Below are 138638 nucleotides of genomic sequence, written 5' to 3' on the forward strand. Positions count from 1 at the left end.
TGCATGCAAGGCCCAAAGTTCTTATTGAGCAAAAGATGTTGTAGGCTTTAAGGCTTTAAGGTAGTTGGTATAAGATCTGTGCTGACTAGATGTAGAAAGAGTTCCTCCAGGGTTACATTTTATTTACAGTGTCTTTTTTGATCAGAAAACCTCCCTGTCACAAGCAACTCATTAACACAACAGGCCTCAGTTTTACTTCTTTTGGAAAATGCACTATACTGGAACTGGCTGGATTCATTTAATTAATAACCTAAAGACTTTGGTATCCCCTGACAGACTTTCATTTCTGGATAAAGAAATCTTGAAATTGAAAATCTTAGCCAGAGTCTCAACTTTCGTCGTGCACAGCTAGAGAGCAAGCCCACCCCCCACCCCGTCCTGAAAGATGTCATCAGTCTACAGCTATGTGCTACAGCCGACATAAATAGTTATCTTATTAACTGAGGTATTGATATAATCATAGCCACATTCCCCAGGCTTCAGTATTTCATTTCCTCATAAAAAGCATTCATCTTCTAACTGTTGTGCATACCAGAGTGGCAAAGTGATGTGGATTGCATTTTTAATCAAAGCACTGTTTGACATGCTGGCAAGTCCTCCGCACAGTACAATACTATCGGTTATAAAGTGATGAAGCAGCAGAATAGAGAAAAGCTTGAATCAGAACAAGCTGGGTGTAATGTACAATGTAAGTCACCTTTAATAGCCGGAGTGTCTGAGTGGTCTGTGTGTCCATGATGCATGGTAAGATCAAATGAAGCCCACCTAATGAGATGAGTAATGCACTATATTAGCTCAAATTTAAAGCACTTTTATAGTCAGGAATTGAATGTATGCATATGCAACTATATGCTGCATTTCTATAAAGAAAAACAGATTTAATGTACATAGTTTTAATCTTTCAATATCTTATGTTCAGTGTTATTTCAAGAATCTATTGTTTATCTATCTATCAAGTGTATGTGCAGACCTCTGGTATGAAATCAGAATCAGAATCAGAAAGGTTTTTACTGCCAAGTAGGTTTTCACCTACCAGGAATTGTTTGTGGTACGTTGGTGCAAACAATAAACATACACATACATACATACATGATGGAGGTGTAAAAGTTCACCATCATTGCCTTTGGCAGGTTGAATTTCTTCAGCTGCCGCAGGAAGTACATCCTCTGATGTGCCTTTTTGGTGAGGGAGATGATGTTTAGCTCCCACTTGAGGTCCTGGGAGATGATGGTGCCCAGGAAGCGGATGGACTCCACACTGTCAACTGGGGAGTCACTCAGCGTGATGGGGTTGGGTGGGGCTGGGTTCTTCCTGAAATCGACAACCATCTCCACTGTTTTCAGCGCGTTGAGCTCCAGATTGTTCTGTCCACACCAGGTCACTAGATGGTCAATCTCCCACCTGTAGGCAGACTCATCACCACCAGAGATGAGCCCAATGAGGGTGGTGTCGTCCGCGAACTTGAGGAGCTTGACGGACTGGTGACTGGAGGTGCAGCTGTTGGTGTACAGGGAGAAGTGCTGATGGTCCGGGGGTCAGAGACATGTTTTCCCAGCCGCACGTGCTGCCTCCGGTCAGACAGGAAGTCTGTGATCCACCTGCAGATGGAGTCAGGCACACTGAAGTCCACAAACAGGATCCTATGGATACAAATGGATGTAATACCATACTTTTATCAACAGATGGCAGTGGATACTCCATGCGAGAGAGAAAATCCAACAAAAACATGCAGCTGATCCCAAACCAACATTCAAAATGATGTTAGGACACGAACAAAGAAAATCCAGGAACATCTGCTAAGTATAGAGAAATATCTATAAAATAAATTTGATATGTGAAAATAGATTTGTTATGTTGAAGATGCATTTCACTCCTTGATTTAAAATGAACCCATGACCATGTATGATGAAGGGCATTCCATGTTAATGGCAAACAAGTAAAATATAGCAGTATACTTACATTTAAATATGCACTATATGTTATTTCAATTATACACCTCTAAGTGGACTACAACTGTTTTATGGATTTAGGTGAGGAACCCATAAATGAAAACACTCCACAATATAATCTATCTGACACACACTACACACTACACAAGAGTTATCACAGATGAGTCTGCATATGTATGGTCAGGTGAAGTATGTTCTTCTTGAATGATTTTGGCTTGACCTATATTTTGAATGAAGACGGAAGAAAACCACCTGTCGGGGTTAAGTTGACAGCTGGCCCCGTCTTGTTTCCAGTGCTAAGGTGATTAGTCTGCTTTTGGTTATCACCTGTTGGTCTACCTGGTAGATAGGGGTTAGAAGAGTTACATATGTAAGCTAAACAGTTAAAGTGTCAAAAAAAATGACATCGGTATTCTGCTCTGTGCTAAATGCAGTATTTACTGTAAGTTAGGCTTTGCTAGTACTACTGTTCTAAATCTGCAGTTATAAGGTAATGTCCGTCTGCTCCATTTTCCATAATGTAGTGGATTCTGTCTTCTGTTTGTCAAAGCAGAGGGAGGATCATGGGAGTATTAGCGGTTGAGTGACTTAATTAGACTCTTCACCGCTGACTGACACAGATTACTAGTCAACAACATGACGAAGTTCTGCAGAGGATGCAGCATAACCAGGCTTTGACATTTTGAACTTAACACGACTTAACAAGACTGTCTCTCAACATTTTATGGTCATACTCCTTGGAAAGAGTGAAAGAAAAAATAGAATAGAATAGAATAGAATATATTTATTTGTCATTGCACAAGTACAACGAAATTGAGGTAGCAGCTCTCAGACACAAAAACAATAAAAATATAGATTGAACATATATATATACATATTTACACTATAAAAACACAAGACATATAACACAACAGAGAGACAAATACAGGTCAGATGTGTGCTCTAGTGACCTTTGACCCAGACGCACTGATCCAAGCATCTGAAGCTAAGGCTATGTGTACAATATATAAACAGATAAAGAGTCTGTATAAAGACACAATCATTTGCCACAGCTTTGAAGTTTGAATGAAAAGTAAAAATATGGGAAATACCCTAATTTATACCTTAAAAAGCCAAAACAAAATGGAACGTTAAAGGTCAGTTGTGATGTCATTCAATGTGTTACCACTGATGTTATTCTGTTTATTACATCATTAACAGCTCTACCTGGGAAACTGAAATATATTCATTTCTCCCTAGTACAGTGTGCTGCTAGCTACCAACTAGTTATCCTGCTACTAGCCGGCCCATTTTTCCATCATGTCAAGTACAAAACTTCCCTCGTCCAGAAGGGTAGGTTCGATTTCTTGAGAAATAATGTTTAAAATTGGATGTAAACACTCACAATCGGAATCGTAAGCCGACAGATGATGGAATGTCGCAAAATTAAAAAATAACAACTACTCGCAAACGTGTCAATGTTTGGTATTAGCATGAACACTAACGTAAACCTCAGCTAGTTTCTTTAATGCACTAACCAAGGGTATGTGTGACCAACGGCATGTTTAAAGTAAGATTATTGTAGTCCACAGTATGAATATGTGAATTAATGTGATTTAATATATGAATGAAACTCAATGCAAGAATACAATGCTTCATTAACAGACTCCAGCTTTGGTGGAAGAGGATGAAGTAGTTACAGAGGTTGACGCTGATCACGTTGAAAAATCACTGTCAGTAAGTGACTTTGAAAACAGTATGTAGAAGATAATCATCTGATTGTGTAAGACAATCTTTCTCTTAAAACTCAGCTAACGTATCATGACAAATATATAATATGTAGGTCTATTGTTTTATATAACATGCTTACATTTATGGGCATTCATCTAGTGTGCATCTCATCACACTGCATCCAACCTGAAATAGGCTACAGTGTTTATGACGAATGCTGTACCAAATACTTATTTTTATATTGTTTTTCACAGGACCTCAAGCTGTTTGATGATCTGCCCTCCAGGAAAACGGCAAGTGGGACCGTAGAGTTTTTAGGGCATGTCATGTTTATCTTTGACAACGCAAACCACTCTGGTTGACTAGAGACATTTGTCAACAAAACGTAAAAGGTAGAGAGTGTCCTCTCTGTGTTTCTCTCTGACTACTACAGAGGCACATGTGTCTAACTGTATGTAGTGAGACTACAGAGATGTCCTGCAGTACTGTAGGGATTGATTATGGAAATGTGGTTTCCACCCAGTCTGATATTTAATTACATTGTGAACTGCAATATGACTGTCAATATTTGTAGTGGTTTCGAGTCATGAGAAAGTTAAAATGTGAGCTGTTGTGCAATCTCCATTGTACAGCACAAGCCATGCAATATCTCCGGTACCTGAAATGCAACCAGGGAAAATATTGCGGAGATAACCATATATGTGGACATCTGCAAAGAATAGTTCATAAACAAGCCAAATATTTGACCTGAAAGCCATCTTGAGGCAGTTTGCATTAGACATGTGAGTCAGCAGTGATTTACAGTCCAGACTGGCCAGCAGACCTGAGGAGGTCAGGAGACAGATTGCACAGCCACACTGATCCTTGGGGATTACCATCCGTTCCCCTGCAAGACTATGCTAAACATTAGGAATGGCCACGGAACCTAAAGTTGTGACGTTGGGAAGTAACGTAAGAGAAAGCCAACTGCCAAAAGGGCCTGGCTCAGATTGATGAGAGCGTGCGTCAGGTCTCTCACATGAGGAGATTAGCACTCCAGGACAATGACATGCCCACATGACATTTATGCTAGCATCGCACCAGCTTACAGATGCCTATATGCTGGAGAGGTCATAGCCTATTTTAAAGGGCTTTGCCTGCTGAATCCAGGAATCCATATAATATGTAGTCTGGATGTTTCAGATCTTTCTTTAAAGGACACTGCTCAGACATGTTTTATTAAGAGTTGCTGGTGTTCATATACAGTGTCAAGCTCACATCTCCCTCTGACTCTGATTAGACTGAGTAGATCTCAGAGTTATCAAGTAGCAATCCTCTCTGTTTAAGAATATAATATACTTATATATTGTACAATTGATATATCTTAATGTATATATTATATATAAGTCAGTATTCAATCTCAGTAAGACATGCTTGTCAACATTTCCAATCAAAGGTTAAATGAGGCGTTAACCCCTTCAGAGATCCATATTATAAGTTTAAATTCCAGGCTTTTGAATGTTCACCTGAACAAGAATAACTCAGATATGTTTTGCTATTTGATTTCAAATATGTGTTTTAAAACATCTACGGGTCACCTTAGACACCTAGACTTTTGTTTACTGGGCCAACGTGGAGACGTTTAGATGTTTACCTGTGCATCGTGCACAACCTTGACCAACTAATCCAATTTAGAGATCACTTCATCAAGAATTAGACTAGCCTCTGTTGTCAAACCTGTGAGGGAGGGGGGCGGCTTAAACGCGCGCTAATCAGAGGACTATAAAGCCTCGAGCGCTCATTGCATTCTCAGACTACTAGCAATCAGAGCTGCAAAACACTGGGATCTATCAATTCAGAGCAACACTCATCCAAACACACTGGCAAACATGGTCCTCGAGGATGAGTATGACTCCGTTTTTGACATTGAGGTCGCTGTAAGTCTGAAAACCACTCTACTCATGTCTTATGTTAAGTAGTCATATTCTTAAGCAGATTGGTTCATTGCTTTTGTTATAAGGCAGTTTGGTTTGTGACCAAGCATCAAAGATTTGTTTTGCTTCTTTAGATATATACATGTTTAAGTAATCATTTTTCTTACATTATAAAAATCGACAACAAACATGAAATATTTTTTAGGTAACATCTCAGTCCATAGTGATTGTACCATGAGTGTATCATAGATTTTGTGATGCGAGGAGGTTTGCATTCATGTATGACATTTGGCTGGAGGGACATCTAAGCAGCGTGTATGAGTGTGTGGAGATGGCCGTGGTCTCACAGGTGTCTCTGTCCACAGGAGGAGGATGTGGACACTCCGTTTGGGAAGGTGCACTGCACCGTCAAGGGCACTCCTAAGCCAAACAGGCCAGTTATCTTCACCTTCCACGACATCGGACTCAACCGTAAGTTGCATAGCTGCCGCTGGATCTTCACTCAGAAGCTTTGTTTTGCATCCTTAAATCCTCCCTGGAGTTCTGTGTTGTTTTGCTTCTCTTTATGTAAATATTTCAGTAGATGCGCACAATTGAAAGAATCTCATAGATTTATTCATAAAAAAAAAAAATTCATAAAAAAAACTAAGCTGGTTTTTGAACAGGTTCTGAGTGCCCAAGACTGACTTGCTTTTTCACTGTGGGATTATTACTTCTTTTTTTTCAGACAAGTCCTGCTTCAACCCCCTCTTCAACCATGAGGACATGATGGAGATTACCAGACACTTTGCTGTGTTGCATGTCGATGCACCTGGGCAGCATGAGGGTGCCAGCAACCTTCCTACTGGGTGAGCTTCCACACATACACACACGCTAGCTCCCAAGGAGCTGATCGGTGTCTGCTCGAGGGGGGTTGCATCTGTTGTTGTAATCCAGCTTTATTGAGTCTGAGGTTGAGCGGCTTTAAGCAGCAACACCTGGAAGGCCAAAGCATTAGGCTAACGCACAATAGGAATAGCCTGGGTTGGCTGGAGTTAGCAAGCCATTCGCTACTCTTTGGCACAATATTAGCCTGCTTAAAAGCTAGCATTCCAGGAGTCCCTGATGACCACAGTCTGTCTCAAAAGAAGCATAAGCATGTGTCCCGAGATCTCAAACTCGTTGTTGGCTGAAGGAGTGTCTATAACAGATTTACATCACAACATAATATTAGTAGGTGAATAAATATACTTATAAAATGTAAGGTGTGAAGGAGTTTGAGGTCATGCCCAGAAAAGCTTTTGTGCTTGTGTGCTGCATTGTTGATGAATTAAAATAGCATTTGTGCAGTTAGCAACACGTGGTGTCATGTCATGTTATCATGAAGCATAGCATATGTTTTGACAGGAACCATGTCAGCAGAAGCTCACAACTTCAGAATTACAATGCAGGAAATTAACTTGATTTTGTCTCGTTTTACTGCAGGTTCACTTATCCTTCCATGGACCAGCTGTCTGAGACTTTCCCCATTGTTCTCAAGCACTTTGGGTAGGTGACACAAATGCTAAGCATGTCTTCAAATTATAGCTTCTAGGTTCTTCATAAAGAAAGTTTTCTGAAATAGCTTCTTCTGTCTGCAGCATAAAGAGTGTCATCGGGCTGTCACTCGGAGCAGGTGCCTACGTCATGGCCAACTTTGCTGTGAGTGTTCACTTTGTTTATTTATTCTGTGAAGGCGCTGCATGTAGCCACAAATAAACCAGGATTAAGGCTTTGCCTCGTAGCACTGTGTCAAAACTGGCAGCATAATCCTGTTTATTATGGGAAGGATTTAGGTCTGTGGAATGTTCTTAATTTGGCAAAGCAGTGGGATGCTGAATGTACTGATTTAGTTTTATGTGTTAAAGTGTGTCTTCATCTGCTTTGTACTGAGTGCACAGACAAAAGACGGTAGAGAATAATAATAACCTTTTCATTGGTAGTATGGCAATTCAGTCAGTCCCCGCATTACTGTGTGTACTGAATGAATGCTCTGTGCTCTCTGATCATAGCTGAACCACCCTGACCTGGTGGAGGGCCTGGTCCTGATCAACATCAACGCACAGTCTGAAGGTTGGGTGGACTGGGCATCACACAAGGTGTGTAGTAGATGTGCGTTTGAAGGGTCACGTGTAGCATTGGCTGTGTTTTTGTTTTATGCTTAGCAGAAATGTGTAGTTGTCACAACCCTTACTTAGTTAGTGACCGTTGGTTTTTAGCTTTGTGTCTAAGCTTATGGTGACTCCCAGATTCTCATGCTCAGAAGATTAAAAATGAGTATGGTCTTAAAGCTCCTTTCATAAGGCCAGGAGTTTGATCAAAGACTGCAGTCCATTGTGTCTAGCTGCCCCAGTGAACTTTTCCTCATGTTCCCTATAGTTGACCGGCTTGGCACACGGCCTTCCTGACATGATCATCGCACATCTGTTCAGTAAGGTAAGGGAATATGATTACTGTGCATGTTATTGCAAATAATTCATATGCTTCTGTGAAATACTGCCATTGTGTTAAATATATACATTGTTTTACATGATGATTGCAGGAGGAAATCCAGAACAACCATGACCTTATTGCCACCTACCGCCACCACATCCTCCACGGTGTTAACCAGAACAACCTGCAGCTGTTTGTCAAGTCCTACAATAGGTAACACAAACATGCGTCTCTAAACCAGTCCGAGGGGGAAACGATAAACTTTGAATTTCACACACACAATGAAGCCCTACAATATCTCTCAATTGACAGTTCTCAGTTCTCAGTTCTCAGTTCCACAGATACGCCTTTGATTAGTGGGGTTGTCATTGTCATTGGATAATCAGGTTTGTGAATTTCTGTATTATGAACTGTGTCTCTGTGTTCATTTCAAGCCGGAGAGCCATGGACATTGAGAGGCCCGTCGAGGGAGGAAACGTCAATGCCAGGACTCTGAAGTAAGTATAAAAATATCCTGTCTGGTGGATTTTATTTCAAATGATGAGTTAATTTAAATGCCAGGCCAGATGTTTTGACATGTTGTGTTACTGCTCTGCAGGTGTTCTTCCCTTCTGGTGGTTGGAGATAGCTCTCCTGCTGTGGACGTAGTGGTAAGTCTCAGAAGTGATGAATCTAAATGTCAACGGAAATATATTTGGTTTACACTAAAATCACTATCCAGAGCCCCACTAAATCTAAATATATGTGAAATTAGGCTGATTCTATGCTCAAATTCACTTGGATCTTCTGGGTTTTTTCATCTCAGGTGGACTGCAACGCCAAAATGAACCCAACAAAGACCACCCTGCTCAAGGTTAGTGTTTTGTGGACTGTGTGGTAAATTAGCAACAATTTGATCAATTAATGCAAATGAAGATGACTGTCAAATTAGCATTTGTAGTAATCTGTGCTGTTCTCTATTTACCCAGATGGCAGACTGTGGAGGCTTGCCTCAGGTTGATCAGGTGAGCACCCCCCCCCCCCCCCTCTCATTCGCTCACAGACTTCACTCACTCACGCACACACACACACACACACACACACACACACACACTTGTACATACACAGACATAAAAAGCTGTCAGTTTATGTACTCATACCTGGTCTGTTTTTCACAGCCTGCGAAACTCGCCGAAGCCATCAAGTATTTCATTCAGGGCCTGGGCTACAGTAAGTCAGCACTCTGGGCTCTTGCTTTATGTCAAGATTTTGTTAGATTGTTTGTCTGGAACTCTGGCGTCGGCCTTTTGGCACTGACGACGTGTTCATACTTTCTCTCCTCTCAGTGGCGGCTGCCAGCATGACCCGTCTGGTCCGCTCGCGCACCTCCTCCGGCACCAGCATCTCCTCCATGGACGCCAGCCGCAGCCGTTCCTTCAGCAACCGCAGCCAGGTAAACGTGGAGCAGCGCAGCCGCTCACACACAGACTCCATGGAAACCACCCCCAACAACGTTTCAGAGCCTGTCCTCCCAGGACCCAACAGGACGGAGGTGCCCTGCTAAATGCCCGATTAAGTCCCTGTTGCAGGTGACGCAGCTAGTATCTTAAAATAAAAAACTCTGTGACGCAAACACCCATCTGTTGCTCTCCTCACCTCCCTGATTAACCCCTCCCTGTATGTCTGTAGCGCTGGGGCAATGTTGGCTTATGGGCACGTGCAGAGAAAGCTAAGGGGGTCAACTCAAGGCTCCTAAGATTGGGTTCTAATATGGAGACCGACATGTACCATTACTTTTACCATGTAATCACAGCCAAGCGGTTTAAGACTAAAGGATAAACAGAGTACCGGGGAGATTCTTATGTCATTTGAACTCCATGATGTACTTGATGCTTTTCATTGGGGGGTTGTCTAATTCCCTGAAAACTCCCTCACTCATTGATGGTGGGTGAAGATTGTTCCTAAAATCCTGTGATGAAATACTGAGTGCGTTTACAGATAATGTGCTAAAATAACCCTTTTCTTGCACTTTGTTTAACACTGTGAAGATGTTTTGTATCGCAGAGCATGTACAATTCTTTGAATGGCCTGGTTTGTGCCAGTAGTGGCATTGATGTTTCAGAAGTTTGAGGTGGTTATATACACCCTCTTAAGTGTTTAGAGGGATTTGTATATATATATTACACTTAATAATGAAACATTTTAAATGAACACACCTCTGGACAGACATACATTCATTTCTGTCATATACCTTAATCAGTAGAATGGATGTTTTTTTTTAATACCTTAACTCTTTCCAATCTCATGTTATCCATAAAAGTATTGTAATGAACCTCCAACTCCAGTTTGTATATGTAATAAAATAAAATTCATGTTGAAAGATGCTTGCATTCATTTATTCATGTATATCTATTTTCATCATCAGATCTGATCTGATCTTGCTCTGGCGTGCATCAGATGTACCCACAAGCACATCTGATAAAAACAAACAATGTTATTATTGTGGGTTAAAGCACAGTAATGTCAAGCCCTGTCTGGGCCTCTCCGGCAAACCAGGACACAGGCTTTGAATAGGAGCCAAGGAACTGTACAGTCACTTTGACTGAGTTATCTAATAGGAACCTGAACTACATACAGTAAGAACCTTTAAAAAGTGCCTTCCTCCAAGTCTGCTGTACACCTTCGAGAGAACGTATGACCTACCAGTCCATACTGTGCTGATAGGTAGAATTATTTAAAGGCTCATGGCTCCTTAATGTCATTCTAAAAAAAGGAAAGGATAGAATAATGTTTAACTTAAAAAGACATCCAGTAAAGAGGTTCCTTCTTTCTCTGAAGTTGTATATAATAGTTAAAATATTGTTTAATCCAACAGAGGTTTGAACTCCTGGCTCATTGTGTTCACGTCATGCCAACCTCTCTAAGATTAATAGAAAAAAATGGTTGCACTTGAATTACATTACAATACATTTTCACTATGATTGAAATTCAGAAGGAAGGCAGCAAGGAGTCTGGAGGGAGGGATTTTCACATGGTCTCTGCTTTGCTTTCATGATCCTCGACAGTATCATGTCATATGAGACTTCTGTGGTGAGCTCAGTTCATAATCTCATTGTGATCATAGAACTGGTCCAGGTCAGTAAAGATGTCATTAGGATTTCTGCAGCTCAGGTTGCAAAAGCAGGCGTTAATCCACATCATCTTCCAGGACAACAGAGCTCCACTGGGACACCGGAACTCCACCTCGATGGTCTTAGACTTGTAAGGGATGCAACAGCGGTCGTCAGTAGCAAAGCATACTCCACAGTACTTAGGCCAGTAAGCCTTGGTGCTCACACAGCCGGAGAAAGTTAAGTTCTGGTGGTGCTGCTCTCTATAGATGTTCAGACACTTTTTCCCTTCCTGGGACAACAAAGAAAGAATGCATATGTTACTATTATAGGTATACTGTTATTATACATAACAATAACATTAAAATTACACCAAGACAATTCTTGCCAAAAAATCTTCTATTGTCTGTGTAAATAGAAATTTGCTGTAGCGTAAATGACTGTTCTTGAGATGTCTATACGGAGGAGAAGAGACTGATGATACCTTGATGTGTCTGGTGATGTCCACCTCACAGGGGCGGATGGTGCACAGGCGGCTCTCCTTCAGCATCTCACACTTGGCGTTGGTGTTGGAGATGCGCGTTGAGAGCCCGCGGCCACAGGTCTTTGAGCACGGGCTCCACGAGGTGGTCTGGCTGACGCAGTTCCTGTGCTGCTCACTGGTGCGGGACCGCACTGGGCACAGGAGTCACGGAAATACTGCAGTAAGCATAAACCCTACACCAGCAACCACCTACATGGGACTACACCAGCAACCACCTACATGGGACTACACCAGCAACCACCTACATGGGACTACACCAGCAACCACCTACATGGGACTACACCAGCAACCACCTACATTGGAATTTCACTGCAAACATGACAGTCTTTTTGTTCTCTTAGGCAAAGGTCCCATGAAATGAAAAGTCAGTGATCAAATAATGGCGTGCTGGAAGCCAGTAAGAGCTGGACTGACAGCTACTAGTGTAATGGGTCTGCATATTCTTGGCCTCATAGAAACCAACTGTAAAAAACTTCACTTTAGACTGAGCGTACACTGTCCATGTTTTTTTTACAGTCACTGAAAGAAACAGCCTGAGTCATTTAAGGCTTTCTATATTGTTCTTGTTTGTTTTTCATGTGATGATGAATACAAGTTCTTTATTCAGTCAACAAGACATTGCATTCACAAGTTTCTGTAGAATATTTTTAAACGTAACAAATAGCAACAACAAACACTACACACCACAAAGGCAGGCAGGGCAGAAAACTGATGGAACCTGAACTCTTTTATCTCCCAAAAAATGACAAACAAGGAGGTCATTCATTCTAGAAAGCATAGTAGAATGTGGCCCACGCTGGCCTGGCCTTACTCTCCGCAACGTGTCTGGGGGAGGTCTTGCGGGTCCTCTGGGAGTCATCACAGACCCATGTCTCACAGCACTGCCCTGGGACGGCGACACGCCGCGGAGCCTGGCACCAAACACGGGGTGGCGGCAGGTTCGAGCACGACGACACGCAGCCGATGGCACCATCCACACAAAGGCAGGTGTATTTGCAGCTGGGCTGGAAGCTCTGGCCATTGCGGTAGATGACACCATCATACTCACAGCCAGTGCCAATCATATCTAGAATAAAGAGCCTTTATGTTTTATGTTTATGTTGCACTACTGCCTCACATAGTGTGTAGTAATGTTCACAAACGTATTGTTCCATGTAAAATGATTCTGCAAGATGACACCATTCAAGTTTTCTATCAAATTGTTAGCAATCGAAAAATTGAAAGACAACAAAATCCTCCCAAAACTATTTTCTTAATTGTTAAATGAAGCTTGTCTAAGAATCTTACTACTGTACTACCACTGTTGAAGGCTAGTTAATTAAGAAATGAATCTCAAATTTATTGGAAAACGTATTGAGAAGTTAAAGACATAAACATCAATAATGATACTCCTGCTACTACTACTAATTTCCCTCGGGATAAATAATATATATATCTATCTCTCTACTCCTGTGAAGAAGAAGAGTAGTATCTGCTTGTATGAATAGGACATTAAAATGGTTGATTCCCATCTACTTTCACTTCTAAACCCATGCTTCAAAGTAAGGTGGTAATGATGCAGGAACTAACCAAATATGCCCGAAAGCATTCAAAACCTATTTCCAGCTGTATAACTGTATATCTGCAGTGGGGTCAGTGCTACCTCTCATTTAACAGCTAACCTCTATAAACACAGCTGTCCCTCTTCCCCCTCTGACGTTTAAGTGGTAAGGATGGAAGGCCACTTACATGCGCACACTCCTTTTTCGTACCTAGGCTTGTCTGCGCTGTAGTCACAGTACAGCCCCTTGTGGAAGTCACAGGTGTCTCTCTCATTGCAGGTCTCTCCCACCTGCTTGGCGCAGGCTTTGCAGCAGTCGCAGCCGTCCAGCAGCAGGCTGACCCCCAGGGGGCAGGTTGGGGGAATTTTGGGGCACTTGCATGGCCATTTGCAGACCGGTGTGCGGTTATACAACTCCACTGAAGACACCACTTGATTGGTGCTGAGGTTCTGCGAGAGGGTCTGGAAGAGGTCAGTTAATATTTTAAACAGTTGAATGCAAGCAAAGATAACAGAACCATGATGTAGTTGGACACAGGCAATCAAACATAACACAGAATATTTTTAAATCTTATTGATTGTTTTGGTGGCACACTCTAAAATATGAACGTGTTGTTTAACACATGAAAATAAAATAACCTGTAAGTTAACAGCTGGTCAATACTGTGTTCTTCAAACCTATCATCACCTCTGGGTTTGGGTCTCAGTCAGAAATGAGATGTCTAACGTGGAGGCGCTGTGTGTATTGGCACACATACAAAATTAGAGAACACAGATTAACCACTGGGTGGCGTCGTAAGAATTTTCATGAGGTAATGACCATGGTAATTCTGCAACGTGGTGACCAGCATTTAGCTTTTTTCAGTGGATTTAATGTCGCATCAATATAAATCAATAAGGTAATTGAAAGACACGTGATTTCTTGAAAAATGGCATAGCACTTATGAAAATGTATTTCCTGTTAGTTGTAGGCCTAGTTTAAAAAATAATACAATAAAAGTAAGTCACATAGGTATCAGATGTGAAGTCGCATCATATATTCACACGTAGGCTACAACATATACGACTGTATCATATATTCACATGTTTACACATAAAGCTAATTGTATAACCTCATGTTTTTGACCCCCAAACAGACCTGGTCAAAATTGGCCTATAGGTCATATTTGCTTTGATTTATGCAAATACGCTTTATCACAGTAAAACATGAAAACTGGTCACCACTGATGACGTGTCGGTATTTGTAGTTGAACATAACTAATTGTCAAAATTAAAAGCGAATAGGCCTCATTAAAATATAGAACATTTTCAGAAGTCGAAGACAACATTGCGTGGAGATTGCGGGTACTTTAGGCAGCGTTGCACTCAATACAAAAGTCTTTGGCAAATAGTCTGTAAATATAATCCAATCAATGGAAAACAAACTGAGAGAAATTTATAGCCAACATAACTTGTAGGGCTACGTCAATTGAGGCCTATGGCTGTGACATTCAACATAATTTTCTCTTAAAATTACTGTACCCAAATTCGTTAACTCACCTGATAAATGCTGGCTACCGTTAAAATCCAAGGCAGGAGCCACCTCATCACGGGTTTCCAGTGAGAAATTCATTGAAACCAAAATCACATTCACCTCAGTTGGAAGCCTTTGCGCCGCTGGACTCGCACGCGCACACAGGGTCTGTGAGCTGTCCACTAGACTCAGGTTGGATTCGATGTCAGCTCTGAACTTCCCCCGCTCTCCATGCGCCTGCATTCAACACAGGGTAAACGGAGAGAGCGACAGAGGGCGAGGGAGAGAGAGAGAGAGAGAGAGAGTGTGTGTGTGTGTGAGAGAGAGAGAGAAAGAGAGGGTGTGTGTGTTTGTGAGAGGGAGAGGAAAAAGAAACAGTGTGCATGTGTGTAAAAGACAAAAACAGGGAGAGCCTCTATAAAAATAGTCTCTTGCACTGAAGAGTTCGCTGTAAACTCTTGTTACAATGTTGTACGTAAAGTCTTGTCCCAAGAATTCCTTGGCATCAATTTTTAAGTGGAGAATAGGTTTGAGGTGTGTCAATTAGAGAATCTTAAAAGTACATGTTACATTTGAAATAACTTTTCAGAGTAGCAAGTGTGTATAGTCCATAGATTATTTGGTGCATGGAAATGACATAGAAAGGATGCTGGCAAAAAATATCCTTATACTTCTGAGGTTTAAAAAAAAAAATCACAAATAGAAGCTGAAATTGTGTAACTGACCACAATGGTTTCTTCCACTGAGGGCCTGAGATACTTCCTGTGCTAAGAGTTTAAGGTGGGTGAATATCTTCTGAAAGATTTGTTGCCAACATCACAAAGTGTTGCATGTGCAAAATGTCACTCAGAAACACCCAGTAAGATTCTGTGAACCACGTCTTCATCATCACACACATCTGGAGAGGAAATCTCCTGTTAAGATGTCGAGGATCGTGCCAAGGGTGATCAGGGACACATCATTACAGAGACTGCTGCCTTTTGGGAAAATCTAATCTAGTGAAATTGGTGTTGTGAAGGAGAGCTAATAAAAGGAAAAACTTTGTTCCGCTTCCTGAGGAATTCAGAGTTCTGTACAGTTCAGGGCTTTTCACGCAGTTCTGTTGCCGGGGAAATTACAGCCACCGGTGGCACATTGCCTCCATAGCCATAGGCTGGATCAAAGGAGCACTGAAACAGTACACACATCTCTCTCCACAAAGCGCACTGAATTGTGACACTTCCACCTATTAGACGGTAACCTCAAGTTCAAAGGTGGGGTTATAACACCATCACTTCAATGTAAAAAAAAGTATTTAGTTTCATATAATTATTCCATTCTTCGGCTGTGTTGTCAGATAAGTTGATTTTATAATAGCTGCTCCAGTAATCCACTTAATGTGGTGACAGCCAATCTAGGCTCAATTTAGGTCTGTAACCCAAGAGTGGCTGGACTGTGTTTAGAGGGAGAATGCAATGGCTAAAAGTAACTGGAATTGCACCATAATGACCAAGTCCACATAACTTCCAGGGAACCACAGGGAACGTCCCACAGGCATCTGGTAACTTTCACCTTGGAGTTCCAGTCAGAATATACCCTTGGAGTGATTCTGAACGGATGCAGTTGTCTGTTATATTCACTTATCCCTGTATCCACTAACCCATTTGGATACTTTTTTAGAAAGTATGGATGGTTATAATCATTTACATAAAATGGCAAGTTCATCTAAGATCCAGGTAATGATCCACAGGTGTCACTTATCCATAGGTCTGAACTGGCTTAGAGTCAGATTTATGTTGCCTATCTGAAACCAAAATGGATTAGTCCCAAAATGGTTAATTAACTCATAACACACTTTCATTTAATGTCAATGCACTTTATTGTTGAATTTGCACAACTTGATTGAAGATGACGAGTTAATTGCTGCATGATTAAGCATCAATATCTGGTTAATTGATGGGTGTATATAGGAGTAGTCAGTTTCTTCAGAGATACAGACTGACTGTCCAACATTTTAATTGTAGGCATCCTTCTCAGACTTTGGCTTGTTCTGTGTCACCAAATCTTGGAAAGCATGTATTAGCTTAGACTCTGGTGTTGGAGCTGCAGCACCTGTAGATTCAGCCACAACAGCATCCTGGGAGAAGTTGGCTACACCAGAAAAAAAAAGAAAAAAAATGAAGAAATGATTAATAGACAAAACTACTAATATGAATTGCATCATCAATGTTCAAAACAAGGGGGGAAATAAAAGGAGCACATTTTTCCCCCTTTTAAGACAATCTTACTATTAATTACTTAATTACTAAATAACTATTTAGTTTTATAACAATCCAGGAGAAGGGGAGCGGGGAGCGTGGTCCTGTCCTAGAGTGGGTGTGGATGTGAGCCTGGGCTGGGCTGGGCTGTGGTGGGCCTGACAGCACTCACCGGTGGAGCTCTTCAGAGCAGGAACATAGTCGTCCCAGAAGGAGCACTCCGCCCGGCGCAGCTCTCGGCCGTTGCTCAGGGCTCCACTCAGCTGCTTGTAGTTGTCCCCGGTGGGCTGTGCCAGGACACGTGGCCACGCGGGCAGGAGCTTGGCAAACGACACCCGCGCCAGAGAGAGCGGTGTGTTGGGATCACTGGAGAGACAGAGAACCAGGAAACCAGGGATGGATGGAGATGGAGAGAGAGAGAGAGAGAGAGAGAGAGCGAGCGACCAAATTAAGGAATGACACTTGCCATTTTAAGGACAGATTTCAGTTATATTGAAAATATTCAAAATGTCACACTTTCAATCTATTTAAGATAAACTAAAATAGATATAGCTTTAAGAAGTGTTTTATGCTTTTCAGGACTTATAAGGGCCTTAAATAAGGTAACATTATGACATATTCATACCCAGCCTTGATGAAGTTGGCCATGTAAGTCATCATCTGCTTGGAGAGTGTTCTCTCCTGGGTGGAGAAGAGCTGCTGCGTGGGCGTGCTGTGGGGCAGACCAAACACCAGCTGCACATCCAGGGGCACAGGCAGCGCGGCACTGAGCAGAGCAGAGCAGGACAGGACAGGACAGACACATTATCATCAGAAACTCATTGTGCAGAAGTAACCGCTCCAAACACCTAAATAGAAACGCCTGGCTTTATGTTCCATATGTTGAAGCCAGAGAAATTTCATTTTGTGTGGGGGCACAGATCAAAGTAGAGGTGAGATTGGCTAGATAAAACAGAAGGTGGTAATCAGGATGAAAACATCTGAGAGCTCCACAGCAGTCTCCACAGCAGGCAGCTCTCAGTGATGAATGTGGGTTAGCGAAGGGAAGTGACTGAGGCATCACGTTTAGAGGCATACCTCAGCCTTCAAAGCTGAGACTGCAATCCATCAGCTGCTGTACTACACACAGCTCTTAAGGCCCTGGCTACACTTCATTTTGGAGACCAGAGAGGCATCAGACCGAGCGTGGTTGGTGCAGTGACTGGCCACATAAGACCACCAGCTGCTTGTGAGATGTCAGCTCTTTCTGGTATTGAGAATCACAATGGAGAAAATAACGATAGGATATATTCACAATTAGAATAGTTGATGTCAACTATGCCGACATTTTGTTTCTGCTATCAAGTAGAAATATGCCTTATTAGGGCGGTGTGTACAAAGCATTGTTTGAGGGTGAACCTGATCTTCTCTGGGCAGAAAACTGGATTAAATGGTTCCCGAGGAAAGAAAAAAGCCAAAATTTGGGAACCAGCCCTACCCTGCAGTCCTTCTGGTGCCAGGTCAATCTCTTAGCTGTCTTTGAATCTATCTATTGTTTTGGTGCAGGTTGCGCTGTTCTTTGAAGCTAGGGTTGTTCAAAGTGACTCTGTGGCTCTTTGTGGTCTGTGCTCAGTTGGCAGCGTGACAGACTCATAAAGCTCAGGCTGCAGCGCGGGGTCCAGGTGTCGGTCAAGGGAGACACTGAAGGTCATAGTTCTAGCCTGTGGCATGCACTGGCACAAGATGATGGGCAGCATTCCCACAGGAGAGGTGGAACAGAGGGAAGGTATCCGAAGAATGCCGACCAGAACCTAGAGAGTGCTTTCCCCCCCGGGTCACTGCGCCACACAAATGACTGACCTGTGGACCTCATCAGACTACATATGAGGGGTATTCAGAGAAATGAGCTGTTTCTACTGATAGGGGAAAACAGGACAGATGATGTCCATATCTACTCAAAGAAATGCACACTTATATTCAGACCTTAGGTTTACAAGTCAGATCTATCATATTCTACAGTAGATGCACAAAACAAATCAGTGATTTTACAGATGCGAGTTACCTGATGTGGGTCATATTCTCAGGTAGGTGGTACATGAAGACGTTAGATTTGGTGTTGGCAGCCCAAAACTCGGCCATCTTCTTAGACGGACAGATGATAAAGAGATCCCTACAAATAACAATATTGTGACAAATGAAGAATGAATCGGTTGAAATCGATGAAATCAGTTACAGCTCTGAGTTTTACTGTGGCTTTTAACCTTTCAATGCATGTGTTGATGTAAGTGGAAGAGTTTTTTATATTAAATACAATAACTTTGAATTACTATTGTTCTGGTGTAAACCATTCATTTGCAATAGAGCATTCAAATACGTCAAAAGACTTTGTGGCAGCTCACACTAGCTTGCGGTGTGTGCCTTGAAGTATTTCCTGTGTATTTGGGGCAGAAACACATTCACAGACATCCACTTTCAGCAGTCTGTCTGCCACCTCCACCACTGAGCAGGAACCAGAGGAATGAGCCTCACTCATATACACAAACACATCAACCAGACAGATTCCATCCACACTGAACCTCTCAAAGAGCATATCCAGTAATGGTGCGGCTAACAGAGTAGCAACAACATTAGAGTCTAAGTTCATGTACCTCAATAAGTCATGGCACAAATCGAGAGAATGCTATCCAAGACCTCCATACAGAGTCAAGAGTGAGAGCAATCCACACTGTGTGGGCCTCTACACAGATGAGCACAGACACACAATCACATGCTGCTGACAGTGATGACCTCTGACAGACAGGTAATCAGGAATGCATTACGTTCAGGCTAATCTGCACAATACATAACATACATTATGAGTGGGTAGTGAAATTGTATATATGGCTTTTAGACAATGCCTATTCTGTTTATAAATGTGAACACAAGTGAGTGTGAGTATATCTGTATGCCTCTCTATGAATATACGAAGCCATGGGAGGTGCAGTGTGTGTAGCCCAAATTCTTGTTTCTCGCGACCGTCTTGCTTGCTATGTCTAGAGAACCGCTTGTTGAAGGGTGTGCCGCATATGGGTCAGTACTAGTCCCCTGCTATATTTGACACTAGTCATTATGTGGGCAGAACCCACATGCACCACACTCAAAGTCAGTCGAGGACCAAATCTTCTTTATCCCATATCCCATACACATGATGTACCAGACCCTTTCCACATGAGAGAGGTGGCATCTATTGAAGAGTAGCCTCAGCATGAAGCAATCTATAGATGACCTAAAAAACATGTTGGAGGCTTGACCTCACAAACTCAGGCAGTCTGTAATTGGTCACACCAGAGATCACTCCGAGACCTGCTTGTTTTGCCTGACAACCTGATATTATTGGCTCTCCTGCTCTCAGACCTTTTCCACAATTTTTTTGACTGTGACCTTGGGTTTAAGGATCATCACTGACAGCAGAGCTCTGCCTGGGTGAGGCCTTCTGTTTATTTGCGCTTTAACGAGCATCTCTTCCTTCCTTCCTTCTCAACCACAAGACAGTCACGCCCTCTTAAGCAACAGCTTGCACTCGGCAAGACTAATGTCTTCATTTATCTCACCACCTCCCTCTCTCTGTGAGTCGCTCCCTCTCGTTGCTCCCCTCAAGTGATACAATCACTTGATTCTCCCTTTTTCTAAGCCTGCACATGAAGCCGCAATGGGCTCCTGATTCACTTCATTCCCACCGTCAACCAAGACAGTGCCACATCCCCAGGATCACCGTTTCAAAGTCACCTGTGTTAGTTTTAACCAGATAGCATCTGGAATGAGAATGAGTGAGTGCTGTAACAATGTAACAGGATATACAAATACAAGTGACTACAAGATAAAAGCATCAAGAGCTTGACCCTAAGACCCTTAGCCCACAGTTGCTTAATAGTAGGTACCAAGGTAAGAGGGGGGGGGGGGAAAGGTGAAAGTTCCTCAGGCACCCCACCTGGTGGCACTCTCGAGGGCACGAGAGAAGACGTTGTACCCAGCAGGACTGGGCGTGTGATGCAGAGAGTAGAACCAGGAGGCCGCCTCTTTCACAAACGCACTGGCCTCAGGACCACCCAGCGAGTTGGACAGAGCCTCATAGAAGGCCGTCTTACCGTCTGACCTCCCCTGCAGTTCCTCAAACCTCTACAGAGAGAAGCCAAGAGAACAACAACAAGGGCATGGGTGTCGCAGCCTTCCAAAATACGACATGTAATACAATAGACCTGAAATGCCTTAAATACAAATTTGCTTTAGTTATGGAGCTGATATTTGGTTGGTGTGAATGGAATGGTGATGTGGACCTTGATGTTGCGAGCGCGACTGATGAGGCCGTCCTCAGCGGAGGAGCCCATCAGCAGGTCGCCTCTGTGGAAGCGAGAGCCTCTGAACGCCGACGCTGGATCCTCCTTCACAGAGAGCCCATCCACCACAGGGGACCAGGCCTGCAGGGGTCCGCTAACTGCCAGCAGCTACAACACAAAAACACATACATTCATTACACTCATTACACCAAAGTGAAACACACACACACACACACACAAACACATACATTAATTACACTCATTACACCAAAGTGAAACACACACACACACACACACACACACACACACACACACACACACACACACACACACACACACACACATTAAACTGGCATTTCTGTAAATGAAAAACTGTAAATTCTCCAACTTTCACAAAGAAGAGAAATAGTAGCCATTTTTTCTTTTAACTAAAAAAAGTCAAGTCAGGGTGATTGATGTAACATGAGCTGAAATATTACACATGAATACTTATAAGTTATGAATGACTGTTCAAGTTTCATTCAGTTGAAAGCAGTGAGTACACTATGCATTATTCTCAGCCAACCTTAGTCTGGGCTGCATTGATGGCTTCTGCTGGAGCTTGTCTGAGACAGGCCAGCAGCTGGGCAGAATCTGTGGAGGAGCAGCCCATCTCTCGGCCCAGAGAGGAGCTCTGCTCCTGGGCCCTGGAGCGGCTCTGCACCGCTGCTGGAGAGAACACTGAGCCACCCTAAACAACAACAACAACAACAACAAAAAGTGTTCACTTTGTCACTGAACTTAAGCTAACTTGCCTAACATGGACATCACAGTGTGTTAATTCTGATGATAGCAGACCCTAAGGGTTTATGAAACCCCACAGTAGTTTTCAGAGTGAGAAACAAAGAGAGCGAAAGGAAGTGAGGGGAAATGTAGCACGTGAAATGATCCTACACAGATGTTTTCACACTTGATCAGCTGGAGGGCAAGTGTGTGCAAGCCTTTGAAGAGAGATCTGAAAACACATGCATCCTATTTCGATTTCGCAGAATAACAACTTTTAAATTCCGAAATAAATGCACGGCAAAGCACACAAGGTTAAGCAAACTCTCAAACTCAGACAGAATTGCAGTGCAGAAATTTGCATGTTATTTTGTGCCGTTTCAACAGAACTTCCTATTTTTATCGTTTCTGGAGTGGAAAATGTAGTTTGAGAAACACACACACACACACATGTACACACAGCTTCCCCATTTTGATAAGGGCTGCCGCCCACGTACACTAGACTCGCTAAAGGATAAGGGTGTGATAGGAGGCTACTCAGATATGAAAAGATTATGAAGGAAGAATAAACATCTGAACCATGTAGTGAAGCTGAGACAGATCTTAGCACTGGGATATTGGCTGATTTGACGAGGTATTTGCCAGCCATGGGTAATGCTGCGACCAATCTGGGATTATTGCCAAATAGACAACTGAGGACCACCACCCCAGACAGTGAGTCGGGAGGTAAGCAGGGGGGGAATGTTGGGGTGCAAATCTAACGATTTCTGAACATCATATGGAGGAAACATTTTAAAAGCCAAATGCGCAGTGAGATTGAAGGTCTCAATGGTTTTGAGTGGAGAATGTTGTTACTGTCTGGCTTTGTCCTGTGCTTTTTTGGAAAAACTTCAGGAATGCATGAGCAACATAACCTGACTAAAATTAGCGTCTTACACAAGCCAATAAAATGTCCACTTCAAAGCAACCACTCAAAATCCTGTGGTCCACAAAATTATAAGAGGAAAAAACACAGCAATGCTTAGGAAGTCAAATCTACAAACTGCTCAAACAACAGTGTCCAGAGGTCTGGTCTCGTCTGAGTATTTCTAAAAATATTCATTATAATAGTCCATCTATTGTGGACTGTAACGTTCAAAGTAAGCCTATGATTTCGACTACAGCCAGGCTATGGTAAGCCATGTTTGGGTTGCCGTGCTTTGCTGTGTTGCTGGCTGAATCTATATTTAGCCCAATTTCATGCAATGGAAAGAGACCGCACAGATAATCTCAGTGATCAGTCCTGCGTTCAAGAAGTGATAAGCACACAGCTCTGAAGGTGTCTCACAGGCTGTATACAGCGCTATTTATCTGCTAAAATTTGTTTGTAGAATATGAGCGCATTAGCACATTTACACTCAATGAGAGTTGATTAAACTAACTATTCATATCTTTACAGACATAGTGTCGTTATGAATGTCTTTTTTGTCTTCTTTCCCATTCAGATTTGGATCAGGTAATGCTGATGACTCTGTGTGACTACCCGCCTGCTGACATCTGTGAGCCCATCTTCAGAGTCGGAGAGCGTCTGAGGCTTGTGTCAGAGTGAGCTCTTACTTCACATTATTACACCACAGAGGCTCTGGTGCAAAGGCATGATGCCCTGACTAACTGACAAAAGGACTGAATTCAACTATCTGCCAACACCACAATGCTTGGGTCAATCCCTCTATAGTATTGTACAAGTTTAATTTGAAGATGCATTGTACAAGTCACATCTGAACACAGAATATGAGGAAAACACCATGATATTAAATGACGAAAAAATGGTGGCAAATCTGAAACACCAAATCCAAACTCCTCATGCAATCTATTTCCTGCAAATGATCACGGTATTCCATAAACCTGACGGTCATTTGTCTGTGTTTTCTCTAGGGAGGGCTACAGGTGGAAGGTGTGTTCACTCCTGACAAAAGAAGAAAACTACATTCCCCAGTGCCATGTGGCCAAAGTCTACCATGGGTAGGTCTAACACTTCCTGAGGAAAGGCCAGAGTTGAGGGGGGGAGTTGAGCCTTGCTGATGGCCGTGTCTGTTTTCAGATGGCTGTTTGAGGGAGTGAGCCGAGTGCAGGCGGAACAACTCCTTTTTCTCCGTGGCAACAGAGTGGGCTCTTTCCTCATCAGGGAGAGTAGCGCAGGTGTGTATTCATGCTGCGGTCAGACAACACTGAACCTCGACGTATTTCAGAGGTCTGAAAGGGAGAGTCCCTGATATGGTCCTAACAGGCAGTCATTTTGATTTTCTTTAAGGCACATACAGCCTCTCCATCAAACACAGAGCAGTGAAGCATTACCGCATCAACCGTCTGCCAAACAACTGGTACTACATCTCCCCACGCCTCACCTTCCAGTGCCTAGAGGACCTGGTCAACCACTATTCTGGTAAAGAAATCCTCTCCAGCCATGGTCTCTCCACCAGAGAAACATGCACTGCATGCTCTTCCTCTTACTGTATTATACAAATGGCCTTTCTAAGGGTAGAATGGAATGAGTTTTGTGTGATGGATACAGACACATGCCGTATAGAGGTACCACAGAATTAGCCCTGTGGAACTCTGATATGCTCCCTTAACACTAATATCCTTTTAAACTGTGGCAATGTTACTGAGTAGGAATGCATTTAATAGAGACGGCTTCTAATCCATTTGTTTTGTAAGGCCAAGGATGTGAGATCTCTGTGCTGTGTTCCGTATCCCTCTCCCAGACGCAGCGGACGGACTGTGCTGTGTTCTCACAGGTCCCTGCCTGGGATCGTCTGACTGTGGCTGGACACAGCTGAACTCAGCTCCACCTGTAGACAGTCCACACAGCTTTGACTGGAGATGCGTCAACAGGTAAATATTTGTGGAGCAATGAACAGCCCTCGCAAAGGTTTTTCTCTCCGTGGTTGAAGAGTTAAAATGAAAGCTCATTAACCTCCATTGCCATATTCTCTATCACAAATATCACAAGCTGATGTGATTTTGGGGTGCTGTCACTGATCCGCCACTCTCCCACAGCTCTGAGCTCCTGCAGGACGAGGCCAGAGCAGCCTCCCCGGGGGAGCCCGACTCCATGCTCAGCTACGGGGTGCAGAGCAGCGTGAGCTCCTATCTGTCTCTGGCGGCGGGCGCGCAGGAGACCAAGCGCTACAGCTGGAAGCGGCGCAGAGGCAGGTCGGTGTACGTGCTTCAGCAGTCTCACCTGAGGAACAGGCTGGCCGTGGAGGAGGACAGCTACGAGAGCGTGCCTTAGTGAGGACGGCAGAGGAGGACAGCTACGAGAGCGTGCCTTAGTGAGGACGGCAGAGGAGGACAGCTATGACAGTTAGTGTGCACCTAAGATCACCCAGTGGGGGGGAGATGGGAACGGGAGGTCTTGAGGAGAAGAGGACCGTGATGAAGACTGAGGGATAAACGCTGCCTGAAGTCATGCTGAATATGATGCAATACAAAGTAGGCCTTTGATGGAAATGGGCCATCAACTGTCTGGAGATAAAACACTTAACATGACATGAAGTCATTTTTATTTTTAAGATTTTAGTAGACTGATAGGAATCTGTATATCTCTTGCTTGCACAGTCTTGTTTAATCAAAGTACAAATAGCACACAGCACTAAGGTGTGGATCGCACAGGTGTGGAGGTTTGGAACTAACCAGCGCTAAAAGTGGTAGATGTGATCCCTGTCAAACGAAACGGCAATGACAAAGCGAAAGGCAGCGCTAGGACCATAATAATTATATTAGTCTAAACATCTCATTGCTAAGAAACGTCTCTCTATAAAGACAGATTTTTATTGGTCAGATTACCTGAAATGTTCCTAGGACAGGCTACATTAAACTGACACTGATGAGCATTACGTTGGAAAGTTGAACCAAGTTCACCTTGAATCAACGGTCTGCTCACACGTCACTAAAGTAGTGGTGTGCTGAGTCACTGGGGGAACCAAGTTCATCTTGAATCAAAGGTCTGCTCACACGTTACTAAAGTAGTGGTGTGCTGTGTCAGTGGGGTCAGCTGTTCCAATGCGACCACCAGCAAACAATAGAAAACCTGCCGCTGCTACCGCAACTACCGCTGATCAGTGTGATCCCCGCCTAATTCCTCAACAACAAAAAAATGCTTTGGCAGTTTAAGAACAGCTTCTGTTGGGACTCAGAGGGAGGAGGTGTGATTAGAGGGAGGTATCTTACCATGAGGAGTGCTCTGAGGAAGAGGCCTGAGGAGGAGGAGGAGGTGAGGTGAAGACTAGCGATGTCGGCTCCATTCCTCTCAGCGCCCAGCGTCACACGTCTGGAGTCCCCCCCAAACTGAGCGATGTTCTTGCGGACCCACTGCAGAGCTGCCACCTGGTCCAGCAAGCCATAGTTCCCTGGGAGGCTGTCTGATCCTTTACATAATATGAAATGTAATATGAATGTAATATTTCATAATATGAAATGTAATATGAATGTAATATTTCATAATATGAAATACGTAACTGTATCATAAAAGCTAGAAGCTTTAACCATTCTGTACATAATCTGATAGAGGAATTTGATATGACAATCACCAACGCCACGTTGACAAGATCCAGACAGGAACCATTTGTGATTACTACCGAAACTGTACAATTCAGTAAATAATCTTCAAGTTAAATCATATAGCCACATATGCATTTAAGGAGCTTTTCACTTTAACTCTGCCTTTTAGTCTGCCATGGTTTCAGTGTAAACACTGTAGCTTATATACCCCCTTCAGTGAAAACCACTTCCTTGTGGTAGAATAACAAGCAGTTAGTCCACGGGTGAATTTAAACAAGGAGCTGCTGGACTGCATTCCCTGCCAACTTAGGCCTATTTTGGCTTCTTGGCTTCTGCAATGGACTAAGCACCAGTCGGTCAAACTCTATAGACGGTGTGGCTGCCAAATACCTTTTCACACAGAACACTGATCTGGCTGCAGTGCAGTTGGAGAGTGCCAGAGAGCAAAATGTGCTGTTTTAGAGGTAGTATAAAGTAGTCAGGAGAGCATTATGTCTTGTTTGTTTTTAGGTCAATGCAGTCAAAGTGTCTCAATGTTCAAAGGTTACATCCAACAAGGAACCAACAAAAATAAATGACTATTGCAAAACTTAAGGGGCTTAAGTATGTGTGTGTGTTTGTTTTTGTGGGTGGGGATGAGGATGGGGGGGTTAAGGGTGACCAGGTGTCCTGCTCAGCCCTGTACTGCACAGCATTTTGGCTCTTTGTCCCGCATCCCGCATATCAGACAATGTCCCGTATTTTCATGGCGCTATGTCAAAAGCGGCAACCCAGGACACATTCAGCCCCTACAAAAACAGCCAAGCTAAGGTAGCTAAGAACCTAGGCAATTCGTTTGTGTCCTTTTTCGAAGAATTTTCGGAACCTGATTTTCATCTTGCATTTGTAAAAGACTTAGTTGGGTCCACTGTGAGCACTACCTTTTCAATACGTTGGGGTTGCGCTGCATGATGCCAGCTGCTTTGGTTAAGGACAGTATCCAAACATATGACAGGGTATGTAAGTACCTGTGCTGAGGAACCCAAAGGCAGACACCCTGAAACTAGCTGTGACCACAATGATGTTCCCGACGGCAGCCAGGTAGGAGCCGTCTAAGAGCCCAGGCCCATCTGTGGAGACTGCGGAGGAGGGGTTGTGGAAGAACACCAACACTGGGGCATCTCTCTGTAAAAGCAAATCACATGAGACCCTGAATAGGACCTTAAAGCCATGACTATGCTTACCTGCATGAGGTATTGGGATGGTATTAGTTTGACTTACCAGACCAGCTGGGGCAAATACATTCAGGTACAGACAGTCCTCACTGGTGCCAGAGTTCACTCCAGGCTGTATACAGCTGGGTCTGAGAAATATCACAGATGTATACACAAACATACATAAATGTGTTATGGGAGAGATCACAAAACTTCATTGTGACAAAACACACAAACACACACACACACACACACACACACTACACACCTTGTAACGGTGGCATCCCAGGACCCTGTCCAGTCAGCTGGCTGAGGTGGGCTGAATCGAAGTGTTTTGATTGGTGGTTGGGCATATGGAATACCCAGGAACTGCCAGACATTCTTCCTGTTGGAGCCAACAGCTGTGACTGCTGACTGTCCCAGGAGCTGCCCGTGGCCAGGAATAACCACTGAGGGCACATCCTGCCTCAGGGCTGACACTGGCACACACACACACACACACACACACACACACACACACACACACACACACACACACACACACACACACACACACACACACACAGAGACACACACACACACACACACACACACACACACACACACAAACAGACAGACAAATCATTACTCTCCTTTCAAGGGTAAATAAGGCTGCAATGTTTTTTCCGCATGTTAGTTCCAAAAAGTCCTATGTTGCTAAATGTGTTGGTCAGAATTCCAGACCTACTAAATCTGACAGGCTGTGAGGAAAACAACTGCATAAAAATGGTCTAGACAAGGGTTTCTATGGTGAAATGATGATGAACCCTATGACAAGCTGACACTCCTCTAGAAGAAGAACAGGAGACACAGGAAGGTGGTCTTTTTCACTTTCCCTGACTTTGCCCCAACTGGTTACACAGTTACATAGAATGTAGAGAATGTACGCCTGTGTGTGTGGCGTGTGTGTGTGTGTGTGTGTGTGTGTGTGTGTGTGTGTGGCGTGTGTGTGTGTGTGTGTGTGTGTGTGTGTGTGTGTGTGGCGTGTGTGTGTGTGGCGTGTGTGTGTGTGTGTGTGTGGCGTGTGTGTGTGTGTGTGTGTGTGTGTGTTTGAGAGCGAGAGAGAGAGAGAGAGAGAGAGAGAGAGACAGCTCACACATGACCTCACCTGTCCTGAGGTACACCTGAGAGGAAGGCTCTCTGATCCGTAGCCGGCAGTCCTGAGTATCCTCAGAGGGAATGCAGCTGTGCGTGTCAGGATATAGAACACAGCGCGACGCAGACTCCCTGCTCTCCAGGGACACCGCCACACAGGACACACTCCCCTCACAGGCTGCAAATATACCACAGACACACACCACAACACAACACACAGGCGTCAGGGCCTCCAAACAGGATTGCTGAATAACATATATGTAACTTATATGTACTTACTGTATATACTATATATACATATATACTACAACTACAAGAACACATGTGCATATACTGCAACATGCAACAAGAGATGTATGTACACAGTGTAAAACAGTACATATGTATGCTTGTTGTACACAAGAACACATGGATGTATACTGTACAAATTGGCCCATCGAATTATATGGCTTTTATAATGATCTCACCTGCTAGGCACCAGTCTCTCACCCTCTCTGCATCCCCGGCGATGTCTTTGCTGATGTGCACAATATCGAACATGGAGAGAGATGGATCTACTAGGACCACCGATGTGTCCTGGAGCTTCCAGTCCAACATGGTCACTGTGACAGAGGAGCGACATGTGATTTTGTGCAATCTAGAGGCCATTAATGGGGAACCAATAACTGCAATTATGCAGACGTTTTCACCACTGCATGAACTTTCTTGGTCTTGCACTATTGTCATGAACATGACCATGTGCCACTATAAGCCAGTGAAGTGATTTTAGTGGTTGTCGTTGTAATTTAATGTCATTGGACTGTAGTCAACTCTAGACCAATAGTACACCAAGGTCAGTCACTGAACTCTCTTGGACCCCTTACACTGCTAGTTCAGCACCCTTACCATTCTTAGAAGGAGAGCGCAGGCCAAAGGTGGGGCACAGCCTTGGGCTTTTGGTCCACTGGTTCACTGAGGAAGAGAAACACTTCATCAGAACAACTCCACACACACCCTAGACCACAGACACTGCTTATCCGACAGTATACTCAAAGGTTTGCACATACACTTCCACAGAGAGAGCAGTTTGAAATCATTTCTAGACCCATGTGTCCTTTTCTTATAGCAGCAGAGAGATTCAGCTTAGAGGCCTGTAAGTTATCTAGTCCCCCTCAGCAATGACAGCAAGCGAAGAGCACTTGGAGACCGCCCACATGAGGAACATACGTGTAGACCTGACACACACCTGGCTTTTCATACCAGCCAAGTGGGTAAACCTGAGTCTCCACTTTCGAGGGGCTGCAGTCTTGTACCCTCCAGCTGGTGCGGTCGCTCTCCCCACACGTCTGAATGCCCAGGCTGTTCAGCGTCAGGCACAGCAGCTCCGAGCCTGATGATGATGCTGCTGCTGTGTCCTTCACGTATCCCATTCCCCGGCAGCAAGGGTCTTCATCACAGCGTCGCTCACACTCCAAGAACCTGCAGAAGATGGTGGACAACAGGAAGGATTGCAATAAAGAGGGTTTCCTCAGTTCTGAGTACAATATTCTCACTCTTCTTGTCACTACTCACTAGCAGAGTCTGACCACTGAATAATATGTCTGACTTTCATCCCCTGTTCATATTTTAAGGGGAAAAACAACCAAAAATGATTTCTGTGGGTTGTTTTTCTTTTCATAGTCCTTAGTGACAGAAACCTTAAGTAAAATATATCTTACCCTTCAGTGATGGGCTTGGCCGACAGGTTCACCCTACTGCGTACAGAGTAGGACACCATCTTCTTAAAAGGCACACGAGTGTAGAAGCTCTCCACACTGCCAGTCAGATCAACTGCAATCAAACGAGACACACCAGGCCTAAGACTACAGACTATGAAGTCAACTTTCCTATTCAGTGTGAAATTATACCAAGAGGAGAACCTGTTTGTACCGTCTTTAAGGCCTTTATGTGTGTTCCAAGCCTGGCCTTATCATGACAGACGTAGGGCTCATAAAGTTGCCTTAAGATGACAATGAAAACAGGAACTGCTTCTTTGCTTTCACAGCACATTTTAACAACTAGGTATCGCTGACTGGACTTTGACTTTGACATTGAACACGCCAAACCGGCTCCACATTCAGCGACAGGCTGACCAGTGACCCTGCTGGAGTGGTGGATGTGGTCACTGGTCAGCCTTGCAGCTGGGCTGTTACGGTAAGCGTCACTGCTCTAGAGCTGGCTGCCCAGAGACTGCTCATCCGCCCCCTCTTCAGCAGGGCCTCCTATAATTACGTGCCTGTTAGGCTGAGCAGTAAAACACAATGTGGTCTGGAAATGAGCACAGACATGTGTTTGCAGTAGGCGACTTGAAGGTGTTCATCCAGGGAGGTGTGCCTGGTGTTCCTTCAGGACACAGAGAGAAACTATGACACCATGAGGAGAAAGTTGGAGACATGCATGCACAAGCACTCTGTCACTAATGACAACTACAACTACAAGGAGACCTGGAAGTTCTCTCTGGCATCCAAGGGTGCGAGGAACTATTTTTCAATAAAACCATCCAGATAAAAGCCTGCCTTGGTTTTTCAGCCCTTCAAGTAGAAAACGTGTTCAGAATTCAAGGGAGGTTTTGGGTAGGAGATTGGACCCTGTGCCATAAAGCAGGTGGAGGTTTGCTAGTAAACTAAGTTTGTTGGGAGCTAATTGGAAAAATGTGAACTAATTGGAGGTGTTCTTTTCAAGCCTGTTGGAGGACACAATGCTGCATCAGCAGTAAAAGTGCGCCACTAGTACAGATATCCCAGAATCCCCTACAGCAGGAAAAACTTTCCACCCATTAAAACCAGCTGCAGATGCATTCTCCCATAAGCAAGAGCTGTCATTAACATCCTTCTGTTGTGGACTCTTTAATAGGCAAATAAAAAATATAAAAGCTTTTTGCCACAAGTAGACAAAATGAGTGTGAGGGTTATTTTTATTATGTCTAAACATATCAAACATTTTCTTTTTAAAGTAATCATAGTTGACATATTACAATATTATATTTGCACATGTGAAGTGTTTAATGTAATTAATAAAACATTGTTCTGATAGAAGACCACTCTACGAGTATTCAACACATTGCTAAATGTTTCAAAGTATTACTGTGCCAAGTATATGGTTAGTATGGCAGAGTAGTTGAGAACCGATATAGTGTTTATGAGTGAACTGTGTCCAGACCAATGAATGTTTTACTCTCAATGTCTACTCTCTGTTTTACTTTCAATATTTCACTCTGTAAAAAGCCAGACAACAGCAAGAGCAATGATCTCATAATTTACTGGACTAGCTGCATGACTGTTGCTAAAAGGATCACTAAAGCCATCCCAAAATTCACCCCTACTTTGAGTACAATCCAGCAAGGCCATAAATGCCACCGACAGATGTTCCATGCAGAGAATGAGGAAGAAAAGCTCTGATTATCTGAGCATCTGACTTTCCAGTGCAACTGTTAAAGGGGGTTGAGGGGTTAACACACCTCTCTTAGGAATCCTATCAATCAATCCCATGCTTAATGTGAAATGCCATAAAAATACAACTGCCCTGTCATCATAGGTTAACCACACGCTGATGTCATGTGATAAAGCAGCTCCTGTCTCAATCTGTATTGGGAAATGCCCCCTTTGGAGGCCCGGGGGAAGATCTTTGACTTCTCTAATTCTGCAGTGGTGGACTACACCGGCCAATCGGAGGAAGAGGCCAGAGAAGTGCAACGCAGATGTTGTTATTGCCATCTGGACTCGTGGAGACGTCCAGACCACAACTCGCACTAGCCAGAGTCTGGGTGAACCATCCTGTCTCCATGAGTACAGCACTCATCCTGGCCAACCTGGCCATACCCTCTCCACCTGTAATAAGTGTGTGTGTGTGTGTGTGTGTGTGTGTGTGTGTGTACGTGTGTGCGTGTGCGTGTGCGTGTGCGTGTTTGTATGGCAGATGAAGGGGAATCTGTTCCCTCATCTCAGGAGAATCTACAGGACAGGGTTCATGTGAAAGTCACAGTGAGTGAGAGGCTGACATGGCCGCTTGGAGAATAGTGCAGTGGAGAAAGTCATTTTAGCAGCCGTCAAAATCATTCATTCTGAGCAGTTTCATAAAATGATTTGTGTATTCCTGAATCATTGCAATGCTTGTGTCTGCACTTGTGCTAATATTTGTGAGGGCTCGTAAACACTTTGAGGAAAGAACAGGAAGGAATTTGAAAAGAACAACTGTTATGTCGGAGTAATTGAAGTTCAAGTATGGTCAAAGTGACAAAGAAAACAAGAAAAGTAAACACGAGGGGGAGAATGAGGAGAGAGAGATGGAAGGAAAGAAGGAAAGGGAGAGAGAGAAACAGAGAGACAGGCAGATACTACGAGCACAGAGCAGTGCAGCTGGAGATAGAGGGCTGGAAAGCCAAAACAAATCTACTTCTCTTCATTAAGATTCTATTCGCAAAACACATAAACAGACGAGTCATTTTCCCAAACTGAAGTAAAAGGTTATAAACAAAGCAGTTCACACAGAACATCCTGTCCTTCACAAGCAGCCAAGACTTCTCATATTCTACTGGCTTCTGTCTGCTCCTATTGCTCACACCAATACACACACACAAACACACACACACACACACGCACACACACACACACGCACACACACACAAACACCCAAGACAAGACCTCCGAGTTCAGGTACAATGAAGGACAGGTAGAGAGCAAACCCCCCCTCCAAAAAAACTCAATATCAGTGATGCTGCTGTTTTTAAAACTGTCTAATTGTACCCCATGAGAGGGTCTTACTTGCAGACAAGACAACTGATCGTCCAGAGAAAGCCTTCTTCAAGTGAAGATGTGAAAGGTGTAAAATGTGGAGAGAAGTTGTTTGGTAGAAACTGATTTGAATGTCTTAAATGACTTTGAAGGCATTTTGTGGCTGTTTTTGATGTATTACGCTGGTTCTATTTGTGAGCATCTGCAGGCCTGGGCCTCACCTCTCTTGCGGTGGGCTGTCTGAGGGTCCCTGGGGAGCTGGAGGCTGCAGGCCTGCCTGAGGGGTTTGTCATAGGCTCCACACACACGCGTGTCAGGGTACAGCTCACACAGGAAATACACTGAGCCTTCGTCACGCAGGTCAGAAACGTGGCACAGCTCCTCCTCATCACAGCCTGTGAGTCACACACATACACACACACACACACACACACACACACACACACACACACACACACACACACACACACACACAAAACGTATAAATTAACAACAGAAATAAACGGAAAGAACAACTACCTCAGTCCATACTTTTTCAATGGCAGAAGAACTTGATCTCATACGTTTTAGGCACCAGAGTTTCGCCTGCTCCGGGGTGAACTGGTGTTTGAAGATCCAGTACTGCTGGCTGGGTATTGCCTTCTTAGGATCCACTTGAACTTCACTTGCCTCCAAGGAACCAAATGACCGTAGCACTGCATCTATGATTGAAATGTATAGTCTTCATTTAATAAAACAAGTACCATGTCCCATGTTTCAACATTTGGGGCTTTAAAATCAACTCAACTGTGGACTTAAGTGAGCGTACCAGATAAGAGTTCTCCGGTGGCTGTTTGAGACGGAGAGCTGGCGCAGGCGGGGGTCTTGGGCCGTGTGCTCATGTCGCTCTCTGAGGACACAACAGCTTTGTTTGCCATGATGTCATACAGTAGACTACAGACATCGGGGGAACTGTCATGAGCTTAACTTAAATGATGAAGAGAGATCTACTTAGGATAACGATTTGTTACGATGATATAATGTCTTTCTCTGTAACAATCACACAGGCTGAGAGAGTTGAGATTGACATAACTGCTGAAGCATGACTAAATGAAAATGTACCTTTCCAGATGTAGACTCGCTGGAAGCCTATGATGGAGGCCTGGTAGTCTGTTTTATTTTTGCTTGATGCTGGCAATGCTGTGTCAGCTAGGAGAGACACCATAATAATTCAGCACAATATAACAATGACAATAAAAATACTTTAATATGACAATCAAGACTGAAATAGTAATGTTATGATATGTCTATGGCAATTGTATTTGTCTTTATAGTATTATCAATGATATACCAGTAGCATGCCAGCTACTTAATGTTCTTCATATTTCACACAGCTGTTCATATCAAGAAAAGACCGGGATAAAGATCAAAAGGTGCTGACAAACCACGTTTCATAACTACCGGCAGGTGTGCCGCTCCTGTGAACACTGCTATCTCTGCCTATTTTTATTAAACATATTTAACGACATCGGTAATATGTGACCTACAGAGCAACCTTTCATGAAAGCCTTGAGGTGGACAACATTAAGTTCAGCCTTGGGCTCTGCTGTTGAAATGACTTAATGTGCTGCTGTGGTGGTTCTTACTGATGTTGAAGATCTGGCCACCAAAGTTAAAGGTGAAGCGCTTGTTCTGTTTGCTGTACATGACCCCAGCACCGCAGATCCTGCTGGACTGGCCCAGGCCGGCCACATCCCAGTCAGCCTCACTGCACAGGAGCACGTCAGGGTGGCTCAGGAGACCACACATTAGAGAGCCTGGACCAGCACACACACACACACATGTATAAACACACACATGTACAAGTACAAACACACACACACACACGTTCAAGTACAAACACACACACACACACACACACACACACACACACACACACACACACACACACACACACACACACACACAGCCATGTTTTTGCTTTCTTAAATTGTACATGCCAAAAGGAGAATGGAAGACACCACACACCTCACCCAGAACTATGACGACGAGCTAGTGTGTGTGTGTGTGTGTGTGTGTGTGTGTGTGTGTGTGTGTGCAATGCTCACCTCCATCCAGGATATTCTTGTTGAGGATGAAGCCGTCACAGCACGCCTCCTGACTGCAGATGTCTGCACAGAAGCGGTGGGCATCCGCCAGCTCAGCCCCACTCGCTGCAAACACCAGTGTGCGGTAGACCCCAGAACCCGCCTTACGGAAAGCCAGCCTCTCAAAGGTCTTCTGCCTGACCACAGCGGAGAACTCGTGACCTTTCATGGGGAAAACAGGGGGATGGCAGATGGATAAAGTGGGTGGAGGAGGGAGTGTGAGCGGGACCCCACGGTTCAAGCCAAGACACACAAGTGCATCCAGCTACTTTTCCCCAAAGTTTTCTTAATGTTACACTCCAGACAGACCAGCATCGAAGTCCTCTGAGGGCCACTCAAGAAGAGGAACTCAAGGTCTGCTTTGTGGACAAAAGTGACTCTAGTTCTTCAACCATTCACTGACCTCTTCGTTGCTTTGTGAGTGAAGAGTGAATAATCTCGGCCAAATGATACACCCCCCTGTTTTACTTCTACAACGGTCAACTCTGCAGATAGCAATGAATGGCATGCAAAAACTAATTTGATGGCACTTTTGTTGTAGATATCTTGCCTAAGGGATGCTGATCTAGTTCGCCTTTCAAACCCACCTTTTTTCCTCAGTACAGTGAGGTTGGGCCTACGCTCCACCCTCAGCTTCAGGGAGCAGCGCAGACTCTGGTACAACTCTGCTACTGGATTACCCAGAAAGCCTTTGGTCTAGTGGATGGAAAACACACTAAGTAGGTGTGGGATCATCATGTAGAAAGACAAAGGCAAATCACTCTGGTGTGTTCAACAAGGTATGTCTCAGGCCCTCGCTAAAAAGGAAATTAGCTAGAGCTAGAGATTGCACTACAAAAGTCATGGGGTCGTCTAGAGTTGCTCTTATTAATGAGGAAAATATGGCCTCCACAGAAACGGGGCTAACCATCTCATGCTATAACTTCTTCAGTTCTCTCCTCAGTTGAGTCATAAGCGTCCTCTTGTTGACTCCTGATATAAACAAAGTCTACTATTGTGTCAAGAGTGGCTAAATTGTTTAGACAGTAAGATTGTGTTGGAGTCTGACTATATGAGTGTTGTGTGTGTAGGAGGCTCTTCACTATCATCACTGAATAGCGTTCTGATAGCGACACAAAGGGACAGTGTGCAGTGGCCCATACTTGCTCCGACGTCCTGCACTCCACATTGGCCGTGGCCGTGCTGTAGAGGTCACAGTGAGGTCGGCCCTCTGCACTGTACGCAGCCACATGCTGACAGGTCTTGTCCAGAGAGCAATCTGGGGAAGTGTCAAAGTGAAAGAACAAACTTAACCTTAGTGTACTAAACACACACAAACTCTCTCTCACTCACACACACACACACACAAACACACACACACGCAAAATCACACACACACACACACACTCACCTATCACACACTTCCTGAGCTGGTTCTCCAGGGGCAGATCCACAGTCTCGGAGCGGAGAAGGATGGAATCTTGGGCGTCAAAGACCAGCTGGGAGTCAGGCACAGCATCAAAGTTCTGCAGCGCTGCAGACACACAGAGACAGCTCTTCAGCCTCGTCACCTCTTCACACACCACAAGGGACTGGCTTGTAAAGAGTGCATCATAGATAATCTAGCTCATCATGACACAGCATGAATGTACAGTGTGTCAGCAAAAAGGATTTTCTAACTGTCTGAGAGCAACCCTTTTTAAATGAAGACTGTTTGACAAAGGTGCACAAATGGAGATACATCGAAAGAAGCACTTGAATACATCTACAGCATCATTCTTCATCCTCTGATTACACATATTTATGGAAAATAACAGAGACAAAGTGCAGTACCTGCACAATCCTGCTCTGTGATTGGCTCCTCAGCTGATGTCCATGGCAAAGGCTGCCCACTCAGTGTCACACACTGCCACCTGCCAGACAGGATGTCTTGTTGTGTAGACAGGAAGTCCCCTCTCTCGGTACACCGCATCCCGCTCTGCTGACAAGACGTCACACCTTCCAAGGCACAACACAAACAGGAGTGTCAAAGGTCACGGAAACGAAAGGGAATCCTCGTTAGGTCACCCATTGTGTTATACCAAAGATAAACTGAATGAACACATTTGCCCTTGTTTTCATGCATATTAGCTTTTCATGATGTCCAGCAAAATCCATCACACGCTGCACAATGTGTCTTCACCCAAAGAAAGCACTTAAAATACAGTTAATGAAACATTTTCTTTTAACCCACAAATTTGTGATATTTGTGTATATTTTTTTTACAGCTGTGATAAATATTATAGGCAAATAAAACGAGGTTGAAGTGAAACTGTTATAGTTATGAATCTACTTGTTGTGAGGATTGTCAGACTGTGCTCTTCCACCCCAGCCCTGCAAAGCTGTTTCACCAATCAGCAGTAGGTGTGCACACACAAACTGGACTGGTTGTGCCGCCTATGTGGGTTTAATGTGTCATAAACTCACACTGGGTGGCACTGAATGCCCCTTGAGCCACGGTAGAGGTGCCCATTGGGCACCGCCTGCAGACGCTCTGGCCTGCCCGCTCCTGGTAAGTGCCAGTTGGGCACGCTGAACACACTGCACCACTGGAGAAGGTGCCCGCAGGACACACCACTGAGAGAGAGAAGGGTGGGGTTGGGTGGGGGCAAAAAGAGTGCAATACTACCGTCAGTTGTAGCATAAAAGAGTGAAGTGGGGCTACTGCTAAACAAAAGAAATAATATGACTTTTTAATAATACAATGCCTCACTTTCAGACCCACAGTAAACATGTAGCTTTTAATCTAATCATTGATGTCATTTTGAAATATTTCGTGTGATATGTTTTTGGGGAAGAGACATTTAAAGAGGGAAAAGGAACACACCACAGCCTTTGGCATCTGGAATCATCTGGTAACCTGCTGCACAGCTGAAGCTGGTCTCAGAGAGGATGGCCTCAGCCCGTTTGGCCGACATCAGAGACTGGTACCGTTCATCTCCGATCAGATCCAGCAGTCCAGCCAGAAACCTCTCACTGCTCAGCGCCAGGTCTACATCCAAACACCACATTAGTACTGAGCACATAAGTGTCTGTGAATGTCTATGTTTATCTGGATGTGGTCGTACATATCTGTGTGCGTGTATGTGTGTGTGTGTGTGTGTGTGTGTGTGAGTGTGACACTGATCCAGCCTTACCAACATCATGCAGGTCTGGGAGAGCACTGGAGGGCAGGGCAGAGAGGCGTGCAGTGAGAGTGAAGTGTGCGGTCAGCCGGTCCTCAGTCACACACTCCAGAGACACAGACGACTCGTCACACACAGACACGCCGCTGGTCCGGCTGGCATCTGACAGCTGGGACATTTTATGAAGTAGAGAGTCAACCCGGGTTCTACATTATCAGTCATAATACAGGAAGTATTATTATTAGTACTACTGGTATTATTAGTATTATTATTAGTACTACTGTTACTGTACTTGATACTGTACTTGACCAATGCCATTATAAGGAATCTTACTCAATTATATTATAATTTTATACTAAGTATACTATATCAAAACCCCAAAGATGTATAGAAGTGTTATGAGAACACTGATCTGGCACGGATAGTGGAGGGTGAAGGAGAGAGAGCTCAGAGACTCTGTACCTGCACACTGCAGAGTCCTGTGGCCCTCATGTCACGCAGCAGGGAGGACTGAAGCTCCGAGCGCTGGGCATCACATGACCTCTGACCTGCCTTCAGAGATAGCTGCAGGGCAGCACCACTGCTAACCGTCTGAAACACCTGGGAGCCTACACAAACACACACACAGACACAAACACACACACACACGCACATGCACACGCACATGCACACACACACACACAGACACAAACACACAGACACAAACACACACACACACACACACACACACACACACAGACACAAACACACACACACACACACGCACACACACACACTCACACGCACACGCACACGCACACGCACACACACAGAAAGTCTCTCAGCTCAAAGACCAGGTGTCTCTAAAATATTTAAGCTCATGTCAAAAATGTCAACTGAGACAAATGGCAATAATAAACACTGAGTGATTGAGTTTTACACTCAAAGATAAGAAGGCCTAACTTACATTGTGTTATTAGCATGTCTTAAACTACGTGATATACTCTCCAAGCCCTTCTCTCACGGTCCACACCCTTCTGAAGAAAACTGATCCAGACATTCTACATGTCTACAGCTCCCTCTAGTTCACTCAGGCACAGTGAAACAGGCCTCTAGTCTCTCATCAGTGTAAACAGAGTGAGACCAGGGCAGGGCAAATAAAAACAGAAAGGCCACAACCTCAAATGGTCATGGGAACAGGCTTTGCTGTAGAGGCCCAAGTTTGAAGTCACCGTTGTAAATATAACAAGAGTGATATACTGTGAGAGAGGTGCTTGACATTAGGCATGGGGTGTATTACATTTGGTAGATTGTGGTTATGTCTGTTGAGTTCAGATGTGTGTTTTATGAGTTCCTGTTCTTTATAATTAACAAAATGAAAAAAGCTGCACAACGAATCAATCTAAAAAGATAAAAGAGAAAGAGGGCTCGTTACGTTGGCAGGAGTTGGCCAGTGGAGCGTCCGAGAGCCACATCCTGCTCTTGGGGTCACAGAGGAAGGTAGCAGCTGGAAAGACGCTGACGTAGCCCTGATGGCAGAGCATCTCACAGCGCTGCCCACGCTGATCAGGGTGGCACACCATAGAGCCGTGAGACACGCTGGCAGGACCAAACGCAAGCGGGCACTGAGGACCTAGGCCGAAATGTGACAACAAAAACAAATACTGAATGAGGTTGCATGACTATCTATGAAAAAAATAAACACAGCTATCTACTCATTTTAAATACTATTTAATGAATGAACTACTTCAGTAATTAACATGAAACTACTGAGTTTAAGTGCATTTATCTTCCATATTTTATATTTTGAAACCGGAAACTGCATTTTTTCTCTAGTTTGAAACACTTCTATTTTAATCAGAAAATCGATGTAATTGGAAGTGCTGTAACTGTAATGACTTGGCTAGGTGCAGGCATGAGTACAGGCATCCTTACGGTCACAGCTGGGGGTCTGGCCGGTGCGGCGTGGGGTGCGTGTGTCTGGGAGCTCCAGGCCACTGTCCTCCGACACACACCAGCAGTCGGCCTGGTCACACTGCAGCGCGGAGAACGCGGCCCCTTCCTGCTCACACACAGGTTCAAAGCCCACACCCACCTCTCTGCTCAGGGCACGAGCCCTCTGCAGGGCACACCAGCCAGGGCCTACAGAGCGCACAAACACACACGCATGCATGCACACATACATACACACACACACACACACACACTCACGCGTGCACACATACACACACACACACACACACACACACACACATAGACATCCATACAGATACATTTATGTACAAATACACAAAAACACACCATACACAGGTACTAGCTGATGGAAAGATTGAAGATGAAAGAACGGAGGAAGTGGAGAGGATGAGGGTGTGAGCGCACATTTATATTCTCCATCAGGGCCTTGGAGTGCAGGCTGGATGGTTTGTCCAGTCGCAGGGTCGACACACCAGGCAGAAGAACCTTGTGTTCCCGGAGTCTGGAGCACAGAGAACTGCCCTTTCTACACACACACACACACAGACACACACACACACACACACACACACACACACACACACACAAACAAACACCAATGTGTATTAGCACCTCAGATAATTCTGTAGCACAAAATGTGTGATGCCTTCTACACAAGCATTCAGAAATAAATCACTCCGCCTTTACCTCATCACAGCTAGGGCTGTAATAGGAAGTGATGTCGCTGGTTGGCTTAACCCAGTCAGAGAGGTCGGAAAGACTCTGGGCCCGCTGGCATCTGCTGGGACCTGAAAGAGAGAATTTGCTCACAATGAAATCATTGATCATATGATCATCTCATTAAAAGTATACCAGAATCTATGATCAGAATGATCAAAATGATCAGAGCACTATAAAACAAGATTATATTCTGTAAACAGTTGAGCATTGAAATACAGTTCAGTATTTACACTGAGGAGGCTGAGTAGAGTGTCTGGTCAGGGATCCAGTGATGTACCGTCCCTCCTCATCCACACACCAACACTGACCTAAAAAACATACTTCAGCCATCAGCCTATGAAACAGCAAGAACTTAAGCATGTATACAAGAGCAGAGACCTGCAGATCACAAAAGATAACATCACATACTGTCAGTTTGCATATACAAAATAACACACACCAAGAGCAAAATATTGGCAATGCCCATAACTCAAATGAGTGTGGGTCAGGTGAGGGTTACCTGTGCTGGGGTGGCACTGCTGGGGCAGCCACTGGCCCTGGCTGTCACAGTGGGGCTGGTAGGGCTGATAGCCCAGCTGTAAACTCTCTTTATCCACGCCAGACGACATCAGACGACTTTGCCAGTAGAAGTGGAGTGCTATGATGGACCAAATGAACAGTTAGAACAGTCAGTTAGAGACAATGAAAAGGTTGAAGGTCTGTAGGGCTACTTCATTAGTCTTGGTGTTCTGACAGACAGCAAAAGATAGGGTGAAAGTAACTTCTTTCCCTCGTGACAAGTTGGGGAATGCTGATTCAGGGGTAACAGGCTAACTACATGAATTGGTTTTAAAATCTGTGTCACTGTCATTCTTTTTTGACAGATCTCCTTTTAAAAACACATTTAGGAATCCAAAAAATAAATAAAGCACAATAATTGCTATGGATCTTTTCATTATACAAATACTCACATAAAACCTCTCTAAAAACATTTCTAAAAATCAAAACAGAACTGTATTGTGGCCTAAATGCCTAATTGCCTCTCCAACCCCAGGCAGAGGTGGAGAGAGTGCTAAAGGGAGGGAAGGTGGGGGCGTGGGGGGGTGCCGTACTGGAGTGGGCGGCCAGGCGCAGGGAGGAGCTGGAGTGGCTGAGCAGAGCGTCTGACAGCTGGGCTCCAGCAGGCACAGCCCGCAGCAGCAGCTCCTGGGGGGACAGGCGCACGGCCTCAGCCAGCAGGAAGCTGTAGCCCACAGGAACGTGAGAGCTGTTGGACACAGAGATGAACTCCTCGGCCGTCGCCAGGAACCGAGTCACCTCCTGCTCAGCCAGTGCGCACGTGCCTGGACCTGAGGGAGATAAAGAGCGGGACAGGGGAGTGAGTCACTTACAAACAGCCTTCAGTTCATCCTGAAACAGCCTACTGATGCCTGCCTATTGCTTTGCCTCCACAGCATGACATAACAAAAATAAACTTGTCATTACATCTATAAATGACAAGAATGGTTAATAGCTGACTACATGTCATTATCCTTTATCTATTGAGGATTTATATAAGGTCAGGCCGGACTGGAGTTTTTAGATGATGAGCTCTTACATTTTGGGACCTGGTTGGGGGGTGCTTTTGTGTCGGGTACAGTGTCTCCAGCTGGACTGACACACCAGCACTGGCGGAGGTGGAGATGGCCGAGGGGCAGGCTGAAGTCTGACAGGGGGCCAGGGTAGCGCGAGGCACCCCCCTTCAGGAGTGTCCACATGGACAGGGGGTTGAGGAAGACTGAGGGGCCAAACACAGCCTCCATCTGCCCCTGCACCACATCCTGAGGAAGATCAGTGAACGTGGCAAAACGCCTCAGCACGGGGAAGACCCTCTGGTGCCCCGCCTCGAACAGAGCTGAGAGGAACCCCCCAAAGGACGACATCGCTGCAGGGTTTTTCCCATAATTCTTCAGAATAGCCAGGAGCTCAGACACAGGGAGGTCTTTGCCAGCGTTGTTGAGCTGTGCCCACTCCTGATGGAAGTCGAAGGCCTGCTCAGGGGGGCCGTCACACTGGACCTGGTGCCAGCGCCCGTCTGGCGTGCAGCGAGGGACGTAGACATCAGCGAGACGGGACACAGAGGATGGGTCAGACAGCGCAGAGCGGACCGTCTGCAAGAAGGCCTCTGCTGCACTAGTCTGGCAATCTGTTGGACCTGGAGGAAGAGGAGATAGTCAGCACTGCTAGTCATCAATGCAATGTCAATGCATGTATGTTACAATAACTGGTTAACCATGGAACTGCTATCTACATATTTCAAACAAGGCACTGTGTAATGGTGTTAGATGTACTGCCTCACTTCTTTTGTGTATGTATTCAGGGTGTTCAGGGGGCTCTGTAAAGCGCCTTGAGAAGATTTTATTGTTTTGGCACTATTTATATATTGGATAGAACAGAATTATTGTTTTATGTGTTTGAGTGGTTGAAGTGTTCATATGAAGTGAATACAATTTATGTTATAATGCTCTGATATTTGCCATATAATACAATTTATGCTCTAATTTATGCTATAATATTAACGTCTAAAAGTTGTTCAAATGAACAAAGTGCCTGGGGATTTTCTAGTGGTACCGACTCAGCTGTGCCCCCTCCCTGTGGCGGCCTGCTAATACGACACAGGTGCACTCACACTGCCGGGGAGTCCCAACCGCTGATGTGCTGAGTCTGCTCCCCGATCTGTCCACGCAGAAGCAGCTCTGGCCCTGGCACTGTCGCTGCACGTACGCCCCACTCTCTTCACACTTGGGGATGAAGATCTGAGCGCCGGCCGACATGCTGGCCTTGGCTGTGACAACTGCGTCTCGCTCCGTCTCACACTGGCTGGGGCATCTCGGCCTCGACCCCACGGTGCGTGACCCCTTGACCTCCCGACCCTCTGAGTCAACGCACCAGCACTCTGAGCCTGTGCACTGCACTTCTTCAAACTGACCTTGCTCGTCACACTGGGGCACATACGCCGCAGAGGGAGACTGGCACATGTCTGGTTTTGAGCCCTGGAACACGGCCCGGAAGAGAGCGCCTAGCTGGGTGCTGTCTTCAGCCTTCAGAAGGGTGATGGCCTCTCTGAGGGTGGCGAGGAAGGGCTCGCTCTCTAGAGTTGCCCCCAGCAGCTGGATCAGATCCTGGTTGTTCTTCAGGCTCACGGAGCGCCCAAAGGCATCAGTGATCTCCCGGTCCAAGGTCTCCCCTCCCATCACCTGCCCTGGAGAGAAGATCTTCGCCAGCTGCACCAGTTGTGCACCAGACAGTGTGACGCCCACCTGGCTGAAGGTCTGACTGAAACTCAGGGTGCCTCTGGAGCCCACGGCACCGGAGAAGTTGAAGTTGCCTGCGTTCTTCAGGAACTTGCCCCCAAAGAGGTTCTCCTGTAGCCTCTTGGGATTTGGAGTGAGGGTCAGGGCCTTCAGAGCCAAGGCACCTGTGGGGAACATTCCGTGCACAAGCTCAGCTAGGATGTCCCCGATATCTGAACGGTCCGACTCGGGGAGTGAACGGAGAAGGCCAGATTTGGCCAGGAGCTCTTGGAACTCGGAGCTGCAGACAGAGACAGGAGTTACACCCTCTTGCTGTGTGTCAGCCGGCCGGACGGCCACAGGGCCAGATAAGAGCCTAGAGAGAGCCTGTCGCCTCTCAGAATGGCAGTCCCTCAGTCCAGCACCTACAAAGACAACACAATACACCACTCAATACACCACTCAATACACCACTCAATTCATACCTAAAAACATACAAAACTGAAACATGCTAAGACATGATGAACAGCCACTTGCCAAAAATGTTATTTGCTCGGATAAATCCATATTTAGATGGCACTTAATGAATGATGGAGGGAATCTGATGCACAGAATTCCAATGTTTTGGGAGGATGATATACCCTGTTCAAGGCGTTCCATAACTTACTGCAGTCAGGTTGCCCCTGCTTACGTGTCCCAAACACCTCTTTTCCATCTGCACCAACACACCAGCACTGACCACCAGTCTGGCACTGGGTTGGCACATACGCCCCACTGGCATCACAGGAGGGCACAAACACGTTGCCAGCTTTAGAGGCAGCTGACCTCTCGCTTTCACATGGAGTGGGGCCTGCACAGAACAAACACAAATACATTCACAGGAAACTGATGATTATTTCCTCTGCTGTTACTGGAGATATTCAACTCTGTAATATTTAAGTTACTTAACTTGCTTCCAAAAACAGCCAATGGAAATGGTGCATTTGAATAAACATTGCTCTCCAACAGACATCACACAGACACCACAGATTATGCTAAACTCGCTGAGCGTCCACATGAACTCACATCTGAATCTTCCAGTCATGGCCAGCTGTACAGCCAGGAACCTTCTCTGCAGGATGCGGTACATGTTGGACTGGGTGAAGGAGCGCCCTGCACCTGTGTCTGAGAAGGCCGTGTCGTACACCTCGTCCAGGAGCAGCTCCAAGCCTGGCCAACACATGACACACTTCATGACACACTTCACTGCCTTAGCCAAAGCCACAGTCCAAACCAAAACCATAACAACACCCACTCCACCTACAGTGTTTCATGTTAATATTTCAAGGATGGAGAGTACATTTATATTTTAGAACATTCGCAGGTGAAAAGAGGACATTGATCATATTAAATTAAGTGGTGTCTGATGAATTTACTTCATTTTACATCTCCATCTCTCATGAACAAGGTCTTCCTTTTTCATCAGACTTCAACTATCATTTGAAGCATTAAAATAAATTTCAGTTAAAGTGTTACCGCTAACTCCGCTAACTCTTCCAAGGCAAAGCTTCAGCTCTCAAAATTGAGCTTGCTCCTCTCCTGACGGGTGCATTCACTCCAAGTTGTACTGACAGTTGTTTTCACGGATGAACTATATCTCACCTGCACTATTGGATTTTCCCGCAGTGAACTATGTCTGTCTCACCTGTGCTGGGTAGTTCTCTACCACGGCTGTCGGCGCAGGAGCAGTAGCTGGAGATCTCAGGGAAGGTATTTCTAAACCCACTGAATGTCTGAAACAGCTCAGGATGTCTGAGGAGGGACATGGGAAAACTTTCATCAGGGTAGGAGCACCTTAATATATATATATATTATATAAATCTTTATTTCAGACGCCAAGTTCCATATAAAATAACAGACATACAACTATAAAAAAGAGAGAAAAACATAAGACCACTTCTAGGACCATTAGCAACTTTTACTCATTTCCCCTGTTGACACAGCATCAACTACATTCCTGAGTGACATCGATGAATATTCATTACCGTGTCAGTTTGAAGGAACAAATGAGTAATGGTCTGTGGACTGATAAAGTGCTCAAGCAAAACCATGAATATACATAGATAGTACCAAGAGATGACAAAGACAACGCAAAAACAGAGAACACATTTCGAAACACATTGAAACACAAAGGAAAAATGCAGTTCGATGTAGATATGACAAAAGTAATTAAGTCGGGTCATTCATTCCTTTATCTTTTAGCCCAGAATTCTTCTTGGCCTATCAAACTACATGTGGTTCTGTTTGGAGTCTGACAGTGCCTGCTCTTGCTGCTTTGTTAGCCTGGGTTTCTTTAACTACCAAGGTGAGGGCAAGGGCAAGTACATCCATTCTTAATGAGGTAATACAAGATGTTTATGCTGAACTCTTTCAAGTGCCCATTCTTAATGAGTGTCTCTGATTGTTCACGAATGGATCACCCGAAGGCTCATTCAAATTTTTGATAAGTGCTTTTTGGAGTACGGATTATCAAGTTACATTAAGAATCCTACACTGTCCTCTCCAAGTAGTTTCTGCAGTGCAATAGGAGTTAGAACTATGGAGAGAGGGTAGGGCCCCAAGGACAGGAGGACATAAGGAGCAGGCAGACATGAGTTGTAATGTGAGGGTAGCTTGTTGTGTTTTGCTGAAATGTCAGAACCTTCAGTATGTTGTTGTGATAACCTGGTTATAAACGTTAATGAATTGATTGTAATCCAATAAAGAAAAAAGAAAGTGACTTTAAAAACCTATGCATATACTCACATGCCTTACTATACATGCACTGGGCACAGTACACTACTACATAGGCTAATATAGAATGGTCAGATTATAAAGAATTACCAAAGATCCATAAGTGGCTTTGATTCTCATCACACACCCAAATAAAAAGTGTCTCATGTCATCTCAAACTGTAATGTAAGAGTCAGCTGCTACAGTACCTCTGTATTCAGATGAAACTAAGAGTCAAAGGCAAAGCTACTGCTCCACTGCCATCTAGTGTCAAGAATGGCACAGAGCCCACATGTGATGGATCTGACGACGCACTTCATTAAATAAAGAGTCATGGCGGTGTAATCTCTCTGTGTGAAGGAGAAACAAACTACTCAAGACAGTGGTGCCCTGGCTGTATTTCAGTTCGGCCATGAGAGGAAACAGAGCATGTGTCTAAGTCTTACAGATGATTTAAGTTGTGCAGCATCCAACAGGGAGTAGTGATGAGAGCTCTCTTGTTAGCGTAGACTTAGCATTCAGAGTTACAAACCCGGAGGTGAGAGGGCAGCTTTGCTCACCTGTTGAATGTGTGGAGCAGGTCGAACACCATGCTGTCCGTGGTGTTGATGAACTTGCACTGCACGGGCAGGAAGACGCCATCATCAGAGCACTGGGGAGGGGAGGGTTCAGACACTCCGTGAAGGAGACGACGCTCACGGATCTCACAGCCCCCAGGGCCTGGAAACCATCAAGAAGCCATCAGGAAGGAAGTGAGAGATTCATTTTGAGGAAACTGAATACTGTCATCCAGATGATGTATGTTATGTGATCAAGACTCCAGGTAAGGTAAAAGCAGTAACAAGGAGGTCAAATAATGAAAGCATGACGCGCCTGGTGACTGTTTTCAGGTATTGCTGTGAGAGGCAGAGGACAAGGTCAAAATAATACAAATGTTTGGAGTGACGTGACTTACAGCGTGCAGGTCTGCCATTCTGGCGTGTTCCATAGATCTCCATGCCCTCCTGGTCTACACACCAGCACTGCCCAGCAGCAGGCTGGCACTGCACCGCCTGGTATTCTCCAGAGTTTGAGCATACGGGTAGCAGGCCAGTCTCATCACCACGCTGGAGCACGCGCTGTCTGTGCATCTGGCATGAAGTCAGACCTGTGGCAAAGCACACATACAACCACACACACACATCAGCAACAGCCCTTTGGTTTCTATTTAATTTTGAACAAAAGCTTGGGCCTAGAAGGCCACAAAGGTCAGGAAGTCAATCTCACAGTGGATGGCCGATCCGTTCTGTCTGCTGCCGGGAAGCTCGGCTCCCTCAGCGTCCACACACCAGCACTCACCACCTGCACTGCACTGCACATGCCTGTAGGGGGCAGAGGGGTTTTGAGCTTCCATATGGACACACTACATTGAGTCAATGAGTCAGTGTATAGCAGTAGCAGGAGAGCAAGACAAAGAAGCAAGACAAAGAAGCAAAACACTGATGGTTCCACAAGTACATGGGGTTTACATTCTTCTCATGTCATGTTCTTATTCGTCTAACAATTTAACAAATATTTGATATACAGTGCACTAATATTTAATTCTCTATCTGTACTACCATGCCATTTCATTCATTTGACAAATCTTTTGTTTACTTTACAATATCCAACTGCTCTACCACTTAATTCAATTCATATTAATTTATCACAGCTCATAGTTAAACGGCTCTAGGCATTTCAAAGAATGTCAGTCCTGACCTGAATCGTCCATCCTCTGAGCACTGGGGCACATGGTCACGCTGCTGAGTTGGCCCAACACCACGCAGCAACTCACACTGACTCAGGCTCTCTGTTTCCAGCTGGTACTCTGTGGTACGAAAGAATTACACATTTCTGAACACACAGCAATTCTGTAAAAAAAGGAGATCAGAGCAAAGCACCTCATAGACTGTGATGGCATCCTTCCTTCAAATCTGAACACGAGCAGCAGGACTCACCTGAGATCTTGCCTTCGCTGAGCATCAGGGTGGCAGCCAGCAGAATGGTGAGGCACACGAGACCCATCCTGTCGCTGCAAAGCAAGAGCTCACCTTGTGCTGGCAACCTCTGTGGAACACCTTTATACGCTCCGAGGTGAAAGTGCAGTGTCATGCCTCCTCAGGGGTTCTTGCACTTCTTACGCACCTAGAAATGATGACCATGCACCCACCTGGCTCTCCTGAGCTCATCAGAGCGGCACAGGCTGGCCTGAGGGGCAAGTTGGAGGATGGAGAGCCATTGTGAGAACCTCTCAGCAGTGCCCTTGTTGGTGGAGGACTACTTCAGCGTCGCACTCTTAACTCTCAACAGAACTCTTCCAGTGAAGACTCCAGATGACGTAATAGACAAAGTTTAACTAAACAACTGCAAAAACATTTTGTCAAATACATTTATATAAGGCTTTAACAAAGACTGGCTCTAGTTGTCCTAATTATTGTACAATAGGCTAAAAGATGAAAAACACACAGTCCACATAATGTAACTGTGATCACAGATTGTATTTCTATTATAATGATCATTATTACCACTGTTACATTATAATTTTCTTAGCTGAAAACAGTGAGTCTCACTCAAAGTGTCTGATTTATGCACTGTTCAGAGAGAGAAATCTGATTTTGATGATATAGCCTACTATATCATCACTTATATTTTCTTTAAGTAGGTACAAATTTTCCTTGAGTAGGTCATCTTGATTGAACATTTGATATTATGCCACAATAATCAGGCAGAAATAGTTAATTATGAAGCTTTAGTCACAAACAGTTAGAGAAAGTTGGGCAAAATATTTTGCTTCTTATTTCTGGAACAAACTCCCAGAAACACTTAGATGTGCCCCAAATGTTACTACTTTTAAATCAAGGTTCAAAACTTTCTTGTTTTGTCGGGCTTATGAACAATGATTTGCTTCACTAAGAGCACCTCCATATGTTTATGTTAATCCAGCACCTCCATATGTTTATGTTCTTTTTTGAGAGATAGCGCTTAGGTTATATGAATTCCTGTTCGCCTGGTTGGGTTGAAACGAATTTTCTAGGATATATAAGGTTGAGAGCTATTTCCCTGATTCGCCTGCGCTAAAGTTATATGAATTCCTGTTCGCCTGGTTGGGTTGGACCGAAATTTCTAGGATATGTAAATCGCCTTGTTGGGTTAAGAGATATATTCCAGATTCATCTGGTTGGGTTTGAACGAACATACTAAGGAAGAGTCGCCTTGTTGGGTTGACAGATATAATTCTGTTCGCCTGGTTGGGTTTGAACGAACTTTTTAATTTTAGTTTATGATCTTCTTTTTACTTGTTTCAATTAATTATCCTTTTATTTATTTCAATTCTTTATATGTAAAGCACATTGAGTTGCACATGTGTATTAAATGCGCTATATAAATATGGTTGCCTTGCCGAAGGTGGCTTCTCAAGGCTAATGTTGAGAAAGCAAATATTGGATGACGAGACTTATGGCCTATGAATGCTAGGTACATCAAGTTAATTGCTGGAGGTACCTGGGGTCGGTAGATAGGGAAGTTGTAAATTGTGAGAAAATGCACATTTCTGTCTGGCTGCAAATCAAATTTGTAGGTCTTTCTTGGCTAAAGGTCACCCTTAGCATACCTGTAGTAGCCTGTAGCATGCAGTACTGATGCGTGATCTCTTATCTGTGTAAAGGGTAGCAGGTGTGTTGAGGTATAGATGAGCATGTGACACAGCCATCTGTTGACATCAGACTGACAGACATCTGTTCACTGTGTGAGGCACTCTAATCACTGGCACAAGGAATTCCACATCTCTCTATGTCCACATTTAGGTTATCATGGTCTAGATGACCTCACAAAAACACAACACAAAATAAATATCCAGAATATTTTTAATGAGGTTATAGGTTAGGTCTGTTACACCAAGTTTTAAATAATCTCTTTATATACAACTGTTACATTTCAATGAAAAAACAACTTTTTAAGTCATACCATTTGCTAAATTCTAAAACACTTCCATACAGATGAATAGAAATTCTGAATACATATGGGCATTTTTTTTTTTTCAAGTATATTTTTGTCCTCATGCCTTTTGCATCCTTCCTCATGTATACACTTACAAAAAAGCTGTACATTTATTGTCCCACCCAAACCATACACATTTCCCATAAATGCATGTGTCCTGTGAGGACCTAGCTTACTGTGCTGTTACTGGAGGTGAACAGGGAGTGAAGAGGGTCTTTCCTCCTGGGCTGCCTTGTCATTTCGCAGGCAGAGGCTCTACGATACGAGCGATCAGCTGTCACATGACAGCTGCTGCCGCTGCTGCTACTTCTAGCTATTTGAAACGAGAGGTCAGAGGGGAACCACTAGAAAGACATGCGCTGCACACATGAGTGTAAACAGATCCTATGTTTCACTTTTTCTGTCAAGCTCCTATGACAACTTGGGAGTACTGCTGTTGCAGACATTACACCCACTCTTTACTTGGCACAAGACAAGTGGCCATTCAGTTCTCCTGAATGACCAGATGCACAATCATTCTGTGTTCAGTCTTCAGAGGAGACTCATAAATCCAGAGTTTGATCCTCTCAATCCTGGGAGCCATTTTAAAAAGCATAGTGCGGTTGGGCATACCAGCATTACCCCACACTTATCTGGACCAGCTTTGTGTCTACCAGATTTTGCTACAGCATGTGTTTTCTGTGGCATTCTTCCCACCCCCCACCCCCCTCACTGGGAGTTTAAAGTTAATGGGGACAAGTGTTCTCCAGCATGGGGTGCTGAAATGTGTGTGAGAGATTAGATCTTCCCTTTAAATGCACCTGACAACACAAGAGCAACTCTTCTGCTCTTACGCCAGCTTCTGTCACGCTCGCTCCTCCGGCAGACCTCTGAAGTTCTTCCACATTCATTCCAGGAGGGGCAGGTCCAGGATCAGATTTGCTTGAAGAGAGGGGGGGCTCTGATGTCCGACACCATTCAGTGACTGAGAGCAAGGCCTCTCCAGTAGGCTGTGCAATGGTGCGTGTGCGGTCACAGTGTGTGCAAGCAGGTTCAGTTGTGTGTGTGTGTGTGTCTAAGCTCAGTAGCCGTCTCACACCGAACACAGGGTGCTCATTTGTTGTACCTTGGCCAGGTCGGTGAGGAGCTGCTTGATGCGGCACTTAAGCTGAGGCAGACGCCCCAGTGGGTCTGGGGGCTCCAATTCACCTGTGAAATCTAACCAGCTCTCCAGGACTGAGGATAAAATGGAGGAATAAAGGTCACTATGGCGTCAATGACACAGATCCGACAAAACTGGTAAAAAAAAAATGTTTTTGTCCAAGACAAGATATAAATAAATGGTGATGCACTACTGATTAATTAAATGTCTAACAATTTCTATGATGTTCAAAACTCAGATGATGGTGTCAAAGAGTCCAGTCATTAAAATGGAATCACAATGAAATGAAGAATGACACAATATTTGGGTGAATTCAAAAAATGCTGATTTGGCATAATGAAATAATGAGTTAGGGTTTCATTAGTTTGTTCACGTTTTTATAACCTATGACCTCTGTGTTTCTGTCCGCCCCTTTCAGTGCTCATTGTCTCACCGTCCAGCTCCTTCTCGATCAGGTCCATCCTGCCAGCCACCTGGTTCTGCACATCCTCAATGTGTGTGAGCAGGTTCATCTGCCACTGCAGGCAGTTCCGGGCCTGATCAGTGGGGCCCGAGCAGCTCTCAGTGACACAGCTGGCAAGGCAGATGGCACCAGTGTCCTTCAGGAGAGAAGAGAAACGCAAAAAGAAACAATTCACACAACGATGTCTGACAACAGATCCAGTCACAGCATTGACACAGTCAAACAGTTCATTATTCTTCAATCCATAGCATAGGTTTGCGTATAAAAGCCCAAGTGTCTGCAGTACAGACCTCTTCCTCCTTTGGTATGCACTGCGGTGTGTGCGCAGCTGGTTGTGCTCCCGTCTCTCCTGCTCTCTCGTGTGCACTTGGAGGCTTCTGGTAGCTGTGCTCACTAGTGATGTACGTCTCTGGGAGGGAGCTCTGATTAAGGTGCTCTCTGTAGTGGATGCAGTCGGGCACGCCACCCATGGGCTGCTCCTCGTCTGAATTCACCCACGAGCGTGCCCACAGGTGCAGGCTGGGATTGTGTTTGTTCCTGGGAGGTAGAGAGGAGGGGATCAGAATCATCTCGTACTCTGGAGCTTCGACCTGAGCTCTGGTCCCACTGTAAGTGGGCTACCTGAAGACTGCGCTCATGGGAAAATTCTTCAGAAAAAAAAAAGAGTTAAAGTTGACTGTGTCGCTGGAACTGACTTGAACCTATTAAAATACAAGTGTACACGTCTTTTAATTCTATCATCACTTTTATTCATTGCATTTTTAGTTTATACTCTTGTAGTAGGGGGTGCATCTGAGGATCGGTAGCAACAAGTTCTGTAGTAAACTGCATAGTCTTCTGGACTTCTGAATATGCAAAAAATATATAACTTTTTTGTTTTGTTTTGACATGCAGTCAGGATATCCTGCACTTGGGTAAGAGTAGTATTCCCATGTTACATTACTTCCTAGTGCTCCAATATTACATTTTTCATTATTTCAAAAGGTTTATTAATCAAGTCTAGGGACAAAAAAAAAATAAGACCTGACTCACTGGTGTCATTTAAAAGCAATATTTCCTGTCATGCTTGTGAGGAGACTATTTTGGAAATGATGGGTGTGTCTGACAGGCCGACTTACTGCAGAATGTCCATCTTCAACTGCAGGCCGTGCAGCACTTTCTTGACACTGTAGACGTCAGCCAACAGGTGGTGGGTGGACATGATCTTCTTGGCATTCTGGTGGGAGTAGTTTTCAGTGAGGAAGGACAGGCCGTACATGTGGCCCTTGTTCATCCACTCTTTGTCATGGCGGTACTTGGCACTCCATCTTTGTCCTGAGAAAGGTTTGGGTATGTAAAATAAAACACAACCAACATCAGTTTTGTCTCTTTGTAAAGATGGAGTTTGTAGTTGCCAAATAATGCTTCTAATAACAACATGAATGATCCTATGATATAAAGGTAATTTCAGGAGGACAGTGTTATGCAATAGTTGAACCCTTGCGAAAAAACTAATTTTAAAAAGAAAAGAAAAAAGAAAAACACCTAAAAACAAAACCAAAAGAACCCCAATGAGAACATGCACATGAATATCGCAAAACTCTTTTTATTAGGGATTAGATGTATATAAATATTGTACATTGAGAAACACTCAATTTGCTATTGATATTTTTGCTAATCCTGCCAGTTGCATGTGTGCATGAGAGTGTTACCTGGGGGATCTCTGCAGATGTAGCAGATGTACTGATCAGGGATGCTGTCCTCCAACAGACCCATGCACACACTGTGCTGCCAGCACATGCACTCCTCGCACTGACAGATGGAAAGAGAGAGGGAGAGAGGGAGAGAGAAGGAACAGAGTGTCACATCAGGTGTCCCTTATTTCCATCTCCAGTATGGGATAGACATTCGTGGGGGCAGAGCCGCACCTGGATCATGAAGCCGTTCTCCTCGTCCATCTCACAGATGCAGCGCACAATCTCATTAGCTGCCGTCTCTTCTTCGTCAGGGAAGTCGTCCATAGCCAACGAGTCCAGATCTTGATTGTACTCATCTCCACTCAGCAGCAGTGACTCTGTGGTGGAGTCCTCCAGGAAGTCAATGTCAGAGAGATCTGCAGTGAGGACAAGAGAGGCAGTTTTGAAAAACACAGACTGAACTGAACACTCAGTTACAGTTCAAGTGATCACTTAAGACTTGGATCTGACTGCACTGTGACTAGATTCTAACCTCAGATGCTACTCTAGCCATTACTCTAATCTCATATAAGAAGTTACTCCAATTCAAGATAATCAAGTCCTTTGAAGCTGTCTGACTGCTAAGAACTTTTTTTCTAGGCTTTTTATTGACAGGAGTAGTAGAGAGCAGAGACAAAGCGAGTTGGAGAGAGATGGGGAGTGGGTTCGGGATATGACCTCAGGCCGGACTTGAACCTGGGTCCCCCTGGTAACTAGCTCCCGTATATGGTGTCTACCCCAGCCAAACACAGGATAACATTAAGATCTACTTGATGGTGAATCACTTAGAGCAGCAACAAACACCAGCATCCCATCGTGTAATCAATCTGTTTAGGATCTGTGATGTTAATGACTGCTATCAGTGCTAAAAGTGAACCTAAAGTGAAACCTATTTTACAGCTAGAGCACGTTGTCATTTCTCGAGCTACAGCATGAGTGGTGGCTGGTTGCTTACTCTCTCCAGTAAGGTCGATAGACAGGATGGCACGGGGATAGTTATGCTTGGAGTAGGAGGAAGAGGATGAGGACGTATGGAGGGTGAAGGCGCTGCCAGAAGAGCGTTGGACAGGAGATGGAGATGACCGCTCCAGGAAGGTCAGCGACATGTCCTCTAGCTCAGGGTAACCTGGAGACACACAGGCACATGTTTCATCAAACCGATTCTGTAAGTGATGCAGCTGTCAACAGTGAGGCCATTTTTCACACACAACTAACTTGAAAACATTAGCAGCACAGGACTATAAAACAGTGCGTTGCTTAGATCACATCATTGTAAGTGAGGTAGGTAGAACATTAAAGAAACTCATATTGAAATCACAAAAATCAATGATGTGTGTCCAAACACAAAGTGAACATCATAAAATGATTTCCTTCTAAATCAAACATCAAGACTATAGTGACTATAGTGTTCTGCCTCTGCTGAACATTCCACAGTGTATATTCAAGAGCACCATGTCAACCAGTGTACTCGGCCCTACTGTCCCAATAAGACCATTATGTGGGGCATATCCTTCATCAGATACCTTGAATCTTGGGTGTTGCCAAGAGGAGCATATTCAGGATAACATAGAAGGCAAGAGGATCTTACAGTGCTGTTTGGATTTCTTCTTTTTCTTCTTCTTTTTCTTCTGTTTTAACTTAAAGGGCTCCTTTTCTTTTCTGTCCTTGCGCTCCTTATCCTTCTCTTTCTTTCTGCCTGAAAGGACAAGATCCGAGTCTTTCTTCATCAAGATCATTTACCCCTACTTTCCCACAATTTGCACTCGTAAGGCAAGATCAAATACATCAGATGTGACAAATCTGTTTTCAGTATTTTTCAAACATTCTAATCCTTGTGAACTTCATTTTCAGAGCAGGCAGTGATTCTAAAAAGTCAAACATGAGCACAGTGCTCATGAGGTTTCAGTGTTTAACTCATTAAAGTACATTTACAAGCTCACTTAACAGGCTTCCTTCTCTAAAGGCTGTCTCAAGTGTAAACAACTACAGCTACTGACTTACCTATCAACTGGCACTTCTTCTCTGTCTTTATGCAAAGCCCTGTGAAAAAGCACACAAAACAGGAGCAAGTTCAAGCTCACAAATGCCTTTTTAAACAACTTACAATATTTTCATTCACTCAAAAACCATGTAAACCAGTGAAAAGCTTCAATCATTAAAAGGGGGATTTTTGTGTGACAGATGAGGAACACAGAATTTGGGGAACATACCCGTGTCCTTCTCGATGACCTTCTTGAGGATCTTGTCATGGAGGCTTTCGAAAACTTTTTCCCGTGGTGGCGGAGGCAGAGACACTTCAGTGCTGTCAGAGCTGATGGAGGCTGAGGAGCGCTTCTTCTTGATGAACTTTGGAGGCTTCAGACAGCTTCCGGAATAATCCAGCTGCAGGCAGTGGCTCTGTGAGGAGAGAGCTGGCGCAAAAGGAAGACAGGTCAGAATCAAGGTGGACAGGGGCCCTCACAGCCCTGATCACCAAAAATATTTTATGTCTTTAATGTGCAATGCAAACTTCACACATATCATCGCTACTGAAGTGTAGGATAACTGAGCAGTCACTTCAATTGTTCTTATGACAGGGCATAGACTGCAGTCTAGTAGCTCATTCTCCTTGGCCTGTTCTCTTTGCAAGCTTCATTCAACACAACTCGCTTATGGGTTATAGCACTTTCATCTGTTTCTCGCTTGAAGCGTTTGAAATCGCCTCAAGGCAAAGCCATTGGCCGTCTCAGGATTCTGGATTCAGGATTCCCTACAAAACAGGGTGACAACCTGCTTGACATGCTTACAAGAGGAGGTGGAGACGGTCCTGCGTCTCTTGTTGTCGGGGACCTCGAGGATAGTGCTGGTGGGCATGGAGGCGGAGGTGGCCCTGGTGCGGCCAACTCTGTCTGGGGATCCAACCTCAGCTTCCTGTTCCTTGTCTGTGTTGTGGTAATATTTAAGATGGTAGTCCAGGAGCTTGGCTTTCCGGAAGGCCTTGGAGCAACCAGGAATTTTACACTTGAACTTATTGTGGTCAAGATCGATGCGCTCATTCAGGGATGTGGGGTCATCAGAGCGTTTGGTGCTCATGACTGAAAACACACAGCGATGGGGGGTGGGGGATGTTACAAAAACAACCTCTAAAAATAATTGTGATAATCTTTTACAATATCCTACATCATTGCAGGTTAACTGAACTTATTCCACATTCAAACCTAAAATGTAATCTTCATTGATACTTACTTGGTTCCCTTGTATGTTTATTTGCCTTGGGTGTTCTCACAGCAGCCTTGGGGGCAACAGCTAGAGATGGGGATCAAACAGAGATCAACAGAGGTTACAACTACTACTCTGACATCTTAGGTGTTCCACTATATGTAGACACCCAGTAGAGAACTGGCCATTATGACTATGAACTCAATAACCTTATTCCACACTAATTAAAGCAGTGAGTGGTATTAAAGGAGGAGAGTACAGGGAATTAGCCTGACGATGTCATACTCATAATTCTAGTCAGAATATGAGTCTGATACTGCTCCATTGGGCTGTGATTATGGGGCGTGTTTCAACCGAACCAGGAAAAAAAATGCCTCTTCGCTCAATTGGTTACCTACAACCAATCAGAGCAACGTAGTATGTGACCAGGGCCAGCTGATAAATTAAACTTTTACCGGATCCCGTAGGAAGGAAGGCAAAAACATCTTTTCGATTTACAAATGCCTTGATCACGTTTCTCTGTTCCTCTTTCAAAATGAATGCACTGTCAATGTCTAAATGGACTTGAATCTATACATTTCAGCTCTCCAGCGGCAGCCGTTTGTTGAAAACGAATTCAACCCGTGTGTTGGTGACGTGGTTGATTACGTTACGGTTGATCATCTGTCCATCATCGTATAAAGCCCGCCTGACAATTTGATTGGTTCGAACAATTTTTTGATTTTTGATCATTTCTCCCCAACGGAGCAGTGCCAGACCGAACTTCCGGACCTCAAATGTTGTGGCCGTGGCTAAGTTCGGATGGTATCCAGGCTAACAGGGAATAGCTTGCAGATTCAAATGTATCTCTAATGTCTTTTGTGAAAAGCTGCTAAGTTACAAAACATGCATGCACCATCCTTATGTAGCTTATTGGCCTATTTAGATTTGGTTTTGCTTCTGTAAGGAGCCCTTCCGTTCTGTGACAAATTTCTATAACCACAAATGTGCAACACTCTGTCTCTTAACGCCTACTCGCAAACATAACAGCTTACTGTGTGTGACACTCATTTTGCAAGAAAAAACAAAGATACTAATTATTTTTGGAGGGAACATTTGAAAACCCCCACCTTGCCAACATGCTGGACATAATCTCCACCTAATATAATAATAGGATGGGGCAGTTATATAATAACAGACAAAAAGAACTGAGACCAGCTCAAACATGGCCATTATCATTTCTAACACTCAACATCCCAGGGTGTTAGTTTGCATGTCAATTCTAATGTACAGCAGCTGGTTGGCAGCTTGTGTGGCCAAAGCTTGTGGCAGCTGTTGGTTTACCTGCAACCAGTGGTGGAGATTTCTCTTCCACTAGGACGTGTTTAGTCACCTGTCCGTCAACCAACTTTTCAGTTAACGGACTCGGCGATGAGCCAAGGGATGGTGGTATGGAAGGCGGTGTAGCAGGAACCACTGGAAAGTCGTTGTGAGGAGATGCCTCTTTTTTCTCCGAGGTGTCCATGTCTTTATCTGGAAGGAGAAATGACACTTAATAAATACCAGGTATGCCTTTTAATGTCCAGTCTTTTGCCATTAAAAATGTAACAAGTCAATTAATCTACCCAGCCTAACTTTTGTGAGCTGGGGTGGTGGGGATGCAGTGTGTGACCCAGTGTTGCAGTTTCATTTGCAATTGTTGCAAATTAATTTAACATCCTGTTAAACAGCATCCTTTTCAGTCCTCCTACTTACCGTTAGGCTGTGGGGGACTCGTATCTGGGTGAGGACTAGGGTCTTTGGGTGGGGGTGAGGGAGGACATATTGGGTCAAAGCTGGTGGCAAGCCTCTGGGATCGTCGTCTTCTCTGAGGTGAGCTGGATGTGGCAGCTGTCAGTGCACCTATCAAGACCATACAGAGACTTCACTTGCATAGCTTCAACTTTGAAATAATGCTCTGATTTCTACTCCCCCCACTTCAGAACTTAACCCTGCACTCTGATTTCATGTAAGGTGTTCAAGTCAAGACTGCTCTGGTAAGCATTCCGGTTACACAAGTTTATCCACAGAATTTACTAAAAGCATAGATTGCACTCAGTAGGAATGAAACCTAGGACCTTAACTTCACACAATTATGCCGTTCAGCTATGGATAAAAGTGATCAAAGTTAGTGATCAAGTCTCAAAGACAAACTCCACTGTACAACTGCCCTCTAGAGACCTGCATGTCTACTGTCCTCTTGTACGCACCTGTTAGAGGAGCATCTGTGAGATCGTGGCTGGAGGTCGGGGAGCAGCTGGCCTCCCCCTCCTCGCCACCCTGTCTCTGGCTGCTGCTGGACTCCCCAGAATCGTGCTTGAGCCGCTGGTTACGTGAGCGGCCAGGGGACGGGGTGCGAGGGACAGCCAGGAACCCGGAAGCTTTATCCTCTACAGTGGGAGCCTCAGAGCATACAACGCTCTAAAAAAAAAAGAGAAGGAAGGAGGTATGACACTTAAACCACATACCCACTTACAGTGAGTTTAAACATCATACACTTCAGATAAGGCCAGTGCCCAAGAACAGAACTTTTCAGGTGATAAAAACATGCTACATAGAGTAATCCCCATTCAATACACTCTTGGGTCTGGGACTCCTTCACAAATATAGCGAGCTGACAAAAACTGAAACAGCACCTGGGGAGTTGTGACTGGCTCCTCCTTTGGCTCCTCCTTCGGCTCCTCCTTGCAATCCATCTCCTCTTCACCACATCCTAGAACACGGGTATAAAGCTCTACATCACCACTGCTTCTTTTTTAACAGAATGGTAAGAAGCTCAGTGGAAAGAATCACACCTGCTGGTTTTAGACGAACCCTCTTGGAATTACAGATACTGCCTTGTCCTCTCCTTTTCTTGGCTTTGCCCATCTCATGGTGATCAGATTGTGACTTGCAGTCATCCTCACCTGCAGACTCTGTGTCTGAAAACACCACAAAAGGTTTAACCATGTGTACTTTTACTTGGGTTGTTAGTTTTGGTCATAAAAGTCCTGCTATACAGTAGGTCCTGAGGCCATGAACAAACTATGTGGTACAGCATATATCTATGTATTGACAAAGGTCTATGAAAGGGTGGCTTGTGCTTAGCCATAGATCAAAGTCCTGTGTGCTACTGCGCATCTGGACAAAGTCTACATTTTGCATTGAACAATTCAGATTACAATTGATCAATTCCAAACCTTTTGAAAGTCACTAGGTTTTTCCAAAACAGCTCATATATGTGTAAGATTCAGAAAAGCATGGAGGACAGATTAAAGTTTAATAATAAAATAAATAATAACTGTTGTATATTATTATATGGCTAAGTTATGCTAAAATTACAAACAGAAACATTAATTTGTGTTCCGTTTCCTCAAAGATGAGCATACGGCATATAGAAACACACCAAAAGCAGAGTTTTACATTTGAACTCTGAAATGGCCTTAAGGGAGTGAGAGATAGTAAGATACCCGGTCTCTCTGATTCTGGGTCGTCCTCTTCCTCCATCTTGTCCTCCTCCTCCTCCTCACAGTCAGACGTCTGCTCGTCTTTGTTCTTGTTGCTATTTACACTAGTGCGCTGCCTGCAGCCTCCTTTGCTCTTAGCAGCTGCAGTAGCTGCCTTCACAAGTGCAATCCAGTCCTTTTTTTACAACACAGAAACACAACACTGTCTGATCACAGCCAACAGTACCCAGTACAGCACGGCCCAAAGAGCAACAGAACACAACAAGCTTCTTACCTGTCCTTTCGCATCCTCAGGCATTGATTTGATATGAATTCTTTTCACACATCTTATTACCCCATCATAAAATTGGACTGTGTAAGTTCCTAGGGGAAAAAAAACAATGCCCAGTTAACCTGATAGGTTTGACAGTTCTGACAGTTTTGCAAGTTATTCTACAGGCACTGTAACCACTACAATGCTGAGGTGACAAGCTGAACTCATAAATTTCAAATATCTGCGTATTACTAAATGTCACCTGACACTCAAGCATACTTTTAAGATGGATTATTTCAAGACAGACAACAGTTAGACTACTTACACATAGGTTATTTGCCTTTTTGAGAAATCATAATGAAACGTACCCTCTTTGTTGATGGTCTCAATCTTTGCTGGGTAGTATCGGCAGTCTGTCCAACGAGCCAGGACCTCCTCACCATCTCTCAGCTCCTAAGTGAAAGGTAATCAGCAAACAGAAATCAACAATGGCCATGAACGGCTGCTTTTGCCTAATTGGATAGTATGTAATAAGCACATAATTAGCATGATTTAAATGATGTGAACACCAATGCAACAATTAAGTGGCTTTTATAGTGAAGTTTTGTATTCTATTATGTTCTCTTGAGAATATGAAGATGCTTTCAGATAATGAAATGGGCAAGCTTTCTGCAAAATTACAAAAGTTAAAAAAGACAACCAAACACACAGACACACAAAGAAAAATACCAGGTTGTTTTGTCAATTCATCTGCGGCAATGGAACTAACTAAAAGAAAAAGCTACAGGTGTACCTGCTTCTAGATACATTAAAAGATCATTTCTGGAACAAACTTAAAAATGAGATCCAGATGCCTGTATGAAAGAACACCTCTACAGAGTAGAAAGAATAATCTGCATAAACCTGATGCAACATGAAGGACAATGCCCCAACAAAATCTTAGAACTGTTGGTCAAGATGCATTAGATGGCGAAACCCAAACAATGGTGAGACAAGCAGTTAAAACAGCCAGATCACTGCAAATGGGTGGTTGAAATATATACTTGTCTCGGCTGTGGTAACTCTGTTTGGTCCTCTGTGCTCTCTGTACATCCAGGAAGCTCAGGTAGGTGAGATGTTCTCATCTCGCTGAGTCTCTCCTGGCAGAAACGTTTACGAGATATGCATGAATATTACTTTGATTTTAGCAGTGGGTTGTAGCTCATCATAACAGTGGGCAATTTAATCTGTGTTTTCATGAAGACATTATCTTCTCTATTAAATGGGTAGCTATTAGGTCTGGGCATGTATATTCATCATGGCAATATACATATGTCTACATGTTGAGTTTGGGATTTTAATTCATGCTGTCAAGTGTGCATTTGTGTGTGAAAGGGACAACACCTACGGACATCTCCTCCTCTTCTTTTAGTCCTTCTTTCCTTAGGGGTGGCCTCTCAAGAGGTCTTAGGCGGTTACTGTCCCAAAAGATCCATTCGTCATAGCGGTGGCTCCAACGGTCAAAATGCACCAGCATTTTCCCTTCATCATGATCAATCTTTTCAATGCGAGAAGTGTACCTGAAATTTCAAAATTGACCAAGAAAGAATGACTAATGTTACAGACACAGACAAACCTCTCAATTACAATTCCCCTTAATAAGTCATGAATTACCATTTCTGAAGATAGTCCTGGGCCTCAACTCTAGCGCCCACCTCAAAGATAATTCCTGGCCGACAGGGAGGTTTCTTACTCATCCTCAAAAATCTCTTGGTCTCGAGACAGGTTCTGCCGTTGACTATAAGCATCAGATACAGCATGAATGTACTTATTTCTGCACAGCATTAATGGTAAAGTCGCAGAATTGCATCACAAGAAAGTACATGGTTTGGGGTCAGCCTTACGACCCAATTGATGACCAAAATTAGTTCTCTAGCAAAGTACATTAGCTACTTTTGCCACCAAGTCGGATACAAAAAAGTTAAGCCAAGTTGACGGAGCGGTCGTGCTGCTCAAAATAGTAATTGCTGACATAGCCAAACAGCTAAGAATTGCATACTGACACAACTGTCAGTGACAAACCTAGGATGGTTTCATGGAATTGTAACGTTAGCGGTCAGAAATGACATCCACCCATTAGCATTCCAAACTAGCTCGCTGCATAATTTAGCAAACAAGATGAGCCTAACTTAACTTTATATAACTTCGCGTTATCGTTAGCCACTTTATTCTGTATCTGGTTAGCCAGCTTGCTAACAATTCATGTATCTAGATAGCTAAGTAAAGCATTCATCAAGTGACATTCCTCGCAAATGAGGACCTATGGTGAATGGGTCTGTAAACTTCACTTGGTGATTTAAAACTCGTTTGGACGGTCTTTACATATTTCGGTCAGAGACAGAGAGACAAGCTGGCGATGGTATCTAGCTAATGTTATTTTGCAATTTAGCTCACTAGCTAGTATTCCCAAGCTAACTGTTACGTTAGCTAACGAAACCTAATGCGACGATAACTTTACAGTGCAACTGTACAATGAAGTTACGTAATTGGCGGTTAACTTCACAGACTATTAACATTTGTATAAATCATACATGGTTTAAGTTACTTATTTAACTAAATGGCATGCAGTATTAAGTTATAGGTCAACTTAGCAAACAGACTGCACTTACCCTATGAACTTAGCTCTCCAGCGTCGATTAGAAAAGCTAAGTTAATATTAGCTAATCTGTTTCTCATAGTTTGCTGACTTAAGTTACCTTATTAGCTCTCGAGCGTTGTTTAGAAAAGCTAACTTAAATGTTAGCTAATCTGTTTTCCATAGTTTGCTAGCCAAGTAACATTTAGCTTGTTGGCGATGCTTTGCATGTTAACTTAGAAGCAAAAAGACTTTGTCGAAACACTACCCATTTATAGACATTGCTTCAGTTAATGACATAGGACACTTGCATCGGAGCACTACCAGAGTTCCCCAATAACTTCAACGTTGCTGTCTCGTTAGCTGACTACGTTAGCTCTCGCGTAAACTAGTGGAGTGGCTTCGGACTAGCAACAGTGACCTGCTAGCGAACGTTACCTAGCTAGCCACCTAGCTGGCTAAGCTGATAACTCGCTAAATGTAGGGTAACGTTAGTTTTTTTGTTTTTTTTTCTAATGGAGAGCTTGCAAGAAAAAGCCAGGCAAGTAAACGATCGCTATCCATAGAAAATGACATCAATGTCGTTCATTACACATTTCAACAGCAATTTACCTTTGCAAATGCATTTAACGCTAAAGGATTACAGTAATTTCAGACGCTGACTTTTCTTTTCATCCTTCTGCTCAGATATGTTAACCCTCATACAAACAGAGGGCGTCAGTACGGTAGATCAGTACAGAGGCCACGTAGTACGCAGACATACGCGATGACGTCATCATTATTTGGTACCAAAACCAAAATCCAAGATACAGATGACATGCTTCATGAGACAATAGAAAACAAGTCTTACCTATCAGTTCTCATCAAAGGAAATACTCTTCATTACTTGGTTTTTGATTATGTTACTAGGGAGGTACAATTAACATTTGTAAGAGAGTAGTAAAGGTCCCATCCACAACCAGTTGACATGTGTGATGATGACCCCAGTTAAGAGATATAGTGTAGGCCTTCTACATTAGTTTAAGCAGATAGAAAACATAATTAATCACGTAGTTTTATTAACTAAACAGGTCTAAATGTTTTTGGAGTTAGCCTACAACAGTTACTAGGGTGACAGCCATACAGCACAAAACCTATAGGCTAGTATACGGCCTGTGAGTCACAACCCAGTTGGCATTTTGTGATGACACCTGCACAGAGACATAGTTTACTACATTAGTTTAAGCAGCTGGAAAACATAATTAATCACCTAGTTATATTAGCTAGAAAAAACCCCAGAAAACATGTCTAAATTCCCTACAGGAATAACCATACTGTACAAAACCCAGAGGCTATTAATATCAAAACCACTTTCTGAATTACAAATTAAATTGATCTGTGGGGAAATTCAATGACTTTTGTCATGAGTTGTAGTTCTTCCTCTGTTGACATCCCCAGGACTCTAATTATATGCACCCTGAGAGGATTGTAGTGTCAAATGAATAAAGTCTGATTACCCCCATTTCTGCAAAAAACTAAAAAGGTAAGATTTAGGGTTGTGTCAAGTTAAATGTTTTTTTATATCATAAAACTGATAACCGTTGCACAAGTAGGACAACTGTAAAGTTTTATAATAGATTTGTGGTCCTGAAAATCTACACACACACAGGAAAAGACGGTGTTGGCTAGTCAATGATTCTGATCCAACAGAAACTGTGAGTTGATTCGATGCACTCGAAGCGAGTGGAGGAAAAAAATGAAATATATTCAGACCTCTGTCTAACTCCATGCTAGTCAAACTGGACCAATTCATCCTTGACAGTTTCAAACTGGGCGCCTTACTGCTCACACGGCCTGCCTTGGCCTGGATCACATGATCCACCGTGTGACGAGCCAGAGATTCACCTTTCACCCCTGGAGGGAGTTGCACCTTCACAGCTGGGAATTTAAACCACTGTGGAAGAAGCATACGAAGCTTACAATTGTGTAATACTGCAAACGGTAAGTTCACCAACAAAGTCACCATTTGTGCCTTACAGGGTTGACAACAGTAGGCTATGTGTTAAACTGGCTAGCTTACATTAGCCTTAGTCAGCTCTGATGCTGTATGGTTAGGTTGATGTGATGGGTCTGTCTTTAGGCTAACATTAGCTGTTAGCTAAAGGCTAATGGTAGCTGCTAAATATCTTTTTTGTCGCCATTTAGTTTTCATAATGCAAATAAAATGTTTTTATCAGCTGTATTGATGAAGAAAGCTTCATGTAAGTTTTGGACATAAATTACGTTTATGTTGCCCGTAAGCTGCTTGGTAACATAGTTGCTCGTAAGAAAGTAACGTTATAGCTATTTGTGTCCCTGGTAGATGGCTAGCTAGAGCCGTGTATTGCGGCTAGAATATTGCTTGTTCAGTGATTGCGATATATCATATATATAACATTTGATTGGCCGTGATGCCTAATAGATCATAGACTCTATCCTACATATATTGTCAGTGAGGATTATTTCATGAGGATTATTTCTCAGCGAGAATGCATCGTGAGCTAACAATATATTGTCTTCAGATGTCAGCAAGTAGCCTACAGATGAATGCTTTTCACATGCTTTTCAGTAAATATGAATATGTTTTGACTTTCATCACAATTCAATGAACTATAATGTGCGACAGGCAGAAGCTTATTGGTATCCAAATTGTGTAGACCTTATCAAAACATGATGATGCATGTGCTTGATAGGATGTCGTTCCTATGTTTTTACAGAATGCCAAATTGCAATGCTCTCACTTAGGCTAATTTAAATCATGCAGTTCATTTTTTTTTTTTTGGCAAACAATATTGTGTGATCAGTTAAGATGGCATGCATTTGCTTTTGTGTGAATTGCAGGCATCCACCCTTGGGTGCCATGGAGGAGTTTGGGGGTAGGAGGCCCCACATGTCAGGTGCAGCATGAATGACTGAGGCCCCACTTATTCTAGCATCAACCCTCTAGTGCCCTGTTGCCTCACATTGGCTGTGCCCATGGCATCCAGTTATCCTCCTCCTCTGGAGGGATCTGCAGAGGTGAAGGAGGGCTTCCTGTGTCCTCTGTGTCTAAAGGACCTGCAGTCCTTTTACCAACTGCAGGATCACTATGAGGAGGAGCACTCAGGAGAGGAGCGACATGTACGTGGTCAGATTAAAAGTAAGTATCAGAATTTAAATCAGTACTTTTATCTTTTGCGAAAGAGGAAGTGTGTCACAACCAAATGTCATGAACAGACTCCGAAGATGAGCTGGGCGCAGCCAGCTTTTATATGAGTACAGAAAGAAACATGTTACATAAACAGACAAAGGGCGTCATTTTCCCAGGATGTTGAAATGTCTGTTTCATATAGCTACAGAAGTTACAGAAATGTTCTCAGTACATGTCCTTGAAAGAAGAACGGTATGTATGACAATCAGTACAAAATCAGGTGGTTTTTGCCTCAGCAAGAGAGTAGGCCTCAGCAAACAGGTTAAGCAAGCAGATTAAAATACAATAACAATGTCATCATTACATTTCTCTATCAATTTTTAACTCTTGTGCATTTCACTGACCTCATTTACCCCCCCACCCCCCACACACACACACACATTTTCTTACTACTTACATGTATGTAATATTAATCACCCTGTACATTGAGGAGGCCAATTTACATTTACATTACATTTAGTCATTTAGCAGACGCTTTTGTCCAAAGCGACATACAAGGGAGAGAATTTAAGATCCCTCCTGCCAATGTCTTGGTGTTTCAATATGTATTCTACAGTGTGTCAGCATGTTTAACTTTTTGATTAAACCATGGTACAGTAATAGATTGTCATAATATACTTTTGGTTCACTGACCACAAGTGGTTGAGCATTCAGCTGTCCATGTGTCTTATCAGGTCTGGTGCTGAAGGCCAAGAAGGCCAAAGACAAGCTGCTTAAGCGGGACGGAGAGGAGCGGAATGAGACCAGTTACGAGTCTTTTTACTGCGGGGGAGTGGACCCATACATGTGGGAGCCCCAGGAGCTTGGTGAGTGTACTGGCAGTTTACCCACAGACGTGGATTTTATAAGAGAGTTTTGAAGAAAAAACATGCATCTCCGGAAAATTCATTTAATCAAGAATTGTTGCTCTACATATTGTGCATCTGTCTTGTAGTTGGTAAATTTCAGTCTCAGGGATAGAAATATAGCCATGGAATTAAGGTCAGAGGTCATGGGGTGGAGAGAAACAGAGTAGAGGCCCCCAAATGTGTTCCTGTAACTCAGCTGGCATGAGTTTGATCCCAAACACACACTGTATGCTGAGAAAATGTATACCTCACTTCTATTGTAAGTTGCTTTGGATAAAAGAGTATTATACACAGAAGCTTTCAAATTTGGGATAAAGTGTCTCAATGACATTTTGTTTTTATGTTTATTTCAACATGGCAAGTCAGTTCGCTGATAGTTGAGATTAATTCACTGTAGTGCAAGCACTTAATACATTCCTCAGTGGGTGCTGTTTTTTACCATCCTTTTGGTCAAATTATCAGTTGGTAGCAGAAGTCACAAATGTATAATTTATTTTGGTTTTCAGGAGCTACCAGGAGCCATCTAGACCTTTTCAAGAAACACAGAGCTGAGAGGATTGACCACTATGTCATTGAAGTTAATAAACGTCTCATCCGGCTTGAGAAGGTGATCAAAACAAAAACAAAAGTGGATGGCTTGAGTTGCATTTCAGTATGTATTCAAATACCAGTAATTCTGAAACGCTGTCCGGGACGCATTTGTTTTTTGCAGCTGACGTCTTTTGACAGGACCAACATGGACGCAGGAAAAATCAGAGGTGGGGTACAAATAATCCTGAAAAAAAATACATTGTCATAGCAAGTTGACTTGACTCTGAACTGTGTGAATGTAGTTCCTTGAATGAAGTGCTTTTGTCTGTCAATATAAAAGAGGACACCGCATCTTCACTATCATAGCAAGGTAACAACGCTGTAGAGGTGAAAATAATCACAGTATGTATCAGAGAAATTATAATTACAATTACAACACATGTGTACAGTGTAAGGCTATTGGCACACAACAGTGGCCTGTTAGAGGTTCTTACATGCTTGTGCATGTGTATGTGTTTGCTCCTCAGCAATGGAGAAGTCTGTGGTGGCTTGGGTGAATGACTCGGATGTGCCCTTCTGTCCGGACTGCGGGGGAAAGTTCAACATTAGGAACCGCCGTCACCACTGCCGCCTGTGTGGCTCCATCATGTGCAGGAAGTGCATGGAATATGTCCCCTTACCGTTAGCTTGTAAGCATTTTCTGTTCCCTTGTAAGACTGCAACACGCGCACACACACACGCATTGTGGTTAGCCTGAAAGCACAAACGCACAGACTGACCCTCACCATAACCCACTTGGATATACTGGGGACCAATCGTACCGGACAGTGACAAACAAACAAGCCATACAAAAGAATATACACAACACATTACTGGCCCATGTTGCCCAGCCTATATTAATAGTGACAGTGTCCTCTCATGCTGGTATGTGTTTGTTTTAACATGTAGACAAACTGACCAGTGGGAATCGCGACGGCCTGAGTGCCCCAGCAGGCAGCCCTGGGCAGAAGGAGTCGTCTGGGGGCTCAGTGGTCCCGTCCCTCCCTCGGCGCGGCAGCATCAGCAGCCTGAGTTCGGTCAGCTCCGTGCTGGAGGAGAGGGACGACGACCGCATCCGCTGCTGCCACCACTGCATGGATACGCTGCTGAAACGCCAGGAGAAGCTGGAGGAGAAGGACCACGTGCCAGACATTGTCAAACTCTATGAGGTACATGCACAAAGGACACGTGGGGCTCCTCTAACACAAAATGTCACTCATCAAAATCAACAAAATATCATCCCTGCCTTAACTCACTAGTGAACATCTTGTCACATCTCATCTTGTTTTTTTTTTTTTCACTGCTCAGAATATTGATTCTTAACCTTTACGCCTTTATCTTGCTTTGTTGTATTTATGTAGAAACTGAGACTTTGCATGGACAAGGTCAATGAGAAGGCTCCGGAATACATCCGCATGGCTGAGTCTTTAAAGTAAGACCCCTTCCTATTAGGATTCATGAAATTAATTTTTCCACCCCAATGAATAAACAGGCAGATAAATGAGCAGGAAGACCCTTATATTTGACAAGATAATGCACCCTGTAGACTGTGCTGTGTCTGTGACCTCCTGTTTTGTTATGTCTGTACAGTTCGGGTGAGACGACCTATAACCTGGACACAGCGGGCGGCCTTAGGATGGAGGTGCAGAAGTACTATGAGCTCATTGATGCACTCAGGTTACCACTGTTCTCCCTGCACTACACACCTGTGCTGTTTGCAGGCGCTACCCTGCAGTAGACTAATACTGCTCTGTTCCTTTGTGTGTACAACCAGTAAGAGGATTCTGACACTCGGATTAAAGGAGGAACCTTCGCCTCGCCCAAAGACTCTTCAGCTACAGAAGATGGTGCGCTACAGTGCCACGCTGTTTGTTCAGGTCAGTGACACACTTAACACGCAGAGAAATTGCACAAGGTTCGTTGTTTTGGTTTTATGCAGGTTTTTCTAGAGCAGCTTGTGGGTGTTGTGCCTTTTCCTACATAGATTTATGTAGTCTGTCTCTCCAGTCGAGTTGCAAAAGTCATTGTGATCTCGGTAACCTTATTGAGGGTAGCCGCTACCTTCCAGAGTTGGTCTCTAAGCGTCTGAGATGGTACAGATACCATTAAGGATACTTTTAAGTCATCAGTTAGTTATTGCTGGTCCTACTCACTCACTCAATCTCACTTACTTGTTACACTTGTGCCGCACACACACAAGCAAATACATTCTTTCATTTCAGGAGAAGCTTCTGGGTCTCATGTCTTTGCCCACCAAGGACAAGTATGAAGAGCTGAAGGAGCAGAGAAAAGAGGAGCTGGAGAGGAGACTACAACAGGAGAGACAGGTTGAACACCCTCTTACACATACAAATTGCAAACACAGGCACAGGATCATGTACACACAGCAAATAGTCTGACTTACTCATTCAGTCTGACTAATCAACTCGTTCTCCCTTCCACTCTGGAGGCTCAGAAGCGCAGGTCGGAGGTGGAGAGGAGTCGTCCAGCCCCCAACACCAACGGTGAGGCCCCCACCGCAGCGCGTCCCCCCTGTATGACCAAGGCAGGCGGCTGGCTGCCCTCGTCGGACACGTTGCACACGCGGCAGCTGGATGACCCGCTGCTCCAGCAGATCGACAACATCCAGAGCTTCCTGCGGCAGGCGCGAGCGGCTGGCCGCATGGACGAGGCCACCGTGCTGGAGGAGAACCTGCGGCAGCTGCAGGACGAGTACGACCTACAGCAGACCAGCCGCGCCATCGAGCTCTCCAAGAGGCAGGCCGAGGAGGAGAGCCTGCAGCAAGAGCAGCTGGCGCGCCTGGAGTTGAAGGAGCGAGAGCGCGGGCAGTGGCAGGAAAAGGAGCAGGGAGGAGGAGGAGGAGAAGAAGAGGAGCAGGCAGCGGTGGAGGAAGAGGAGGACAAGAGCTACACCCTGGCCAGACTAAGCACATCTCCACCCAGAGCAGCCAGCATAAAGAGCTTCCCGCCGCTGGGTGAGTCTCCCCCGACCGCATCAGACCAAGCCCTGTCACTCAACCCCTTTGACGACGAAGACTCCACCCCAGTGGAGGAAGACGCTTCCAACCCGTTTGCTGAGGACATCCAGAAAGAACAGAGGGCAGCCGTAGCCAACGGCAGAAAGGAGTACAACCCCTTTGAGGAAGAAGAGGAGGACGGAGTTGAGACCAAGAAGGAAACTCCAGTGGGTGGAAACCCTTTTGAGGATGATGATGGTGGTGCAAGGCACCTGTTTAGGGAGGCGACAGCTAGCACGCCACCTGGAGCAGCCAAAAATCCCTTCGATGAGGACGACGCTGATGCCTCTGCAGCATGTGAGATCATCGAGGAGGAGCTTCTACGGCAGCAGATTGATAACATCCGCGCCTATATCTTTGACGCCAAACAGAACGGACGCGCAGATGAGGTGGAGCTGCTGTCTGAGAACCTGCGTGAGCTGCAGCGCACCCTTCAGGAACAGAAGAGAAAAGCCACCTGAGCCCTCTGGTGTCGTCACGTTTTCTCTTTTTCTTTCTCTCTCATCCGCTAATTCTACTCCTGTCTTTCCATCAGGTCTGCTTTTCTGTCTCATTTTACTATAAACACTAGTAGTTTCTCCCATTTGTCTCATAAAAGCAGGACAGCCAGATGTGTGTTCACTTGTATTGTCGTGTTGCCCTCTCCAGGACATTTCTTATTAACATCTTTAGAAGGGGAGATGATGCGCACACACACACACACACACACAGACAGACAGGCAGGCAGGCGCACACAGCCCTCTCCAGGAATTTTTTTATTAACATCTTTAGAAGGGGAGATCACACACACAGACAGACAGACCGACAGAGACAGACGCACACACGCAGAGACACACACACGTACAGACACAGCCTTTGAGCTAGACTGATGAATAGGACTTTCAGGTTTTACAAAGAGTTGGCAACATTAGCAAGCACCTATGAAGTTAACTGGAACTTAACGTGGAGAGGCCTGTTCTCCCTCGGCTATCCCTCAATCAAGTCTCTTCCTGCTTCATGACGGCATGTCCAGCAGGCTCCAGCAACAAAAGGCTCTTCCTACGATACCAGTGGGTACAGTGCAGTCCTTACTGCTAGAATGTATTTATGTGAAACTGCAGTCAGCCGACAACTTGAACAAAATCCATGAACTCCTTCACTGTCCTTTTTACCTTGTCATCTCAGTGGTTACAGGGGTCTCACCATTAGCAGCCACGGCCTATAAAAGTGGTCTGCACTCTTCCCCTCCAGTGGTCAGAAGGAATATAACCTGTATGAGAATCTAGCCTTACTCTGTGGTCACATATGGTTTCTTCTACACCAACCTTAAATTGCACCATATCCTTAAAGTCATAGACAGGGCTGGCACCAACTTCCAAATCCGGTTTAAAGATGTGGCTCACAAAACTGATATACTTTTTCAGTTAAACTACGCCAGTATCTGAGGATTTGATCAAATCAGCACTCTGGATGTCATACCATCAGCACTCCATGATTTTGGATCCCATTCACTTTGAGCAATTTGCCATAAAGCACTTTTTAAATCACCAGAGGCCAACACAATTTGCATGATCCCCCCCCATCCCCCCCCCCCCCAACAGATGAGAATCCCTGAAAAGAGTTGATGTTTTGGTTCTTCCTTTTGAACAGTCATATGTGGACAGAGAATAAGTACTTTGTGAGTGAATAAGAGTTAATTTTGTTTGTGAAATCCAAGATTCTGAGAACACTGCTCCTATTCTTTATAGGCTGCCCACAAGGTCCTGTCATGTTCCATTAGCCAACACTAACATGCACTCAGCATGAACCTGAACCTACATGTTGCATCTTGTGATACTCGCTGATCTAGAGCTGCTGTCCACTGGGGTTAAGACCCTGCTTGCTTCCATAAAGGAGTGTAGAACCACTCTTAACACAAGCACTCACTTGCTAAAGCAACATTCAATAATATGTCCATGGGGATGCCAATATCATGCAGACACTACACAAATCCAGTGTTAAGTATTATCATGTATACTGTGTAATGAAGACATTGCGTTCTGATTTATAGATTTAACTTTAGGACATGAAGTTGACACATTTTTGTCTCAAGCTGGAACAGTATTGTCTTACGTCAACAGTGCACGTTATACAGTGTTGCCAACCTTCAGAATGCAACTGCCGAAGTCTACCTTCATGGGGCACTTGTATATCTGGCGCACTGGATAACTAATTTACAAGCTTTTGCATAATGTTGCCTGCTCTCCTGTGTTGAGGTCAGGAGTATGTCGTTACTCTGCACTAATAAAATTACATGTGAAGAAACACAGACTATGTATTTTGGTTTGAGTCTCACCTAGGTGCAAGTAATCAAACTAGCATTGATATGGATCTGTTTTGACAAGCAAAGTATTACAGTGATGTATTAATCGTGCTCATCAGTAATCGGAACATGAAAACCAACAAAACGTTTAAGATATATTGAGACCATTTATTATACAAAAAACACAGACAATATTGCAGTTTCTCTCATTCTTCATCCATTCATCCATACCATTCACTCTAAGCAATCCCGCTCTTTTCAGTCTTGTGAATTAGCTGCCATCTGTGCCCGGTATTTGCCTGTCATCTCTTTGGGCAGCGGCACCAGGCCAGGGTGAGGCACCTGGCCCTCCACCTCACTAATGCACTCCTTCAGACAGTACTTCTTGGGGCCAAAGTTTGCTGGGTTGGCGGACTCCTGTCGAGCCTCAGCCAGCAGAACCGCACTGAAAGGGCAGAGGATTGACAGACACTCAGTACCTGCATGTTTAATATCAACAAACGCACACAGAGCCTTTCCAAATTTACTACAGACTAGCCAACCTACCTGTGAAAATATATATCACCCAATAGCTATATTTCCTGAGGACAGTTGAGAAACATTTGTTGCCTGCTATGGATTATACAAGACAATGTACACTGTACAGGGGACCATGAAGTGGTAGGAGATTATGAATAGAAATTACAGTCTTTAACTCTTTAACATGGAAAGACAGGAGGTTCAGGAATGGCTGAATGCATGTTTACCACCTAGTAGCTTGTATTATGCCTAATTGAAATGTCACAATGTGCGAGTTCTGGAGCATAGCAAATATGCCCCATTTACATCTAATATTTAGCAAACAGTGATTTGAAATAATTCATTGTTACTTACTCAGATTTTCCAAGAATCTTCCTGACATGCTGTGTAATTTCTTTATATTCCTTTCCTTCCACATCCATCAGCACCTGCTCACCATCATCTGCTCAAAATTACCAAATAAAAATCAAAACTTGTACTTCAAATGTTTCACTAAATGAATAATAAATGCTGTATAATAATGTAAATGACAACAATAAACACAATCTGATTTAGCAACACAAAACACATACATCATACATTGTGATAAAAAAGTGTGTGTATCTTTATCTTAACTTTTTAAATGACATATTTTATCACCGAGTTCTGAAAAAAATAAAAAATAAAATACTGAATTTTACCCAAATAAAATTTCAGGAACGGCGACGGCGTCATATTTTTGAACATCACAACTTGCACCCATGGATTTTTATATTGTATCTGAGGCACGTTGAAAAACACGAACTTTCTGTAAAGCACAACAAAAATATAAATTAAAACACCGACTTGACATCTCAATGTAAAGCATAAGCTATCTGTAAGATTGTACAATAGGTCCGCTAACATCATAGCAAAACACAGTTCCTGCACAAGTAGCCATAGACATATATACATATACAGCCATAGACATGTATATATGTCTATGCAAGTAGCAGCCGGCCAGGATGGCATTCTCGGCAGTTTCATAAAATGACATTAGCAACGTTGAGGTACTTTTGTGGGAGAATTAATGTCATAGTTTGCACAACAGTTTGTTGCTGGACAGGCATAAGGGAAATACAAATTTCTATAAGATAACACGTAGACGTTTTCCCGAGTGTTAGATGGGTCTAAGCATGCAAATTAACGCTGATAGCAGTTGACAGCAAACTGACCTTGCTCCCTCACTGAGTTCTCCATGCGTGTTGTAATTCACCGTCATAATCTTGACTGCATTTTTAAAGACAATTTCACTTTTTTGGAGATACTGTAATGTTCTCCGAATCGGAAACCTCCCTTTCATAGGCATATTTCCAAACCTATAAATAACGTTCTATCAGCTGTTCATCAAACAAAATCGTGTATCTCTCGTTTTGGTGTGTATGTACTGAGCATTTTACCAGAGAGGTTTTACCATCTACCTTTAGTTCCGGCCTAAATAATAATCCAGTGGTACTCTGAAAACAGCTAGCGCCCTCCAGTGGTTTGGAGAGTTCGTTCTTCTTTTTTTAGACTACCATTTGTCCTAAACACATTGTGCGCTCAACATTATCAGGTTAACACAGGAATTCAGTCTATTAACAGAGTTTCCAGCTTTCAATGGTACCTTGGCGTGAGATGGAGAGTCTGATTGCCTGAAATCTTACTGTGATAATCAGGTGTCAATGAAAAAAAAATATGGAATGAGTGTATGAGACAGTTCTTATAATTTCTCCCTCTTTTTCTTTCTCTATACTTCCCGTCACCTCTCTTTTACTAAGTCTCACATTTGCAGTCTCTTTATAAGACTTGTACTCCATCAACATCAGTTTCTTGACTCTCGGAGACAACTTAATAAGATCCCAATGTCCCGACCACTGTTGGAAATTATTTAAACACGCCCTCTTGCGGATTTACGACCTGGTTCTGTTTGTCCGTTTTACCGTACCGTAATCTCAGTTTGCGGCGGGATCACCTCTGTTTGGATGTAGGAAGCACGTTGTAGGTAATAACTACTTTGTAAATTGATTTCTCTTCTTTAATTGTTTAATATACAGCGAGACAAGAGTGTGAGGATACCTTTATTCCAACATTAGGGTTAACTGGCAAGTTGCTGAGCTTTTGTTTCAACTGGCATTAAATGAGCAGACGAACTGTTCGGATGTTGTATCTGATGCTTGCTAGTATTTTGTGTGTCGCTTACAGTCATCTCCTAAAGTATGGCTAGAATTGACGAAATATGAAACAGCTATTGTTTTCCCTCTTGGCCATTATAGCAGTGGGCTAGGTTGAGGCTGAGGTCAGATGTCACGTAGACGTAAGACAATTTAGCTAGCTAGTAGCTTACCAATCAGATGCGTTATAGGGCTAACCTATTGATATGTTATGCTGAGTTTGATTTACTATGCTGATAGATGAAACGCAGATACGGGTATCGTCGAGCTTTATTAAACCTCGAAGTCACGTTATATGTAAAGCAGCACAAGTCTATGGTGGTCTCTTTAAAAGTGAAATCCGTTTGCTTAGCTGCTACAGGTGGAGTGTGGTATTATGTGCTCTCTTGCCTTATTTCCACCACCTCTGGTGGACGGAGAAGTGACACTGTACGAGTCCAACAATGAGCTCGTGTCTGGGTCATCGTCCAACAGTTACCCAAAGCAGGTGAGTTATCATTCAAATATGTGCTGGCTACTATCCGCATCACCATCATGTCATTTGTTGACACTTTCCTCTTTGATAGGAGTGGGATCCCCCGGGCTTGCACTTCCCACGTGAATCTCTAAAGCCCCACAGTCGTCCCGAGAGCAGCAGTAAAACAGCCTTTCTCGACCACAGAGACACACTCTGGATGAGGAGTGCGGGAGCTTGGTGTGTAATGTATAGAACATTTTGTGTGTCTTTCTGTCATGCTGACTTTATTATAGTTGTTTATTTCAGTGTGGTGTTTGTCCAACAGGCGTGATGCAGGTCTGGCTGGACTACTGGATGAAATCACCAACAGTGCAGAGGAGGGTGAGTGTTTCTGTTTGTGTTGCGCACAGTTCTGAAGTATACTGCACAATGGACACAACCTTTATATCCATGGCTGTCTAATGATGCATTAAACTTGTTTTCGACAGTACCCAAGTGGTTAGGTGTAAGCTCTGGCTGTGTGCTGGCTCTACTTCGCTGGATATCCTCATTCCATGGCTCACTATTCCCACATCTTACTGTAAGTAACTCTCGACCTTTTACTACTCACCCCCCACCCCACATGCATGTAGTGTATGCACGGAAATGTCTGCTTTTAGAGAACTGTGGTGTTTTACCTTTCTGAGTATAGTTCTGACCTATTATTCAATCTTGTGATTCTACAGCTGAGCAGTGAGAACATGGTGGCAGAGTTCTCACAGGTGCTGGATTGGTAAGTGTTTTTGTGTCTCTGTTTGGTGCCATTTAGAATTACTTGAAAAGAATATATAACCTCTTATAGCTTGTTTTTCTTCAATACTGAGTGTTATTTCTCTGTGTATGTGTAGTGTCAGACTGTGTTGTATCATTTCTAAACTCCGTTTTGTTTCACCTCTTGTGACAGGTCAGATTGCACGGTCCGGGCCTTTGCTTGGCACCCTCACACCGACAAGTTTGCCGTTGCCCTTCTTGATGATTCCATCAGGATTCAGAACTCTAAAAGGTATTGGGCTTTCAAAAAGGCAAATTACATGTGGTGGGGCATCGTCCTATCAGAGAATACACACACATTCACACATACACGCCCAACCTCCATCTCTTGGTGTGAAACTTCAGGATGCAGTTTAGCATAGTCCAGGCTATAAAACTCCCTGCTTGACTTTCTACCCTCTCAGGATCACAGATACTAACCCCACCGTCTCTCTCTCTCTCCTTGTCTGTCTCAAACCTTCCCCCTTCTCTCTCTCTCTCTCTCTCTCTCTCTCTCTCTCTCTCTCTCTCTCTCTCTCTCTCTCTCTCTCCCCCCTTCTCTCAGTGCAACAGCTCCCACTCTGAAGCACAGGCTGCAGCGTAGTGTGGCAGCCCTCCAGTGGAAGCCACTGTGTGCTTCTGCATTGGCCGTTGCCTGCCACACCTGTTTGCTGGTCTGGCATGTAGACCCTACCTCCCTCTCCACACGGTAGGCACACCTACTTTACAACGCAGTAAGTACACACACACACACACACGAACGCCCTATGTGTGTTTCCCTTTGTCTCACAGAAGGTCTCTTTTTTTCCTGGCAGGCCATCATCAGGCTGTGCACAGGTTTTGTCTCACCCTGGACACTCTCCAGTCACTTCTATTGCCTGGGCTCCCTCTGGATCTCTCCTAGTGTCTGCTTCCCCAGTGGACACAGCCATGCTGGTACACAAACACGGAGACATCTCATCAAGATCCAAGTAGTGTTGGGAGCCATTTTAAAACCTGAGATTGTAGACATTGTGCACACAATATTTTAACAGTAAAATATTAGGGGTGTGAGTACTATGTACTTACACTGTCTTATCAAACACACGCACACGGACACACACACTTTCATCCAGAGATTGATTTGATATGCAAATTATGGCATTTCCTCTTTTACTGACGCTAACATATGGCCATTCAGTGAGAATGGATTTATTGTGCTTTGGTGAACACATATGTTTTGCTTTTTTGTATAGATTTGTTAATTCATGTTGTGTGTTTAGGTGTGGGATGTTGCAGCGGAGAGCTGTGTTCCTCTGCAGCGAGTGGGGGGTGGTGGTGTGACTTTCCTGTCCTGGGCACCGGATGGCAGCAGAGTTTTGGCAGCCACACCCTCTGCCCTCTTCAGGTGAAGCTGCTACCAAAATAGGTTCATGGCTGTGGTCAAATAGTCAAAAAGATTTACGTCTTATGTCCTTTCTTAACCACTTTTCCTTCACCTCGATAGAAAACGGCATGTTTTTTTTTCCTCTGTAGGGTATGGGAGACAAGTATGTGGACGTGTGAGAGATGGCCATGCTTAAAAGGCCGATGCCAGGTGAATTTTGGTGGACATAAACACACATGCCACATGTGCACTAGATCTAAATGTGTAACAGTATAAGATGTGTGTATAACAGAAAGTGTATGAGGTACTCAGTCTGAAGGGAAAGAAATTTGTCAACTATCTGTCAATTTCCTGCTATTAATGGTGTTTGTTAAGGCTGTTGGATATTAGACCTGTGAGTTATGTTAAGAGAATTGTTTTTGAGGGATTGTGAAGAAAGACATTTTTACTCTTACCATTCTGTAGCATAAATGTGAAACCTTTCTCTACACACACATCCATTTTCTTTCTGTGATAAATCAATGTCTAATAAATGATTTTCCTCTCTATTTGTCAGTCTGGCTGCTGGAGTCCTGATGGCTCTCGTCTGTTGTTCAGTGTTCAGGAAGAGATGGTTATCTACGCACTCACCTTCACTGATTCACCAGGTATACAGATCATCCCATTCAATCACAAGTGTATACACTGACCTATGCACGTATCTGTTTCTTCCCCATATTTGAAGATTAAAGACAGATCCCCGCCCGTGTGTGTGTGTGTGTGTGTGTGTGTGTTTGTATGGCAGGAGGTCCAAAAGCTGCAGCTATAGTAGCTGATCTGTCTGAGACCACCTTTAACAGTCTGGATGGGGACATAACGTAAGTGCTGTGTATGTATGTATGTAGGTATTCACGATAGGATGAGGAGTCGTCAATACATTTGTGTGTGTGTGTGTCTTGCCACAAAATGATGTGTGTTTTTGGGTTTCACAGAATTGGAGGAGAAGTGCAATCCCTAGCGTGGGATCCTAGAGGAGAGAGGCTCGCTGTGCTCCTGAAAGGTATCCCCCTCTGTGGAACACTTACTTTATAGCTGTGATGAGTTTGGTGGTGGCTACTCTAACAAGGCCAAATGTAACTTTGGTATGTTATGTCAAGGGTACAGTTTTGGGGACACTTTTTGGAAGTGGACGCTGGTGAAATCTGCTGTTAAGGAGGGCTGGCTGTCCTAACCCCCACTCATACTCTTGACAGACACAGTCATGCCAAAGTACCCCATTAGATTAAGTGGTAACTAGCTTTAGGTATGGTATTGAGCCGTCTCTCTGGTCCACAGGACATACGAAGACAGAGGGCCGTCCTGCTGTGATTGCCGTGTTCAAGACCCGCTCCAGCCCAGTGTTCGAGCTCCTGCCATGGTGCGTTTGCCCGTCTCACAACTTTCACATCCTCCACCTCTTCCCTCTTTTAACCTCTGGGGGTCAGCTAATTGTGCCTTTTACAAAAGAAAAAAAACTCTTCACAGTATTAGCAGGGGAATCCTAATTTGATATGTGGTTGATTTAATATATGCTTAATTTCAAATATATATGCTTTTTTTTTTTTTTTTTTACATTTCAGTGGGTTTGTGCATGGAGAAGCAGGGGCTGAACCCAGACTCATGCAATTCCACCCTCACTTTCAGCACGGGGCACTGCTGACCGTGGTAAGTACAGGTTGATGTGAGGTTTCTCTCAGCATACAATCCACCATCATACCTACAGTGATGCCAGCATCCTTTTGTGAGGTGACCGTATGACAGGATGCATCTCTCTCTCTCTCTGTGCAGTGCTGGTCCAATGGAAAAATCACCCACGTGCCCTTCTACTTTGTGAGTGCAGGAGCCGCTCAGCCCAACCCACTGCCTCATCTCACAGGCCAGAGCGCTGACTACAGCTCACATCAGCTCTACACCGAGCAGTGCTCTTAAAACACACTCACACACAGGTCAGAGCGCTGATTACAGCTCACATCAGCTCTACACCGAGCAGTGCTCTTAAAACACACACACACACAGCTGACTCCTCTCCACCTGTTACTATTTGTATTTGAATAAATTATCATTTCTTTGCTATGATTGAGAAATGGACATTTTAACAGACATACAACGACTGGTGTTTATTGGACAACATGATTTACTGTGAAAGACCTTTGTTTAGTGCAGAATAAACTTTCATTGGCAAAAACATTCCCATTGCTTAAGGGAGAGATGACAATTCAAATGCAGAGAATGAATGGGTGCACAAATATATAAATCTTAAGACATTTAGAGCTTCACCTGGTCTCACCCACACTAAACCAGGGAGCTCAAGACAAGGTCTATGGTAGACATACAGCTGAAATTGCATAAGCAACCCTTGGAACCTAGGGAATGACACACATTCAGATACAGAGAAGTTATTTTTCTTTTCTTTCCAATCTAATGGTCATCCCCAAAACAAGACCAGCAACAAAAGATCAAAAAAGTTTAATGATTATCCAAACAGGTGTGTCCTTTGGATCATTAAAACATACAAATATACACATGCCACTCACCCTCCTTGTTTTATATATCGAAAATATACAGCATGGATGTGTATACTAAACTCTTCGTCCTGCTAAATGACAATGCTTATGTCATTTTACATCCTTCATAATTATAAACCATTAAGTACTTTCTGCTTCTTGTATGGTAGTTGCTTTCAACAACAGTTTGTACATGAGATGAAACCTTTCCCAAGCAAGTTAGCATGCAGCTGGTGAATGGAGGACAGAGAGCAATCTTGGTAACTTTCAGGAGTGATCAAATCAATATTTTTCCTCTTAGAATAAAGTCATCCTTGAATGTAAATAATATGTATAGTATTATTAGCAGTTGGGATAAATAAAAATTGTCACTGGAGGTGCTGCAACGGTGAAGGAAGGGGGAGGAAGTAAACAAAATCCAAAAGCAAGCATGCCAACTCATCTCATAGACACCTCTGCATACATCACACTCTCTCTCTCACACACACACACACACACACACACACACTCATCTCTGCAAACCAACCTGCCGGAACACACCACTGTCCACTCTTAAATAGCCCAATGAGTTTATACAGTGTATATAGTCTAAGAACCTGTCCTCTGAGAGGAGAACAAAGAAGTAAGGATCTTTCACAAGTATCAAATTAAGGCTCCATCAACTGGGGGGGGAAATGTATATGTATATATTTAAAACATCCTATTTTGCCTTGTACCTATTCTAAAGCAACACATACAAACTGAATGAACACACAACTCATTTCAAAATATTAATATCCTTATAGTCTCCCTTGGGTTACTTTGTAATTAGGACAACTAAATTATTTTGAAAGGACATTTTGAGCACGTTTGCCCAAAGATGCACTACCCATGTTTTGGCCAACTTAAATGTGGCCTGCTGAGGTAGCACTGGGCATAGAATAGGATTTTGAGCTGTTGATGTAGCGTAGTGTGAACTTTTTGAGCGTGTCCGGTTCCTTTAGATCCCCTGCATGAAGAAAGCAGAACGTCCCATCTTCTCTTCCTCTTAAGGTGACTGGGGTTACATTGCCTCCATTGCCCAGGCCTTGAGATCCTCCATATCATCGTCATCCTCCTCCTCTTTTTTCTTGGCTAGAAAAAGAAGACAGAAAGGTAAATCACAGCTGTTGAGACACTGAATACGGATCTCAAAAAGCCTTCTGGGATTCTACCTAGCAACCTTTGAAGAACCCACTTTTACCACAACATGTTTTTTACATTTGACCATGGAAACAAAAATAGCAAAGGATGTTTCTTGCATATATATCCCGTCATTGGCAAAAGGTTTCAAAAAGGGACATTTAATGGTACATCTTAGCTTAAAGGTTCTACAGAGAACAAGAAAGAACCCTTCTTACTTCTCTGGGGACAAGTAAGAACCCTTAAGAGACCCTGAAATCTGACCTGGTTTGGAAGGGAGAGAAGTGGAAGGCACACTGGGTAATGGGACATCTTCCGTCCCACCAATTTCCAGCAGGTTTTTGTCTAGTTCCTCCTGCTCCAACTCCTCCAGTTCAGCCAGCAGCTCGTCCTAAATGGGGGAAATACATTCTTACCCCACATAACATTGCAAAAACATGCCTATCCCTTCATTACTAAACCAAAGACTTGAACTGAGTGTCAACCATTTCTACCACACTCAATTTTTTTTTGGGGGGGGGGGGGGGGGGGGGGGGGTTTCTGATTTTTACAGTAACGTCTACAGGTGGTCAGTCCTACAAACACCTACCTCATCGAAGTCCTCACCGAAACCAACAGGTCTGGAGATAGCGTCTGAGATCTCTTGAGCAAGCTCCTGCTGTTCTGTGATATCCTGCATCAAGTCGTCCACTTTATCTATGTCCCTGTAACCCCAAGGAATTGTTACATAGTTGAGCAAATACACAAACAACCAGAACCATCAGAAAGGGAAAAAAGACAGCGAGTTAATTTCATCAAAGGACTTACATGTTTTCGTGGGCGGACTTCATAGCCTTTGCTGCGAATCCCATGTTCTTGAGCACCTCGGTGTTAGTGTTGGCGTTCTCCAAAGCCTCCCGCTGGAACTCGATGGTGGACAGAGTTCCATCGATCTGTGCCAGCTGCTTCTCATAGCGTTTCTTCCTCTTCAGCGCCTGTAAGGCAGCTGCGTTGCAAGTACACAGGTTACAGACATGTACACAGGGTTACGGGAGTGATCAACAGAAGTTAACTGATAGTTTAGCTACAGGCATAGAACACCACACCCCGTTTCTTTCTTACGTCAAGTATCCACACATTTGTCATGTGAGTTATGTCACACTGACGCAACTGTCCAACACCAGATAGTGTATTACCTATACAGGGTAGTTTAAAGGACACAAAACAGGATCGTCACGTTACTTGCTAGCTAGCCAGCGCTAGCAGGACAACTTCAGCCATCTACCTTGTTGAACACAACTGAATGTCAAATCGGAGTCCTGTGATTATGTTGCTAACTAATGTTAGCTAGCTAGCGATATCAACTTAATTAGCCAGTTCATTGGATTACACTAAACATTATTATACACCCAACAGGGCTATAACACCATACGTTTCTTTGACAATTCGTCACCTTACGTTATCCAGCTTCATTACTACCAATGATTATCGTTATCTTGCCAACTATCGCTAGCTAGCTTGCTATCTGACATGAAAGTTTCACAAGGCGTTGCAAGCCAATTGGCCAACATCAAGCAGATAAAAATCATTATTTTAAAAGTAGCACTGTGCTGAAATATTTTAGATTCCTAAATTAATCACAAGAGATATACAAAATTGAACTTGCCTCGTTTGTTTTTCGTGCCGTTTTTCTTAGCAGTGACAAGTTCCTGTTCAATTTTTTTCTCTAGAAACTCCTGTTTTTTGGTTAACATCTCCTCTGTTTCACGAAGTTTCTGGATAGCCTCTTGCGGACTTGGCCCTTTCCCTCCTTTATTCCCTCCACCAAACAACTTCCCAAACACAGACATGTTGAATAAAAAGGACAAAATCGAAACCTTTCCTCTAAACACCTAGCTAAACGCCACTGAGTATGACTAGCTACGTCTTCGACTGCCTTGTTGATGTTCTATTTCCGCGTTTAGGCCTGATGACGTCATTTTCCACTGTTGCGCTTTATCGCCACCAGCAGGAGGAAGTGAAGAACTGGTTTTGGCTGTTTGGTGTTCCGGCTAAATCAATGCTGCGCACCTACTGAACTTTTCTCTCGAATTGAAAAGTCACATGGTGAAGTTTAGAATTTGATTAATTCCATATCATTTAACAATTTAAAAATTAAGGGAACTATTTGGCCTTCTATGTAGAGTAAGGACCGGACTGGATTGAATGTAGCCTGGGCCTAGCCTAGCCTACTTATGGGAAGTTATTTCTCATAAGTGCGGCCTTAACATACAAATCTAAAATAAACAACACACAACATGCTAAATAAAAATACATATAATAACAACAACAATAATAATAATTATTATTATTATAATAGTAATAAATAAATAAACAATTAATTCACTATTAGGTAATCACAGCATATCCTTTATCTGGCTTTTAAAAAATCTGATGGAAAAATATCAAACAATTCTAGATCAAATCAACACTTTCCCAAACCTTTTTGCATTAGATTTAATTGTTAAAAAATATGTTACACACGTTTTTACCTTTCAAGTAACAGTTATTTATATATATATAACAGAGGGTCCTTAAGAGTTTATTCCTAATTCAATCAATATAGTTAATATAATTTAGTTTCAAACCAATGACTGACTGAGCTTTTTTTATCTTATTTGTTGTACCCTTATTATCCTTAGATATATTAACAGAGTAACTTGAAAAAGAGGGTCCTTAAGAGTTTATTCCTAATTCAATCAATATAGTTAATATCCTTTAGTTTTAAACCAAAGACTGACTGAGCTTTTTTTTAATCTTGTTTGTGGTACCCTTATCATCCTTAGATATATTACCAGAGTAACTTGAAAAACAGAATATTAGCAGGCTTTTACACAAAAAATGGAAATCATTGTATCAGACATCAAAGTACCTATATTTCCTTAAGAAGTACAGCCATGACCACATTTCTTGAATACAGTTGTTCCAACTGTCAATAATGTTGCTAAGGAATCTGCATGACTGAACTCTTTCAATTTGAATTCCTTCAATTGTGATAAGTATGGTATTTCCAGTCTTTTGAATATCAATATCAACTATTTGTTTAGTTTTCATTGCCTTAAGGCCACGATAATTCATGATACTCCAATCCACAAATGACTCAATTATACTCTGGTGTGGTTGATCCCCCCCCCCCCCCCTAAAATACAACTGTTTAAAGATGTATGACCCCTAAATCCCCATTTCCTGGTTATATACCATTTTGTTCATTACATGCTCAAAGAGAAATGTCACCATCTAGTGAATTAATCTGAGAAAACAGCTTTTGTAACTCAAGTCTTCTGGCTCTATTTTAGGCCCTCTTCACTTCACAAATACCTTGTCTATCATTGGTCTAAGGGTATTTCCCAGCGAATTCTATTAAAAACATCCACTGAATTCATGCGCACAATCACTGCATCTCTGATTAAGTTGGTAGTTGTCATGTGCACATGTATGTTGATGACAGATATCAGCTTTTACTCAGTAAATGGTTTGAAGACCACAAGACTTGTACCTACTGATGAAATAGGGTCTAAATGGCCTCTAAGATAGATTTGTTTATTCAGCATGCATGCAGAAATGACTAGAACTTCAGGACTGCTGTTTAAAACTGCTGTATAAAATGTAACTTTAGGTGAATAATGCTTTTGGGTTTATTTATCATATATGTTGTGAAACTTACAGTATGTATGAGTTGATATTATATAGAAATACAATTATGCATGATTTTAAAAACACAATTCTACATTAGACTAATAAATAATAATGGATATTTATGATATTTAGACCATTGAGCGTTGAATGTGTTAGGTACTTTTCCATCGTTTGTCTATTGTGTTTATACCATAACATTTCCTCAGGTTGCTCAGTGCTGGTGGGAATAATACATATAAAAGTGAGATATCAGAAACACTTGGCTTTCTGTGAATTTAAACATCCCACTCCCCTTGGTGATTCCATGCAAAAGATGCTGAGGACCCAGCATGGGCCTGTGTGGGATTTCTGTTGACTTCTCGTGACTGTGTAGGAACCCACAGTGCCCCTGTATGGGGTCAGTATGAGCTTGGACTAGTTCTCTTTTCCCTGAGAAAACATTTACTGGAAATACATTTACTGGGAAGAATTCTATTATTTGAAAGTTTAATGGTGTATCCATCCTCAGCATAGACAAAATGTTGTGCCATTTGGGTCAAAAAAGGTCACACCACACTTTTCACTGATATCCTGCCTTATAGCATGGAATGTCCTTATTCACATTATCAAAAGTTAAAACATGTTTTCTCTTTATTCAGTTCATTCAGTTGTGCTCTTCACCTCTCAATTCACCTCTGCTGTAAAATGTGATGGGTGGTTGCTAAAGGAGGTGACTTTTCTTCTGTAAACAAAACAGTGCAGTACATCAGTATACACTATGGTGATCTGTATTGTGTTAACTATGGCGATCTGTATCATGTTAACATTTCTCATTAGTGACTACTCATATGTTCATATTGATATCAACTGCTTGCCACTTGTGTGGACAGATTTCTGAAGGACCTTTGTTTGGAATATAACACCGCTCCTGTGTACGGTCTGCCGTGGAATAGCAAAGGATGTCTAGATTGTAACACAGAGATTTCTATAGGATAATATAAAATGCTTGTGATTCCAGACTCAGACTTGCTGAAAACTAACTGATGTCAATGTTAATGAGGACTCTCAACAGTCTCCATTCTTCAATTAGATATAGATTTATCTCTTTTTTTTCTTGTGTGCCTTAAAAAGTTAAATGCTGTCCTCCTTCATATAGTTAGCACTTACTACCAAAGTTAAGAATAATCTCATGTAGTGTTAAGTTAAGAGAGGACATAATATTGATCCAGTGTGTGCCTGGAAGACTCTTTTAGTCTACTGAAAATTTGAAACCAAATATCTGAAAGCACAAGGACCATTCAATGAGTCACTTTGTGTTGTAGTATATGAATCTGAAGGTGAATTGTGTATACCATTACTCTCACAGAGCTTTGTAATTTATTTAAAACCTTTGAAAGAGGCTGCTAACTACTTGTTGATACAAACTAAGTACAGATTTCTGTACAAATAAGTAAACGAAAGTATACCTTCAAGAAAAAAACAATTAAAATTGACTTCATTGTTCCTTGTTTTTTTTTTTACTTTATTTTCCAATTTACATTAATTAAACCGTAACAAAACAAAATCAAAACCCTCCCAAAAAGGAAAAAAAAAACAAAATAAAAAATGATCATGATCATAATAATATTAATAACAAAAAATATACACACCCTCACACGTAGAGACACACCCTGGCTCTCGGAGAGGGGAAGCTATCCTGGGAGCTATGTGGGTGTCAAACTCCGGCTGTCCCAGAGGAGCCCCTCATTCCTCTGATCATTCCGGATTGTTCCGGGCTCCCAGCGCAGGGTGTGTGTGCAGTGTGAGGCAAGTAGGGAAGGGGGGGATTCTGGGACCTCTAACAAAGATGGATGTTTGGTTTTTAATAGTCATAGCACCTTCTGAAGGGGGGGGGGGGGGGGGTCATGCATGTTCAGCCTCACCTCAGGCTAACTCTTACTTTGTTTTGCTAGCGTGAGGTAGCTTCAAAAAAGAATAACCCAAAAAATAAAATCAAACAAAACAATGAGGATAATGAAACTAAAAGAAAACAGAAATCTTTTCCAAATTTATTAGCATTTCTTTGGTTGTGTGTTGAAAGTATAAAACAGAGCTCCTAACAAGGGCTGTAAAGGGGAAATAATCACACTGAAACCCAAAACCTCCCAAATTAAAAACTGCACTTCCCAAAAAAGTGTTGGCGTGCACACAGACACACGCTCACAGACACTCACATAAACATGGAAATATATAAATCAATATCTGGATGAAACACAGACTTTTACAACAATAGAACCAAGGTTTTATAATACACAGTAAATGGTTTTTTTCCTAGTTGGTAGATTTTAGGAACACCTGAACTTTTTACATCATTCTAGAAAGACAGGGAGGGGCTCTAGAGAACTGGGCGGATCCTGATGTTCTTTAGTGGGAGGGGCCTCTGTGGTATCCAATCAAACACACCCAGTTCTGTGCACCTTCCCTCACTGTGTTGGGGGTATAAGGGTGACATCAAGCCATGTTTCGTTGCTTCTTTCCCTTTCTCTTGCTCATCTGTTCCTTCCATCTCTCCCTGACACACAGCGAGAACATGGGATCTTTGGGAAACATGACTGATGTCAGAGGGGCAGGCTGACGGTGGGAATTCTGGTGGCGCTCAGTGGAACTACAAACCCATACTTCTGGTGTCGCTCAGTGCCGATATCCTAGGCGCATAACTTGGAGAGCACAACTTTACGTTTGGAGGAACAAGTATCAAATCAATTTTAATGTCTTTTCCTGTCTTCCATTGTCTTCGTTTTTAAAAAGTGTGTATTGCTTCTTAATGGACTTTTCATATCGTTTGTGTTTCTTTGTCTTGTTTATTCCACTTTACAAGAAGCAGACGGCTCCGATGTCCACTCCAAACTCCTGGTCAGCGCCTCCTACGTCCATGGGAGCGATGTCCACGATCGGCAGTCTGGACGTCTTCTGGGTTTTGTACTCAATCACTGTCTTGCCCCACTGGCCTGTGTGTTTCTGTGGAGGCAAAGAGAAGTGTAAAGGGACTGTACTTTGACGGTAATTTTCCAGCTAATGTGTAGCTATCTCCCCCCCAACCCGTTTCTGTTCAAGTTTTATTCTTTATTGATCAGTCAGAGCACATTACAGAAAGAGCACATGTGTGTTTTGTGTGTTGAGGATGTACCTTGCAGCCATCTTCCAGCACGCTGTATGTGAAGCGGCTGTTGCCTTCAGCTCTGATCTCAATGTCGTTGGAGCCCTGCAGCAGCACAGCCTTCTTCAGGTTGCCAGAAGCCTGGTCCATGTAGGCGATGCTGTTCTTGCAGTGGTAGGTGATGTTCTGGGAAGCGTCTGTGGACAGCAGCCTCAAGAAAGTCAACTGGATGTTGGCGCTGTTGCCTGGCTGGTTATCATCAGCATAGCTGAACTGTAAAAAATACAAGTCAAAAAAGGGATTTAGTCACGGACAAAGCAAGATGGATGTGTTGTAACACAAATGGAAATGGAAGTCATACTTTTGGTCATAACTAGGAAGAATTAGATGAAGCACTCACGTGGAATCCACCATTCATGGTCTCGCCGAACCAGACATGTTTGTGCGTCTTGCTCTTGCTGCTCCACCAGTTCTTGCGTGGGACGCTGGGAGTGTTGGGGTAGACACAGGTCTGACCACTTTCCATGTTGCAGAAGACCTTGATGGCATCTGCAGTGCTGCCCAAGTTGGGATCCACATAGTAATCGCCTGTCAAAGAGCAAGAGAGCCATCAGATCACTGGAATCTTTATCATTACCGTCTTCACCTGCAGTCAACTTTTGCCTCTCACTTACCGCTCTTCCATTCTGGGTGGCAGAGTTGGAGATCCCTGCATGTGCGTGCTGGGTTCTTGCGGGTTCCATCAGGGTTGCGCATGTCCTCCAGCTGGCTGGTGATGGACTTGAGTGTGGAATCCACCTCCATGTCGTGTTGCCTGATGGAGCTGGATGGGTCATCAGCCCGCATGTATCTCATGGGGTCTGGGCCCTTCTCATGCTGGGACAGTCCAGCGAAGGCAGACATGTCGATGCCAGGGCCTGGGGGACCAGGAGGACCAGGGGGTCCAGCGTTACCGGGAGGACCCTGGGGGATGGGGATAGAGAGAGGGGGGATACAGGTAAGGTAACAATCTGTTGGGTCCAATCTGTCTTAGTAAGACAAGCACAAGTGGACTTCCTGGTATAAGCAAAAACACAATTTTGCAAGGCTCCTCCATTCAAAATTACATTCTAGATGGGTTGCTTTGGTGTTACCTCTGTTGTATATCTATGTCTGTAAATGCTGTAAATCCTGTAGGAAACCTCTTTCAACCTATATCAACCTGCATTAACTGCTACTGCACTGGGACTCTACTCACAGCAGGGCCAGCCTCTCCAGAGCGTCCACGGGGTCCGGGGGGTCCGACGGGTCCAGACAGGCCGTTAGCACCATCCTTTCCAGAAAGTCCAACTGCGCCAGGGACTCCCTAAATGGAAAAAAGCCTTTTAACTTTGCAATTTAACTACTCAGTCAAGGAGAACAATCTGAAACCAAAATGCTGTGAAATTAGCCATCCTACAGCAGGCTTTAGTGACTTTTGACTGGGACTGAAAGCTCATGTCAGAAAAAGTAATTCCTCACCTTAGCTCCAGCAGGTCCAGAAGGTCCAGCAGAACCAGCATCTCCAGCAGGACCCTGGATAGAGAGAGAGAGAAAGTCAAATTAGGAAAACCTGCCTGGTATAATGTCATATGACAAAATGTGAGATCATAATCTATGCATGATATTCTAAAGGTGTACCATCTAATTCTGTGTCTCAGGGATAGGAATCCTATTTGAGGTGACTGTGAGGTAACTGTGTGAGGAAGTTCCAAAGGGTCTTAATTGGTGAGTGTAGTTGTCATGTCATTAAGTTAGGTTAAGGTAAGAGTGAGGTTAATGTGTGTTACTGTAGTGTTTGTGCACTGTGATGTAATTGGCAGGCTGTGGTGTATTTGTTGTGAATCTTTGAGATTGTGGCTTGTATTTGTTTTGTGAGAAGGTTGGGTGCCTAGTACTTGTGAGGTAGTGGTGAGCAGGCCATAACACTAGGGTGAATATGAGATGGCACATGAAGCGTGATGAATGTTGTGATCCTCTGGCAAGTGTGTTTGGATGTGTTAGGAGAGTGTTCAGTGTGTGTCACTCACAGCAGATCCAGGCAGACCCTGCAGACCAGTGAATCCTCTGTGTCCCTTCTGTCCTCTCTCTCCAGCCTCGCCGCTCTCTCCCTTGTCTCCACGTGGGCCTTGGGGTCCCTGGACAGCAGAGTTCATATGTGAGCATGACTCACTAGACAACAGCAATACAATTGCCTCCCAAGTACAGCAGTATAATCAATGCTTACATGTGTAGAGCTCTGTCTCAGTTTTGCATACAGTCGACATTTTTACATTCTACTAAATTTAATTGTGCTAATGTATAGCACAATCCTCTACTATACTTTGGATAGTTATGGTGTCTTTGTGCTATTTTGTTGGTCTTCATTAGTGTGCATCTGTTATGTTTTTTTGGGTGTTATGGGTCTGTTTTTGGCCTGCAGATATTTGTTCAAGGGGAGGAAACAGATAAGCACAGATACTCACAGCCATGCCTCTAGCTCCAGAAGGTCCAACGGGGCCAGCAGGTCCTTGGGCACCCTGAGAAATAAGAGGTAGAGAGAGAGAGAGGGAGAGAGAGTGAGAGAAAGCAAAAGAGATAACTCTTCAGCTTATGTATATGGGATGACAGATGCTCAACAATATCTAATGTTGATAATTAAAGTCGGCTATGAATATTTTATGTCACAATGACATTAAGATAACTAATGTCTAAGAGGAGTTAAGTAATGATTATGAAACTAAATACATGGATGTATTCTAGTGCTTGAGCAGATAAGATTGATATTGATGTTGATGTAATATTGATGTTGAGTGCCTCACACTCATTTCCCTTGGGATGCTACAGTGTTCATGTTCTAAAAGCAGTAGCTTTAGCATCATTGGCAACCTGCCCACTGAATTGTATTGGTACAGTCATGATGGTATTGTTATGGATGCATTATATACTATGAATACTGTGTGTTGTGATTGGGATACTCACAGACTCTCCTCTGTCTCCCTGTTTGCCCAGAGGTCCGACGGGGCCAGGGGAACCGGTGGCTCCAGGAGCACCAGGGGCACCAACGGGTCCAGTGTTACCACGCTCTCCCTACAGGAGGACACATGGCACAGACACTGAAACTACAGTACATTATGCCCATGCCCCTATGAGAGAACTATGCAATAAATACTCTCTGCTGAGTGGGTCTTCATAGAATCATTTGTACAAGGGGTGCAAGCTTTGTATCAGTTTTTTAGCCACCACCTTTTCCACCTAAATACTATTTTACTCCAGCAAATTGTACAGAGAAGAATCAGTAAAGAACCCGTGTTTTAAAAGATTCTATTTTTCTTCCAGAATTATGCTAGTCAAGTAACTTTGGTTTAGCAAAATACTGTTTTTTTTTTCAACTTGCATTATATTTATTTTATATTATGTTTTGTTACATGTATATTCAGATTCACTGAATGGCATTTGTAAATTATGATGTGCTCCACAACAACACAATATAGAGGTCTCACTAAGAGTAAATTGGAAGCATATGACTGGCCTATTGCTAAGAGAGATGTCATGAAGGTCTTTACTGAAAGCAACATGAGGTGAAGCATGTGACAGACAGCAGACAAGATTGTTATAGATTCCCACTGAGGAGTCTGCTCAAAAACAGGCAACCTAACTGGAAGAATATTTGCTAACAATGTTTGCCTGATGTTTTGTGCTGTTTGACCATACAATAAAACAATGTGAATTACACTGTTAACTACAATGGAATTGTAGGACTGAAGATGTAGCCTACATCTTGGTACATATATTGTATGTGCATTGTAGTTTATGCTTAACTGCCCTGACTGGGAGGTCTATGTGATGTCCTACTTCCTAACGTAGGTAAATAAAACTCCCATCCATATATTTCATTGATTTCTCAGGTTCCTCATTATCCATTGTCATAATGTTACCGGGCTCTAACATGTTTTTCTACTAGTTGGATGGACTCATTTCTTCTGCTGTGTTTCTGATCGCATTTATGCTGTCTGATAGCTCACCTTGACTCCTCCAGCTCCATCTCTACCAGGAGGTCCATCAGCACCAGCGTTACCCTATAGGACAGAAGGGTGTGTGTGTGTGTGTGTGTGAGAGAGGGAAAGGAAGATCGAGAAAGCAATTATTAAAAGCACAATTCCAGTATTCATTGTCTGTAATGCTGAGCTATTGCCCAGATGGTATGATGTACAAACCTCTCTTCCAGGTTCTCCACCAGGTCCACTCAGTCCAGGAGGCCCGACTGGGCCAGGGGGTCCACGGTCACCACCAGCACCGGGAGATCCCTGTTTACCTGGCTCCCCCTTTGGTGCAGCAAAACCAGTTAATCAATTAATCAATTACCTAATTAATCCATTAATGAATTAACCTAAAGATTTAAAGGTTTAACCAAAAAACTGTTCTGTCAAGTATTTATACACATTATTTTACAACTAATAATATTCAAAGCTAGTGGTTATTCAACAAAGCTCACAATATCCATTTGCAGTGTTCTGAAATTATGCACTGTACTGACCAAAAAGCCTTATTCTGACCATAGGGTTTAGCGACTAGCAATGTCATGGTTAGGTTACCATGGATTGGAGGATTGTGGTACTCACAGAAGGTCCTGGGAGACCAGGGAAGCCTCTCTCACCGCGCTGTCCAGGCAAACCAACAATACCACGCTGACCAGCAAGACCAGATGGGCCATGAATACCATCAGGACCCTAAGAGGGGGTGATAGACACATCATTATATACTTCATTCAAATGACTGAGTGGCACAAGATGAAATGTAAACATCATGATATGTGTTGAATATGTGGATACTTGTGTTAAAATCCTTTATATTCAGCAGTACTTGTTACTAGTCCCCCAATAATATGGAAAATAACTGCCAGTGTCTAGTCTGGAGTAGCCCTCTATGCAGGGACATTATCAATAGAATCAGCATTTCAAACGCTGAATATTGAGAAAAGTGACTAACAGGGGGACCATCCTCTCCCGCTTCTCCTTTCTCTCCAGGGGTGCCAGCAGCTCCACGCAGACCAGCATCTCCTGGTCTACCTGGGGGACCAGCATCACCGCGCACTCCCTTAGGACCGTCTTTTCCAGCGCCACCAGGTGGGCCAGAAGGACCAGGGTTTCCCTAAGGAATGAGGACAGGACACAAACAGAGGGGGTAAATTGGAGGAATGGTGTAGGCAAAGGGCAGTCAATCCATATATGGATTGCAGTGAGTTTTAGACGTGCTGTGTTTTGAAGTGTTGCCTTACATTAGGACCTGGAGATCCGACACGTCCAGCTGCGCCTGGGAAACCAGTGGCACCCTGAAGAGGAACAGAAGAGTGACATCAGTGCATCAGTGTGCTGTGTGTTAATGGCATGTTGGTATAACTGATAGTTAACTCATTTTATTCACAACTAACATGCAATGTGAGTGTTGATAATTATGATTTATTTGGACTATGATTAGCTGTGTACTCACAGCTGCTCCCTGGGCACCACGAGCTCCTTTAGGCCCAAACACACCAGTGGGACCCTAGAGGAAGAGGAGAAATCACATTAGTGAATGGAACATTGAACAACAAAATAAGTGCACACACGTTAAGCACTCACTGGACACACACATAAACTCGTCTCAGTCTTCTACAGCGCTAATGAGACAGAACGCGCTAATGAGACAGAACGCTTGACTTACTGAAGGTCCGGGGGCTCCGGAAGGTCCCTGAGGTCCATTGGCACCAGCATCTCCCTTCTGACCACCCTCACCGAGCTCACCCTTGGCACCAGGCTGACCATCAGAACCCTGCAGCAGAGAGGAGGAAGGTGAACTCAAAGTTGCTAGGGAGATTCACTTCATTAATGTCTTAGACTTCCACTAACAAATCAATCAATCACATTAAAACAAAATCAGAATATTTAGTTCCTTCTTAGATTCCACATCAAGAGAGAATAATATTGATGATTTAAGTATGTAGCTATGTGTGTGTGACCGTGATTGTACTTACGGGAGGTCCAGCGAAACCAGCAGGGCCTGGAGGACCACCCTCTCCACGATCACCCTGAAGAAAGACAAGATGAGAATAAGGATTGGTCATATGAAGAAAGTGTCTCTCATAGACACAAGACACAGATAGTGTGACAGTGTGACAGAATGCTGAATTGCTTGCTTGAAAGTCAGGTGAAGGTGTGTGTGGTCATTTGGATTTCAGTTGTTTTATTTCATGACATTGTCGTGTGGAGCAAGGAGTGATGCCTGGAGATTGAGGAGATGTCCTTGGATGATGAAGGGATGCAAAGCCAACACAGAAGAAACTACACTATGGACAATAATCTTCTAATCTCCGCTCCTTGTCACCGTAACGTGTTGTGTGCGATTGAGATCTGTCGCATGGAATAGGCTACACAGAATAAACTGACAGCTTACCCACCAGACCATTTACCAGAAATATAACGGGGGTAACAATGTCATTAAAGATTTGTATACCATAGGCCTACTTTCAAATTAAATATCTATGTGGTAATATGGCAATGTGGTAATAGAGAAACAACTGTAAGAAACCAAACATATTTTTGTTAAATGTTTGTAAATTACATTCATATTTATCTATCAATAATTTGTCCTGTCACCAAGGTTGGCAGACAATACCTTCCTAATGACTCTAGTGTTATTTTACAGTTATTTAACTGTTATGATTTGTAATTCAGCATAGGCCTCAGTTACGCTGGGGATATGCCTCCACCACTTTTAGCGATCACCTATTTCGATGGGTTATTATCATTTAGCTTTGCTGTGTTTTATTATCATTTAGCTTTGCAAGCTATTTACAGCTATGTTTGTTGAACATATATGCACCAGTTGAGTTATTGTAATGCTAGTTGTGTAGCTGTCTGTGGCTAATATCCTGAAATTAACTTGGCTAAGTATGCATAGGTGTTGAATGTGTTCCTCGCTATGCGATTTTACAATCAATAACGTGCACAATAATATCATTACTGTGCACAGTCTGGCACTGGAACCGGAACCGGAACCCTCGGATACCAGAGGTGGGTGTGCTAGTAATTATGCTACAATCCCGGGCTTCCTCAGATAGACTACAAGTACGACTGCTATAGTTTAAGGGATTTTGTTTTTTGTTTTAAAACACTACAAAATCCCAGTAGGCTAGGCCTGACCTATGATGTTCTTGGATTTGTATTCAGGCTACGCTCACTGTAATAGCAGAGGCAGAACTCGGCAGGCCAGTGACAGGTAGGATGACCTATGTAAAATCCCATCTATGTCCCCAGCACTTTTCAAACCAAATTGAGTCAGCCTCCATTTGCTTGTTAGGGTACTTGGTGTTTTCCTAATACTAATTGAATGGCTCTGTGTCAATGTAATGCAGGTTCCACATAAGTGTTGATTGTTCAGTGTGCATTTAATTTCACGTTCATGTGGTGGAATCACGTTGTATTGTGGTATAGAATTAAGAATTAGCAATTGTTCTGAGAGACTGATATTTTTATACTTTTATAAATGTGTGTGATCACATTAGACAAAGCTGTAACTGATCAGAGAAGGTGGGTGGATGGCGTGAGGGGCATAATGTTATGCACTATAAATATAATATCATAGGTCTGTAGAGTGAACGGAGGATGAACAGAATTAGTAGGTGTAGTAGTACATGTACAGAATGATAGAGGAGAGTGTATATGCAGACTGAAGGCGGGAGTAATACATATACGGGGGGGGCTTAAATAGATGGGGTGAGAGTATGGATATATTTCGGTGGGGTAATCAACAGTGGGGTAGAAATCATCTTGCTGGGTAGAGTAAAGGTGAAGTCAATATGAGAGGTGGCGTAATGTTCTGTGTAGGAGTGAACTGTCAGTGAGCGGCGTTATCTGTATGTGAGTGGATTTAATGGTAATGCTAGTAGTAATGAGGGGGAGCTTTAGGTGGGTGCAGTCAACTTACAGGGGCTCCACGGGCACCAGCAGCTCCATTGGGTCCAAGAGGACCATTTTCACCCTGAGTGAGACAGAGACAGAAGTATCAGCATCATAGGAAACGTACTGCTGTGGGCAGCCATTGAGGGCAAATACAAGGTAATTTAGTCTGTATCTTAATCTTAATCTTAACCGTGAGAACATATAGGCTAGGTTAGAGAATGAAGAGAATGAGGCCATTTGTATGTTGTAATGAAATTGATAATGTCATTGCTGGTGCATGTTTATATAGACAGATATGGAAGAGTGACATCCACACTTTTTACATCATTACCAATTCATGAATTTATGCTAACAGTGAGATCGTACCTTGGCTCCATTAGGACCGGAAGGACCAGGAGGACCAATGGGGCCAGTCAAACCCTAAGAACAAGACATCCAGGGACAGACATGAGGCAGTTGAACAACAGGAAGAGTCGGCTCAATCTGTTACTTTGAGATGGCAGATTACTTAATTTGACTGAATTTCTTCACTTACTCTTCCGCCATCTTTTCCTGGAGCACCCTCAGGTCCCTTCTCTCCATTGTCACCCTGAAAGGAAGAATGATAGCGACATTAAGAGTTGTGTGTATTTGTAATAACTTGTTTGGGGCTCTTTGGCTGTACAGTTGCATATGTCTGTGTGTTTGGATTTGAGTGCTTGGATTGTGCATTCAAACAGTGGATTTGAGTATTTGAGCATGTATTGAGTCAGGAGGCTGGGTCGGGACCAAGTGCAGTATAATGTTGAACTCACTCTGTCACCCTTGGCACCAGAGATACCGCTAGCTCCTCTCTCACCAGGCATTCCCTGAAGACCAGGGGGTCCCTGGGCACCGGAACCTCCTGAAGGTCCGATCGCGCCCTACCAGACAACACACATACAACACAACATGAATAGGAGGACATGAGACATTATGAAGAGCAGAGAGATGTGGAGAGAGGAGAGAGAACTCTGTCTTTGGGTCATCTCTGTTGGGTCATGAACTCACCTTGGGTCCATCAGTTCCAGGAGTTCCAGGAAGACCACGAGGTCCCTGCAGTCCCCCAGCACCAGCACCTCCTCTCTCACCAGGGAAACCACGCTCTCCCTGAGTGATGGAAGGGTGGAAGAGTAGGGAAGAGAAGCAAAAAATGTAAACCATTAACGGGTCACATCTGACTGACAGGGTGTAATAATTTCATTGCAGCTGATGTGTATGAAGTGTAATAGAATGTTCTAGTGGGGAATCTCTGAAACTCACTCTTGGTCCAGAGGGGCCAGCAGCTCCACCCTCTCCAGGAACACCCTACAGAACGAGGATGAGAAGAGAACACAAGATATACTTCATCTAAGATCACATCTCACACATACACATACACCACAAACAGTCCACACAGCATACAAACCACACATATCATATGAGTCCTGCTATTTAAATGTCCACATATAGGCCCTTTATGTGGAGAAAGAGAAACATGCCTTGAAGACTCTAGAAATCTACTAAAGATGCTCACCATATCACCAGGCTTGCCAGCCTCTCCAGGTGCGCCAGAAGGCCCAGGCAGACCCTAAGGAATGGAGCAGAAGATGATTAAAACCAAAATGCGCTAAAATGAGTGTCCTGTGGTATGTTGTATGATACATGGATCAACTATCTGTAGCAATACTTGTGGTTTAGGAGGGCCCGTATTTGCCATGGTAAAAACTCACCTGGAAGCCAGAAGGTCCAGCCTGACCCTGTTCTCCTCTCTCTCCAGCAGGGCCCTAGGATAGAGCACACACAGATCAATACCTATTTTTGTGTCCAGGGAACTATCACACACATCACATATACTGCATAAATACATGCTACATAGTCACAAGGGTGATGGTGAGAGTGTCAGAGATACTTACATTAGGGCCAGGGGGACCAGAAGATCCAGTCTCACCATCCTTTCCAGACAGACCCTACAGAGAGACAGGTGGAAGTTTACAGGATGACCTTAAAATGTCTTGATGTACAAATAATCATATTAAAGAGACCTATATGATCTCAAAAATAGAATACCAAGGTGAAAAAAAAGGTCATTACTTACCCTAAGACCAGGGTTACCAAGAAGTCCTTTCTCTCCAGTCTTTCCGGGCTCTCCCTGTGTGTGAAAAACGATGTTTTGAAATATTAGGGCATGCAAAAATCATTCATTGATGACAGGTGTAGTTTTTTATTTCCAATGAGATATTACACAAAGAATTACCCAAGAAATGACGCCAAAAAATAAATAACGATCATTCATTTTAGAGTAGTTTAGGAACTGACTGTATACACTTTTATATTCACTGATCCTTTATAACACACGTACATTGGCACCCTTAGGTCCAGGGAATCCCATCACTCCAGGTTGACCACGAGCTCCCAGAGGCCCAGGGGGTCCGGGACGTCCATCCTCTCCAGGGGCTCCCTATGGGGGCAGAGACCAAAGGGATTCAGCACAGGCTCAACACAAAGCTCTCAGACCATAGACTTAACACAGAAATCAAAGAGACCTAACACACACTACAGACACAACTCAGAGACTCAAAACCAAGCACAGACTCGACAGAGATAATAGAGATACTAAACTGTAAGACTCTAAACAGACACTCCATATTAGAGACAACAGACACAGATTCTGAGCTATAATAATCTAAGCACTGAGACACAGACAGAACAATTTGGGATACATGACAGTGACACCAAGTCAGATTATGTTGTTTGTTAAGTCTTTCAATGGAACAACTATTCTGGTCAAAGAATAGCTAAGATCATCAAAGTATGTCATACTTACACCGGGACCAACTTTCCCTTGAGGACCAGCATCTCCAGGACGACCAGTAAGACCCTGTAAATCAAATACAGAACCGTTGAATGTGGGGAGGATGGAATTTATATAGTTGATTTATCTCGATGAATTTGAGACTAACATTTGTTGTTTGATTTATAAGACTAATATCTTTAACAAAACTGTAGTGAATGAAAAATGCAATGAATTCTGTTTCTGTGGCAGCTGATGTCAGTGGTGGTTTGTGACACTCACTCTGGCACCAGGAAGGCCAGGCTCTCCAGTGCGACCGGGGTCTCCAGTGCCTCCCTTAGGACCACCCAGACCAGGAACACCACGGTCTCCAGGGGCTCCCTGCACACCACCAAACAGGAAAGAGTTGAGTGAGAGGATGGACTATGTTCGTACATGAAGAGTACATTGAATGTTTAGTTATGAAGTAAAAAGTAGTAAACTACCATGATTTAGCACATTTAACCCAACTCGATGTTTTCAGTTGCACCTCCTTCAGTTTGACAGTTTCTTTTAATTATAACATACAGCGAATCCACAGCGCAAAACAGCCACATGATTTTGTTTTGGTCACGATTACAATATTTACATGGATTATTTAATCAAATTCATTGTTCTGACAGAAAGGTTGTTTATTTTATTTGCCAACTGCCAATTCTATGATGACAACCTCACTGAGAACATCCAGGTCATCAGTATGGTTGTCCAAGTGTGTCAGTATATAGGACTGGCTACATGGGCAGACGATGAGATCAACGTGCAAATACAATCTAATGTCACTAGCTGTTGTAAAGCAACATATTTCAATGTTGCCACATCATAGTACTGTATTTGGGCATATGTTGATGTTTTAGATACTTCATTGAAAGTGGGATTGGTAATGTGTTTCTTCGTTTATGATCACGTTTGGCGAACATTATTTTGACTTCATGGAAATAAGGGTATTTGGTGCCTCGATTCATTTGCCATGGGTTCAGAATATCCTACATACAAGAGGTAGATAGAAACGGTAAACTTAAAATGGTGTTGACTGATCATTCGCCTACCTTAGCTCCAGCAAGACCATCTTGACCAGGGAATCCACGGTTACCAGGGGCGCCCTATCAGAATAAAACAGCTCAGATTATTTGCACATAAAAGCCTCTTGAATGAGCACACTAGATTTTACCTAAGCAGTTGAAGAAATTACCTCAATGGAGAGTACTATAGAGGCTATATGCACTTCAGTCATGTCTGATTTTAAGATTTACCATTAATCAGATCTTCTAATGACTCATCACACAACCTACAGATGAAGTAAACCCAGGTAACTCCTAGCTCACTAACCAGTGCACTAATTCAAACAAACCTGGACATCAGGTCGGATAAGAGGCTACCGTGGGATTAACACTGCAGTAAACTAAGTCTGACGAAGAACCTCTGCATCTCAGTGAACTCACTCTCTCCCCAGGAGGTCCAAGTGGTCCAGCAGTTCCGGGCTCTCCTCTTGCTCCTCTCTTACCCTCCTCTCCAGAAGGTCCAGGTGCTCCTAGAGGTCCAGCAACACCCTGTCATGCAATGAGTAGAAGTATGCTTTATTTATGGGGCTGCAGCAACATTACTTTTGAACCTTTAGTTCCACATGAGTGGAGGTATTTTATATCAGTTTTACTCACGCGCTCTCCTTTGGGTCCAGCCTCACCCTTGAATCCTGGGATACCAGGATCACCCTGTGGAAGAACAGCAGTAGTGAGCATCATCAAGCATTGCTATGGCTAGCAGTGCGTACGTAAAGAAATTGAGGGATGGGTGAAGTGAGAAGGGATGGACGTGGAGAGTTGATGGTACATACAGACTGTCCCTTGGGTCCAAGAGGTCCAGTAGCTCCCTGGGGTCCGGGAGGACCACGTGGGCCAGGGAAACCAGGTGCACCAGCAATACCAGCACCTCCCTGCGAAGGTGAAGCAGAGGGGTTTAATTTGGAGGTGTCACAGGCAATGGGATCGTATTTGTATCTGAATGGTCCACCACAGAGGGGAAGTTTATTGCCAAGTCTGTCAGTTTCATGACAGAAAATCACATGAGTCTAATAGACCATATGGGAGAAACAGATACCATGTGACAATATACTCACAGCAGATCCTTTAGAGCCAGGGATACCATCAGTTCCAGGGTTACCCTGCAAGAGTAGCAAACAGGGTCAGCACAGAAGCATTACAACAATAATTAATCTCACGCTTCACAGTAAATCAGATATGTTACACATATGAGACAACAGATATGCAAACCATGTTTATGTTATGAAGACAAATGTATCTAATTCATCCTAAATCTATTGATCCAATTACTCGGAGACAAACATTGACTCAGTCTGACAAAGCTCCTCTGAAAATCTTTAAGAGCTCTGTATGCAGTGGTCCAGGTTTGATTGTTTTACTTACGCCTGCACCAGCAGGTCCAGGAGATCCGGGCGTACCACCCTCTCCACGGGGTCCCTGAGCTCCCTCAGCTCCGCGAGTACCAGTTGGACCAGCTTCACCCTGAGGAGGGGAGAAACAGCACAGGCCTCAGAGACAAAGTACAAGCCATAAGAGGAACCACATCGAAAAGAACACACAGGAGGAACAACCTTTTGGGATTTAGCAAAGCATTAGCCCAGACATCATATTGTGTGTAAGTGCTGATCTGCTTCTCACCTTGGAACCTGGAGATCCAGGGAAACCTGGGGCACCAGCGGGGCCAAGGGGACCCTTCAGAGAGAGGAGGCACAGCATTGCACTCAGACAAACGATCAGTGACTCTTCAATTTATATCAAACCAAAAATCTAACACATTCCTCATTAAAGGTTTGTCCTTAAATTTCATCTATGTCATTTCACAACGGTGAACACATGGACAGGTTCTACTTACAGGGGGACCAGCAGGACCAGGCAGACCATCGTTACCACGAGCACCCTGGAGGAAACAGAAGACTGAGTCACTATGGGCTCCAGTGCACCTGAGAGACAGTGTGCTGTTCAGCATTGCTCTTGAATAGAGGTGATATCAGGTCAAGTGATTCCAGTGCATAGTAATTGTTTGTCTTGTGCCTTGTTTGTCTGTGCATTTATGAGTGTGTGTGTGTCTGTGTGTGTGTGTGTGTGTATATGTGAGTTTGTCACTCACAGCAGATCCAGCAGCCCCAGGACGTCCTCTCTCGCCAGGCAGACCACGAGGTCCCTGAAGACAGATAGAAAGAGGGAGGAGAAGACAAAGACAAAGAGAAATGGTTAGTGGTAAAGAAATCCAGTGTTTCCTTTTAAAGTAATGTCTCAGCTCAGGGCGTACGGGGAAACAGGTGCACACCACTCACCATGGGTCCAGGAGCGCCATTCTCACCAGGAGCACCACCCTCACCCTAACCAGAGGAAGATGGCAGGAGGAAAGGAAGGGTGTTAGATAGGGTCAACACAAATAATGTAAGTAGACTTTATATGTATGTAATGTGTATTTGCTATACCTTAGCTCCAGCAGTACCAGTCTCTCCCTTAAGTCCATCCACACCTGGGTGTCCCTGCAAACACACAGACAGACAGACAGTCAGTCACTGAATAGTCACAACACTGGCTGGGATAGAGTTGTGTATATAATTTATTTTCAGAAATCTATTCCCTTACTCTGTGTCCTTTGAGTCCTGGAAGTCCAGGTGTTCCTGGGAATCCACGAGCTCCCTGTCAATGGAACCAAAAGTGGAGTGGATTAGGGCATGTATTCTTAGTTTTGAAGCGGAAATCACTTGGGCTGTTTTATTTTTTTTAAATATACCTGAGGGCCGGGAGGTCCACGCTCACCAGCTTTGCCAGGCTTACCAGCTTCTCCCTGAAGTGAGATGGAGAGAGACGATGAGGTCAACGTGCAAATACAATCTAACGTCACTAGCTGTTGTAAAGCTAGCTATAATATAGTGGAAGTATTAGCACCATCTAGTGTGTGAGACAACCGCACAGAGTGCAGCTGTGAGGAGGGTCCTGGGGTGTGATGCACACTGGGACATGTTTACCAGTCTACCCATGAAAAGATTTTGATTATGAAAAGGAACTCACATGAAATAAATAACTATACAGACTACCCTGTCATGGGGCTTTAAGTGTCAAATGGTAGAGCACGTGTGAGAGGTAGTATAAAGTATCCACTTCAAATTCCAGAGTCAGATGTTGATTTGATAATCCATGACAATACAAAATTAAATATACTTTAACAATTTCATGAGTTAACACATAAGGGTAGTGTACAGATAAAAGACAATATGAGACAATGACACAAGAGGACTTTGCATAATAGAAATTGACAGAGAACACATACGACAGATACAGGGACACAAAGATAGGTCAGAATGGAGGTCCATCTGAATACTCAGTATGCACTAACGTTGATTAAGAACCTACTACCAAAGCGTTATTGTAGTACGTTCTATGGGTATGTGAGTGAGTAGTAAGGACACAATTCGGATGTTGGCCCACTCTATCACCATCTCACCTGTCCTTTGACTTTACAGAGGACGTAAACCCATGTATGCCATGAAAAATGCCATTAAAGTCACCTCGGAGCATTTACCTCAGAGTAGCGATCGTTGACGATGCAACAAAAGGGTTAAACAACCAGGAAAATACCAGATAGATACCAGCCTCATGACAATACTTACATCACTTCCTGGTTTTCCTGAGGGTCCAGAGGGGCCACGGGGTCCCAGAGCTCCCTACAACATCAGAGAGGGTATACATCAGACAGGATCAAACATGATGTTATTTGGGCTTTATAAATGTAAATATATTGTAAAGTGTAATTGTTACTCAATGTTAAAAGTAAATGTAATGAACGTAAGTGTATCAGAAGATGCTGTACAGAGTTGACAAGCAGCCATAATGACTCCACCCTATCTCTGTACAAGAGAAGTGTGCTGAGGGATAATGCTATGGTGCAGTGCTACTCTGTTCAGATTCTTTTGATTTCAGACTTCATCAGAGGACGAATTCTACACTAGTATTGTTCATGGACAATGGTCTGCATTACTAGGGTCACCCAAGTGGTTTGATTTCACAGGGGCAAACAACCCAAAAGAGGCAGACATATCTCTATTCCTTACTGATATATTGTGATTGCATGTTTCTTTTGTAGTGAGCCAGTCTGAGATAAACCTCACTGCAAAGCAACCAGAGAGAGAGCACACAGTGGTATAGATGGCACTCACCATCACACATCTGCACTGGCTGCTATTTACACAGTAGAAAATAAAGCGATTATTAAGACCTGCCTAGGTCCAAGCTGAAACGTTTGAGATTCACCTTCTATTGTTCTTCTATTGTATGTTGAATAATGACCAATCATCAGAAGGGTCTTCCTGCTTTGGAACTATGTGGAACTTTCATACATCATGACAACCATGTGTGAAGTACTGGTGCTAATTTAGACATGGGGCATAAATATGTTGTTGCTGTGTCATAAACCAGCATAAGATGATGTCATATGTACAGAATACATATCTGAAACAAATGGGCAGATGAGGGATGAGAAGATGTGAGGGAAGGTGAAGTGATGACAACTTAAGACTGCCTACTTCTTTGGTATAATGGTGAAAATGGGCATACTACTGTGCAATATCTGCTGTGGCAAATAAATATACAGTCATTTTAAATATTTAGCATCACTGGTTACATAGGGCCTAAATGTAGACATATCTTCTTAACAAGGAAGACAAAGATGGATAATTTTCATCTAACCCATGTTTGGACAATTAACTGGTGCAAAGTTCCTATGTTTTCTTTCGGATTATATAGAATATGCAGTCAGGAGATTTGTGAGTTTATACTATATTGCTCTATATGCTTCACTGTTGTTAACAATACTGTGTAGAACAGGTGGCTGTTTGGGACAAAATGACGGATGGATTGGGTAGGAATGGCGGATGGATTGGATAGGAAATGATTTGAGTGACTATACGTATGCCCTTATTTGACTCTATGTGATGGCACTGTTTTAGAATACGAGAACTCTTTTTGAAAGTAGATCCCAAGAACTGATGGGACAACATGTATTTCTGCAGTTGTCAGATGTCATTCCAAAACAATATGTAAACAATACGAACATTTTGGAAAAGGAGAAGGCAGAGGAGGACTGACAATTATGAAACAGCAATTCTTCAATGAGAATGATAGTGACTTTGAACAGAGGGAAGGTTAAGCCTATTGTGAAGATAATGTAGTCTATTGTTCAATTCCATGTCTACCCCTATCCTGCTCAACTTAACAGAGGACACCTGTGTGTGTGTCAGAGTTCGCTTAGAAACATCTAGAACTGATGCACCCAGGAACTGGTGGTGTTGTGGATTGTTCATGTCAGGTGCTGGTGAGTGGTGGGAACAGTGGAATACTTACAGCAGGTCCAGGTTCTCCAGCCTCACCAGGGCCGCCTTGGAAACCCTGTGGGCCCTGTAATACAAAGAACAGTTATTTCTTTCTATTCTGTGTTCATCTGGTCATATGAGTGCACTGTACTGAATAACACAGGCTAATGTATGATGAGTGGCGGTAAGTAATGAGTAATAAGTGTGTTTGCATTACTTACAGGAGATCCAGATGGTCCAGGGGGTCCACGAGGTCCCATGGGGCCCTAAGAAAAACACAGAAATGTATTTTATAAAACGGTTTTCATTTACAAACTATTTTTAGATTTTAGTGAGGACTGGGGACTGTGAATGTCTCAATAAACAGGCACAGAACTGAACATTTTACTCAAATAGGCTCTTTGTACCTGTAATGTTTTCCAAGGATTTGTTTTTCTAAACATGTTTGCACTGAGCTGAGATGTACACTTACAATACTTCCTTTTGACCACTGGGTGGAAGACAAGTTCAGTATTGACAGTGAACCTGTAGCTGTGTGTGTGTGTGTGTGTGTGTGTGTGTGTGTGTGTGTGTGTGTGTGTGTGTGTGTGTGTGTGTGTTGTGTGTGTGTGTGTGTGTCTGTGTGATTTTCTCACCATGGGTCCCTGCATCACACCCATCTGAGCACCTCCAGCCTTCTCATCAAAGCCTCCAGCCATCTGAGCAGCAAAGTTCTAAGGGGACATACGAACATAAGAACACATCAGAACACATAACACACAAACATACACATATAAACACATAAGAACACACAAACATACACATATGAACTCTCAGGGCTGAAACAAGTAGGGAGCTGACAGGGGATGAGGAATGAGGTCAGATGTCAAACTTACTCCACCAAGTCCAGGAGGGCCTGGGGGGCCAGCAGGTCCTGGGTTTCCAGGGGTGCCGGGCTCACCGTCTCTGCCTCGAGGTCCGTGATTTCCCTGTGATGAGAGGAGAGGAAGAGGAAGATAAGAGGATTAAATGAAATCCCTCACATGATTCCTCACAGCAAGATTCTCAATAAGCCGAAAATTCCATTAATCCACTTAACACCTGAACAACTTTAGAGGGACTTCCAAATCCCACACTAACGAGGGCATTTTGAAGCTAAATGTAGGAGTTAGAATGTTGTACCACAGTGCAATTGTACCTGATCTCTACATCATGATCAATCAACCTAGTATGTCTATTTTCTGGTGCAGTCCTACATTATCCCTTCACTAATGTGTAACAGTTGGGTGTGCTGCCCAAAAGTAGCATACATGTGTACAGTTTGCTCAGCCCCCTACATAATGTCCACGTGCTGCCATGGTAACCCCCTTGCAATGAGGATAGTTGACAGTTCTGTAAGTCAGCCATCCATAGGACATTGGTTTTGGGTCTTCCTTACCGTATCTCCCTTAAGGCCTCTCTGACCACGGGTTCCTTGCTCTCCCGGGGGGCCCTAAAGAACCATGGGAATAGACATGAGCGGAGGAACCCAATGCGATTGATTGACAAACCTCACTGGGAACTGAAAAGTCTTCAACAAACACACAAAGACACTCACCATGGGGCCTGATGGTCCTCTTGGTCCTACGACCTAAAAGAACAGAGAAGAACAGAGAAAATTGGAGATTCTGGTGTCTGTTTTTTAAATGAATAACTACAATGAATTAATACAATCATAAGTAAGATATTACAACTACTATTAATAGGCAATTTGGACATGAAAATGTGGATACTGTGGGGAAATATGAGAATCTGCCTTGGCTGTAGAGCCGGCCACTGACTATCAGATCAGAAGTAGAGGAGGCCCTTCAATATAACTCATGTGAGGTCCTTCCTCCTCTCCTAGACCACAATTACACCTGCTTATTCCTTCAACAGAGTGGGCCTGTCCTGTTTATAAATAAACTAAACTAATAAACAGGACCTCAACCACCGCCTTCGTAAGTCTATACTATAGACAGGGCTGGGTGAAGGACTGGCATTGCTTGACTTACATCAGTAATGTCTCCTGGCTCACCCTTCTGTCCCTGGAAAAGAGAACATTTGGAAAACATCAAAAGGAGATCATTTTAAAGCTCTGGTCTCGTTCAGGTTAGACATTTTCCTAGATTGAGAATATTTGTCAGGGTAAACTGTAATATCAAACAGACATGTTTTGTTCACTATAGGCACTCCAATGCGTTTAAAATATCTAAATAAATCAATTCTGTGCCTTTGCCACCCATTCTGAACTATCTACATCAAACAGATATGTATCTGAGAAGAGCAACATATCCAGAAATGGTAATGTACAGTAAGGTTACAGTGATACCAACTTCCCTTAATAAGTAAACGAAACTTCTCTAAGCAAACATTACCAGAGGTTAGTGTATGTTAAGTACATAAAATATGCATGGTGAAATATGTCCAATGTCTTTGTGTAGATGAATGTGTGTGGGTATATTTCTGCACATTTGTGCACTTTTTGGTCATATGGGCATTCCATGCATAATTTATCAAAAGATAACTTATGTGACAACAGCCCCCATGTGCCTACAGGTCCTGGTGGGGAGACTCTTCACTGAAAGAACTGTAATGTTGCTTGCCACAGGTCATAGAGCTAATGTAAAAATAAATATGGTCATCTTCAATCTCTGCTATTATACAAATGTAGAAAAACTGATTGATTTAACCTTTATTGTAACCTGTTTGTAACCTATTGTCATCTAGGTTTTAAGGCCTTACACCCAGGCTGTGTGTATGTTCAAGGAATGTGTATGATGTGTTCTCCAGCACCTTTATTAGAGCATATATTTATACAATTGGTGCTCAGTCATACCCCAGTTAATGAATTGCTTCTTGAGGTAATGCTTCACCTTTAGGACACGTATTTCCTTTATGGATTTACTGTTTTTGTTGCTATTTATAAGGGAAAGCAGATTCTAAAATATATTTTATCTTAAACTTGAATATAGTTTTCTTTTTTTCTTTTGTTCGTGGTTGCACATCTATAACTAGTGTTCCTATACTGTTACTGGTTCTTGATATAAAATGATCCTGATATATAATTCAACCTGAACATCTTGAAGAGTTTTATGAGGGTCAGTACTTCCTAACTTACCCTTGCACCAACTGCCTCTGGAGTTTCAGAAGAAGAGATGTAAAAAAAGAAAAGAAAAAGAAAACACAGGTTAGCACTGGCCCCACGGATGGATATTCACAGACAGCATGGCCATACACAACCACATGTTTACACACCTCAACTGCTATTCACGCAATGGTGACATGAATTGGCCCCTTATAACAAATGTGCAATGCTATATCTTTAACAAACACAGTATATGGTCTCAGTGAGAGTGGGAGGGGGAGGGAGGTGGAGCATTGGTCTCAGCTAAAGGACAGCTATAAAACAGCATAGCAGTCCCTTTTTCCTGCAGGACATTATTTAATGTAGAAACATTTACATTTAAATTAACTTTCAATAGTAAAATACCTCAAAATAAGTGTTAAAACCATTATTGCACCAAGACTCTTGAATATTTATGTTTAATAATTGGTTGCTGTTGAGCATTTAGGTTGTCTCTTAAATGGTTAAAAAGCAGAAGGTTTGGAACACTTCAAAGTTTTTCTATTCATTATTGCCACTAGTGTCACTGATTTGATCATTCTGAGACATGCACAGTCCAGCTGGAGAGTTATTGTCCAGAGCTGACATGAGCGATTGGGCATTATTGACATTGTAGGAGTCATATACGAAGAATGCATCATAATGCACGTGTTTCCATAATGCCTTCAATTATCCTCAGAATGTATTTATTTGATATTACAATGCCCTTAATTACAGCCTTTAATTAAGTCATTGCTCATCTCAGCTGAAGTGCTGAATACAAGTCTGGAGCAATGGGGGTAATCACCCATTCCTAAAGAGAAGCTTGCAGCTTGAAGAGATGCAGCAGAAAACTTAGAAGTGTTACTCCTGTCCACTCACCCTGACATGTTTACTCTGAGCTCAGACACCAGTACCCAAACACACACCTGTGATGCAGGTGAGAGGGAGCCCAGAGGAAACATGAGCGAGGGAGACAGAAAGCAGAGGGGAAAGCATAGCAGTGTAATTTATTTAGAAAAGTAAATAAATTAGGACCAATGGGGGTGCTGTGCTCAGCTGGGCACACAGGGCAGCACTCTCCAACGGGAATGACGGGGTTGGCACAGTCGCGCAGCTCGTCGCAGATGATCTCATCGCACAGCACGGCACCCGTGTCACACACGCAGATGCGACACGGCTCCGGCTTCCACACGTCCTTATCACTGTAGTGGCGGCCATCTTGGATGCAGCCACCCAGCTCATCCTCTACAGGCCGGCAAACAGGAGGAAGCCAGGGAGAGGGGTGGGGGTGGGGGATACGGGAGGATGGAGCGAGGATGGAGGGGGTAGGTAAAGGGAGAAAGATGTCGGGTGTTTAAGGGGCGTTTATGAGGGCAGCAGTAGGAAATCAGCAGCTGAGATACTTGCCAGGCCGTGCACAGCATATATGCATTGATACACTGCCATATCAATGAGGATATGCTTTGATATATCAAATATATGTGCACTTTCTCTCATCTTGTGTAATTTTGTTATTTTTCAATAATGAATCGACATAATACACTTCTTTGAGTCAACATGACTCAGCATTCATGAAATGCTCATGCTCAGATGGCTCCCCTAAAACAATAACACTCACTCACACGGGCACACACACACACACACACACACACACACACACACACACACACACACACACACACACACACATATTCATGCACTCATTCAAAAGCACACAGTCAATGCCAAGCAATGTCAGTCCATGACATCCACATGCACATTAAAAGTCTGATGTGTAAACTAGGTCATTCTGCTTTATTCTCTAACAATTTCTCTTTGCACTACAGACAATAATAAAGTGATATTGTAACTACATGAATAAATTACAACAACTTTTAAACTCAAATCAATGCTTAAATCACTCAATCAATAAAGTATTGTGGAATTAGGCAGCTTTCTCAACATTAGGTGTGCTATTTCCTGAATAGTGCTGCAAGTAAGAGTATATTTAAATGCTGTGCGTAGCAGCAGCACCTGAGCATCCCACTGCTCCACGGATACGCTACGGGGCTGCATAGTTTACAATGAGGTGGAAGGTTTGGGGTACTGTGCACTGATTGGTTGACTAAACAGTGTAGGGTTCTATGGGCTCCACAGCGCCCCCTGATCTATTCATCCCTCCTACCCTCCACCCTACTCCTGGCTGACCTGGCAGCCCGATACATGAATGGCCCTTTCTCAGACGCCACAGGGGCATAATTGACAGGCGGGTGCCTTAAGCAAACAGGGACCCCATCTGGTTCTCATAGAGCTGCTAGTGCCAGAACAAACACACGCACAGACACACGGACACACACACAGTATGGCGCAAAGAAAGAATTGCTTTCAACCTTCTCGGCCCCAGGGTTCCACTAGTGATTTGTTTTTTTGATGGTTTGTGTAAAAGCGCTATTGAGTGACTGAAATGTCTCAACCTGAAAATAAAAAAAGGTTTTCACCTCTAATCTGATGCAAGGGCAGACGCAAAATTAAAGAAGGTACTCCAGCTAACGCCTAAGTTATGTTTATGTGTATTTGCACCCATCCTGGAGAGAGAATTTTTTTGTAAAATGAGGAATTAGGTACATGAGACGAGACTAGTAGTCTTGATCATTTGTGACTATTACAATGACTTATACCCAAGACCCACATACACAGACACACTGTTCCTTTGTACTCTTCTGCATCTCCACCTGATACCCTTTGAGCCTGCCAGGCTGCAGGTCAAATGGTCTATGCGGATACACAGGTAGTAGTGAGGTAACTTCACATTACAAAGCAACAAATAACTCCGTCCTTGTATGTTTCATTCATGATCCACAAGCAACACACTTAAACATCCTGAATGTGGATAATTCGTAATCTGGTACCACTAGGGACAGATAATCACTTAGTCACTAGCCTTAGTCTTGCCAAAACTCTTGTTAGGAACTTTCAAGACTTCAAGCTAGGAAAGACGATGATAACCGCATGTAGTGAGTGAGATTCTTTCGGTTGTTACAGTTTGTGGTGTCGAGGTGCGTTATTACTCCTCACTCAGTTTAGCTATGAACTGTTCACTTCGCTTTATCAATTTCAATTTCATATCTCCATTACAGCCAATGTCACTCCGCAGGTACAAGGCTCTGCACTGTTACACATGATGAACCTCACACACTCTGTTCCACAGTGTGTGACACTTCATCACTTTTATATGGTCTTACAAGCCCAAAAGTGTATCAATCATGGCAACGTACAAGTTTCCTTTACACGTGTAAAATATCAATAAATGACACAGAGTTAAGGAAACTGTCTAACATGCGAAACTAACAGCATCAGTAGCAGACTGGTTGCGGGTTCACCTGTTGAGGAAAAGATAAAAAGTTGCGACTTACGGTCATCCTCCTGTTGGCATCTTACAAGCGATAGTAATACAACTTGGGTTGCTACAAGTAGCAAAACAGTCCGTGAATCCACAAAGCTGAACATGTCTAAATATTAGACACGCAGATCCTTTGGGTGAGAAAACAAGACGGGATAGAGCTGCCGCGTCTCTTTTGGCGTTGTGTGTGTGTTTGTGTTTTCCAAGACTACCGAACCATGCAGTCAATCTTCCGACCAAAGATGTGGAGGAATCCAACGGATGGGCCCGTGCGGAAAGTAAGCACCCACCGCGTCAGGCCAAGCACCGCGGTTTAATGTCCAGTCGCGTATTTATGAATCTTTGTATATTCCGCAGTACCAGTCCACCCCCTACGACCCCCAGGCGCGCTGAAACACGAGCTCTATCTCCCTCCCCTCCTGTCTCAGCATCTATTCTTCCCAAACCCATCCTCCTCCTGCCAACTGCGCAGAGGTAAGGACCTCATCAGTTTTTTTCCCAAAAACTTTCTCTCACCGGTGCACATTTCCTTCTTTTTCCAGGCAGAGAAAGATTGAGAATAGAGGATTAGACTTCTGATGAGTCCGTGTTTTTTTCGTGTAGGAGCAATGTGAAGTCTACATACAAAGTTATGTGATAGAACTGCTTTAAAGTAACACTATGCAACAATTAGACACTTTTTGAGGTATGTTTTTTTTAGACAACTAGTTTTGGTACCATCCTCAAATTCATTTTTATAGCATATGGTCATGTGAAGGACAGATAAACACTTGTGTCTTTCCCACTAGCCATCCAGGATATGCCCTATGTAGTTCTGTATACCGTGCTGGAATACCCTGCAAAAATGGAAGAAAAGCTTTCACAGTATACTGCCAGCTATACTGCCAAAAGACACCAGTTAGTGTGTTGGTAAGCTTCTATCAGTGTCAACTGGGCTGTGGGTGGTGTTTGCACGTTTTTTAGCATGCCTTTTAGGTAGTGAGCTTGCTAGTTTTGGAACATAACTCCTTATTGCTGCTTTAAGAGGATTTGCAAAATAATAGTAATTCACTAAACAGTGAGAGTCACTATGACATGGTATAGCCTACGCAAGTGTGAAGAAATATAGTATAGTTATACTGTTACAATTCATTGTAATCATATTTGAATAGCAGGAAATAATGGGCGTACAGTAGGATGACAGCACAGTTTAGAGTGTGCTGCCAATAAGGTGACAGAGGAGAAGAAGGCAAATTATTATTATCTTTTGAACATTAGGCTATAATTAAAACCACCACACTTACACAATGAAAACACACACTTCATTGGTTCTATCGGGTACAGGAAAAGCCAACCCTGCCCAAGAATATGCCTCGGGTGGAGCCTGGACTTTCACCTTGTTGGTCCCCTGAACTGTCAGTCATTTGTGGGTATTATGGATCTGAGATGACCTTACCTCTGCTAAGGAGTGAGGTAGATCTCTACACCCACCTGATTCAGCCTACCAATCACAGCATGCCAGCATCTCATTTAAATAAACCAGCCTGGCAAGACCTGAGCGCCACAAAATGACGCATGCACCATTGTAGAGACACCTTATGATAAACCTGTAAATTCTAGACGAGAAAATGGTATTGGACTAGTGTTTGCACTGTGCCTTGTTCACCATTGGTGCCACTGACCTGTCAGTAGAGACAGGGGACACAGACCTGACCACTTGCATCACTTGGGATGTATTCAGGCCTGGCTAGGCCTCCCACTCTAGTAGCCGATGTCATTTTCTTTCTGTAAATCACAATGAACAGCAGGATTTCAAAACTACAGTAAAGCAGATTATCCGATGAACCAATGGTTCTTTGCAGAAATTCATAGCACAATCCTATCTGAGCACTGGGTACCGGAGGCCTGAACGAGTCAGGTAGAGCAAACCGTTGGACACAGGTTAACAAGCATCACACCCAGTGTCATACAGTGGGCCTGCATGGAAAGTCCTGAAAATGCTATGTGTTTAAGCAGTACTACAGTTTATGATGGTGATGTCTCAGGTTCAATCACATCTGCAGCTCAACTATCTCTCTTTCTGTCTCTCTCTAATGTTCTTTCATACAACAACTCTCATGTCAGAAAACTACTGGACAAGAGTACTGGCAGAGTGGTCTGAGGAAAATCACAAGAGTTGGCACACACACACACTATAGAAGGAACATTGGAGAGGGAGAGAAGGGATTGGGAAAGTGTGTGAAATAATAAGGTGAGTTCACAGCATCCTAAGGCGATTTTGATGTGCGTGTGTGTGTGTGTGTGTGTGTGTGTGTGTGTGTGTATGTGTGTGTATATGTGTGTGTGTATGTGTCTGTGTGTGTGTGTGTGTGTGTGTGTGTGTGTGTGTTTGTGTGTATTTGTGTGGATGTGTGTGTGTGTGTGTGTGTGTGTGTGTGTGTGTGTGTGTGGGTGTGTCTGTGTGTGTGTGTGTGTGTGTGTATGTGTGTGTGTGTGTGTGTGTGTGTGTGTGTGTGTGTATGTGTGTGTGTGTGTCTGAAAGATGAGTGCTTAGACTGTGTACTCTCTCTCTCACTCTCTCTCACTCTCTCTCTACCCTCCCTCCCTCTCTATCCATGCACACACACACACACAATGCAGCTCTGTGTGCTGGGCTGCTGGAATGCCGGGTAGAGGGGGTGACTACCGGGTGTGGACGGGGGGGGGTGAGGAAAGGTAGAGGTTTGGAGTGGGAAGAGGCGGAAGGTGGGGGTGGATGTGAGTCCAGCGAGGCTCCAGGGGTGTGCAGGGTGTCCGGGTTCCGGAGGACTGCGAGTGCGGCTGTCTGAAGTTTACTCTCTGGACGGGCAATACTTAGGCCATTGAATGAATGTAGTCTCTCATTTTATTATGCCATCTAAAATGCTGGGAGCCCAAATTACATTTGAAACACGTTACTTGTTTAAATAAGCAGTATTGGTCATTTTGAACTTGTGATTTTACTTATAATTTGACTACATCTTGTTTGTAGGTCAGTTCATCCTCTTCCTATCAGTATTTTCACTCTCAAGATAGTGGATGATTCACTGTGAGCCAAAAGTAAAGTAAAAAGACATGAGGTATAATTTCATAACCTAATGGATTTATTGGAATTTTATTTTCCAGATACCAGACTTACCTAGCAGTCCTACTAAACCCATGACCTCTCTGTGGATGACCTGACAGAACTGTTCAGAAACACACACAATCACACACACTGTTCCTGTGACCCCAACTCCTGCTCCTCTTTTCCTTGAGAGACATACTAGTGGAATGTCAAGAATCAATGCTTTGATTATACTTTTTCAAACAAAAGATGAACCACTACAAATTATGCACCACATTGTCAACTCCATAATCTACTACAACAGTTATATGATGAAATACAGTAAATGATAGCACTGCTGCTGCATCCATTGTAGCCCAATTCTGGCAGTCATTGGCACACCTGAATGAGATGACCTGACCTGGACAGAGTGACCAAAGACTCAGGTCTGGAATAGATATGATCTGATATAAATAGGATCATATATGATGGAAAGTCTTTAATCAACAGTCTCAAACAATACGATTGTTATCAATGTAAACTATCAAAAATAATGTATTTGCAGCCATGTAGGTAAAACTGAGATCAAACTGAATTGTCTAAATCATCACATGTGCAGGTCTTGTAAGTGGCACATTCAATACTCTCACACTGGCAGAATTACAATAAAAACAAGGTAGGAGAGGAGAGGATGAAATCCAAGGAAAAGTCAAAGGAAGACTATGGTGTGTGAGCAATAAGTCTAGACGAGAATGACATGGATTTTGCTTGGTCTCCATCTCTGTGCCGCACATAAACACACAAAATAGAAACACACAAACACACACACCCCTGTTTGAGTCCGAACACTGCATGATGCATGATAACAATGCATGAGTTTTGTTTCAGTGGGTATTTAATTAGCTAATTAAGCTGCTTGGGCTAATCTGGATGAAAATGTGAAATGTGTGTGTGTGTGTGTGTGTGTGTGTGTGTGTGTGTGTGTGTGTGTGTGTGTGTGTGTGTGTGTGTGTGTGTGTGTGTGTGTGTGTGTGTGTGTGTGTGTGTGCGTGTGTGAGAGTATGGGGGGGACCAGGGAAAGGAATGTGAGATGATGTTTGGCAAACCAAAGGAATCCTGTATTCTCAGTTAGTGTTAGTGCTGCTAAGGTCTATGGCTGGTGGTCTAATAAGAAACACTTCATGAAGTTTAGTTTATCAGTAAAAACCTCTCATTCTGCCAGAAATCCATTCCGTATTGCAGAACAATTTCTCTAGCGATGCAATTGACTTATCTTAAGTTATTTCTTTTGAACTCAAATGGCCGTCATTTTAGACTTTGAGCCAGATTTTAGGACAGATATCCGATTTAGTATAATGGTAAATTACAAAACAACTTTTTTGTAACTTTTTTTTCTCAGTGTGATCTTGCTACTTGATTACATTGTACATTTTGTACTGTAGTGAAATGACTCCATTCATTCTATCATTTCATTCAGATCAATGTAATTACACAAATACCCATCTTGGAAAAAGTCTATAAGATAAATATCAATTTGAATTTGGTTTGGTTTGAAATATATTTGGGGCATGTGCTTACACACTCTGGGTTTATGGAAAATTAAGAAAGCAGTCCTTTTATCGGTCAGAGCAGAAATAGAATAGGGTCTGTGGGGGGCATGGGAGGTGAATAAACAACCCCTGTCCCAACAAAACTGCTCTTTAAGCCAAACAAACACAGCAGGCTGGCCCTGGCATTCTTAGCAGCTCTCTGGCACACATTTGAGTAGCGTTGTGAATGCTCCCAGGATCCCAGGGTACAGACCACTCTTTTTCAGCCCCTGCCAATGGAGAAATTCTCATAGGGCTACACTACAGAGAACAAAGGTCTAGTGATCCCTTAAACGCCCCACAGTAAGTCGGAGTACGGTCTAACTTACTAAAAATATCAAATACTTCTAAAAAATTGTGAACATTACAAAAAAGCAGTATATTAGTGTATCAAATCATTGCATTTTAATAAGTACTGCAGTTGATACATCAGTGCTGATAGTTGATTAGCTCTATGCAGAAGGAGGACTTTTGTTTCTTGGCATGATTCAGAAGGGATTTTACCTTGAAGAAACTTGTGAAAATAACATATATAATAATACATAACACTGTTAACATTACATATAGATGTAAGATGTAATAATTGCATTTAAGAGGTTGATCCAATGAACAGGTTTCTGAGACAACTCCTGTCAAATGTAGAGCATGATGATGAGACCATTTACCAGACATTTGATTGTTTTCTGAAAATGATCTAATTGAAGAAAACACAGTACAACTAAAAGTAACAGTATTGGTATATTTAGGGAGTTTTCATTTCATTAATATAATATTTTGACCAAATTGGATGAAATAAGTGAATGGTGAATAACAAACAAAATATTGGCTTATCTGAGGGACAATTCATAAAAAGATTAACATAGTTGCAATCTTTTGCCTTTCCTAGATCGATTTCATCTATCATAACCGATTTTAAAAAGATAAAAGCAGAACAGAAGAGACTCAAAGTGGGGGAGCCTGGAGTGAGACGGAGGGTGGGGGGTTAGTTTGTACAGGCGAAGAGGAAGGTGAGGAAGGGGTTTCTGACGGAAGATGGCGGCTGTGGAGACAAAGTGAGCATTGATCAGCACACAGGAGGAATGGAGGTGGAATGGAAGGCATTTTCCTGTGAATGCTGGGAGTCTCAGCCTAGCTCAGAGGCCTAGGTCAGCCTGCACCCTCAGACACACTCACATGTGTGTGTGAGAGAGAGGGGCACTGAGATGTGTGTGTGAGTGTCTGTGAAAGTATGTGTGTGTGTGTGTGTGTGTGTGTGTGTGTGTGTGTGTGTGTGTGTGTGTGTGAGTGTGTGTTTTGGGTGTGTGTGTGTGTGGGGGGGGGGGGGGGCACATATCCAATGACAAGAGGCATGCTGATCTTGCATTAGGTATTAGGATGAGCTGAAGAAAACTTGATTGGTTTGAAAAAAAACAAAAAAAACATACTAATATTCAAGACAGAGCCACAATGCATGCCCAGTTAAAAATGTATTCACATAACACACTCATTTCAAGTAAAATGCGAAGCATACAGTAAAGAGAGAGAGAGACAGAGAGAGAGAGAGAGAGAGAGAGAGAGAGAGAGAGAGAGAGAAAGAGGAAATGGAGTTGGGGAACACTGGAGGCCATGGGTGTACCCCTCTTCTATCTACTAATCAGCAGTATTATGTGTCCCCCATACATCCACTCAATCACTAGCAGCTGGTGCTCCCTTTATGTGCTGTGATGCCCCCTGTGGAAACATAAGCTCCAATATGACACCCCCCTCGCCCCCTCCAGAGCCCACTGAACAAGGACTTCCTCATAGTTCAAAGAGGCCTATACATGCAGTGCACACCCTGGCACAGAGGCTAACTGTGTCTGGACCTGTACGTAGGGTAAAGACTGAGTCGGTGGATACAGTCAGAGTCAGCTTTGAGCATACTATTTCCCTCTTCTTTTAATCTTAAGCATCCTTGGCATTGTTCAATATTCTTCACATTTACATGATGTTTTATAAGAAGGTGAGAAGGCTTGGTTTAGGTTTTCTGCATAGTGCTACACTATCTCGGAAATGTCATTTCTATTGGACTAATAACTAGCAGATTTCAGAAACATTAAAAGCAACATATTTCAGAACAGGCATTCAATCAGAACAGCATTAAACAATGATCCACTTCTCACTCTTATTTGTGGTAGTACAGTATAAAACTGTTTTACAATGCGAAATACAAGGTGTAGATCATTCCCGTATTTTTAACTTGCGTTCATTTTGTATGCAAAAAAACTTATTTTAATGCATACTGACTTGATTCATGAATATTGAAAACAATTGTGGGGAAACATCAACCCAGTAGTACATGTACGAAGGTGTCACACCATACTTGGTGAAAATCTATGTAATCAACCCTGGTTCAATCAGAAAATAGAATGAATACAGCATAGGTGTGTGAGCTAAAAAGCCAACCAAGCACTTGTAGCTTGCTACCTGGGACATGCTGGGGCATTTAGACTCGGACTGTTGCCTCGGCAGTCTGGAGTTTAGAGTTGAGCTGAGGGTGCCCCTCACAGACAGACTATGGACACTCCACACACACTGCCCTTGTTACATTACAACTCGAACAGTAATACGCAAAATCGCCACATGGTGCCACTATAACTGCGTAATTACAACGTTTTGGGAAAGGTTCAGTCTAATTTCTTGTTTCGTGTTCAAACATCCAATCTTGACTGATTGCTATAGTTACCAGACATACAGACAGAAAGGCAGACAAAAAGACAGAAACACATATAGACAGACAGACAGATAGATGTCTCTTGAACACATGAGCAAATTGGCAGTTAATGACGCTAGTAGACTAGGTTGGGTGAATGTTTTCATTATTGCCATTCTTCATTCAAATTCTCTAACCATGGAAAGTTGCGCGTAGCGTTGACCACAGGCCAGACTCTGTCCAAACTAGCGGTGGCTTCCTAGACATTGATGTTGTCTATATTAACTTTGCGACCTTTGAAGAACATCATGACATATTTTTGCTGATGCTGGTTTAGTCATGTACTGCAGCCTATACAATTTCATAGAGGAGTCAGAAAGTTCCTCAGGGATTTATGAGGCACTTGAACCTAACCAGCTTGCAGACTATAGCCTTACCGGGCATAGCCTTCTCTTGACGTGCTTGAGGTGCCTAAAATATCCTGAAATAAATTTTCACTGCCAGTATGTGGTGTTGATTATAGCGCAGAAGTAAGCTATAGACATGGGGACTTACTACTTCATACCATGCGGTGTTACTATCGAAACAGCTTGACATTTGTTTTCTGAGGCTTAAATAAATACATCAATCAATTGAGATCAATTGTTGCCCAGCGTAACTTTGTCACTAATATTTATTTTGGCCCGCGCTAATGTATCCCTAAGTGCTCCATGCCCAGCTGGTCATCAATGTGTCATCGTGGCCAAGTTAGGATCATCGCGTCATTGGCAACAGAGCCATCGCGTCCGCTTCTTGAAGCACATGGTTGAAACACTGACACACCCCTCCCCTTCTCGTGTAAAGTCCCGTGACGACGCGCCGCGGCAGTTTCTACAGTTTACTTCGGGCACAACTTCTATTCGTTGTTATTCACAGTTGGAGTGCCGGCGTTAAAACAGAAGAGGTTTTCCAAAATGCACTGTCTGAAGAACATACGTGCATCAAATACTGGCGTTTTCAAACTGCTTGTACAAAGTGCATTGGTTCAGGCTCGGAGTGGAGGCACAGGTGTGATCCCTCTTCCGCCCGTCGCACCGCCATTCAGCACCAGCGGCGCCTCAGCTCTCAGCCAGCATGCGCGTCATCAGCCTAGCGTCTCCAACTCAGAGCAGGCACAGTTCTGGTGTGTACATTTCTTTTACCAAGAAAGGGTCAATAGTTTCAAAAAAAATTAAGAAGAATTGGTGGTGGCATTTTTGTCAAGCATGTTTACAGTATGTTATAATCTTTGTTATGAGAGGGGCCCATAGATGCCTCACTGAGGATCATTAAACCTTTTACTATAAGTCAAGTTAAAGTTCTCTTTATTGTCGTCCCAGCCATACACACAGTACACAGTGGGACGAAATTGCATATCCTCAGGACCATGGTGTGACATACTGTATGCCACGACAAACAACATAAAGTGCAAACCACATATACATTGCAACTAGACCAGACATTGCTCAGTAATTGGACAGTATAGAAACAGACAACATAAGAAACAACATAAAGTGCAAACAACATATAATGCAACTAGACACGACAATGTCAACATTTGTCATGGGACAGGATAGCAGATCAATTATACTATTTCTGTGCGAAATATAAGCATATTGTACCTAACATTTGTAAGTGCAATAGAGGCATATCATAAATATACATGTGTGGTTTGAGTTTAAACAGAGTAAGATGGATAAATACATCGTAAGCAGAAAAACAGGGAGATGTAAAGTGCATGTGTAAACTAGACTCATTTGTATCATGATTGTATCACGATTAAGATAGATGGCAACTTCTCAAAGTCATTAAGGGGAATGGGGTTTGGTGAGAAGACATCAGCATTGGTAATACGAATAATATAACGTTTAGCAAAGCCAGATGTAAGGCAACATACATTGACAACAGCATCATCACATATCAGCACATAATGTTTTCACAGAGGGTTGGGTGTTGTCCACCTATGTGATGGGTTCTGTTTCTGTGTTTTAGTAAAGGAGTGGTCACTAGTCTTCAGGATCTGCTGTTTTACACCATCACCCAAGGAGAGGAAAAAATTCCTGTTTCTCGCTTCATCGCTGTAAGTCTTTCTCTCCGTCTTGGCTCTCGGCGGTGCTGATGCACAGTCCAGTCATATTTGGTATGCTTTGTTACATTCCTACCAAATGAATACTTTGCATATACATATTAGGACCTACTTACGCATTGCTGTGCAGACAAGAACGTACAAGTCTACTATGCTTAACTGAGGATAGATAGAGCATTCAATACAGGTGCACACTGGACACTGTACATATGTCTAAATGCACTACCACCAGTCAATACACTCCTTTCCACAGACATCTGCAGAACTTCCCACACTTTTACAGATTCTGTGTCTAGTTCTTTATTGTGTGAGGGCAAGTGTAAGGGTAGATGGTCTGACAAGAACCTAGAATGTTCAGGTGAATGTTCTTCACACAGTAAAACCTGTCTCAAATAGTCGGTGACGCAGTAGAGGAAGATGCCACTACAAGCACATATGCAAAGTCACATACATGGATATACATTCAAGGTATTTCTTTTGATGTGTGTAGGCCTCTAGACTTGTAATTCCACAATGCAATTCTTAAGGCATGATCATAGACAGTGTTTCTCAATACTTCATGAAGTCAAAGCATCTCGTCTATCTTTAGTTTTAGTCTTTCGTTTAACGACTTTAATGAGTTTAGTTTAATAAGCTCTAGTTTTAAATGTATTTAGTTTTCATGTTGTTTTCACATGAATAGAGGTGAGCCATTGTGTAGAACTCCACTCTGTAGCTGTAAGTATGAGTAACTAACCAGTGGTACTAACCACTACCCACATTCATACAGACACAGAGATCCAAACTTATACACACACACACACACACACACACACACATACACACACACACACACACACACACACACACACACACACACACACACACACACACACACACACACACACACACGTATTTTTAAGGAATAGTATTTCATTGAACCGACCAAAGGGTTACGAAAGGACAACTCTGTACATCAACAGCTGCCCATCAAACCAATGTACAGCCTTACACGCCCACCCTGACCCACATTCTGGCAGGTGAAAAACAGACACACGGCAACACACCTGAACTATAGAATGACAAACCTGCAAGGGACTCTAATTATAGCAGCAATAACAACAGGACAGCCAAGAAATGTCAGGGCACTTGTTCAAAAAAATCTAAGCATGGGTTCTCAGTCCTGTTCCCAGTCTGCATGTTTGCTGTCTTTCCATGACGGCATTCTTCAGTGCCACTCGTGAGTAGCTGAACATACCTGACAGCCAATCAAAAACATTAAAAACAGGCTGACCTCAATCAGGCAGGCCTGGAGTAGGTGTAGAGAGAAGACCTAGAGAGGTATCCCTGTTTACTCTTGACACTCTTTACCCACTGTTTGCCCATTTTTAAGCATGAAATGACTCATACCCATATTGCCATACCGAGCTGTATAAGTGCTTAAAACACAGGCAAAGATGCAAACTTAGTGATCGAATTCCAACTCTTTAGCCTCAGGGATAGAAGTTCTGAAGCTGTAAAAAAAAGTGGTTTCTTCTTTCCCAACACGCCATGTTCAAAATGCATAATTGTCTCGACCACACAGTGTGTACTTCTGGGTAAGCACATGTTAGTATGCAAGAGGCCAGTGATCAGACACGAGGGTGTGGAAATAGCTTGAGCCTCTAGCCTTTAGCAAACACCTGGTCGTCCAGAAATAGACAAACACATACAAACACATGCACACTCACACAGACACATACTGAGCTGTGCTGCTCGGATGACAAGCCTAGCATTCAGCCATTGAGGCAACGAGTACCCAATCGCTAATAATCCCTCACATCACTGAACACAGTAGTCTATGGCTTAACCCCATACCAACACATAGACTTAGTGCTCAGACCTGCAACCTTTCCAGCCTCTGATTAGTTCATCACTTTTCCCCTTATCTGGAATACCTCTCATGGGAAACACTGGTGGCTCCTGTGTGATCTGTGAGAGTATTGTAGTGATAACTTTCAAAGTGGATCTGCACAACAAACTACCGAGAAAGTAATCATGGCAGTGTCAAGTTTTGCATATTTTCAGAGGGCTATATATATACAGTCATTTTGAAGTTGGGAAAGACTTTGGAAAGACGTTGGGATCAAGTGCTGGACAAGGTGCATGTGTGTGTGTGTTTGCCTTGGGGCGCCGTGTGTAATGGGGCATGTCTTCTGCAGGCTCTGAGGAGCACGGGGTTGATGCCCTCCGACCCCAGACTGCGGGACTGCATGCATCAGCTACAGCAGTCCATCCACGAGTCCACTGGGACGGTGATGATGGACCAGGAGCTTTTCAGGAAGTGAGTTTTTTGCCCTTAAATAAATGTGTGTTCACGTCTTTGGCCAATCTCTACTGGTGCATCTCTAACAGATGACCCGCATGAGTGAGAGAGAGTGCTGACCAGAGAGTCAGGAGTTTTACGACCATGACAGCTGTGTAAGTCATGTGCCTGCTTATCGCCCATGGCTGTGACGATCTTCTCAGACTTGCACATGGAAATGCATACGGATAAACAGCTTTTATTAGAAACTTCTAGAAAGCTGCTGACAGTGTATGTAAGCACGGCTGTTTCTTTACATAGCCCATTCCATTCACTCTGTGCAATATAGGACTCGGTTACCAAGTGGGGCGTACCTCAATGCATCACTATTTTACTGTCTAACTACAGCACCGTTATTAGTCCCACCTTCTTATTATCCTACTTCTCACTAACTTCTCAGTCATACTTCTTGTGTCATTGCCCCTTCATTGTCTGTGTGTGTGTGTGTGTGTGTGTGTGTGTGTGTGTGTGTGTGTGTGTGTGTGTGTGTGTGTGTTTCTCAGGTGTGTGGGCACCAACATTGTGCTTTTGACACAGGCCTTCAGGAAGAAGTTCATTATCCCCGACTTTGAGACGTTCGTCTCCCACATCAATGAAATCTATTACTCTGTACAGCGTCAGGATGGAGGACAGGTGAAATTCCTGCCACTGCACAAACACACGCCATAAATTCACATGTATATGTGATTAACCATTTAAAATGAAGAGATATGTCACCATATAGCCATATAGCAGCGCTCACTCACATTCACACCTTCGCCAATGTGCAGAAACAGTCTCTCTTACTTATGAATGTGCATGTGATGTGTTGGCAGGTGGCAGACTACATTCCACAGCTGGCTAAATTAAATCCGGATTCATGGGGAGTTTCCCTCTGCACAGTTGATGGCCAGAGGTAAGACTTTCAGATACTCACTTCCAGATTTGTGTCCAAAGTCTGCAGACTGCAGTGTAATGATAGCCCCCTGGCTCAGTTTTGGCTGCGGTTAGGAGGTTGTGTTAAAAACCAGTGTCATTAACTGAGAGAGATCGTCTGCTACATCTTTTGCATTCGCCTTTCATCTTCCCTGAACCTCCGACCCCCAAAACCTGCTGACTCCAGAACAGATCCAGCCTCGACATGCCGTATCCGTTTCACCGTCAGCTGTTCTCTGTGATACTTGGCTCTCTGCTTCTGTCTGTCACAGATCAGTGGGGGGCTACTCATTAGGACTAATTTGCCATGCTTGATTGAAAGAAGCATTCAACTGGAAACCCAGCAGTCCTCCATTCCTCTCTCCTCTGCCCCTTCTTGCAGGCACTCAGTGGGGGACACACGGGTGCCGTTCTGTCTGCAGTCATGTGTGAAGCCGCTGGAGTACGCGGTGGCCGTGCATGAGGCGGGCAGTGAGGAGGTGCACAGATACGTTGGGAAAGAGCCCAGTGGACTCAAGTTCAACAAGCTTTCTCTGGATGAAGATGGTAAGATATCCATCCTCCACCCACAAGCTGAAATGAAGACACACACACAGACTGACTCACTGTCTCTTACTCCTGATCCTAGAGTGCTTTAGTTCACTCAGCCAGTCTGTGAGATCCATCCGTCACCACGCCACCACCCCACCACCCCACCCCACATCTATATATATCTTCTTACTCACGCTCTACTCTCGAGTCTTTACTACGTCTCTCCTCTTATCTCTAGGCAGTCTAGCTCTATGTAACTTGTACTAAGTACTCTTTCGCAAATCTTGCACAATACTGATGGGTAACCCACTGCAAAGGAACAGTGTCAGTACAAGTGTCAGAGTGTCAGTACAACAGATTCCAGAGGTGACAACGAGATGATTGATCTGTCTTGTCGTGGCCTTTTGGAAATGTTGGAAAGTTCCTGAAGCGCCACTGTGAGAACAAGTGGTGTTGCAACAGTGCAGCGAAATTCAAACAGCATGTGGATTTGACATTGGGTCATCAAAAGCCTCTTATCACATGCACACTCTCATCTGCTGCCAGGAAAACCAGACAACTAGGACACATATTCACATTCTAGGGCACATAAACAAACACCAATCAAAACACTATATATTCTTTTGATCAGCATATAGAAATGAGCAATGTATATGTTATGTAATTGTATGCAATGTAATGGCATTAGGCATCATCCAGATGAATATTTCTGTCCAGCTGAATATTGTTTGCCATTCTCTCCTCATAGACAAGCCACATAACCCCATGGTGAATGCAGGAGCCATCGTTATCAGCTCACTTATTAAGGTGAGGAAGCTCTTGGCCTCACACACTACAAAATATACAGAAAATTGTATTAACCCCTAATGGAGCAACACTGGAACTGTCCAGTGAACTAAAAGTTGCCTTCAGAAACAGGGTCAGCTTTGGTTACTTTAGGAGACTTTAACATAGGCATGGGCATGGGCAGCCTTATATGGAGGCATGGCAGTTTCTGTGCCGATCTTTAAGACTGACTTTGGGTCCTTGCTTAGTCGATGACGTGTGCTGACCGCACTCGGTTCACAAAAAGTTAATATGAACAGGATCCCTCCCAAACACACAGACAAACATACTCACTGAACATGCCTGTTTTCACACACCCTCTTGTTAATTCAGTCTCACTAAAGACCAAAGGCAAAAGGCGTTCCTGCCGGACCACCTGTCAGAACACCTGTCTGAGCTTCTCAAGCAACATTCCAGAAAATGTTCTTGAAATCTTCAACCATCTTCCTTTAGGGCCTCTGGGAGTGTAATGCCTAGAATGCCATTAGTGCCTTTGGGACAATAAGTGTCTGATCCATCATCTGATCCATGATCCATCTCCCTTGTATGTCGCTTTGGACAAAAGTGTCTGCTAAATGACTAAATGTAAATGTACTAAAACAAATTTTATTCCATTCAATTCATTTTATTATTTTGTAATTTTGCAATGCAGAAACGTCTATTTGTATGTGCTATTCATAATTTTGGTCTGTAAAAGGTCAAAGATGATAGTATCAATAAATCTTGGAGTTAACTGTCTAGCCCAAATACACATTCTTATAAGCAAACCCTCTCACATGCACAGCCCCTGGTGTGGACTGGACCATCAGTAACTATCTGTCTACTATCAGTAACACGAGGACAGCTGCTAACAATAAGAAGTTATTTTTGTCTATAAAAGTGAATTATCTCCCGTCGTATAGCATTTATTTATGTTGTGCTGAAAGGCAACTGGACTCACACACACACATACAATTACACACACACACACACACACACACACACACACTCACACACACACACACACACACACACACACACACGCATGCACGCACGCACGCACATACAATTACACACACACACACACACACACACACACACACACTCACACACACACACACACACACACACACACACACGCATGCACGCACGCACGCACGCACGCACGCACGCACGCACGCACGCACGCACGCACGCACGCACGCACGCACACACACACACACACACACACACACACACACACACACACACACACACACACACATACACACACACACACACATACACACACACACACACACACACACACACACACACATACACACACATACACACACACACACACACATACACACACATACACACACACACACATACACACACACACACACACACACACGCACACACACACACACACAGCTACCTTGAAGTAGACACTGACTGCACACTTAGTCTGAACTCAGATCAGTGAGTTGTTGTTGTCTGGAGATCAACACTGAAAAGCCTACACCTCTCTTGATTTCTTGTAGCCTGGAGCAAATAAAGCAGAGAAGTTTGACTATGTGAGTATCAGAAACTATGAACATATTTCAAAATGTTTTAACAGAAATAAATACTGAATAGTTGCCATATCAAGTGTCATTCTAAATCCTAAGGATATAAATACATTGCAATATGAAAACAGAAATTCATGGACTTCAGTACTAAGTAAGGAATTCTTGCAATGGATGTAGTGCACTGGTGATCTGGGGTTTTGATGTACAATCAATCTGTGTCTCTCAAGGTGTTGGATTATCTGAAGAGAATGGCAGGAATGGAATATGTCGGCTTCAATAATGCTACGTAAGTCTGCACTTTTCTCTCTCTCTCTCTCTCTCTCTCTCTCTCTCTCTCTCTCTCTCACACACACACACACACACACACACACACACACACACACACACACACACACACACACACACACACACACACACACACACACACAGCTTTCCTACAGGTTGTAGAGTCTGGCATATACCATTTGACTTCCTTACTACTGATATGGGCAGTGGGAAGCAAGCTGACTCTTCTGAACTCTTCAGTTTTCAGTCCGAGAAGGAGACGGGTGACAGGAATTACGCTATTGGATATTACCTCGCAGAGAAAAAGGTTGGTTTGAAAAACTTTACTGTTATCTTCAGGTATGCCTATTGTTTTGTCATGGTTGTAATAATAATTTTGTCATGGCTGTAATCTGCGCCTTTTGTCTCCAGTGCTTCCCACAGAGATCTGATATGAGTGCCGCTCTGGACTTCTACTTCCAGGTAAACCCCAGCAGCTTGTTTCTGCAGACAGTACGTCAAGTCCTGCCATAACGCCCAGTCCTCTCCTGTAGGCTCACCTGTGTAAAGTCCTCTTTCTCTCCCCCATGTAGCTGTGCTCAATAGAGGTGACGTGTGAGTCAGGCAGTGTCATGGCTGCCACGTTGGCTAACGGAGGGATTTGTCCTATCACAGGCGAGCTTGTGCTGAGTGCAGAAGCTGTGAGGAACACACTGAGTCTCATGTACTCCTGTGGAATGTATGACTTCTCTGGACAGTTTGCCTTCCACGTGAGTCTCTCTCTCTCTAACACCCTCGCTCTCTCTCTCTCTCTGTATTACACACATACACTGCCCGCTATTCTCCATGTGAACATGAAGAGATGTTATCTCCCAGGTGGGCTTACCTGCCAAGTCAGGCGTGTCAGGCGCCGTGCTCCTTGTGGTCCCCAACATCATGGGCATGATGTGCTGGTCTCCACCACTGGACAGAGTGGGCAACAGTGTGAGAGCAATCCACTTCTGCCAGGTACCACACACAGACACATGGTCCTATGATAGTACACACAGACACATGGTCCTGTTATAGTACTACACACAGACACATGGTCCTATGATAGTACACACACACGCACATGCTCCTATGATAGTACACACACAGACACACACAGCCACATGCTCCTGTGATAATACACACACACAGACACATGGTCCTATGATAGTACACACACAGACACACACAGCCACATGCTCCTGTGATAGTACACACACAGACACATGCTGCTGTGATGGCACACACACAGACACACACAGACACATGCTCCTATGATAGTACACACACAGAGACACATGCTCCTATGATAATACACACACAGACACACACAACCACATGCTCCTGTGATAATACACACACACAGACACATGCTCCTATGATAGTACACACACACAGACACATGCTGCTGTGATGGCACACACACAGACACATGCTCCTGTGATAGTACACACACACAGACACACACAACCACATGCTCCTGTGATAATACACACACACAGACACATGCTCCTGTGATAATACACACACACAGACACATGCTCCTGTGATAGTACACACACACAGACACATGCTCCTATGATAGTACACACACACACATACACATGCTCCTATGATAGTACACACACAGACACACACAGACACATGCTCCTGTGATAGTACACACACAGACACATGGTCCTGTTATAGTACTACACACAGACACATGGTCCTATGATAATACACACACACAGACACATGCTCCTGTGATAGTACACACACAGACACATGCTCCTATGATAGTACACACACACAGACACATGCTGCTGTGATAGTACACACAGACACATGCTCCTTTGATAGTACACACACACAGACACATGCTCCTGTGATGGCACACACACAGACACACACAGACACATGCTCCTATGATAGTACACACACACAGACACATGCGCCTATGATAGTACACACCCAGACACACACAACCACATGCTCCTGTGATAATACACACACACAGACACATGCTCCTGTGATAATACACACACACAGACACATGCTCCTGTGATAGTACACACACACAGACACATGCTCCTATGATAGTACACACACAACCACATGCTCCTGTGATAATACACACACACAGACACATGCTGCTGTGATAGTACACACAGACACATGCTCCTTTGATAGTACACACACACAGACACATGCTCCTATGATAGTACACACACAGACACATGCTCCTTTGATAGTACACACACACAGACACATGCTCCTGTGATGGCACACACACAGACACACACAGACACATGCTCCTATGATAGTACACACACACAGACACATGCGCCTATGATAGTACACACCCAGACACACACAACCACATGCTCCTGTGATAATACACACACACAGACACATGCTCCTGTGATAGCACACACACACACAGACACATGCTCCTATGATAGTACACACACAACCACATGCTCCTGTGATAATACACACACACAGACACATGCTGCTGTGATAGTACACACAGACACATGCTCCTTTGATAGTACACACACACAGACACACGCTCCTATGATAGTACACACACAGACACATGCTCCTATGATAGTACACACCCAGACACACACAGACACATGCTCCTATGATAATACACACACAAAACACATTCATATTTCATGAGGTTGCAGTAAGCTTGTTATCGCCCATGTACTTTTGGCTAATGCATTTGTGTATACGTGTCTCAGGAACTGGTGGAACACTTTAACTTCCACAACTATGATAACCTGAAGCACTTCGTCAAGAAGCTAGACCCACGGAGGCAGGCGGGCGAGGACAGGGTAAGGGCATGAGGCAGAAAAAAGAGAATGAGCATGTTTATGCAATCATTTTTATTTGACAGCTTTCATGTCAATGCCAATACATCAGATTTCACCAATTGTCAAATGAACATCTCTTGATATGGTGATGGAAAAGGACAAAATTGTACATATATGACAAAATGATGATGTATGATTATGTATCTCTCTCTCTAGAATAAATCTGTGGTTGACCTGATGTTTGCTGCCCATAGTGGAGATGTGTCAGCTCTCAGAAGGTATATCATACATATCATACATAACATTTTAACTTTGTTGTTGGGTAATGTAATCAATCCATATTAACTCCACACACATTATCCTCTGCCACAAAACTGAACTTCAGTTCTAAACACCGAATACTATTAATTTAATCCATGACCTGCATTAAGGTAAAGAAAAAATTCTCCATTTCAGTGATTTTAAGAATATCTAGATATATGATTGCGTTTCAGTGAATTAGTAATGGCGATAAATCATTCAAGCCTTCATTGTTCAACTGCATAAATAATTTGAGTCCCTTTGCCTTTCTCCAAATCCCCATTCTCGCTGTCATCCATCCATCCTGCAGGTTCGCACTGTCTTCTAAGGACATGGAGCTGAGTGATTATGATCGACGGACTGCACTCCACGTGTCTGCAGCTGAGGGTGAGCAGCTCCTCATCTCATCTCAGTTATTCACCATCCATTTCTCAACGATCCTTAATCTTAATCACTGCATCATCCAATCACTAATCCATTCTTATCCTACACACACTCATATCACATATACTCACAGAAGGAATACCTCATGGAAGGTCATTCCTCTAGTCACTCACTTGTTTATGAAGCCATTCATTCATACCCCCTGTCACAATCATGTCATTCCACTGTTATGACGTACTTATTCTATAATATGTAGCTACAGTTGTTTATAAAAACAAGGAAAAAAACAGTCTCTTGCTGACACTGACAACACATGCTTAGTCAGGGTATGTTGTCTTCCTGCATCTCACATGTGACCTAACCTGCATTTGTGAAGGTCATATGGAGGCCGTGCTCTTTCTAACTCAGATCTGCAAAGTCAACCCACTGGTGAAGGACAGGTGAGGGCGCATTCCATCCGTCATCATCCCCTCATTTACTCACTCTCTCATTCTCTCGCTCTCTCACTGCTGCAGTGACCTCTTCATATAAACGCTGTCGTCTTCCTCTGCCCACTCTTAGATGGGGAAACACTCCACTGGACGACGCTCTCCAGTTCTCCAGGGAGGACGTGGTGAATATTCTCCAGGAGTACCAGGTGCTGTACAAACAAACAGACACCTCCTGTCCCACAGAACCGGCACTGGTACCTGAGGAGCAGCAGAAGCTAGATGCTCTGAAAGGCCTGGTCTGACCGCAGGCAAGACCCCTCCTTCAGCTGTGACCTGAGCCAGGCACCGGCACACGATCTCGTATTGAAGAACTGGTTGGTTCTAGCTGTTTGTTACCCTATGATGGGTGTAGAGGTGTCTTTTGGGGGACACATCAATGCAGAAGAGTTTAGGTGATGGAAGGTTTTTCCAACATAACCGCTGAGTTCATGTTGGCAGTAAGCAGTTAGCTGTGAGACAGTCCTGTTAAACCATCATTTTGTTAAACTGCCATCCATCGAGTTGTGTACAGAGTGCCAAGATGTTTATATTACGTACTGGTTCAGTCATGTATATTTATTTTTGTAAAATATCTCTGTTGTCTTGATCAGGTGTATGTACTGTATATGTGTGGTGATTTACACAGTGAAATAGGTGTGAATGGTGGATAAACATTCAGGTTGTACATAGTGATTGAAGGCGGTATCAACACCTTCCGTTGGTCCCCCTGTGACAAGTTGAGATAAGCTGCAGCCAATAATAACACAGCTACCTCTTTGCCAGTTATTTTAGACTTCCTCTGTGATGCTAAAAAAATTTGTACAGGCAACAGATGGTTCCTTTATCATCTCTATCAGCCCTAATTTGCTCTTCAAGATGGTTTCGAGACTTTGCTCAGAGATCTCTAAAAGACAAGCCTGTTGATGTCAGAGAGTTGCAACCCTGACAGTGTGGACACCCCACGCTTTTTTGCAGTGAAGCCTTTGTTCCCTATAACACTAGTTGCTCGTTGAAAAGTGGACAATGTGTCAGAAAAGGATGTATGAAACTGTGAGGGAGACCCCATTTGTGGATCATTTACTGGTATCTTCACATACACATTCACCCATGAATTGTAGTTAAGTTGTCAGATCAAACTAAATTATACAAATTATGACTGGCTTACTCCCAGACCTGAAGTCATTAACGCCTGGACTGTGTGATATGTACATAATATGTATTTATTTTTTTGAGGTAAGAAAGTGTGCCAAATTGTTATAACAGGGAATATCTGTGTGAATAAAAAGAAGTCCTGACCAAATGTTCCATCTTTTATTTCACTGTGGCGTAAAACCTGATGGACAGACAAAGGCCTGCTTGGCTTGTGTTGAGAAATGCCTGTACAAATGTTCCTACGAATTAATGAATAAATGAACAATGAATGTTGAAAATAAGAAAAGTGTTCTTTCCCATTAAAAAACAGCACAAAAAAAAAGTCATGCTATACAAGGCGTTGACCAGAGCTCATCAGTTTGTCCTCCCCAGCCTCCATGCAGCCCCCAGACTGGAGCAGCAATGATCTTTGAATGAATCTGTCAGCTGGTTGAGCTGCGGATATGTGCTGAGAGAGAGAGAGAGAGAGGCTGCCCCCGGGGGAAAAACTAAACAGGCTCTGGCGCCGAGGCTGAGTTGCTTGAGGAGAGACACGGGAACCACAGCGATTCTGCTGCCGCCATCTGAAGTGAGTGTGTATGATGAGCGTCACTTGTCTAGCAGTCGTTTATGAGAAGACCAAATATGTCCACTTCCACCTCCACAACAACAGTCCAGAAACAGGGGGGGGGGGGGGGGCTGCTTCTCCCATCATGGCTTCCTTCTCCTACATACATTGCTGGGAAGAGGCTGGGGGAAGGGCCCTCACTGTTCAGTTCAGTCCCTCTGGAACTTCCAGGCCAGAGTGTGTAAGAAGCTCCCCATCCCAGAGCGCGAAGGCTGGGCAGAGTGGTCCGCGGAACTGGCCCTTGACAGTGTGGATAATTTGGTTCTTCTGCGTGTCCACTAGGCTCAGCCGGCCTGCCTCGTAGTCCAACAGCACCCCAACTCTGTCTGGCTTCCCCACCAAAGACACTGGCACCATCTTGTTAGTCGTCATGGCAAGCCACTTGCGCTGGACGTACACAAACACCCAGGATGTGTTACAGGTGCCAATGCAATCGTGTCGCGACATGGCTACCTCTGCCACTCCCAGCCGAAACTCTTGTGACTTGCGCACGGTCACTTCCCAATAGTGCCGCCCGGAGGAGATGTGGCTGTCGCCAAACACCACAGCCCAATCACGGAAGCGCTCAGGGTTGTACTGCACTCGGCTGGGGTCAAGGCCAAGAATACGGTAGATCACACCTGTGTCTCGCTTATACAAGTCCAGACTGCTATGAGCCGTCCGCTCATCTAGTTTAAACTGCAGGTCTGTGAGAACAAGAAAAAAACAACATGGGGTCATCATAGCTGAACAGGAATTACCAAAGGAAGATGGGACTGACCGCAGCCCACCTGGTCTAAAACCTACAATAAATAGCTGTGCTAAGTTACAACAGACATTATACAAATTATAAATAATTAATAATTATAATTAAATAATTATATGAAATGCCCAAATAAGCATTCTGAAAGAAGAGGATTGAACCTGGTCATGCAATACAGTACTGTGGACAAGATTTGTATTGCATCTATGCCACTGCCTGTGTTCACAGAAAATGCTATTCATTCAAGACTTGACAATTTCCAAAATAGTTAACAACATCAATACGAAATCGCAAAAAAACTATGTAATTAGCCACTCCAGTTCACACACAATCTAACTTCACACAGTCCTACTTCAAACAATGATACCTGTAATTCTACCAACATTAGTTAATTAGTTAGAGCCCCTAAATAAAGACCCTAAATCGGACAGGTAATATCCTGATCTGGGAGATGGTTGAGCCCGTCACACATTCTGAAAGGTGCTAGCTTGCCAAGTAAGTTACCTTTATCAACTAAGTTGCCTTTATCAACTAAGTTACCTTTATCGACTAAGTTACTGCTTTCACATGGGCTACTATTTTTGAAGACGTATAGATCAGCATTCCGGTGTGCGGCTTAATACACCGAAATCACTGAGGGTAGGTACGTCCACCTTCAGTGGTCGATATTTTATCATGAAGCCTCTGACCTCTACCTATGCTAGCTTGCTAGCTCTTCCAGCCAACGTTAGCTAACGTTACTTCGGTGACAGCTGAGGGTGTGTGTCCTTGGGCAAAGCACAACTAACTTTAGTTAACGTTACTCACTATTGATTGCGGTGGTACTGACAAAGCACCTCCTGCTTGACAGAACCATTCGACGGGTTTGTCGGAAAAGCAGGCTGCCCGCTGTCCGCACTGCTAAACGGCAACAACCTGCCATGCTGAGGGGCAACGCCATCTTTTCCACACACAGATTTTTTGTTTATCAGTTTTGTGCAAGACTGCAACTCAGAGCTTATTGCCCATTGCTGCCCTCTACCGGAGCAGCAATGTTGTGCAGTGTGTCGCAATTGAACTGGCCCTTTCTGGCCTGACAAAAAAAACATGAGTTATTATGCACGCAGCAATGTTTATTAAGTAGTTGTCTATAATAATAATAAATGCATTCATTCTCCACACCTATCTTACGAGAAACTATTAACACATTGATTATAAGGTCTAGTTCAACCATGTCCAACCCCACAGAAAACAAACAAACAAACAAACAAACATAACAGAGGTGCATCAGTAGGTGTAATTTTGGTAAAATTCATAACCCCCCTCCCTCACTAATTTGGCCCTGCATGCCTCCAATGAAACATGCGTATCCTCAAGCATGAATTGCCATGTAACGTTAACAGTTCTCTGGTCACTATTTTTAAGACTGTAAGCGTTCTAGAAAATTGCATGTGGCATTTAACAGTGATTTATTTATTGTCTGAGAATTTGGATCCATCAGCAGTCATTTATAGCGTTTGCTTCCGACTTTTTGATCGGGTATGTTTCACACCAAATACGAACTGCACTGGAGTTCGGGTGAACCCTACCCCAGATTTTTTTGACCTTTCCCCCATTTTCTCGAGGACTCTCCAGAGGTATGGTCCCTCTGTGCGCATCAGAATTTGGAAAACAGCTTTCACACAAGGATAATTTTTACCACACGTCAGGAGCTATTTGAGTTCAGTTTTGCGATTTGCAATGCACTTAGCACCTTTCAGAGTTTGATGAATCTAATCCTTGCTGATTCGCAAGGGGCTACTTGCTTAGTTTACTTGGATGATATAATTGTGATTGGCCGCACTTTTCATGAACATCTGACACGCCTTGATAGTGTGCTGGGAAAACTTTGAAAGGCCAACCTTGAAGTTTAACCATCCAAGTGTGAAAGGTTCATTATCTCTGGCACGTCACCTGCTGAGGGGGAGATGCCAGTTCCAGCTCAGATGGAGGCAGTCAGAGAGTAGCCTGTCCCTACCAATCAGACTGAGGTCCAGAGCTTCAGTAGTTTGCAGTTATTGCCCGTGCTTTGCAGAGAAGGGTAGGCACTTTTCATGGACTGAGGACTACCAAGGTGCTTTTGACTGACTTAAGGGTATCCTAATTACTGCCCCTGTTTTAGCTTATCCAGACCCCAGCAAACCATTTATCATGGACACCAATGCAAGTGATGTAGGGATTGGGGCAGTGTTGTCACAGGGGGGGCTGGGGCGGGCTGGAGCGGGTTGTTGTGTATGCATGTAGCGCCCTTACAAAGCAGGAATGCAAATTTGCTACTACCAAAAAGGCAATGGTGAGTATGGTGACCTTCACAAAGCACTTCAGATACTATTTGTTGGGTGAAGAGTTTGTTTTGCAAACTGACCACAATCCACTGCAGTGGCTGCGTAATTTTTCAGGGCTTGGAGGGGCAGTTGGCTTGCTAGGTTGAAGAGTTTGCCAATTTCCAATACAAGATTGTTCATCGTCCAGGCAAGCTATACGGCAATGCCAATGCCCTTTCAAGGCTGCCAGCATTCTAATCAGAATTATTCCCCGAGAATGGTAGACAGGGCTGCCCCAAAAGTGTGTGCAGTGCAAGAGGGTTCCAGTGAAGGCAGGAGAGACGGATGAGTTGTCT

At 43.5% G+C, this 138638-nt stretch overlaps 12 protein-coding genes and 1 long non-coding RNA gene across 16 annotated transcripts; 6 read left to right on the top strand and 7 right to left on the bottom strand.

The window, feature by feature from the left end:
* Nucleotides 1–3148: 3148 nt before the first annotated feature.
* Nucleotides 3149–3953, top strand: LOC122133087. The gene is made up of 3 exons (XR_006152535.1): nucleotides 3149–3281; nucleotides 3594–3665; nucleotides 3914–3953. It is a non-coding gene; the product is annotated as an uncharacterized LOC122133087 (long non-coding RNA).
* A 1480-nt stretch (nucleotides 3954–5433) lies between these two features.
* ndrg1b (N-myc downstream regulated 1b) lies at nucleotides 5434–10382 on the top strand. Its single transcript, XM_012826418.3, has 14 exons — nucleotides 5434–5575; nucleotides 5938–6043; nucleotides 6300–6420; nucleotides 7037–7099; nucleotides 7192–7252; nucleotides 7603–7689; nucleotides 7970–8026; nucleotides 8133–8236; nucleotides 8458–8520; nucleotides 8622–8673; nucleotides 8829–8876; nucleotides 8992–9027; nucleotides 9181–9232; nucleotides 9349–10382. Exons 1-14 carry the CDS (start codon nucleotides 5528–5530, stop codon nucleotides 9564–9566), a joined length of 1116 nt encoding a protein of 371 aa, XP_012681872.2. The 5' UTR covers nucleotides 5434–5527; the 3' UTR covers nucleotides 9567–10382.
* Nucleotides 10383–10397: 15 nt separating this feature from the next.
* Nucleotides 10398–14906, bottom strand: ccn4b (cellular communication network factor 4b). The gene is made up of 5 exons (XM_031573948.2): nucleotides 14736–14906; nucleotides 13385–13658; nucleotides 12468–12722; nucleotides 11597–11787; nucleotides 10398–11404 (listed from the first exon to the last, which is right to left on the bottom strand). Exons 1-5 carry the CDS (start codon nucleotides 14781–14783, stop codon nucleotides 11099–11101), a joined length of 1074 nt encoding a protein of 357 aa, XP_031429808.1. The 5' UTR covers nucleotides 14784–14906; the 3' UTR covers nucleotides 10398–11098.
* Nucleotides 14907–16548: 1642 nt separating this feature from the next.
* On the bottom strand, nucleotides 16549–49976 carry tg (thyroglobulin). The gene is made up of 47 exons (XM_031573926.2): nucleotides 49538–49976; nucleotides 49299–49407; nucleotides 48828–48922; nucleotides 48517–48708; nucleotides 48122–48281; nucleotides 46495–46601; nucleotides 45876–46019; nucleotides 45478–45660; nucleotides 44207–45235; nucleotides 43136–43732; nucleotides 42651–42887; nucleotides 42059–42196; nucleotides 41790–41867; nucleotides 41527–41627; nucleotides 41245–41365; nucleotides 40801–41007; nucleotides 40301–40498; nucleotides 39349–39494; nucleotides 38899–39055; nucleotides 38589–38753; nucleotides 38189–38338; nucleotides 37556–37720; nucleotides 37134–37256; nucleotides 36886–37001; nucleotides 36331–36439; nucleotides 35705–35905; nucleotides 35243–35413; nucleotides 34719–34805; nucleotides 34426–34506; nucleotides 34181–34318; nucleotides 33839–34012; nucleotides 30567–30678; nucleotides 30095–30327; nucleotides 29755–29820; nucleotides 29337–29471; nucleotides 28883–29047; nucleotides 28004–28214; nucleotides 27803–27884; nucleotides 27550–27706; nucleotides 26213–26409; nucleotides 21804–21968; nucleotides 21239–21406; nucleotides 20893–21080; nucleotides 18988–19095; nucleotides 17572–17712; nucleotides 17119–17312; nucleotides 16549–16839 (listed from the first exon to the last, which is right to left on the bottom strand). Exons 1-47 carry the CDS (start codon nucleotides 49689–49691, stop codon nucleotides 16703–16705), a joined length of 8292 nt encoding a protein of 2763 aa, XP_031429786.1. The 5' UTR covers nucleotides 49692–49976; the 3' UTR covers nucleotides 16549–16702.
* LOC116221871 (src-like-adapter) lies at nucleotides 22491–27136 on the top strand. The gene is made up of 7 exons (XM_031573952.2): nucleotides 22491–22726; nucleotides 23485–23584; nucleotides 23915–24001; nucleotides 24081–24178; nucleotides 24291–24422; nucleotides 24745–24874; nucleotides 25040–27136. The coding sequence occupies exons 1-7, from the start codon at nucleotides 22648–22650 to the stop codon at nucleotides 25272–25274; spliced, it is 861 nt and encodes a 286-aa protein (XP_031429812.1). The 5' UTR covers nucleotides 22491–22647; the 3' UTR covers nucleotides 25275–27136.
* Nucleotides 49977–51424: 1448 nt separating the features above from the next.
* On the bottom strand, nucleotides 51425–64451 carry phf20l1 (PHD finger protein 20 like 1). Its single transcript, XM_042708933.1, has 22 exons — nucleotides 63463–64451; nucleotides 63197–63368; nucleotides 62178–62262; nucleotides 61831–61919; nucleotides 61560–61731; nucleotides 60906–61031; nucleotides 60747–60823; nucleotides 60321–60531; nucleotides 59827–59973; nucleotides 59416–59604; nucleotides 58120–58179; nucleotides 57681–57968; nucleotides 57105–57305; nucleotides 56896–56934; nucleotides 56483–56620; nucleotides 55850–56020; nucleotides 55087–55271; nucleotides 54871–54970; nucleotides 54298–54493; nucleotides 53470–53716; nucleotides 53150–53315; nucleotides 51425–52790 (listed from the first exon to the last, which is right to left on the bottom strand). The coding sequence occupies exons 1-22, from the start codon at nucleotides 63606–63608 to the stop codon at nucleotides 52648–52650; spliced, it is 3348 nt and encodes a 1115-aa protein (XP_042564867.1). The 5' UTR covers nucleotides 63609–64451; the 3' UTR covers nucleotides 51425–52647.
* A 1737-nt stretch (nucleotides 64452–66188) lies between these two features.
* On the top strand, nucleotides 66189–72675 carry LOC105899335 (rabenosyn-5). The gene is made up of 12 exons (XM_012826507.3): nucleotides 66189–66403; nucleotides 67283–67580; nucleotides 68306–68437; nucleotides 68986–69086; nucleotides 69192–69237; nucleotides 69538–69699; nucleotides 69959–70218; nucleotides 70411–70481; nucleotides 70640–70726; nucleotides 70824–70926; nucleotides 71272–71376; nucleotides 71499–72675. The coding sequence occupies exons 2-12, from the start codon at nucleotides 67418–67420 to the stop codon at nucleotides 72525–72527; spliced, it is 2259 nt and encodes a 752-aa protein (XP_012681961.2). The 5' UTR covers nucleotides 66189–66403; nucleotides 67283–67417; the 3' UTR covers nucleotides 72528–72675.
* A 1819-nt stretch (nucleotides 72676–74494) lies between these two features.
* On the bottom strand, nucleotides 74495–76311 carry mrps25 (mitochondrial ribosomal protein S25). The gene is made up of 4 exons (XM_031573969.2): nucleotides 76060–76311; nucleotides 75547–75653; nucleotides 75221–75308; nucleotides 74495–74792 (listed from the first exon to the last, which is right to left on the bottom strand). The coding sequence occupies exons 1-4, from the start codon at nucleotides 76191–76193 to the stop codon at nucleotides 74606–74608; spliced, it is 516 nt and encodes a 171-aa protein (XP_031429829.1). The 5' UTR covers nucleotides 76194–76311; the 3' UTR covers nucleotides 74495–74605.
* Nucleotides 76312–76764: 453 nt separating this feature from the next.
* aaas (achalasia, adrenocortical insufficiency, alacrimia) lies at nucleotides 76765–81767 on the top strand. 3 transcript variants are annotated; one of them, XM_012826476.3, is made up of 17 exons: nucleotides 76765–76868; nucleotides 77390–77524; nucleotides 77604–77731; nucleotides 77820–77875; nucleotides 77983–78074; nucleotides 78220–78266; nucleotides 78438–78536; nucleotides 78849–78992; nucleotides 79099–79219; nucleotides 79546–79670; nucleotides 79799–79859; nucleotides 80206–80296; nucleotides 80434–80506; nucleotides 80621–80688; nucleotides 80964–81045; nucleotides 81248–81332; nucleotides 81456–81767. In XM_012826476.3, exons 2-17 carry the CDS (start codon nucleotides 77414–77416, stop codon nucleotides 81594–81596), a joined length of 1524 nt encoding a protein of 507 aa, XP_012681930.2. In that variant the 5' UTR covers nucleotides 76765–76868; nucleotides 77390–77413; the 3' UTR covers nucleotides 81597–81767. The 3 variants fall into 3 exon arrangements, with proteins under 3 accessions (XP_012681930.2, XP_031429844.1, XP_031429854.1); XM_031573984.2 differs by having other exon boundaries at nucleotides 76772–76864; XM_031573994.2 differs by lacking the exon at nucleotides 76765–76868 and adding an exon at nucleotides 76947–76968.
* Nucleotides 81768–82118: 351 nt separating this feature from the next.
* LOC105899311 (charged multivesicular body protein 4b) lies at nucleotides 82119–85271 on the bottom strand. Its single transcript, XM_012826477.3, has 5 exons — nucleotides 84978–85271; nucleotides 84140–84317; nucleotides 83922–84036; nucleotides 83597–83723; nucleotides 82119–83284 (listed from the first exon to the last, which is right to left on the bottom strand). Exons 1-5 carry the CDS (start codon nucleotides 85159–85161, stop codon nucleotides 83214–83216), a joined length of 675 nt encoding a protein of 224 aa, XP_012681931.1. The 5' UTR covers nucleotides 85162–85271; the 3' UTR covers nucleotides 82119–83213.
* A 2808-nt stretch (nucleotides 85272–88079) lies between these two features.
* On the bottom strand, nucleotides 88080–114249 carry LOC105899289 (collagen alpha-1(II) chain-like). 2 transcript variants are annotated; one of them, XM_012826447.3, is made up of 54 exons: nucleotides 113725–114249; nucleotides 111368–111577; nucleotides 110345–110361; nucleotides 109239–109271; nucleotides 108803–108835; nucleotides 108644–108697; nucleotides 108102–108194; nucleotides 107862–107939; nucleotides 107448–107492; nucleotides 107258–107311; nucleotides 105529–105582; nucleotides 104652–104705; nucleotides 104504–104557; nucleotides 104347–104400; nucleotides 104200–104244; nucleotides 104013–104066; nucleotides 103758–103802; nucleotides 103544–103597; nucleotides 103289–103387; nucleotides 102982–103026; nucleotides 102700–102798; nucleotides 102524–102577; nucleotides 102308–102415; nucleotides 101915–101968; nucleotides 101112–101210; nucleotides 100863–100916; nucleotides 100398–100496; nucleotides 100134–100187; nucleotides 99952–100005; nucleotides 99769–99822; nucleotides 99573–99626; nucleotides 99320–99364; nucleotides 99068–99166; nucleotides 98833–98940; nucleotides 98574–98627; nucleotides 98405–98458; nucleotides 98064–98117; nucleotides 96112–96165; nucleotides 95802–95909; nucleotides 95589–95642; nucleotides 95377–95430; nucleotides 95088–95249; nucleotides 94721–94828; nucleotides 94316–94423; nucleotides 94124–94177; nucleotides 93081–93188; nucleotides 92585–92638; nucleotides 92150–92257; nucleotides 91602–91655; nucleotides 91339–91446; nucleotides 90776–91064; nucleotides 90502–90689; nucleotides 90132–90374; nucleotides 88080–89962 (listed from the first exon to the last, which is right to left on the bottom strand). In XM_012826447.3, exons 1-54 carry the CDS (start codon nucleotides 113816–113818, stop codon nucleotides 89816–89818), a joined length of 4467 nt encoding a protein of 1488 aa, XP_012681901.1. In that variant the 5' UTR covers nucleotides 113819–114249; the 3' UTR covers nucleotides 88080–89815. The 2 variants fall into 2 exon arrangements, with proteins under 2 accessions (XP_012681901.1, XP_031429887.1); XM_031574027.2 differs by lacking the exon at nucleotides 111368–111577.
* A 7479-nt stretch (nucleotides 114250–121728) lies between these two features.
* Nucleotides 121729–134799, top strand: LOC105899323 (glutaminase kidney isoform, mitochondrial-like). The gene is made up of 18 exons (XM_012826489.3): nucleotides 121729–122176; nucleotides 123025–123112; nucleotides 125299–125420; nucleotides 125945–126074; nucleotides 126257–126336; nucleotides 126739–126902; nucleotides 127636–127694; nucleotides 129221–129253; nucleotides 129475–129533; nucleotides 129773–129839; nucleotides 129944–129994; nucleotides 130105–130281; nucleotides 130388–130519; nucleotides 132274–132366; nucleotides 132562–132623; nucleotides 132956–133032; nucleotides 133406–133469; nucleotides 133591–134799. Exons 1-18 carry the CDS (start codon nucleotides 121968–121970, stop codon nucleotides 133760–133762), a joined length of 1839 nt encoding a protein of 612 aa, XP_012681943.1. The 5' UTR covers nucleotides 121729–121967; the 3' UTR covers nucleotides 133763–134799.
* spryd4 (SPRY domain containing 4) lies at nucleotides 134797–136974 on the bottom strand. Its single transcript, XM_012826490.2, has 2 exons — nucleotides 136808–136974; nucleotides 134797–135944 (listed from the first exon to the last, which is right to left on the bottom strand). The coding sequence occupies exons 1-2, from the start codon at nucleotides 136938–136940 to the stop codon at nucleotides 135403–135405; spliced, it is 675 nt and encodes a 224-aa protein (XP_012681944.1). The 5' UTR covers nucleotides 136941–136974; the 3' UTR covers nucleotides 134797–135402.
* Nucleotides 136975–138638: the final 1664 nt, after the last annotated feature.

This window comes from Clupea harengus, chromosome 1, assembly GCF_900700415.2.
Source record: "Clupea harengus chromosome 1, Ch_v2.0.2, whole genome shotgun sequence".
Lineage (NCBI taxonomy): Eukaryota > Metazoa > Chordata > Actinopteri > Clupeiformes > Clupeidae > Clupea > Clupea harengus.

Excerpts from the sequence above, each read along its gene's own strand:
- spryd4 (XM_012826490.2), bottom strand. The coding sequence starts at position 136,940 with ATGGCGTTGCCCCTCAGCATGGCAGGTTGTTGCCGTTTAGCAGTGCGG. Across the intron at positions 135,945-136,807 it reads CAGTACCACCGCAATCAATA|ACCTGCAGTTTAAACTAGAT; the intron begins GTGAGTAACGTT and ends TTGTTCTCACAG.
- LOC105899289 (XM_012826447.3), bottom strand. The coding sequence starts at position 113,818 with ATGTTCAGCTTTGTGGATTCACGGACTGTTTTGCTACTTGTAGCAACC. Across the intron at positions 100,917-101,111 it reads CTGGCCTTCCTGGTGCCAGA|GGTCTTACTGGTCGTCCTGG; the intron begins GTGAGTGTCACA and ends TTTGATTTACAG. Across the intron at positions 98,118-98,404 it reads CCGGTCCTAATGGAGCCAAG|GGTGAAAATGGTCCTCTTGG; the intron begins GTACGATCTCAC and ends TGTCTCACTCAG.
- LOC105899335 (XM_012826507.3), top strand. The coding sequence starts at position 67,418 with ATGGCATCCAGTTATCCTCCTCCTCTGGAGGGATCTGCAGAGGTGAAG. Across the intron at positions 69,238-69,537 it reads GGACGCAGGAAAAATCAGAG|CAATGGAGAAGTCTGTGGTG; the intron begins GTGGGGTACAAA and ends TTTGCTCCTCAG. Across the intron at positions 70,727-70,823 it reads GAGCTCATTGATGCACTCAG|TAAGAGGATTCTGACACTCG; the intron begins GTTACCACTGTT and ends GTGTACAACCAG.
- LOC116221871 (XM_031573952.2), top strand. The coding sequence starts at position 22,648 with ATGGGTAATGCTGCGACCAATCTGGGATTATTGCCAAATAGACAACTG. Across the intron at positions 23,585-23,914 it reads CGTCTGAGGCTTGTGTCAGA|GGAGGGCTACAGGTGGAAGG; the intron begins GTGAGCTCTTAC and ends TGTTTTCTCTAG. Across the intron at positions 24,423-24,744 it reads CCTGGTCAACCACTATTCTG|ACGCAGCGGACGGACTGTGC; the intron begins GTAAAGAAATCC and ends TCCCTCTCCCAG.
- ccn4b (XM_031573948.2), bottom strand. The coding sequence starts at position 14,783 with ATGAGGTGGCTCCTGCCTTGGATTTTAACGGTAGCCAGCATTTATCAG. Across the intron at positions 13,659-14,735 it reads CGGTAGCCAGCATTTATCAG|ACCCTCTCGCAGAACCTCAG; the intron begins GTGAGTTAACGA and ends GACCTCTTCCAG. Across the intron at positions 11,788-12,467 it reads CCCCAGACACGTTGCGGAGA|TGCGGTCCCGCACCAGTGAG; the intron begins GTAAGGCCAGGC and ends TCCTGTGCCCAG.
- tg (XM_031573926.2), bottom strand. The coding sequence starts at position 49,691 with ATGACACTGCACTTTCACCTCGGAGCGTATAAAGGTGTTCCACAGAGG. Across the intron at positions 17,713-18,987 it reads GAGAATATGACCCACATCAG|TGCCGCGCTGCCTGTGCCCC; the intron begins GTAACTCGCATC and ends TGCTCTGCTCAG. Across the intron at positions 17,313-17,571 it reads GCCAACTTCATCAAGGCTGG|TGATCCCAACACACCGCTCT; the intron begins GTATGAATATGT and ends CTGTCTCTCCAG.
- phf20l1 (XM_042708933.1), bottom strand. The coding sequence starts at position 63,608 with ATGCTGTATCTGATGCTTATAGTCAACGGCAGAACCTGTCTCGAGACC. Across the intron at positions 62,263-63,196 it reads AAGAAGAGGAGGAGATGTCC|GAGCTGAGAGATGGTGAGGA; the intron begins GTAGGTGTTGTC and ends CCTTTCACTTAG. Across the intron at positions 56,935-57,104 it reads GGTCATCGAGAAGGACACGG|GGCTTTGCATAAAGACAGAG; the intron begins GTATGTTCCCCA and ends GCTTTTTCACAG.
- LOC105899311 (XM_012826477.3), bottom strand. The coding sequence starts at position 85,161 with ATGTCTGTGTTTGGGAAGTTGTTTGGTGGAGGGAATAAAGGAGGGAAA. Across the intron at positions 84,037-84,139 it reads AAGTCCGCCCACGAAAACAT|GGACATAGATAAAGTGGACG; the intron begins GTAAGTCCTTTG and ends TTGGGGTTACAG. Across the intron at positions 83,724-83,921 it reads TCGGTGAGGACTTCGATGAG|GACGAGCTGCTGGCTGAACT; the intron begins GTAGGTGTTTGT and ends TCCCCCATTTAG.
- ndrg1b (XM_012826418.3), top strand. The coding sequence starts at position 5,528 with ATGGTCCTCGAGGATGAGTATGACTCCGTTTTTGACATTGAGGTCGCT. Across the intron at positions 9,028-9,180 it reads GCTTGCCTCAGGTTGATCAG|CCTGCGAAACTCGCCGAAGC; the intron begins GTGAGCACCCCC and ends TGTTTTTCACAG. Across the intron at positions 9,233-9,348 it reads CATTCAGGGCCTGGGCTACA|TGGCGGCTGCCAGCATGACC; the intron begins GTAAGTCAGCAC and ends CTCTCCTCTCAG.
- LOC105899323 (XM_012826489.3), top strand. The coding sequence starts at position 121,968 with ATGCACTGTCTGAAGAACATACGTGCATCAAATACTGGCGTTTTCAAA. Across the intron at positions 126,903-127,635 it reads GCTTTCTCTGGATGAAGATG|ACAAGCCACATAACCCCATG; the intron begins GTAAGATATCCA and ends CTCTCCTCATAG. Across the intron at positions 127,695-129,220 it reads TTATCAGCTCACTTATTAAG|CCTGGAGCAAATAAAGCAGA; the intron begins GTGAGGAAGCTC and ends GATTTCTTGTAG.
- mrps25 (XM_031573969.2), bottom strand. The coding sequence starts at position 76,193 with ATGCCTATGAAAGGGAGGTTTCCGATTCGGAGAACATTACAGTATCTC. Across the intron at positions 75,309-75,546 it reads GTTCCTGAAATTTTATTTGG|ATGATGGTGAGCAGGTGCTG; the intron begins GTAAAATTCAGT and ends AATTTTGAGCAG. Across the intron at positions 74,793-75,220 it reads AAGATTCTTGGAAAATCTGA|TGCGGTTCTGCTGGCTGAGG; the intron begins GTAAGTAACAAT and ends CTGCCCTTTCAG.
- aaas (XM_012826476.3), top strand. The coding sequence starts at position 77,414 with ATGTGCTCTCTTGCCTTATTTCCACCACCTCTGGTGGACGGAGAAGTG. Across the intron at positions 79,671-79,798 it reads ACACCCTCTGCCCTCTTCAG|GGTATGGGAGACAAGTATGT; the intron begins GTGAAGCTGCTA and ends TTTCCTCTGTAG. Across the intron at positions 80,689-80,963 it reads GCTCGCTGTGCTCCTGAAAG|GACATACGAAGACAGAGGGC; the intron begins GTATCCCCCTCT and ends TCTGGTCCACAG.